Source organism: Dasypus novemcinctus, chromosome 6 (assembly GCF_030445035.2).
Source record: "Dasypus novemcinctus isolate mDasNov1 chromosome 6, mDasNov1.1.hap2, whole genome shotgun sequence".
Lineage (NCBI taxonomy): Eukaryota > Metazoa > Chordata > Mammalia > Cingulata > Dasypodidae > Dasypus > Dasypus novemcinctus.
In genome coordinates this window covers 109303962-109448140 of record NC_080678.1, presented here as the reverse complement: position 1 = coordinate 109448140, position 144179 = coordinate 109303962, and the positions used below count along the sequence as shown (strand labels likewise).

The 144179-nt window shown below is 45.1% G+C and overlaps 1 protein-coding gene and 1 long non-coding RNA gene across 2 annotated transcripts; both read right to left on the bottom strand.

The window, feature by feature from the left end:
- Positions 1–62778: 62778 nt before the first annotated feature.
- LOC131279017 (uncharacterized) lies at positions 62779–72057 on the bottom strand. The gene is made up of 2 exons (XR_009186359.1): positions 72019–72057; positions 62779–63099 (listed from the first exon to the last, which is right to left on the bottom strand). It is a non-coding gene; the product is annotated as an uncharacterized lncRNA (long non-coding RNA).
- A 247-nt stretch (positions 72058–72304) lies between these two features.
- On the bottom strand, positions 72305–133113 carry LOC131278927 (anthrax toxin receptor-like). Its single transcript, XM_058299564.1, has 16 exons — positions 132967–133113; positions 115229–115300; positions 114480–114551; positions 112517–112601; positions 112379–112412; positions 111283–111362; positions 111137–111205; positions 110725–110802; positions 110546–110606; positions 102520–102615; positions 80287–80356; positions 79299–79377; positions 78388–78858; positions 74779–74805; positions 73401–73484; positions 72305–72358 (listed from the first exon to the last, which is right to left on the bottom strand). Exons 3-16 carry the CDS (start codon positions 114542–114544, stop codon positions 72305–72307), a joined length of 1353 nt encoding a protein of 450 aa, XP_058155547.1. The 5' UTR covers positions 114545–114551; positions 115229–115300; positions 132967–133113.
- Positions 133114–144179: the final 11066 nt, after the last annotated feature.

The following is a 144179-nucleotide window of genomic DNA, read 5'->3' as shown; positions in this document are numbered from 1 at the left end:
ACCAGGTGGATTTTCCTCCATACTCATGCGACTTGTAATTCAGTGGATTTTTCCCTGTGATCATAAGCCCTCTGTAATCAGGTGAGATCATGTGGATTTTTCAGTGAGGTCTTGAGCTCTGTTGTCAGGGACTTTCCCCTAGGTCATAAGCCTTGTCATGAGCCTTGTAATGATGTTGATTTTCTTCTTGTGGACATGAACCCTGTAGTCTGGTGGATTTTCCCCAGTGGTCGTGAGCCCTATAATCAGGTGGGTTTCCTACCATGGTCATGAGTCTTGCAATCTGGTGGATTTTCTTTCTGTGCTCATGAGCCCTGTACTCTGGTGAATTTTACCCTGTGTTCTTGAGCTCTGTAACTTGGTAGACATTTCTTGAGATCATGAGACGTGACATCACATGGATTTTCCAATGAAGTCTTGAGCCCTGTTATCAGTTAGATTTCCCCTGTGTTCATAAGCCCTGTAATCAGGTGGATTCTCCCCTGTGGTCAAGAGCACTTTAATCACATGGCTTTTCATCTTTTGGTCATGAGTCCTTCAATCATGAAGATTTTCCTCCTTGGTCATGAGTTTTATTTATTTATTTATTTATTTTTAAAAGATTTATTTATTTTTATTTCTCTCCCTTTCCCCTCCCCCCCACCCCAGTTGTCTGTTCTCTGCATCTATTTGCTACATGTTCTTTCTTTGTCCACTTCTGTTGTTGTTGCGTCGTCATCTTGCTGCGTTAGCTTTCCATGTGTGCGGCGCCATTCTGCCATTCCTGGGCAGGCTGCACTTTCTTTCACACTGGGCGGCTCTCCTTACCAGGTGCACTCCTTGCGCATGAGGCTCCCCTACACGGGGGACACCCCTGTGCGGCAGAGCACTCCTTGCGCGCGTCAGCACTGTGCATGGGCCAGCTCCACACGGGTCAAGGAAGCCCCAGGTTTGAACCCCAGACCTCCCATGTGGTAGACGGACACCCTAACCACTGGGCCAAGTCTGCTTCCTGGTCATGAGCTTTATATATAATCAGACGGATTTTCTTCCTGTGGTCATGAACCCGTAATCAGGTAGATTTTCCGTGGTGGTCATGAGTCCTATCAACAGGTGTATATTCCACTGTGGTTATCAGCCCTGTAATCAAGGGGATTTGCCACTGTGATCATGATCCTTGTATCATGTGGATGTTCTCTAGTGGTCATAAGCCCTGTAGTAATGTGGATATTCTCCCTTTAGTCATGAGTCTGTAATCAAATGGATTTTCCTCCATGGTCATGAGCTCTGTTTTCGGGTGGATTTTCCCTGTGGCCTGAGCCTTTTAATTTGGTTGCTTTCCCCCTATTTTCACAAGCTCTGTAATCAGGTAAGTATTCCTTCTGTTGTCATAAGATCTTTAATCAGATGGATTTTCCTTTTGTATTCTTGAGCACTGTAATATGGTAGGTTTTCTGCCATGGTCATGAATCTTGTAATCAGTGGATTTTCCATGTTGTCATGTGCCCTGTTACATGGTGAATTTTCCCTGTGGTCATGAGCTTTGTAATCAGGTGGATTTTCCTTATGTGCTCATGAACCCTGTAGTCACGTGGATCTTTCTCCTTTGGTCATGAGCCCTGTATCTTGGTGCACTCAGCCATCACTCAGGCATCAGGAGGCTTGGTGCAGAGGCTGCTGGATGGCTGCTGATGAGGAAGCAGTGGTAGAATTAAGTGGTCCTTGGCAGTTGTGCACAGGGTCACCTGCCCTCCCTATAATGCCCTTGGGTTACAGTGTCTCAGGAAGGCAGGCCTGGTGGGCCCTGGAAGGAGACTACAGAAGCCAGGCTTGTGGCTCCTGCCCTGTATATAACCAAAGTTTCCTGCTTGCTGCTGAGAACCACGTGCAAAGGGAAGAAGTGATTATATACATGACAAAGCCAGTCAAACAGGATGTAAACCTCACTATGCTATTGTTAACAAGCACCTAAATATTCCCTGCATGGGGCATAGGGGTTCTTCTTGGTACATGCTCTCCAGCACAGATGCTAGAGGGTTGTGTACTCACATAGCTCATGTCACTTCATCAGCTAATCTTATCTACTGAAATACTGAAATTAAATTTAAATTAAAATTTAAATAAATCCAAAATGAGTGTGATAACATTTAAATGTCTATATTGCTATAAGCACTTGTGTGAGGTAGCCATCTATTAATTTAGCTAACAAAAATTTAAAATAACTGAAAAATTGGAAATAAAGTGTGTCTTCTTCTTGTTGTCCAATGCACACTACAGTGAATGTTGTTAAATGCTGAGAAACAGCACTAAAGAAGTCAAGGAGTTCATAAAGAAGGAGATGACATAAAATGGGGCAAAGCACATAATACATGTTACTAGGGTCTTCTTTATGTGGCTGTCATTGCTACAAATATTCTCTGTATAAGTATTTCCAGTTCTCTTTCCCTGGAATTTGTGCACAGACTTTTGGCCTTAGTATTGCATGACAGGGATTACTGTGTTACCCTTCCCAAAGTTTATAAAGTCCAATGGCTTTTTTATTTCTCTAGAGCAAGAATCCATTTTCTGCACTTATTTTTCAACATAGGCTTGCAAGCAGACATCCCTAGGATAGAAGAGTTCAAAGGTATAAACAGGAAAATCTTCATGGGTGGTGAACTCAGCACTGAGTTTCCATTACCTAATGGGATAAGAAGAGGAATTTAAGTGCTTTTCTAACCTTCTGTGGTGGGCAGAGTAATGGCCAATGATGTCCACATCAGAATCCTGGAGCTCGTGAATGTGCTGTGCCGCATGTCAAGATGCAATTAAGGTTGCTAATCAGCTGACCTTGAGATGGAAGATTCTCCTGAGTTATTCAGGGGGTCAAGTAGCAGAGAGATGGTACCTTGAGAAAGAGCCCACCAGCCACCGCTGGTTTGAGGGAGGAGAAAGGAACCTTGAGCCAAGAACATGGGGCCCTAAAATGTGGGGCCTCTGATGTGAAGCCTCCACCAGGCAGGCAACCCTGTGATGTCCTGTTCTCAGCCCAGTGAGACTCACTGCTGATCTCTGACCTCTGGAGCAATAACAGAATGAATTTGTGTTTTAAGCTACTAAGTTCATGGTAACAGAAGCAACAGGAATCTGATATACCATTCAACTTCTTTGTTCTGCTTGAAATAAAAGAATGATTAATCAAAGCCACCATACCCATAAAAATTCAATACTGTGATATCAAAAATATTTTCCAAGATACAGTAAAGAACTAGGTATATCCAATGGCATTTAAAACATTTGCATGCTGAAATGATCCATGAAACATTTAAATGTGCAGTTTTCTCCATTCCACAGTGTTCAGCAACAGAAACTAGTATTGCCAGACATGGTGACCAACAGTGAGGTAATATTTATGCACTATAAATTTCAAACAAGCATTTCAGGAAATCTGTGTAAATACTTATTTGCAATTTCACTTTCTGTGCAGTGAAAATAATATTTTATCAATATAAATGCAAAATTGCTGAAAAGTAATCAGTTTCACCATGATAAGCGTTAACAAGTAGACTCACCGTCTCTTTGATTAAGTCTTGCAAACCCAGGACTGTGGCTGCTGGACAGCTCCGAGGAGCTGCTGAAGGATGATGGTGGCAGGGCAGAGGTCAGTGGCTCCTCACAATGGTCTGTCAGTGGAAATGCTGCATTTAGGTTACTGTGCTTGTTATAGCCCTTTCAGAATCAGAAACTTAGGGCCTTACAAACCCCAGATCAAATGTCAGCCTTAATGGGGAAGGCTAGAAGCATGGTGTAAGTCGAGGAGGCCAAACCTAACGCTTCTGTTGAATGCATGTTGGATGGAAGTCCTAGACAGCACAGGAGGGAAAGAAAGGGAGCAAGTTCCATTCCTTAGAATGGAAAGGTGATGGAAAACTGTAATAATTCGTAGATTAAATAGAGCACAAAATCAACCTACAAACAAAATCATTAGGAAATATAATGATTTATGTCAGAGGCCTCCTCAATCTGCACATTAAAGTGGTGGTGGTGGGGATCATCTTGATTCCATTGGGAATTCTAAGTTTTCATAAAACAATGGAGAAAGTAGTTTTTTCTATACTGTTAAAATGAAATATCTATTAATTAATGTAATCATGGTAAAAAAATAAAAGTGAAAAGTAAAGTACTAAATAATTAAGTCCATTTAATATGTGATAAACTGCATTGGAAGTATTTAGAAAGTGCATAAAAATTAAAAGAGATACACTTCAGTGCTGTCAAACTCTCTTGGGCATTCAAACCAGGCCCAAATACCTTGCATTGTGCCTCTCTATTTGAGTTATTGGCTAAATCAGTCACTGTGATCCCTAAAACAAAAGTATCTATCACTTCTCTGGACATGCTCTTGAAGTAGGTGAAAAGTACATTGCTGTTTCAGACTTGTGCAGCACCTGGCAATGGCTTGATATGGCCAGATGTACAATGGACATTGTCTCTAGACTGGCTGTTTCATAGTGCCAAAGGTTACTACGTACCAGTCCAGTGAGACACTAGAGCCTTCCCTTCTTAACTTTTCTCTAGGATCAACTGTGCTGTGACATGCTGGTTGTGTAAAGGATATATCAAGTGGAGCAATAATTGCCAGAGTGATGTAAGCAGAACTTAAACCAACACAATTGGTTTATGGCGTGCTCCATGGAAAGACAGCAAGTATGGTGTTGCAAACCTGGAGCTTAGATCTATTAACTGCAGCTCAAAGAGGAACTTGTATATTAACTAGTATTAAGTGCTGAACCTATTTACCTGATGAATATGGTAATATCTCTCCTATTCTAGATCATAGGCAGAGGGATATTGGACATGTTAAATGTCCTGGTAAAGTTAATTCATTTTCTAAGTAGTTAATGAACATGCCTATAAGATAAAGGAATGACTCTCCTAAGTACGGCCTTTATTTTGCTTGCCATATGTTTGTCTTGTTGTCTGTCCTGTCTTTGTGTGTTTATGTCCAGGGCAGTGCCTCTCTTCTTAACTCTCTAGCTGTCCTAGGCATAACCACTGCCGTGGGACTAGGGTTTGCAGTTCATACCAAACCTACAAGGTCTACCACCATCTCTCCCTGGAGTTAACCAGCAGCATAAAAGAAGTAAAAGAAAAATGCTGTTTCCCATCAACTTCGGGAGGAAACAGCCCTGACGGCACCTGGCCTTGCTCACTCTCACGGTCCAGTGCATCATGGCTGGCCCCCTTTTGGGGCCTGCTCACCACCATCTTCCTTATCCTTTTAGTAGGACCAGGTATCTTAGATTCTGAGTTCACTTCTTCCAGAATTAATGCCTTCAAGAACAAGGTATTTGTCATGCAGGGATTTCATCTAGTTTCAACCACAGTGCTGGACCCATCTTCCCTGAACCTCAATAGAATAGCTGGAGAGTTTTACATCCTGTCAGGCAGGCTTTACTGCCCCTAAGCAGCAGGAAGCAGCTACGGGAGAATGACCATCACCCTTCAGCTCCCTGGTAAGAATAAGGTGTGGGATGTACTCAGTGCTTGAGCACTTGCTTCCTGTGTACAAGGTCCTGGGCTCAACCCCTGGTAACTCTTAAAAATTTTTTTAAAAAGAAGGGTGTAAACTCCGAGCGGGGAGTTGAGGCAGGTTAGTATAGGGAAAGAGGGAAGACAGCTGAGACCCAGCAGAGAACATGGTCATGAGACCACACCCAGAAGCCCTCCTGAGGGAAGCTCCTACTAAGAACAAAGCTGGAAAGACCCCACTGAGACCTGGCCATGAGGTGCCATTTGGAACTCTTTCCAGGATCAAGGAGAAGCCCTGGATAATTCCAAAATTCCTTATTGGTCCCAGATACCTCCAAACAAAAGGCCTCGCAACTGTCCCCGGAGAGCTAACAGATGGGGCAACCAATCAGACCAGCAAACAGCTGGGCCCCTCCACAATATTTGGAAAGGGAAGGAGGAAAGGTCTTAAAAAGGCCTAACCTGGGGCCCCACGTGCACGTCTCACCCTGAAGCATGCCTGCACATGAACGGAGTTGTGTATTTTTTTTTTCTCATTTCTTAATAAACTCTTTACTACCTTGCCTACCCTAAAATATATATATATATAAGGCTTTAAAAAGATGCTGGCACTATGATCAATATATCAATATTAATCACTTTCCTAATTAATATGCTAATTAAACATAAAAATGACAACAAAAATATAAGGTACCTGATAATATTTCTTAAAAGATAGTTAAGATATAACAGAAAATTATAAAACTTAATGATGGGAAGTGGGCTTGGCCCAGTGGTTAGGGCATCCGCCTACCACATGGGATGTCTGCGGTTCAAACCCCAGGCCTCCTTGACCCATGTGGAGCTGGCCCATGCACAGTGCTGATGCATGCAAGGAGTGCCCTGTCATGCAGGGGTGTCCCCGCATAGGGGACCCCCATGTGCAAGGATTGCACCCTGTAAGGAGAGCTGCCCACCGTGAAAGAAAGTGCAGCCTGCCCAGGAATGGCACTGTACACACGGAGAGCTGACACAAGAAGATGATGCAACAAAAAAAGAAACACAGATTCCTGTGCCGCTGACAACAATGGAAGTGGACAAAGAAAAACACGCAGCAAATAGACACAGAGAACAGATAACTGGCGGGTGGGGTAAGGGGAGAGAAATAAATAAAATAAATCTTTAAAAAAAAAGTTTAAAAAAACAAACAAAAAAACCCCTTAATGGTGGACATTACATAAGACCCAAGCAAGTGGAGAAATATGGTATATTCATGAATAGCATAATGGTCTTTGTAATGTGACTTTAATGTTGTGGACCTGGACACAGCAGCACCCCATCACCAAATGGAATTGGGACACATGAGATCAGGCTCAAGCAGGTCCTGAAGGCACCAGTAAATTACATAAGGAATGGCCCAAATGGCCATGGTCCTACCCCTGCCACATTACCTTTTCTTCCAACCCACAGGTATGGCCTCCTGGGGAGTTTTAAATTCAGTTGTCTAAAGATGAAAATATCTCAGGCCCCATTCACAGATGGTTCTTTGTGATATGCAGGCACTAACTGAAAGTGGACAGCTGCAGCACTACAGCCCCTTTCTGGGATGTCCCTGAAGGACAGTGGTGAGGGCAAATCCTCCCAGGAGGCAGGACTTTGAGTAGTGTCCCTGGCTGCTCATTTTGCTTAGAAGGAGAAATGGCCAGAGGTGCATTTGTACACTGATTTGTGGGCTGTCACCAATGATTTGGCCAGGGACTTGGAAAGAACACAATTGTAAAATGGGTGACAAAGAGGTCTGAGGAAGAGGTATATGGAAAGATCTTTTTGAGGGTGCAAAAAACTTGAAAATATTTTTGTCCTATGTGAATGTTCACCAGAGGGTGACCTCAGCAGAGGAAGATTATAATGATCAAGTGGATAAGATGACCTGCTCTGTGGCTAATGCTCAGATTCTTTTCCCAGTCACTCCTATCATTGCCCAATGGGCTCATGAACAAAGTGGCCATGGGGGTAGGGATGGAGGTTATGCATGGGCTCAGCAACACAGAATTCCCCTTGCCAAGGCTGACTTGGTTACAGCCACTGCTGAGCACCCAACCTGCCAGTAGCAGAGACCCACGCTCAGCCCCTGATATGGCACCATTCCTTGAGGTGACCAGCCTGCTACCTGGTGGCAAGTTGACTACATTGGACTACTTCCATCATGGAAGGGGCAGTGAATTGTTTTAACTGGAATAGACACATACTTCAGATATGGGTTTGTGTTCCCTCCACTCAATGCTTCTTCCAAAACTACCATCCGTGGACTTACCAAATGTCTTATCCACTGCCGTGGTATTCCACACAGCATTGCTTCTGATCAAGGAGCCCACACCACAGTAAACCGTGTGCTGGAATGGTCACATGCTCATGGAATTCACTGGTTTTATCATGTTCCCCATCATCCTGAAGCAGCTGGACTGATAACTCAGGGGAATGGCCTTTTGAAGACTCAATTTCGGTGCCAATTAGATGGCGATACTTTGCAGGGCTGGGGCAATTTTCTCCAGGAGACTGGATATACTCTAAATCTGCATCCACTCTATGGTGCTGTTTCTCCCATAGCCAGGATTCACAGGTCCAGGAGTCAAGGGGTAGAAATGGGAGTGGCATCACTCACTATTACCCCTAGGATCCACTAGGAAAATTCTTTGTACCTTCTGCCAATGCAACAGATCCTTAACAAATGCTTATCTCCAAGTAAAGGCACAAACAAAAGTTGGTACAGGACACGGGCACATCCAGGCTAGAAATAGACCTGGAACTGGCAGAAAATTGGTACAGGACACAGGCTGCTAAGACCTCAGAGCCTGAGACCAGCAAGAGCCCAGTGGGGGGTCTTTGATGAAGGAGACCTCAGTGAAATGTGGGAGGAAAGCTCAGAACATGAAATCAGTATCAAATATAACAATAAAAGAACAGAATTCTGGGGAAAGAGCACGTCCCTGAGCACAATCTTAAAGGGGAGCTCTCCTACGATGTCAGAACACACAGCCCGGGTTACACGGCTACAGCTGCATAACATGCCACCTCAAAGCCCAGGGCATAGTAGTTTGTTGTTGTTGTTGTTGTTTGTTTGTTTTTGAGTTAGGCCAGTAATTTATTAAGGTAGGGAGGGAAGAGAAATGGGAGAAAATAAGAAATCAGCAGTCCCAGGTAGGGAGGAAGAGGCTGAAAAGTGAAAAAAAGGGCTGATTTACAGGCTACAATTCCCCATTACAGATTATAAACCCATCCACCCATGCAAGTTTCAAGTCCAGCCAGACTCAAGGGGGCCTCTACCGACTTGGCCTCGTGATGGAAGGAGGCGAGTGTGGGCACCTCTGCGGTGAATTAGGGTCCAGCCTCAGACTGCTGTGACTGAAACGGGGGTTATGGTGACAGTGCAGTTGGGGAATCTGTGTGGAGAGTCAGCAGAGGGATTGCAGAGTGGCTGTTAATCATCAGACACAACTTGCCCTGCTCCAGCTCTGCCCTGTGGGGAGGGCACCTGGCTCTGCTGGGGGTGGTGCACATTCTACAGGGGAGATTCTGGTATTATGACATCAGTTGCTCATGTGGTCAGCGACCTCAGGGCATTTAGTGAGAGCCCTGGTCAGCTCAGGTGCTGAGGTCCAGGGCTGTGCAGCCAGCTAGCTCCCACCTGGAGCCCCTCCATGCCCTGGTCTCAAAACCCTGGACTCTGTGTCCACCTTGCATGCATCTGCAGATGATTGCAGTTATGGATCAGGAGTGGTGGTCTCACCACTAGGGTGAGACCCTAGGGGCTGTGTGGGGACAGGCGGTGGGTGGCCCCAGGGCCTGGGTAAGGTCCTGGGGTGCAATGCAACTGCTGGGGTGATCTACTTTATCACTTGCATTTTTCTCACATGAATGTGAAATGTTAAGGAATTTCCAAGTTCCTTTTTGCCGCTCACACTGTGCTTCCCATTGGTATTATGATTATTACAAGCAAATGATGCCACCAAAAATGCTGTTAATGAATCCAAAGCACTGAGAGAGAAGGAAAGTTTACAAAGGTCTCTTTATGTTGGATACTGAGGCACAGTGGTCTCCCCAGGAGAGATTTGCTGTTTCCATGGCTACACTTGCAACCCAAGGAATGCGGTAATTAAGAGTTCCTGGCAAACAGGATGAAAGAAAAGGTGAGCAGATAACATTTATGTAGTAAATAGAACAATTAAACTTTGTACCTTGACATAAGATTTTTTGAATTCCTTAGACTATGAGTAATGCTGATGGTTAACTGCATGTTGCTGCTTCTACCCACGTGGATTGGGGTATATATAGAGCCCCTTGTAAACAGTGAAGTTGTCTGATGAGTCTCTACTTGCAGACCCCCTGATCCCAGCTCTCTCATTCTCTCTCTCTCTCTTTCTCTGTCTCTCTGTCTTTCTTTCACTCTCCCTTTTCTCTTTCTTTCATTCCCGATCCCTTTGGGTCCAAATCTCCAACATCTTTAAAAAGCTGAAACTATTAATTCCAAAGTCAAAAAAGATAGCTCATTAGAAAGAAACCTGCATAGTTTTCCATTCATAAATAATTATGCAAATCCTAAATAAAATATCAAAAATATTCCAATTGTAAATAAAAAATATCATAGCACAAGAACTTCATAGGTTCCATGCTAAAGATGAAAGAGTGGTTTTGTTTGGGGAATCTATTGACTTCAGTAACAAGTTAAAGGGGAAAATTTCAGGCAGATAAGAAGGCAGTTGATTACATTTAATACCTTTTCCTGGTTTTAAAAATAACATCACCAATTTAGGAATATATGGCTACATTATCAATATGATTAAAGTAATTTGTATGTTTTGGCATCAGTGTCATTTCAAATGTTTATCTGAAGCCCAAACTAGCATGATTTCATTAGTGAGAAAGCACTAGAACTAATATGATTAAGGACAAAAGCAAGATTAAAATATGGAGTGTTAATACCGCTGCTATTTACTCTTATTCTAATGGCATCCATGGCACTAAAAAGGGGAAGGCAGAATTGCGGTCACCCCTCAGGCTGAAGCGTGGTTTGCTGGTCTGGCGGGGGAGCAGCCGCGGCAGGCCAAGCCGCTGCCCCCATAATAGGGTGGCTGGTCGGACTCACCGCCACCCCCGAAGGGAGCTCGGCATGGGCGCAGAGTGTCCTCGGGTCTCCCCTTCTCGGCAGCCATGCTTCCGCGGCCGCCCCTCCTCCCGGGTAGCACCGCACGATGCCTTCTTTCTCCCTGCGCAGACGCAGGGCGGAAAATTCCAGTCTGCCCTTTCCCCCTCCCCCAACAGCAGCAACAGCCAGGCGTGGGTGGAAAAATCCAGTCTGCCCTCCACCCCAGCAACAGCAGCCACCAATCCCTAAGCCCTGCCCCTTCCCCCAGCAACAGCAACAACCAATCCCTAACCACCACCCCTCCCCCATCCAGTACCGCCCACTGACCTTTCGCCGGCAACCAATCAGAACAGGGCGTGGCTTCGACCAATCAGCCTTCCCCAGCCCCTATAAAACTGTTGCCTCTCCCTCAGTAAAGTGGACTTGCGTGTTTACCTTGTCTCCGCGGTGGTTCTTCTGCCGTGCGCCCTCCAGTCCTGAGAGCCCCCGACAAGGGCCTGGCCTCCCTTGTCCCCAGTTCGTCGCCTGCTTCTCCGGGCGACCCCTTCGTCGCCTGCTTCTCCGGGCGACCCCTTCGTCGCCAGCTTCTCCGGGCGACCCCTTCATCGCCGGCTTCCCCGGGCGACCCCGTCAGCCGAACCGCGCAACCCCTTGTGAGACCGATCCCTCGTCTGCTGCCGGACCGACCCCTCGTCCCAAGCGGGACCGACCCCTCGTCCAGAGCTGGACCGACCCCTCGTCCACAGCCAGACCCCACCTCTACCGACCGAGCAAGCCGCCGCAGTTGGCGCCCAACGTGGGGCAGAGCACCCCCACCGCCACCGTCTGAGCAAGCCGCCGCAGCTGGCGCACAACGTGGGGCAAGGCAACTCCACCACAGCCTCACTCCATAACCTGGTGGCCCCCCCCTCCTCTCTTCTCACCTTGGGACTTCTCTCATGCAACATTGCTGCTACCTGAGCCTTGGCTACCTCATATGATCCACGGCGGTCTGGGAGAATCGCTGGATGGCTTTCTCCTTCCATGTCGGGGGCTTATACCGACCCGCTATGATTAAGAGGAGCCTTGGATTTCTCGGGAGCACGCACTTGCACGTCTGAAGTAATCCTACCACAGCCCTACACCCTCCTCTCTTCTCACCTTGGGACTTCTCTCGTGCAACATTGCTGCTACCTGAGCCTTGGCTACCTCATACGATCCACGGCGGTCTGGGAGAATCGCTGGATGGCTTTCTCCTTCCATGTCGGGGGCTTATACCGACCCGCTATGATTAAGAGGAGCCTTGGATTTCTCAGGAGCATGCGCTTGCACGTCTGAAGTAACCCTACCATAGCCCTACGCTCTCCTCTCTTCTCACCCCTATCTTTTCGCTCTGCATTGCTGCTCCTGAACCTTGGTGACCTCATATGATCCACGGCGGTCTGGGAGAATCGCTGGATGGCTTTCTCCTTCCATGTCGGGGGCTTATACCGACCCGCTATGATTAAGAGGCACCAATAAAACTCTCAGGAGCGCATGCCTGAGCACCTCCACCCCTGCCTTCACCTCTGCCTCCTCCCCTCCGCGCTTGCTACCCTTTGCCTTGCTCCACTGCTCATCGTCCCGCCCTCCCCTCGTCGGGGCCTTCTCTTGGCCCGCGACCACCGTCGGAGTCCCATTGGCTCCGACCCCTCGTCTCACCGTGCACCTCGGCTCCCATTGCTGCGCTCTCAAGGTAAGGGCCCCTTTTCTTATCGGCTCCAAAAGGCCATTAGCAATGGGTAACATCCTATCTGCTAAGCAAGCCCCACAAGTTCGGGCTCTCGCCGGTCTCCTAGACACTCACCGGTGTAAGATCTCTTTCAAACAGCTTCAAGTATATTGGAACCTTCTTCTCCCCTTTAATCCGTGGCTTACACGTGTCAGCTTTGGGACCCGGACACCTATACTCGCCTTATAGATAGGGTCACTTTTGCTGTGGAGCAGGAAGGTAAAAGATTCCCTCCTGGCTTATTACAGGCAACATGAAGTCCAGAAGAAATCTTGAAGGGTATAATCTATGATATGCTATATAAAAAAGGATTTAAAAGCAGCTATACCAAGAAAGTAAGAATTATGAGTCAACTGTAAATAAATTATATATTTCTGTTAATGTGTTGTAATTGTTCTGTGTTTGTCTGTCTGTTCGTTCAATGTCAACATATATTGTGATACCTCCGGATGGTAAATATAAATTACTAGAAATCTTTAAAAGAGCTCTATTCAAATGGCCAAAAATTAAATAAGCACTTATATTAATACTTAAGTTTATTATATTAATACATAAGTTTAAATGTTAATAAGATATCTACAATTAAAAAAAATTGTAAGTCTTAATTAACAAAATTAACTGTCCATCTTCATAAAAAGTTGTTCTTGCCTAGATTAAAATGAATAACTTATTTTTCTTCGCAGGATAATATAAAGAATGTAAAACTTATATGAATATTAAAAAGGTTAAAAGTTTGTAAAAATGCTAACGGAAATGTAATAAGTTTTGCAAAAAGACGTATTTTGTCCTAAAGTAGGATGGCTAATTTTTCATAAACTCTTAAAACTTGATTTGTATGCGGCAAGTGTAAAAGGTATTGTGATAACTTTACGTAAGGGAATATATTCTGTAAAAATAAAATTTATCTTCAATAGTTTACATTAAGGTATTAAATGGCTAATTCCAAAAGGTCATTCTTAAATATATATATTTAAGACTGAATTGATGATAGTGGTGATGAAGGGTAATTTTATAACAGGAAAGATTAACAGCGACCAAGCTCCCCTGCCAACTTGCTTTTAGGAAATGGTTTCTAATATTGCATGCTATTAAGTATTTAAAGAAAAGTTATTCTTAAGGAAACAGAAGATGATTTTGTCTTTGTAGCCATTGTCTATTTAGCAACACCCCTCGCTATTGGCCTAGCCACTGTTGCGCCGGACGATTGGAACCTTAAACAAAGACTCCTCCTCACTGTCATCTTCCTATCTATCGTTACTATATTTACTGCCTTCATTCTCCTTCGTTTATAAAGCAGTCTCCTACAAACCACAAAGCTTCTGTCTTCAACATACCATTCTCAACCCTATCCTCTAAATGATCTTCTCACTTCCCCCACAGCGTTTAATACTTTATTTCTTCCTCATAACCTTTGCTTTCTTGATAATATTTTCTGCCATCTGTCTAGGTGCTACCGCCCCAGAAGATTGTAACCGCGGACCCCCATGCCGCCATCGCTCTCAAGCAGCTCCAGCCCCACTAAACGGCCCGCAACCCGCTTTCCCCGGCCCGCGGCCTGCTTTCTAGCATCTAATAACGTTTCTGCTTTTGCCTCCCTACACTTCTGCGGAACTTCCTCCTGTCTCAACCTCACTCCTCTTCTCAGCCATCCAAAGTGTCCTTTCTCATCCCCCGCCCCCCTCCTTTTTTTGCTTGAACCCCCATTGCGTTGCAGATTGGGCCGCCCCATGTCAGCCTGACCCGTTAACATCGGCCTCTCTCGCGCTCGTGGAGACTTTGGCCTTCTTATTGTCCTCGCCTACGTCTCCACCACTCCCGACGCTGCCGCCACCACCATCGCTGGTGCCCTGACGCGACTTGTCCTCACCGCTGCAATCCTCCAAACCATCACACAGTCTGCCTCTACCGCTCTTCACCACCAAGAAGAGATCAACTACCTGTAACGCGCTGTCATTCGGGACTTTTAACAGCAGATAGACCTTATAGCTGCCGAGATCAACGAGAATTGGACATTGGCCACCCTTGCTTGCAATGGCAAGATACCACCCCCCAAATTGTACATTTATCCCCAGCATACTCACCTCCCTCTTCAGCCCCGCTTCCCTCATTGCTTGCTGCCTCTTGGGCCTCGGCAATTTGCTACTGCTGCCATCCTGGTCCTTATTTGAAAAGAAGGGGGAAATGCGGTCACCCCTCAGGCTGAAGCGTGGTTTGCTGGTCTGGCGGGGGAGCAGCCGCGGCAGGCCAAGCCGCTGCCCCCATAATAGGGTGGCTGGTCGGACTCACCGCCACCCCCGAAGGGAGCTCGGCATGGGCGCAGAGTGTCCTCGGGTCTCCCCTTCTCGGCAGCCATGCTTCCGCGGCCACCCCTCCTCCCAGGTAGCACCACACGATGCCTTCTTTCTCCCTGCGCAGACGCAGGGCGGAAAATTCCAGTCTGCCCTTTCCCCCTCCCCCGACAGCAGCAACAGCCAGGCGTGGGTGGAAAAATCCAGTCTGCCCTCCACCCCAGCAACAGCAGCCACCAATCCCTAAGCCTTGCCCCTTCCCCCAGCAACAGCAACAACCAATCCCTAACCACCACCCCTCCCCCGTCCAGTACCGCCCACTGACCTTTCGCCGGCAACCAATCAGAACAGGGCGTGGCTTCGACCAATCAGCCTTCCCCAGCCCCTATAAAACTGTTGCCTCTCCCTCAGTAAAGTGGACTTGCGTGTTTACCTTGTCTCCGCGGTGGTTCTTCTGCCGTGCGCCCTCCAGTCCTGAGAGCCCCCGACAAGGGCCTGGCCTCCCTTGTCCCCAGTTCGTCGCCTGCTTCTCCAGGCGACCCCTTCGTCGCCTGCTTCTCCGGGCGACCCCTTCGTCGCCGGCTTCTCCGGGCGACCCCTTCATCGCCGGCTTCGCCGGGCGACCCCGTCAGCCGAACCGCGCAACCCCTTGTGAGACCGATCCCTTGTCTGCTGCCGGACCGACCCCTCGTCCCAAGCAGGACCGACCCCTCGTCCAGAGCTGGACCGACCCCTCGTCCGCAGCCAGACCCCACCTCTACCGACCGAGCAAGCCGCCGCACAGAATTAACCATACTGACAGATAAGGAAATCCAAGCATCTAAACTCAAAAGTTACGATAAACAATAAAATTGTTCAATTTAGAGGACAGCAAAATTAATGTAAAAATAAGTAGCTTTCTACTAGGCATGCAATACCTGGAAATACAACATGTCCCTAACCCTAACCCTAACCCTAACCCTAACCCTAACCCTAGGGATATAGGAATAAACAAGAAATGTAGAAGATTTTTGTGAAGAAAACCAAGAACATCAGCGACACAAAAGAGATTTTGGATAAATGGAAGTGAAACTACTGCTGCTTGATGGCCTCAGCAGTTTAGATGTGTTAGATTCTAAAAAAAACACTTAGTGGAATCTCCATAAAATAATGCCTGATTATTTATAAAGAATCACACACATTGAAGGAATCAGAAATTAGTGACAGTAATATGCTTTTTGAAAATTAAATGGGCAAATTCAATGCTTGGAGATTTCAGGGTGGTGCCAGCTTATACTCAATGGGAGTGGGCGTTGGGGCTGCTGACTGTATAGGGCCCACCAGGGTTGAGAGTGCAGTGCACTTTGACACTAACATCTGAGCAGTGCAGACCTAACACACGGTCTATCAGTGGCTAGAAAGCAGATTCCTATACTCATGCCATGTCTGTCTGTGTGACTGCACACATGCATGCATGATCTATGTATGTTCAGATGCGGGTGTGTGCATGCAGGGTCCCTGCATATGTGCATGCATTCATGTGTTCACACATGATCTATACATGCATGTGTATGGTCCATCAGTGTGTGCAGGTCTGTACTATCTGTGTGTGCATGTGTATGTATGATCTATGTAAGCTTTTGTGTATGATCTATCTATGCGTGTAGGTGTGTGTGATCTCTATATCCATGTGTGTATGGTATATCAATGTGTGCATGTGTGTACAATCTATCAATGTGCACACATGTGTATGATCAATCTATGTGTGCATGTGTGTGTATGATCTAACAATGTGTGCATGTGTGAATGATCTGTATATGGATGTGTGTATGGTCTATCAGTGTGTGCAGGTCTGTACTATCTGTGTGCATGTGTGTGTGATCTATCTGTGTGATTTTGTGCATGATCTATCAATGTATGCATGTGTGGATGATCTATCAATACTTGCAGGTGTGTACTCATAGTAGATACACAATCAAATGCAGGTTTCCATTGATTTGAACTGGAATCAGTTCCTTTTACCAAACCCATCTTTCTTGAGTGAGAAAAAGGCTTTGAGTGGAAAATAGGCAATTGAATCAACTTAGCATTATCAAAAAATTCCAATAATGAATTTTGTGGTATAAGATGTATAAGATTCTAATTTTCTTGAAAGATCCCAACTTCAGAATTTCTAGTTGATAGTGTTAGAACATTACTTAAGCTTTGGTTTTGAGAAAATAAACATTATATTTTTTCAAAATGAGATTTTTCCCTCTGAATCCATAAACATGAAATTCAACCTGAGCAAATATATCACAGAAAATAAAAAATCTGGTATTTTCTGAATTTCTCAATTAGATTAAAGAAAAAATGTAGTAAAATAAATGGTTACGAATTGTGGAAAGATGGCACCAGACCAGACTGGCAGGGCTCAGCTGTCTTACATAAACAAGGGAGAAAGAGCTAAAAGCTGCCTGAAGGACCTGCTTCAGGGGTCAGCAGATCAGGACAGTGCTTCACAACTCCCAGGAGAGTGAGGGACACAGAGACAAAGAAGCCAAAACAACAAATGTGAGCTACTAAGCCCCTGTCAGCTGGTAAGAGGTCCCCTGCCCCACCCCATCCCCAAGATATTAGTGGGTATAAAACCCCTGGCTCACTGCAGCTGACTGAGAGGGGAACAGACATCTTTCTCCCTGTCAGCTGTTTCAAGGGAAAAGGGAGAAGGAGTCAGGGAGATTTTCTTCAGTGAATTCAGCCAGCAAAGTCCACTCTGAATCTCATCTCTGGCCATACCAAAACTAGGAAAATGTAGATGGAAAAACCACTGGAAAAGAGCACTGAAGAGCACCATCTGCTGGCCAATCTGGAAATTGCATGGACAAAAACTGCTTTTGGTTCCCTCTGAACCCTATCTTCTGGGAGAAAATCTGTACCCTACTAGTGAGTCCCTGACCCAGTTTTGATAACTTAAGCTGGGCAATTTTAAATACTTAGGATAAGTTGAACCAAAAATCAAAAAAGAGCTGTGGGGAAAAAAAAGTAGACCAAGACATCAACAAAAATTGAAAAGCTATAAAAGAAAACAGGAAGAGATGGCCTAGTCAAAGGAATAAACCAACTATCCTAAAGAAGTACAGGATTTAAGAAAATTATTCAAAGATAATTATACAGTGCTCCTAAATCAATTGAAAGAATTGAAAGAAAATATGACTAAAGATATAAAGGATATTAAGAAGTCATTGGGTGAACATAAAGAAGAAATTAATTTGAAAGCTGCAAGGAAAAGTAACAGACGTTAGGGAGTAAAAGACACAATGAGTGAGATAAAAAAATATACATTACAGGCACATAGTAGCAGATTTGAATTGCTTGAAGGTAGAATTAGTGATTTCAAAGACAGAACATCTGAACTGGAAAAGACAGGCAAACAGAAAGAGAAGAGAATGGAAAAAATGTAACAGGGTCTCAGGGAATTGAATGACAACAGAAATGTATGCATTACAGTGTCCCAGAAGGAGAAGAGAATGAGAACAGGGCAGAAAGAATATATGAGGAAATAATGACTGAAAACTTCCTAACTCTTATAAAAGACTTAAATATCAATACCCAGGAAGGACAACAAACCCCAAACAGAACAAATCCAAAAAGGCATACCCCAAGACATCTACTATTTAGAATGACAAATATTAGAGATAAAGGGAGGATTCTGAAAGCAGCAAGAGAAAAGCAAAGCATCATATACAAGGGAACCTCAATAAGATTAAAAGCAGACCTCTCATCAGAAACCATGGAGGAGAGAAGAAAGTGGTATGATATATTTAAAGTACTGAAAGAGAAAAACTGCCAGCCAAGAATTCTGTATCCAGAAAAACTGTCCTTCAAAAATGAGGGTGAGTTCAAAGTCTTCACACACAAAAACTCATAGAATATGTTACCAAAAGACCAGGATTACCAGAGATACTAGAGGAAGTGCTGCAGCATGAAAGAGAAAAACAAGGGTGAGAAACCTGGAGGAAAGGGTAGAAATGAAGGTTATTAGGAAGGGTAAATTAAAGGGTAAAAAGACAGACAGTATGATATAACAATTGAAAGTGAAAGTACTAAATGGATGAAATAATGCCTTTATAATAATAGAATTGAATGTTAATGACTTGAATTGCCCAATCAAAAGACATAGACTGATAGAATGGATTAAAAAATAGGAGCTACCTATATTGAGTTTTCTGTAAGAGACTCATCTCAGATGTAAGGACACAACCAAGGTAACAGTAAAATGTTAGAAAAAGGTATTCCATGTAAATAATAACCAAAAGGGAGCTGGAGTAGCAATACTAATATAGGACAAAATAGATTTTAAATTCAAAGCTGTTACATGGGAGGAAAAAGGTCATTATATATTAATAAAGACAGCAGTCCACCAAGAAGAAATAACTATACTAAATATTTATGCACCTAACCTGAAATCTGAGTGCCCTAAGATATATAAAGCACACACTGGCAAAGCTGAAGAGAGAAATAGACATCTTTACAATAATAGTTGGAGAATTTATACACTAATCTCAGTATTGGTTGGAACATCTGACCAGAGAATAAATCAAGAGACAGAGAGTTTTAATAATATGTGTAAAATAATCATATTTACACAATAGTGTAAATAAACTAGACCTAACAGACATCTATATAGCATTGCACCCGAAAGCAGGAGAATATACATTCTTTTCAAGTGCTCATGGATCCTTCTCCAAGATAGACTATATGTTGGGACACAACAATTCTCAATAAATTTTAAAAAATTGAAATTATACAAAACATTTTTTCTGATCATAATGGAATGAAGCTGGAAGTAGTCAATAATGGATGGGAGGAGGGAAAATCATAAATAAATGGAAATTAAACAACACACTCTTAAATAATCAATGGGTCAAAGAAGAAATTGCAAGAGAATTCAGCAAATACCTTGAGATGAATGAAAATGAGAACATACCAAAACCTATGTGAGACCAAAAAGGCAGTGCTGAGAGGGAAATTTATAGCCCTTCATGCTTACATTAAAAAAGAAGAAAGAACTAAAATTGAAGCTCTACCTGCACACCTAGAGAAACTAGAAAAAGAACAGCAAACTAATTCCAAACCGACATGATCATAGCAAAATAAATGAAATTGAGAATAAAAGAATAATAGAGAGAATTAATACAACCAAAATTTGGTTCTTTGAGAAAATCAAAAAACTCTTACCTAAACTGACAAAGAAAAAAAGAAAGAAGACATAAATAAATAAAATCAGAAATGGTGGAGGGGAGGTTATTACTGCCGGTACCACACAAATAAGAAAGATCATTAGAGGATACTATGAACAACTGTATGCCAAAAAACTAGACAATGTAGAGGAGAGAGACGAATTCCTAAAAACACACAAATCACCTATACTGATCCTAGGAAAAATAGAAGTCAACAAACCAATCACAAGTGAAGAGATGGAAATGGTCTTCAAAAACCTCCTAAAGGAGTGGATGTGGCTCAAACAGTTGAGTGCCTGCCTCCCACTGGGAGATCCCAGGCTCATTTCCTGGTGCCTCGTTAAGGAAAAAACAGACAACAAGCAAAAAGTAATGAGCAGACAATGAGCAAAAAAACAATGAGCAGAAAATCAGCACAATGAGCAAACAAACAGATAGGGAACCATCTCAAGGTGTGTGGGGGGGTTACCTCCCAAATATAAAAAGCCCAGGACAAGATGGCTTCACAGATGAATTCTACCAATCATTCAAAGATGATCTAATATAAATCTTAAGCTGTTTCAAAATTGAACAGAAAGGAATGCTACCAGACTCATTCTATGAAGCCAACATCACCATACTAGGAAAAAAGAAAATTACATGCCAATATCTCTCATGAATATAGATGTAAAGATCTTCAACAAAATATATGAAAACTGAATCCAAAAGCACATTAAAAGCATTATACACCATGATCAGTGGGTTTTATTAGGGTATAAAAGGGTGGTTTGATACAAGAAAATCAATTAGTGTAATAAACAACTGATAAATTGAAGAAGAAAAATTACATGATCCTCTCAATTGATGCAGAAAAGACATTTGACAAAATACAGCAGCCTTTCTTGATAAAAACAATCCAAAAGAGGAATAGAAGGAAGCTTTCTCAACATGGTAAAACCTACATTAACATTGTACTTAATGGTGAAAGACGGAAAGCTTTCCTGCTGAGATCAGGAACAAGACGAGGATACCCACTGTCACCACTGTCATTCAATATTGTGATAGAAGTTCTAGCTAGATACCTAAACAAGAAAGGAAGAAATAAAATTTTCACTATTCACCAGTGATATGATTCTTTATCTAGAAACTCCTGAAAAATCTACCACAAAGCTACTAGAATTAATAGATGAGTTCAACATAGTGGCCGGTTACAAGATTAATATGCAAAAATCAATAGCTTTTCTATATACTATTGATGTACAACCTGAAGAAGAAATCAGATAGAAATTCCATTTATAACAGTGATGTAAGAAATCAAATATTTAGGAATAAATTTTACCAAGGACATAAAGGACCTGTATTCAGAAAACTATAAAACATTGCTAAAAGAAACCAAAGAAAAAAATAAATTGAAGGACATTCCATATTCATGGACTAGAAGACTAAATATTGTTAAGATGTCAGTTCTACCCAAACTGATTTACAGATTCAATGCAATCCCCAAAAATATCCAACAGCCTTTTTGCAGAGATGGAAAAGCCAATAATCAAATTTATTTGGAAGTGTGAAGGTCTCTGTATAGCCAAAATGTCTTAAAGAAGAACGAAGTTGGAGGACTTTCATTTCCTGAATTTAAAGCATATTACTTTGCTACAGTGGTAAAAACAGCATGGTACTGGCATAAAGACATACAGATAAACCAATGAAACTGAAACGAGAACACAGAACTGGACTCTTACATCTACAAGTCAAGTGACTTTTGACAAGGCAGTCAAGCCCACCCAGCTGGGCCAGAACAGTCTATTCAACAAATGGTGCTGGGAGAACTGGATAATCATATCAAAAGAAAGAAAGAAGACCCCTATCTCACACGTTATACAAAAATTAACTGAAAATGGATCAAGGACCTAAATATAAAAAAGACAACCATAAAACTCCTTAAGAAAATGTAGAAACAATTTTCAAGATCTTGTGCTAAGTGATAGTTTCTTAAACCTTATACCCAAAGCAAAAGAAAAAAAAACAAAGAAATGGAATCTCCTTAAAATTAAACACTTTTGCACTCAAAGGACTTTGTCAAAAGGGTGAAAAGGGCACCAATTCATTGGGAGAAAATATTTGGCAATCATATATCTGATAAGGGTTTAATATCCATGATATATAAAGAGATCCTACAACTCAGCAATAAAAAAGAAACTACCTGATTTTGAAGTGAGCAAAAGAATTTCAAAGACAATTGTCTGAAGAAGAAACACATGAAAAAATACTCAACATCACTAGTGATTAGGGAAATAAACAACAAAACTAAAATGAGACATCATTTCACACCTAATATACTGGCCACTATTAAAAAGTAGAAAACTGTAAATGTTGGAGAGGATGTGGAGAGACAGGAACACTTGTTCACTGTTGGTCAGAATGTAGACTGGTATACAGCCACTGTGGAAGACTGTTTGGCAGTTCCTGAAGAAGTTGAATATAGGTTTGCCACATGACCTGGCAATACCATTACTAGGTATATACCCAGAAGAACTGAGAGCAGCGACATGAATAGACATCTGCACACCAACATTCATAGCGGTGTTATCCACAGTTGCCAAAAGTTGGAAACAACTCAGGTGTCCATCAACTGATGAATGGGTAAACGAATTGTGGAGAATATACATGATGAAATATTATGCAGCAGTAAGAAGTGAAGTCGTGAAGCATATGACAACATGGATGAAGCTGGAGGACATTATGTTGAGTGAAGCAAGCCAGGTACAAAAGACAAATACTGTATGACTGCATTATCATAAATAAATATATTGTGTAAATTCATGGAGCTAATAATTAGAATATAGGCCACCAGAAACTAGAATAAGGGTGGAGAATGGAAAGGCTAAACTGAAGAATTTGGTTAAAAAGTTGTTTGTAAATCTTTGGAAATGAGTGGAAATAGGGAAAGCACATCATGGTGTTTGTGACTAGCAGAGCTATTATGTGGGTATGACAGTGGTTGAAACTGAAAGTCTAAGGACATGAATATTACTAGAAGGAAAGGGAAAAAATTTAATGTGGGACTGTAGAGCATAGTGAAACTGCATGTGAAATATGAATAAGGGTGATATTGCCTTTATAAGACAGATTTTACAAAATAAGTACAAATACACTAGAGAAAAGGAAAAGAGTAGCGGCTATGTATAGCAGGGGAAGCATAGATTGAGAGGTGATGAGTTTTGTTTGGTTTTTGGTTTTAGTATTATTATTACTGGGATAATGAAAATCCTCTAAAATGATTGAAGTGATGAATATACAACAATGTGGTTATGCTGAATATCATTGTACATTTTGGAAGGATTTATGCTTTTTAATATGTTTCAATGAAATTGATTTGTAAAAAAAAATGGTTAATTGTTAGTATTTTTAAATGGATGCTGCCTGAATGGGTTGTTCCATTGCTGACGTATTCATTCTAGAATATATATGATGATGATATGTCAAAAACACAGAAAACTGCACTGACAAATAAATCCAAGACACTGTTTTGAAGGCTGACAAAAACACCACAGGCATTTTATTGTAAAACAAAATTTCTTTTTTGAATCTCCACATTCTTTAATCTCCACATTTGCGAGTGTATGTTTATGTGTGTCTGTGTGAATTTAAAGGGAGTCAACACTCAAATTATGGTAAAAAACAACAAAACACAGATTTCCTTGACTCTTAAATGTGCCATAAAACAAGTCAAATGAGAATAAGAACCTAAAGGCATTTCCTGAAAATAAGACCACACTCCACCCCCATCACAATTCCAAAATCAAAATACTTGCCGTTTCAAGAATCAGAAAAGATGTGGAACAACAACACTCTCCCATTTGACGGGCTGGGGTGCAAAATGGAGCACCCACTCTTGGACATCTTGAGCTGCAACCACAAAAGCTTCTTGCCTTCTCAGCTAGTGACTCTGCTTTGGGGTAATGGCACAACAGAAGAAAGTTTTGAGTCCACCAAAAGACATATAAGAAAGTTCATGACAATATTATTTATAATAACCAAAATACAGAAACAACTCACATGTCCATCAATATCAGAACATGTAAATAAATGTTGGTACAGTCACAAAATGGAATACCATGCAGAAATGAAAACTAAACAAAAGAAACCCCCTACAAAATAACTAAGACGCATCTCAGACATAAGGCTGAGCAAATCAGCCAGACATCACAGGGCACATGGATGTGGGGCCCCCAAACAGGGCGACGGAAGTCAGAGCTGCAGTTCCTTTCGGGGCATTGACCTTGGCTCTGTGGCAGGAGCTCCTGTCCTAGGTGGCGGGTGCAGGGCATGTCCATCTGCAAAACCCCCTTTTGTGACATGTGCTCTTTCCCGAGTGGGAGCTGCAGCTCAGTGGAAAGTCAAGCAGGACTGTGCAATGGGTGGCCAGCCCAGGCAACTTACTTCATCTGGCCCCTGGTTTAATCACCAAACATCAGTGGGCTTGCTAGGGGCAGATGTCTAAATTAGGTGTTTTAAAGAAAAATATGACGTGGTTGTAAGAAGTTGATCAGAACAGAATAGCCAATTGATATTATAGATTTTTTCTGAGAGAATAATAAAACTGAAGAACACATTGCTTTACTGAAATCAAATCTGTGAGGAAGGTGTTTAAGGTCTGGATCACCTGATGGGGATAAATTGTTAATCTTACCGACTTGGAAATTGTGCAGGGGCACCTGGGAGTAGAAACAAGGCAGTGTGAATGCCTGTAACTCTCAGGATTCACCCTCGGACTGGCACGGGCTCAGGGCACCTGGGATGAGCAGGGGCCCCACCTGCCAGGGACACGGGTCCAGGATGACCGTATGTCGTTAATCATAGCTTAAAATACTCCGAAAATATGCCTGGGTATTTCTGTAAGTATACTCAAATAATAGAGAATTCAAGATTAAATTAACAGAATTGTATATGGTGTATTGAAAACCAACATTTGCGAGTCGCCAGCCCAGTGCTTGTCCATGAACAAAGCCTCCCCTCCCCCGTGACCAGTTGCTGGCTTGTGCTGTAAGAAAACCTGTGATTTTCAAGAAAAATTGTGCTTCCTCTCTTCCTTTCAGCAATCACCCCAGATCACTTATGAAAAGGCAGAGTTGATTTATTTATAGCTTTGCTGAGGAAGCAGATAAACGTTGACCTTGCAAGCTGGTCTTCGTAACTGGATGTGCCCGGGCTTGTTTAGAGTTTCATTTCGGTTCCACCTGGAAGAAGCGAGCGGACTTTGCGGGTCTGTTTAATTCTTGAAGACGGAGCAAATACGCAGAGCGGCCAGAAGCACGGCGCTGGAGCCGACGCGTCTTCCTCATCCAGTGCCCCTCTCGGCACCAGGAGGAGGTGCAGCTGCAGCCTCTGGAGACAGGTCCCTGGCCCCTGCAGCTAACCCTGGCGGCCAGGGTGAAACCAGACTCTGTTCTGAAAACCAGGCCCGGAAGCCCGCAGTGCCTGTGGGAGCAGGAGCTCCGCATTCCGCATTCCCAGCTCCCAGCACGTCTGCGGGACCAGTGCTGGTAGAACTGGAGTGCACGAGCGCTTTGTAGTTTAGTTACAGGCTTCCTTCTTGCTCATCCCCTAATGCCTGCCCATCGCGGGTACTTTTGTCCTGACTCTGTGGGACAGAAAGAGCACAATTCTGGGAATGCAGCATATTTTCAAAATTGGGGCGTATTTAACCTCTACTATCCTGGCCAGGGTCGGCAAGAAGGGGCTCGAGACTTAAATAACTGGCTGCAGGAAGCAGCCATCAAAGGAACAGCGTTGTCAGGGTGACGTGGTCCTCCATGCAGTTTTTGTGTCAGAAGATTCTTTTCCTGCTTAAAGCAAGATAATTCAAGAAAAGTCCACAAGTATTTCATAAGAGTTATGTTTTTGTAAGGAATTCACAAATTGAGTGAAGTCACAGAGTTTCCAAATTTGCACAATTCTGCAGTAAATATTAGAAAGAGAAATAGCAAAGCTAATGCTTCTGCAATGATTTCAAATGTGAAAGGGACTGGAAATGCTTTTCTCAGAGTGGTGGTACCCAGACCCCCCAGGGACCCCCGAGGTCACACAGGGCCACAGAAGCCCTGAACCCAGCTTGGGGGCACCACCTGCAGCAGGGCTGCCTCCCTGTCCCCCCCCCCAATGTAAGCCTGGGGCCCAAGCGATGTGATGCCCAGGCCCCTTGTGTTCAGGGTTCTGGGAACGGGCTGCAGCCACACCGAGCACTGCTTTGGAGCAGAGTGGACGGCTCAAGTGGAGTCAGAACCATGGACCTCAGAGAGTGCATGAGGAGCCACAGGCCGTGAGCGAGGGGCCTCCACAGCACGCAGGCAGCGGCTGCACACAGCTGCGCCTCCAGCACGCCCTGGCATGGGACAGCACTGGACGGACACCCACTCTAGGTGCAGGAATTCACCTGGGACCACCCAGGTGGAGCTCTCATGGGACTGGGGCCGACTTCGGGGTTACCCAGGCAAGAAGACTGGAACTGGCAAGAACCCGGAGACCCTGTCTAGAACCGACTGGTCAACAGACAACAAAGAGTCACACCAGTTAGAAAAAGAGCGAGAGACCCAGGAGGACCGAGGACACTGCCTCCTGGGAGACCTGCTATTACTATTTGATTTTAAATTGTATTTGTGTTTGTGTGTAATTTTGATTAAAATAAAACATAAAATTAAACAATAGCAGAATAGGGGTGCTGGAAATGTTCTATCCATATACAAAGTAGGCAGAGAAAAGCGATTGCACGGGTCTACTACCGCCTCAGGATCTCTTCGCCTTGGATGTGGATGGCTGCAGAGGAAGGCCGCTCCCTCCCACGCGTCCCAGCTCTTCTGGTTTGTCAGAGCCCGGAGGTCAGAGGCTGACCAAGCCAGCTGGATTCCAAAGAGCAGCTAGGCCCTTGTAAGATGAGCCACATGAACTGCTCCTCCTCTGGCAGAAGACAGGAGAGGTGGCTGCTGCAAAGGGGGGTGGAAGGAAGCTCAGGCAGTGCTTCCTGATTATAAGGCTGGGAGGGGCTCATATGGCGTAGAATGCCCGGGCCTTGGTGTCCGCACCTGCCCAGCCATGGGTCCTTCCATGGCCTTGTTGGGGGTGCAGGAAGACAAAGACAACTTGTAGCCCCTGGAGGACGAGCACGACACCCTCCTGCTCCCCAGAACCCTCTCTTATATGGCACAAAGACCATTGTCTCCTGGGGAGGGCAGGAAACCCTCCTGCCCCAGTGTCTCAGGCAAACATCTGCCCCTGGGGAGTGGATGCAGGACTGACCGACAGGAAGCTGTGGGCTGCTGGCCTGGGGAGAAAAGTCTTTGCTTCCCGAGGTACAAGCAGCATTTGGGCATGACCTGTGGGGAGCACTGATGCCCCTGTCCAGGAACCCCTGTGATGGGGTGGGTCAGGGACCGAGGACACGCTGGCCCCAGCCCAGCACAGCCCCAGCAGCAAGCAGCCCCATCCCACAGCGGGGGCACGGCAGGAGGGAAAGACACCTCCACATGGTGGAAGGCACAGGGACACGGGAGAGCTGAGGGCGGGAAACGAGCACCGAGCGCCGAGCACCTTGGCCACCCCAGGGACCACACTAAGCCCGAGGCACCTGCAGCTTCCAGTGGAGGGACGTGAAGTTTGTGGTAAATGGAAGGTAACCATTGTTGTGGAATTTAAGAGAAGTTCAATTATTTGAGTATAGAGAGGCCAGGACTCAGGAATGATTTTGAGAAGGAAAAATGGTTTATTGACGGCCGGCCGGACTCGGGAGTTTTCTGTTTGAATCCCGAGCCCTGAACAAGATTTTCAAACGTCTTTTATACAGAGAGGAAAGGCCAAATGGTCCCTTTGTTTCAGTTCTCAATAGGCTTCAATTAGCATATATCTTCCACATCTTAGGTAAGCTTTTAGCATGGACTCCAGACATTCTAGATAAGCCTTTAGCATATTTGGTTTTTGCATTTCCCCTAAATACTTAAAGTGAATAGCCCTTGCATTGTTAAACATTTCCTGGGACTGGAGCCGCTGCCAGTCCCTAAGGGCAGGACTGCAGCCTCTTACCGTTCCACACCCACAAGTCAAACAACTTAGTTATCTCTGAAGAGACAAAGAGCCTTCCACCCATAGCCCACATCATTCCCCCCCTTTTGCCAAAGTTTACTTGCTAAGCTTTGGCATAATTATTGTTGGAGCTATGAGGTGGATGGCTGTTTGTTGTCTTGATTGATTATTTATCAGTCTTTAGTACAGCATCCAGGACTGTTTTTAGAAGTTTAGAACTTTTCATTCTGGACAGCAGAATCTTGGGCAGGGGCCTCCTGCAGTTATTCTGCTGCCACTGGCACTCACGTGGATTTCCAGTCAGGTTCCAGATCCATCTATTACTTTTATTTTACTCTTAAAGAGTTTACACCTTTAATTTAAAAGGGGTGCTGAAGGGAGACGATCTCTTTTCTGTAACTGCTTCCTGCTGGCCATGGGCTGTAGTCATTGCCTAATAAGGTGTAAAAACTCTTTAATTTATTCTAACTGGAGGAAGATGGATCTGGCATTCTGTACGAAGTTGGATAAGTTTTCATATGGTTAATAAGATGTTCACTCTGAAAGAAACAAACTTAATTAAAAATTTGGAATACCTGTTTTTAAAAGAGGACACATTGGATTACAGAGGTAGACAAGGTTAGGTGCCTATAAAGATGGCATTCCTTAAAAGCTGGTGGGAACAGCATATATATATATTTTTTAAGCTATCCATCTTTAGAGAGAAATTGCAACAGACACTTAGCTTTGTCTGAAGACACATTCCAAGCTGTTCAATGATTGACACTCATTCGCTCTGTCAGATGCTCCTGGTGAACTGGCACTCCTTGGGCAACTGGCAACACTCAGGATTAGAACACTACTTTGGAAATACTCTTAGTTTTCACCTGTGGGAGTGATCAGAACTACAGAATAAAGATTTTTACACCTTGGTTTTCATTGTACAATTTCTAGCAATTTTGACTTGTTCAATAGGTGACTCACCATCAGCAAGCAAGCCTCACTTTTGCTACACAGCAGAGTACAGCAGAATATAGAAGTTGACTGAGACTGGCTGAGACTGCCACCTTATTCTATAGACATGTTATTAACTGTTTAGAAAATGATTTTACCAGGGATTTAACATGTCTAATATACTTCTGCACTTAATCCAAAATAGAAAAGATAACATTACAATTATTAGGCATATATTTAGTACAGGATAAAAGTACAGCACTTAATATTAACTAATGTATTACTTAATGCATAAGGATTCAGAGTTGCAATTATTAGTTTTGAGTTTCAGGTTTGTAATACTTTACATGTTATCTCTCCATGAGAGTAGGCCATAATGCCAATTGTGTTTAAGTTTTACTTACAGTATCCTGGTATCATGGCTCCACTTAGCATGTTCTTCAACACAGTGAGCAAGTTGCGGCATCCTTCATCTTAGAGAGATTTTCCAGTATTCCACTAGCCTGGTGCATAGTGATCTCTGGCACTATGGAACAGTGCCAGTCTGGAGGCGATATCCATTGTACACTTGGCTGTACCGAGTCATTATTGGCTGCAGGAGCTTGAAACTGCAATATAGTTTCCATCAACTTCAGGAGCAGAACCAGAGACTGATATAGCACATATTTTTAATTGAGGGGTCAGTGACCAGCCTAGCCAATAACTCACATGGAGAGGCCACCTGTAATGTATTCAAGGCCTGGTTCGAATGCACAAGAGTTTGACAATGTTAAAGTTTATTCCTTGTTTTATATATATTTTAAACAACTTAACACAATACATATATCAAATGACTATTTACTTACACAATTTTACTATGAAGATAACAGTAGGTACTTTACTTTAGTAATAGAGGAAAAATATTATTTTTCATTGTTAGAATGAAAACAGAATATTTCCAATAGAATCAAGACAACTTTTTATTACCATTTACTTAAATGTGTACTTTGCAGTGGCCTTCAGACAGTTTTATTATCATGAAGTTATTTCTGCTACCAATACCAATCTAAGTTTCTTTAGTTAACAATGACTTCTACAACTAGAACTATTTAAACATTTTCAGTTTGGAAGATGTTCTACAAACTCTTTATAATTGACTATAACCACATTGACTAGACACCTCATGTTTAAATAAACTTACTAAATTACAATTACCAATGAAAGAAATTTACTCTTTATTTAAGAGAGCATATCTACAATCTTTTTCCTTTAGCCTAATTTCACCAATGTGAACTTACAATTTTCATTACTCTAAAGATTTCGTACATAATGTTAATTTAGTTTATAAATTAACTATGGGAGATTACACTCAAGTTAAATAAAATTGAAACCATAATAGTTTATGCAAGGAATGTTCTCTTTTTCCCTTACAGGAAGCTAAAAACTTCTTTTCTTTAAGTTATGAAAATTATTAATTTAAAAGCATAACTGACTACCAGGTTTTAAAACACATGCATACTGACTACCAGGTTTTAAAACACATTACACAATTACTTAATTTTTTTAAAAATCATAACCCAGGAAAGATCTCTCCATAGTTTTTATGGACTTTCCTTTACTTACTGAAATTTGTTAATAGAGCCACTAATTACCTTTATTTCGTTGGAAAGAAATCTTCTGGAAGAATTAAGGTTCACCAGATTGTGGAGAAGAAAATAATTTATTCTCAATCTTGCAAGAAGGGGTGCAGAGCCAGATATGGCTGGTGCCACGAACAAAGAAAAATGACACAATTTATACCCCTAAGCCTAGCATGCAAGCTCTTCCTGTTTTTCCATAGATTGGATACTTCAGAAGTTACAGCTTATCTGAGATTTAACTTTCCCACGCAAAAGTTTGATTTAACTGCTTCCTCTATCACATTCCAACCATTTTAGTTTTTACCTGCTCCCCCCTTTTTCAAATAAGGAATAGAATTTAGTGCTGAAATGGCACCGACTTAGGTAGCTCCTTCTTGGGCATCCTTCCACTGCCCATAGGACTGGCCTAAACTGGTCTCCTCCACTGCTGTCCAACCCGGGAGTGGGAGACTGAGGCAGCAGGCCACCAGGTTACATCAACATTTTTCTTATGTGAAAATTAACCTAATCTTTGTGTGTTTTTTTTTTGCAATTTATGGATGACAAAGGTTTAAACTGGGAAATTACCAGGCAAACTGATTCTTAATTCCCTAGCCTAGTAGATAGGTTTAATCTGCCACACCTAGTCTTGCCTTAAAAGCTCTTGCAAAGAGGAGGCCCTTTCCCAATTGTTTCCATAATCAGATTTCTATGACTTTTTCATCCTGCTTAGTTCAATTTGGGCTTTAAGAATATTTATAAATATAACTGCATATTTAATTTTTAACAATTTGAATAGACCTCTTTTAAGAATTTTTATTTGTTAATTTGATATTATCCTGATGTATGAAGACATACATTGAGCATTTTTTTAAAAATGGGCAGACACAAAGAGTTAGACACAAACACAACTCATTGATATTACTTGTAGTTTGCATTATTTTATATACTGTTTAGCTTAATTAATTAGGGGTCCAGAAATACATATTACTTATATAACTGCATATTTAACCTCAACAATTTGAGCAAATAGGCAGACATGAATAGTTTGACACAACAACATGACTTTAGTTACTTTAAACTTTCCAAAGACTTTTGAAACTCTTCTTAATTTGCACTATGACCATGCAGTTTACCACAAGAATTTTCTTTCTTACTTAATGGATTGTAATAACCAAAATTTCTCAATGCCTTAGCACCATTTTGTTTTAGAACTTTATATTTTACTTTGAAATTAGCAGAATTTTGGATAAGCAACAAGATTAATTTTATATATATTTACTGAGGCTATTTGAAGCCTCAGGGAGACAGACTGCTTTCTCTCATGAATTGCCATTCTTAGGAACACTGACCGTCAAGGCAGGAGACTTCTCCCCCTCCACCCCCCTTTTTGGTTTTGGAGATAATAAAACTCCAGTGGCCATTTAACCTTATTCTATCAGGCAGCAATTTATTTAGTTTACACTTGAATTCATGAGAGAAAGGGTTACTAATACCAGGAGAGGAGACAGTGATGTCCCAGCTCTTCTCAATTATGAAATAACCATAGGCAAAGGCAAAAGGTGAGGTTAGGCTTGAAGTAACCATAAACAAAGGAAAGGTTAGTGTAGAATTTACACTTAAATAATAGTTTCAGGCTAAATTCACCCAGCTATAATCTCAGTTATTGTCTTTCCACTGTTTTATAATATAAATGCATTTATAAATGATTTTAACTCTTAGTTACAGTTTTTATTAATTTTTTAAAACCTATTAATTTTTAACACCTTTAAATACCTTTCATTCAACTTATAACATATTAAATGAACTTAACCATTACTTTAATTTTTCCTTTAAAGTAAAAGAATAAATCTCTTGCAGTTAGTTTGAAATAAAAGGCTACTTTTCAGGATTTGATTTCTAGAACATAAAATGTTCTTTTAGAAGAGGTAAGACTCTTCTTCAAACATTGAGGATATGATGAAGTTAAAGCACAAGAAGCTATTGATAAAATATTTTCTTTGTATATTGATCTTACTCAATTTAATCATAAAAAATTCCCTTCCACAAACCTTCTACACTTTCAGTATTCATTCAGGTTCTGTCCCACACTCTACTCTTTCCAATAATCAATCATTTTATCTTAGGACAAAATCATCTTCTGTTGCCTTAACAATAAAAACACAGTCCATATATCCCACACCAGGCAAACTTCTTACAACATATAATTGCCATTAATACTAAACAAGTTTGTTAAAATAATGAACTTTTCTTCACTTTAAATACTTAGTAGCATGTAATACCAGAAACAGTTTTTTTGGAAGCAAGTTGGCACGGGAGATTGGCTGCCGAATAAGTTTGTTATAAAATTGCCTTTTATTATTATTATTATCAATTCAGTTTTGTTAAATAATGACTTTCTGCAATTAGCCACTTAAATACCTTAAACAATGCTTTGTAAAACTTTTATAATTATTTATACCCTTAAGAAAAATTTTACCTTCACAGAACACATTCTCTTACTTAAGGTTACTACAATACCTTCTAAGAACCTGAGCAGAATGCAAACGTATTTTGGCTTTGACACCCTAAGGAGGGAACTTTACTGCATTTATTCTGATTCTGCTTTTCACCTCCTTCACTTCCCCCCTTTCCAGGCAGTCAGGCGCACAACAAACAGGAATGCAGCTTATGAATAGAAGGGTGGACTCACTGGAAAGGGGCAAGCTGCTCCCCCCTTTCCAGCTTTCAGCCAAAATGGGCAGACAGAACCTACTCAAATTTGGCAACTCTCCCAGGGACCCAGCCGCCCTGACTGGGACATCCCCAACAAACTTGGGTGCGTGGCGCAGACACAGATGGCCTCCAAGCCCCGGCAAAGGGCCAGACCAGAGACAAGACAGCAGAGCATGCACAAACATCTAGACTCCGCAAACATCCAGACTCCTCAGCTTTTGCCCCAGAATCATTTCACCCCCTTGCCAATGGCAAGGGAGGGCTCCAGCTCAGCTGTAATTCCACTCTACATAAGGACACAACTCCAACACTAGCCTTGAGCTGACACAGACAGAAGCACAAAGGTCACTAATCTGACCCACAAGTTTATATATTTATTTTCACCATGGCTGCCCCCTCAGCCATCACAAACCTCAGAACACTTAACATTTGGTTTAAAGCGAATTCATTCACAAATTAGCACCATAACAAAAGATTTCAGCTAGACTTTTCCACTGTTTAAACTTTACACCCAGACCAAGCTCCACCAGAAAAGCCAATCCATTTTCCTGTAACCAAGTTTTGTTTTCCTTAATCTAGACCAATTTCCAGGACATTAGGACTTGAACCTATAAATAGCCCTTCCTATTAAAATCGAGACTCCACTCCTTTAGTGGATATAAGACCAGTACCAGATTCTAACATGCAGTTAGACAAACCCAAAACACCAGGGCTTTTCCCCGGTTTTCCTCCTTTTCCCAAGCCTAGAGAGAACGGCTTCCCCCCAGCCTTCTGGGGCTACTAGGGTTCTCTCGGGAGGTGATCAGCCTCCCCTTCCTAGCAATTAAAGCTAGGGCCTTCCAGACTGTGCTCACCCGGGGAGTCTTACCTTCTTCCATGTTCGGAGTTCTTTTTCGTTCCCAGAATCTTTCTCTTCAGACCTTCCATTGCCCTCGATTTTTGTCGGGAAGATTCTGGTGGAGCCCACATCTTTTCTGGATTAAATTTAATCCAGGGGCGCCCAGATTTGGGGCTCACCCGAGTCCTCCCGGCTTCCTCAGGGATTTGGAAGGGGCAGCAAAATGCTACCGTCTCTGGCCTTCATTTGTAGTCCCATCTGGGTCACCAAAAATGCTGTGGAATTTAAGAGAAGTTCAATTATTTGAGTATAGAGAGGCCAGGACTCAGGAATGATTTTGAGAAGGAAAAATGGTTTATTGACGGCCGGCCAGACTCGGGAGCTTTCAGTTTGAATCCCGAGCCCTGAACAAGATTTTCAAACGTCTTTTATACAGAGAGGAAAGGCCAAATGGTCCCTTTGTTTCAGTTCTCAATAGGCTTCAATTAGCATATATCTTCCACTTCTTAGGTAAGCTTTTAGCATGGACTCCAGACATTCTAGATAAGCCTTTAGCGTATTTGGTTTTTGCATTTCCCCTAAATACTTAAAGTTTATAGCCCTTGCATTGTTAAACATTTCCTGGGACTGGAGCCGCTGCCAGTCCCTGAGGGCAGGACTGCAGCCTCTTACCGTTCCACACCCACAAGTCAAATAACTTAGTTATCTCTGAAGAGACAAAGAGCCTTCCACCCATAGCCCACATCAGTGGGAGTGATCAGAACTACAGAGTAAAGTTTTTTTTTACATTTTGGCTTTAATTGAATAATTCCTGGTAATTGTGACTGTTTAAAAGGTGGCCCACTGTTAGTAAGCAGGCCTCGTTTTTATCACACAGTAGAGTGGTAGGGGGGCTGAGCCTGGTATAATGAACCAGTTACCTATAAGCCATGGTGGCCCCTGGCCGTAAGCACACTCTTCACGCTGTATGGGTGAAGGCTGTGAGAGGCTGCCCCCAAGTCAGTTTGGTGGCCTTTAGATTAAAAGGGTTGTTGACGCCACTGTTTTCAGCCAAGATGGCTGTTACTTAATGCATAAGGGTTTTGAGCTTCAATTAATAGTTTTAAGTTTCAGGTTTGCAATACTTCACATGTTTTCTCTCCCTGGGAGCAGGCCATAATGCCAATTGTGTTTCAAGTTCTACTTACAGTATTCTGGTATTTATTGTTCTACTTCGTATGTTCTGCACAGAAGCAGTACTGTTGACTCTAGAGAGAAACTGGGGAGTACATTTTACTGGACTGGTGCCTAGTGCTCTCTGGCACTCTGAAACAGTGCCAGTCTGAAGATGATGTCCATTGTACATTTGGCTGTACTGAGCCACTGCTGGCTGCTGCAGGAGCTCGAAATTGCAAAGTAGTTTCCATCCACTTCAGAAGCATGACCAGAGAAGTAGTAGATATTTTTTTTGTTTTAGGGGTCAGTGACCAAACAGCCAATAACTCACATGGAGAGGTAACCTACAATGTATTCAAGGCCTGTTTTGAATGTAAAAGAGAGTTTGACAATGCTCAAGTTTACTTCTTGATTTTTATATACCTTTTAAACATTTCAATGCAATGTGTTACATATTAAATGAACTTTTTAGTACTTTGCTTTTTACTTTTTAAAAAAAATTATTTTCATTTATTTCTCTCCCCTTTCCTCTGGTGATCTGCTCTGTGTCCATTTGCTTCTGCATCTGCTTGCATTATCTGGCAGCACTGGGAAACTGCATCTCTTTTTTGTTGTGTCATCTTGCTGTGTCAGCTCTCCATGTGTGTGGTGCCACTTCTGGGTGGGCTGTGCTTTTGTCACACTGGGTGGTCACCTTACAGGGTGCACTCCTTGTGCATGGGGCACCCCTTATGTGGGGACATCCCTGTGTGGCATGGCACTCCTTGCACGTAGCAGCACTGCACATGGGCCAGCTCCACATGGATCAGGAGGCCCTGAGGATCGAACCCTGGACCTTCCATATGGTAGATGGATGCTCTATCAGTTGAGCTATGCCCGCTTCCACTTTGCTTTTTGCTTTTACACTTTTATCTTGAAAACGTTAATTAGCAGGCATTTTAATTTAGCAGTGGAAGTAAGCCTATTTTTTATGGGTAAAATTAAAACAGAAGATTCCCAATGGAATAGAGGAAACTTTTATTATTACTACTTGAATATGCACATCGAGGTGACTTTCAGACAGGTTTCATTGCTATGAAGTTACTTATTGCTATTCATATTAATCCAGGCTTCTAGTTAATAATGGCCCTTAGAAATAGAGCCATTTAAATGCTTCAGTTTGGAAGATGTTTTATAAACTCTTTACAATTGACAACAATTACAGACTGGCAAATTTACCTTAGATTACAATTAGTAAGCAATGGGATTTACTTTGTGCATTTAAGAGAAAGCAGGCCTATATTTAATTTAATTTTATTAAACATGAGCTTACAGCTTTTATTATATTAAAGATTCAATATATATAATGTAAACTTATTAACCTGGTATCCCATAAACCAAAGAGATAATACTTAAGCTAAACAAATTGAAATTGTTATTTTTTAAACAAAGAATGTTGTTTTCTTTTTCTGTACAGGGGCTTAAAATCTTCTGTTTTTGATCATTTTAAAACTGTGAATAATTTTAAAAGCATACTGATTTTTAGGCTTTGGAATATAAAGCAATTACTTAATTTGTTCCAATTGTAGCTTAATAAGGATTTTTATAACTTTTCCAATAGTTTTTGTATTCAGATTTCCATATGATTTTTTAATACCACCTAGTTCAATTTGGGTTTTAGGAATATATCTATATTACTTATATAACTGCATATTTAACTTCAACAATTTGAGCAAATAGGCAGACATGCATAGTTTGATACAGAAACACCACTTAGTTGTTTAAAACTTTTTTTCTTTGCTGGCTAATCCAGAGTATAAGATTTTTAATTTATTTCTCTCCCAGTTGTCTGCTTTCTGTGTCCATTCACTGTGTGTTCTTCTGTGACTGCTTTTATCCTTGTCAGCGGCACCAGGAAACTGTGTTTCTGTTCATTGTGTCATCTTGTTTTGTCAGCTCTCCATGTGTGTGGCCCCATTCTTAGGCAGGCTGCACTTTCTTTTGCACTGGACAGCTCTCCGTATGGGGCACACTCCTTGCACGTTGGGCTCCCCTGTGTGGCATGGCACTCCTTGTGTGCATCAGCACCGCACATGGGCCAGCTCCACATGGGTCAAGGAGGCCTGGGGTTTAAACCGTGGACCTCCCATGTGGTAGGCGGACACCCTATCCATTGGGCCAGGTCCACTTCCTGGAAGAGGAAACTTTCAAGCCAAACCTTTAATAGGACTTTCTGTTTACCCTTGCTGTTTACAAAGCAAGCTTATTTGCAACTCAGCACCAAAACAAAGATTTATTTCTGGCTAAACTTTTTCACTGTGTAACCTTATACTCAGATCAAACTGTATTACAAAAACCAAACCATTTTCCTGTAACCAAGATTTTCCAAATCCAGACCAATTTTCAGGATGCATTAAGACTTAAACCCATCAACGTTTTTCCCACTTTAATCAAACCTCCACTATCTTAGTGAAGGTGGAACCAGATGTTAACTGCAGTTAGCTGAACCTAAACATCAGGTTTCTTTTTTTTTTTTCCTCTTTCTTTTCAGACCTGGAGAAGATGGCTTTCCCCTGAATTTCTGGAGGTACTGGGGTCCTCTTGGGAGGTGATCAGGTTCCCCTTCTAACATTTAAAGTTGGGTTTTCCTGACAGTATGCCCCCCTGGGAGGGTCTTCCCTGGGGTGTGGAGATTTTTCATTCTCAGAATCTTTTTAGACCATCTGCTGCATCCGATTCTTGCTGAGAGGATTCCGGCAGAGCCCACATCCTCTTTCTGGACTGAAGAGAGTCCAGGGCTGCCCGGATTTGGGGTCCCTCTGATCCCAGAGCCTTTACCTGGGGGTCTCACCTGGCAGTGCTGCCTTCCCCACACCAGACTTGGTGCACAGCCAGCCCGTGGCTTCTCCGGTGGGAGATGCAGTCAAGGACTCAGCACCCTCCCCCACCTCCCCATCCAACCAAGTCCTATTCACGAGGGAAAGGGAACAGGTAAGCCAGAATCTTTCCCTTGGCGAGCCTCTTGCTCCCACCATCACAGTAAGGGATTCAGCACTTGATTGCTACTTTAATTGTGGCTTGATGGCCTTAGGTGACTATTTTCCACACCTGGGAGCTCAGCTTCCTCAGCTCAGAAGCTGCTGTATCCAGATTGTACCCTGCTAGCACAGCTCAGGAGACGTAAGGAAGAAGTCTGAGAACTTCTACAAGGTGGGGGCCACCTTGTAGGACGTTTTGGGGACTGGGACAAATAAATTTGATTTCATATTCGTTGAACCTTTTTCCTGTAGATGAATGAAACGATAGATTGATTGATTTGTAGACTATCTGGAATGGATTTCAGAGGTGTGGAAAAGAATGGAGGCAAGGAGACCAGTGAGGAGGTTGTCAAATGGTTTAGCAAGGGAGGAGGTGGCCAGGAGAAGTAGGTGGGAATGGGCAGGACTTGATGTCTTGGGATTAGTATGTGAAGAAAAGAGGAGAGTGTGATGTAACCTTTGGACATTTTATGAAGAAGTGGTTTGATTTTGGTGCCATTTGATAAGATGGGGAAGCCTGTAAGAAGGGCAGAAGATGGGATCTGAAAGGATCACAAAATACTGTATCAGTGATTTATTATTTTATTACTATTATTATTTTTAGAGATTTTAAAAAATTTATTTCTCTCCCCTTCCCCCCCAGTTGTCTCCTCTCTGTGTCCATTCACTGTGTGTTCTTCTGTGCCTGCTTCTATTTTTGTCAGTAGCACCTGGAATCTGTGTCTCTTCTTTTTGTTGTGTCATCTTGTTGTGTCAGCTCTCCATGTGTGTGGTGCCATTCCTGGCCAGGCTGAACTTTCTTTTGCACTGGGCAACTCTCCTTAGGGAGTATAATCTTTGTGCATGGGGCTTCCCTATGTGAGGGACACCCCTGTGTAGCATGGCACTCCTTGTGTGCTTCAGCACTGCATGTGGGTCAGCTCACCATGGATCAAGGAGGCCCTGGGTTTGCACCGTGGACCTCCCATGTGGTAGATGGATGCTCTATCTGTTGAGCCAAGTCCGCTTCCCTGTATCAGTGATTTAATTTGTCTTGAACCAAGTCTACCATGAGTGGACTCTTCAGGGAAACCCTGCTCCAAGGCATGACTCAAGATCCAGGGTGTTACCATTTGTGGCTCTTCCCTCTTGACAAGTGGTCGCATGGTGGCATGTTAGAGGAAAACCAGTAGAAGTGGTGCAGTGACGCATATGTGCCTTTGGCTGGATTGGCAGTAATGACCCCTTCTGCTTGTCTTCCTGTCAGCCAAAATTCAGTCCTATGGACTGAATGCAGCTGACTGCAGGCTGGGAATGCCATCCTCTTGTGCCTCGAGGTGGAATGATTTCAAGGAGACATGGTGTAGTTGCTGCTACAAGGGGTAAATGAAGCCTGCTTTTAGGGTGTGTTGGTAAGTTTGAGTTCCAGAGAGAGGACAGGCTGGAGATGCTGTTTCCAGCTGTCTCTGGATATTATGTCATCAAACTGGGCTATAAAGAATAACCTAGAATATATAGCCATGTGAATAATACATTTCAAGGAGGAATGTTACCAAGAAATTAAATAAGGCAAAAACCAAAAGAGACCTTTGCAATTGAGGATGGAAGTCCAGTTATGAAGTTATTGAAGAAAAATGGTGGCCAGCTTTGTCAAAATGATGAGAAGGGGCATAGTTTCATACCTGGAGTTGAATATATTTAAGTTAGGGAAAGCTAGAGTATGTTTTTATTCTGATGGGAATGTTCAAATAGCACAGAATGAAGTGATAATTTAGGATGCAAGCGGAATAAGTGATAATGGAAGCACCCTTGAATGTGACATTGTCTAGAATCCAGAGCTCAAGCAGAGTGACAGAGCTTTCTGGAGAGCAGGACACACCATCCATTGTACTCTACCTCCTGGTAGAAGGGAAGGTGGCAAAGGTGGATGGAAGGAGTGGGAGTTTCTTTCTGAATTCTTGTATCTCTCAGTGGAAAATAAACCAGGTCATTGGCTGAGTGGGTTAGAGGGGGGAGACTAGGGGACATGTAGGAATTTTGAGAAGAGGTGGGCTTTGCTGGGGGAGCACCCCTCAAAGGGTGTGCCAAGGCTGCAGGTGTGAATAACCAGCAGGGTTTTGTTGCTGGGTGCTCCCACCGAACCCCATTCTGGTGACCAGAGTTAGAGGCGAGCCCGCACGACTCGGTGAAGGGATAAGGAAACAAAGGAATCACTGGCATTTTTGATGAAGTGATTCGAATGACAGGGCATGGATATCAGCTGGAGAGCTAAGGGGGTGACGATGTGGGGGAGACGGAAACTTCCACACTTTTACCATGGTCATAGGTTATGTGTCCTCTACTTGGGTCTGGTCAGTCTAACTCTTTCACCTCAAGGTTCATTGACTCAGAAGAGTCATTTGGACACCCCAACAACTGCCTCCATGCATGTACCTGCCTGCATCCTTGGGCCTGGGGGAGGCCCCCAGGGAGGTCATAGTACTTCACTGCAGGTATCTCAGCTGGTACCTGCACATGGGGGTGATTATTTTATTAATTGCTTCCCTTTTAGATTATGACTTTCTGGGGGCAGAAACTGTCCATTTTGCTTTTAGTAATATCTTCAGTATCACATGCCTGGCACTTATCAGATACCCCAGAATTAGCTGGGAATAGTTTACTAGTTCATGTGTGTCCATGTCACAGAGCAGTGGGTTAAGGCACAATTTTCAATAGGGCAACTTGCTTTCCTGCATGTATTGGTAGTGTCTACTGAGACATGGCAAACTAAGCTGCAAGACAACAGAACCATTTATTTGGAGTCTTAGAATTTCAATTTGGGAAGCACAGATTCAGGGAGCACCTCAAATCATGTCCCATTTGGCATTTCCAGGCCAGGGTTTATAAAGGAAAGAAGTTTGACAAGTTGTTTGTGGTTGGTGGGTATTTGGGGTGCTCTTGTCCTTCAGGTTAGATGGTTAACTGAGTTCTTTACCTTATGGTTTATGTTGTGGTTCAGAGGTTCTTGGGGTTTTGAGAAGCATTGTTGCTCGAGGCTTTGCCAACTTAGAAGTTTATGGTATCGTTTGTGACATCTCATTCAGGCCTCTGTAAGAGTGACCTCTAGAGTGACCTGCTGGCTCCATTTTAAATGTCTTACAGCCACAGTAACTCTACTTTGTTTTATTTCTTTAAACAGTAGGTAGAAGACTTGGTTGTGGATGAAAAATAAAGAGGTGGCTCCTGCAGTAAAATACTTGAGTAAATGGGGGGTGACATTTGAAATTGTTAGGGTCATGTCTAGAGACCCTGTGTGAAAGGCAGAACAAAAGGAGGCGACTGCTTAATTTTAACAGTGTAATGAAAACCTGAAATCCTCTAAATTTATACATGAGTCCCAGGAAGAGAAGTTCAGCCCTGCCTTTCAATAGAAGATTATTAATAATGTGAATAGGAATAACAAGATTTGTTAGATACAGAAGTCAATGTTGCACTGGATGACGTGAAGGTATTTATGAAAAGGGTAAGGATTAGCGTGCAAGATGCAAATCTTCCCACAGGAAGGACAGCACACCCCGAGCTCTGTTCAGCTGTGTGGTGGAGTGGGGACCAGTGAAAGGTGGTGGTGCTTCTACTACCAGTGTGTGTAAACCCCGTGCTCCTGCGTGGGAGAGCTCCAGACAGCAGAACAGGCTCACTCCTAGGTTTCTTTCAAAAAGAAAACCACCACCAACAAAAGCCCAGCCACCTCTGGCCTTTTGCACCTATTTCTGCCTCTTCTGAAAATGGCCCTGTGCTCCTTGGCATGCATTGTGCAGCAACACATATGTCTGCTCGTGAGAAAGGCAAGGGATGGTTCCTTGGAAGTGTAGAGTAAGAGAATTCTAAACAGAACTTAGGGCCTCATCTCTAACTTGGAGAAAACAGCCACCAGCACGCCTCCTTGCCTCCGTGTGTGCTTGGAAAGAAGCAGAACAAGGCGAACCCTTGTGCACCTGCTCGTGGCTGTCACTGAGGTCCCTCTTGAGAATCGCGGCCACACCCACTTGCTTTCCCTGTGCAGCACTACCATCAAGAGATCATGGATCCCACGCAGCCACCTTCATCAGCCAGGGCAAGTGGAAGAAGAGCCAGAGGAACTACCTGAGAGAACCTGTGCTGCTGATTCCTGAGCTCTTCCCTTTAACAGGTACTGCTGGGCCATTTGGTCTTTCCACAGTGAGCCGCTCTGTGCCCCACAGGCCTGTGGCTGGAGACGTGTGCTTCTGGCAGCACCTCACCATACCCCTGGAACTAGATGCCCAGTCTTGCTGGGTTCCTCCTCTCCCAGATGCCACTGTTTAGACTTCTCTGACATAAACATAGCCTTGCTTGTTCAGATAGACCTTTTGATTTTCTTTTCTAAAAGTTTAACAGACAAGAAGTGTAAGGATTATAGGATGATGAAAGATTTGGTGGTCCATATGAGGTTGGATCCAGAAAAGAGGCAACCTGAATTTTAAAAAATTCATTACTACACAAAAGTAAGTATTCCTTCTCTGGCTGTGCATACCAAACTCAAGGCCTGTCTAGATCCTCGGCATTTCAGCTTCTTCTACTAGAAAATGACAATTGGGAAGAAAATGACATTTTTTGGCCAACTCTAATTATTGCATCATTAGAATATTGGAAGAGGTTAAGAGGGATGAGAAGGAAAGGCTCTCAAGTGCTTACAGTAACAGTGGCGCGAAACCGAGACTGCGCTGGAGTTGGACGGTATTTGTCCGCAGCATTTCCACAGCAGCAGCAGGCATGAGCGCCGGCTCAAAGGAAAGTCGACCTGCTTTTTGCAAATGATCGGATTGCTTCTTGCTTATTTTCATGAGCTGTTTCCCATTTTCAGAGATGAGTGTGTGCAAAGGAAGCTTCAGTGCTGGGACCTGAAATTTTTTTTTTAATTTTTTAAATTTTTTTATTTTATTGACTTTGTAGTAATATTACATTAAAAATATATATGTGAGGTCCCATTCAACCCCACCCCCCACCCCACCTCCCCCCCCAGCAACACTCCCTCCCATCATCATGACACATCCATTGGATTTGGTAAGTACATCTTTGGGCACCTCTGCACCTCATAGACAATGGTCCACATTCTTTCAAGGCATAATAATCCAGATTTATCCATGAAGACACAAATTCATAGAATCAATCTAAAAGTCTGTAAGCCGTGGGAGATTTCCAATTTTACTAACTCATATTTTTAAGGAAAAGTGAGTAATTCAGTCAGCATTTGAGCTTGTCATTTGTAGTATTTCAGTAGGAAGTCGCAGTTGGTAAAACTAGTATTTCAGTAGGAAGTCGCAGTTGGTAAGATTTATAATGTGCTTTGGAATTCTTTTCCAGCTTGACTCCCATTCACAACTTGCAGACAGGTCAAAAGAAATAGAAGTGGCTCTTACTCAGGAGAAAGTCTCTCCATGGCTGGCCCTTGCTGTATACCAGGAAAAATCAGAACGCTGCCATGTCTTGAGCACGGAGTCTGCAGAAAGTGACAAAAAACATGGGCATAGTTATAAAAAGTCCAAAATGTAAGTATGTAGAGCAGAAATCCATTCCAGCTTAAAAATTGGTTCCTGGCAATCCAGCAGCAGAGAAATTGAAATATTAATTTGTAGGAATGAGTCTCCTTCTTTGACAAAACCCTTTAAAATTTTGTAAACAAAAAGTCTTTTGTTTTGTCTCCCTTAGACATATGTTGAATCTTGATTTTGTGAACTATGGTTTGTGGCTAGTGGAATCCATGTTGAAGGAGGCTTCAGAAATAGCAACTTGATCTGGAATTGGCATGGGTAGTAATAAGAACTAGCTCCCAATCATATTTTCAGAAAATTGAACTTGTTTTTTCAAAAACAAAATTTTCCCTAGGATGCTTGTCTCAGCATTGTATCTTATGCCATTTTCTAATTCATTTCATGGGCTATGTAAAATTCTTGTTATATGTTTTGTTCTATGTTATCTTATGTATATAGAAGATATACGTATTTTATAGGATTGAGGTGGGTGATACAATTGAATCCTATTGAACGGTCTTAGAAGAACATGCTTCATCAAAAATACATATGGTACATATCATCTTGATATGATCCATCTTTAGCAGTTGAGTAGTTCTAAAGCTGCATACTCATGCATTTTAGAAGCTAGAGTGTTGCCAAGTGGTTCTGAAACCAGCCCAGGAAAGCGAATTTACCTCTCTCATGTAGCTGAACTCAGGCAGCTGCAGTTTAGCTATTTTTTAATATCATCTCATGCTAATTCTCTGAGGTTCATAGACTTAGAATTGTCACAGAAGTCTGTAAATTTCTATGGTGTTTTTAGATTTCTAAGTGCTGTGGGTGATGGTAATCTCCAAATGTGATTGTTAGTCTTCTCTCCCTACTTATAACTCACTACATCTATGACCCATCTCCTCCAGCATGTCTCTTCCAAAGCTCAGTATTTCTCTTGGAATCTTCCCTTTCCTTTCCCTTAGCCAGTGCCTTAGACCTAGTTGTCATTCTGGGATGGGAATTCCTTCACCAACTGTTCCTTCAGTTCTTTCTCCTAACACATCTCCTTCTTCTGCTTCCTCCAGCATGCAATTAGGAGCTTGTTCTTTCTCGATCACGCGACCAAGGTGTTTGTCCTGTTGTCTTGTACCTAAAACCTAGACTTCTCTCTCCTTCACAATTTCCACTAAGGAGGACTTTTCAGGCTATGCTGAAGAATTTCTTGTACTTATCATTCTTACATGAACTGCCTCGCTTTCATAATCCTGTTCTCTTCAAATGCTGTGGCTCGCTTCCTATTTCTTGATCACGTGCCATCTTATATTGTCATCTGGTGTTGTGGCCTTAAGTCCTCAGAGCAGAGAAATCTTCTGTTGGGAGCTCTCACAGCATGGCATTTTGCGTGTGAGAATCTGTGTGAACGGGATGGAGTTTGGTCAGTGTTTGGATTTCAACTCATTATCATAATGGGAATTTCTTTGCTTGTTTAGCATCTGCCTAAAAAATTAAGATCTGCCTTTTAATTTGGGGATTTCTGAAAACAAACCAACCTACCTACCCTCCCTTTTTTTCACCTCTTGAAGGGGAACTTGACTAGTTTACCTCCTGGTACAATAGACTCTTCTCTTCATCAAGGCATCTCCTTACATATTCTAAGGGTGTAGGTTAGATGGTGAGAAGACTAGCCCCAGAATCTTTCTTCTTATGTTCTCCAGAGATTGAGGGATGACCAGGAGGATAGGGACTGAACCCTCACTCTCAAAATCAGAGAATTTCCTAGTCTAATAAAAGATGCCTCCCCAAAGGGTCCTGTGAGCATCATGATGTGAAAAGCCACATTTTGAAGAATTTCTTTTTGAATCAGGAACAAGCCCTTTCTCCTCAACTGCCCAGGCCTTGAGATCAGTGAAGGTTTGATACCCTCCTTTGTTGCTTATAAACAGGCAGTTTCCAGAATTCTCCAGCTTGTTCCGTGGTTAGTACCTAACTCAGTAGGTTGTAGAAGTAATGAACTGAGTCCAATGAAATGCTTGGTAAGTACTTGACTGATCATGTTTGTCCAGTAAATGGTGAATATCCTTATGTTTTTAAAAAGATTTATTTATTTATTCATTTCTCTCCCCTTTCCCCCAGCCCCAGTTGTCTGTTCTCTGTGTCTATTTGCTGCGTCTTCTTCTTTGTCCACTTCTGTTGTTGTCAGCATCATGGGAATCTGTGTTTCTTTTTGTTGCATCATCTTGTGTCAGCTCTCTGTGTGTGCAGCACCATTCCTGGGCCATACACACTTTCTTTCACACTGGGCGGCTCTCCTTATGGGGCACACTCCTTGCATGTGGGGCTTCCCTATGCGGGGACACCCCTGCATGGCATCAACGCTGTGCATGGGCGAGCTCCACACAGGTCAAGGAGGCCCGGGGTTTGATCCATGGAGCTCCCATGTGGTAGACGGATGCCCTAACCACTGGGCCAAATCTGCCACCTTATGAATATCCTTATGATGGAATCCTGCAGTGAGTGGTTTTTTAACCCTGCTTGTTGGCTTCATGATAAATTCCAGGGAATTGAAACACTAGCTCCACAGGACCTGTGCAAGTTTAAGCTCTTGATGCAACTGCCAAATTGCCTACATTGCAGCCTGTCTCTTCCACACACTCTCCCTCACAGCTCTCATGTAAGCTCTAGGAATGTCACCCTCTTGGACCCAAATATTTGCTTAATCAGTCTACTCTAGCTGGTCATTGCTCCACCTCAACTGCTTCCTTGATGGTTTTCATTTCTCCTATTACTGCCTGGCTGTTTCTCTGGGAGTCTCACATGTGTTTGCTTTCAAGGTCATCTGCATGCTGTCCAACAACAGGGAAGACAAGTATGATAGCATAAAAAAATACTTGTGTACCAACTGTCCCATTCTGAGCCAGTGCTTGCTGGCGCGGACCATAGAGAGATCACAGATGCCAATGACCATTGCTATCAAGATGGGAGGAGAGCTCTGGAAGGTGGACACAGGTGTATGTTGGATTTCGTTGCCTACTCTCTTTTTTTAAAAAAGATTTATTTATCCCCCCCCACCCTGTTGTCTGCTCTCTCTGTCCTTTTTTTTTTTTAAAGATTTATTTTTTTATTTATTTAATTCCCCTCCCCTCCCCTGGTTGTCTGTTTTCTGTGTCTTTTTGCTGCGTCTCGTTTCTTTGTCCGCTTCTGTTGTCGTCAGCCGCACGGGAAGTGTGGGCGGCGCCATTCCTGGGCAGGCTGCTCCCTTCTTCGCGCTGGGCGGCTCTCCTTATGGGTGCACTCCTTGCGCGTGGGGCTCCCCTACGTGGGGGACACCCCTGTGTGGCATGGCACTCCTTGCGCGCATCAGCACTGAGCATGGGCCTGCTCCACATGGGTCAAGGAGGCCCAGGGCTTGAACTGCGGGCCTCCCATGTGGTAGACGGATGCCCTAACCACAGGGCCAAAGTCCGTTTCCCTCTCTCTGTCCATTTGTGGTGTGTTCTTCTGTGTCTGTTTGTCTTCTCTTTAGGTGGCACAGGGAACCCATCCTGGGACATTCCAGAGTGGGAGAGAGGTGATCACTCTCTTGCACCACCTTAGCTCCCTGGTCTGCCACGTCTCTCATTATCTCTCCTCTGTGTCTTTTTGTTGCATCATCTTGTTGCACCTGCACTCCTGCACAGGCCAGCACTCCATGTGAACCAGCTTGGCTTCACCAGGAAGCCCCGGGAATCAAACCCCAAACCTCCCATGTGGTAGACAGGAGCCCAACCACGTGAGCCACATCCACTTCCCTCATTGGCTTCTTATTTGTTTGTGTTTAGTGGGGTTTGATAAGAGCCTAAGGAACTCTTTTTTAATTCAGTGGTTAAAGTTTGCTTGGATTCTGTTATAACTAAATCTACCTTTATTTTAAAATTTAAGCTAAAGCAAGCAATGTTTAATGGTTTTGATTGTTTCCATGATATTGAAAATTGACAGAAGTCAATTGCAGGATTGTGTCAAGCTTGAATGAAGATTTACCACAGTGAGTAAGCTTTTGCAGATGTTGTTTAGTTGGTGTTAAGCCTAGAGAATGAGAGCTGTCTTTGGGTAAAACTGGAAAGGTGAGCCAAACAAGAAGTTGCCAGCTTCTCAAGAGGTCAGGAGCTGGAAAGAAAAGTTGTTCTTTGCCCTTCTGTATATTTCCAAAATACAGTGGAAGGCTTCACAAAGTTTTCTATTGCTACCTAGCCAATCATCACAAAGTTAGCAGCATCCAGGTAACAGAACTGGACAGTTCTGTTGGTCAGAAACCTGGCACAGTATGGGCTCAGGCCTCACAAGTTTAAAGTCCAAATGTGTTAGCCGAGCTGCATCATTGCCTGGAAGCCTGGGGTCCTCTTCCAAGCTCACATGGATATGGCAGAATCCATCCCTTGTGGTTGTTGTGGGACTGAGGTCCTGTTGGGATTTGGCTGTTAGGTCATATAAGCTTCTAGAGCACGTCCACATTTCTTAAGTGGCCCCTCCATCTCCAACAAGCCTGGGCACACTGAGTCTTCCTTCTGATTTGAATCTCTCTGTCTTTTCTACCACCAGCCAGAAGTAACACTCTGCTTTAGAGGGTCTCCTGTAATTAGATTATTCCTCCTTGGAAAACATTATTTTAAGAGGAACTCTGCCCCATAGCATATATCATCACAGGGGTGGTAACTCAGCATATACACAGGATCTGGGTTTGGAGTAGGGCATTTGGGGGACCATTGTGGAAATGCAACCTGCCTCTCCAGGTGGATCATCAGTACAAGAAGGAAGACAAACATGGAAACCCAACTGGGAGGCAGAGGCAGCCAGGAAGGAGGATCTGGGGGTTCTCATCTATTTGTGCATAAACTACCCAAAAGAGGAAGGCTGCTTCTAGCTACCAGGCCTCTCCTTTTCTCCAGAGGCCCTTTTCTTTTCTGCTCTTGGGTACAAACCACACTGCTCCCTGAAATGAATTTGTGCACACTTCAGTACATAATTCCTTCTGTTTTACATGATACATGACTGTTGTAAATCACCATTTTGTTTCATCATAATGTTTGTGGTCAGTGAAGCATAACTGTCAAGAGTATTCTTTAAGGAGCAACCTTTTTATTTTTAAATTTTTTCCTTACGTGGTACTGGGGATCAAACCTGGGACCTTTTACATGGGAGGCAGGTGCTTAACCACTTGAGCAACATCTCCTCCCCAAGAAGAACCATTTTTATTTTGACAGATGATTAACTTGACCAGCCACCATATTCTCTGTCAAAACGAAAACCTTCTTTTGCTATGTTTTTCTGGGGGGGAATTAGAGAATGATATTGCAGTGATAAGGACAAATTAAGCTTTCATTCATTCAACAGGTGTTGTTGAGTACCATTTTCTAAATACTCAGATTGCAGTCGTTAATCTGTAGACCAAAAAAGCCTGCCCTTTCCTATCGAGCTTAAATTCTGGTGGAGAGGCAGGCAGACAAATACACACATCCCAGGACAAGTGGTCAAGATGCGCTGAAGTAAACTAAAACACAACAAGACAGTTGAAACTTGAGGGAAATGTAGAATTTTTCTTGACATATTAAGTGGCTGTTACAAATGCTGTCACCATTCCCTAGAGAGCTGCTTTCTCAAAGCAGATGGTTGTAGATGAGCCAGAGTTTGAGAACTCCATCTCCAGGAGGAGACCCCCAGGAGTTCTGGCTCTGTGTTTGTTGTTGTTGTTGTTGTTGCATTCTCCCATAGGTGAAACTGCACAGCCATGCATAGTGACAGTGGGTGTATTCTGTAGTATTGCTGTTAAATGCCCCCTTATCTCTTCCTTTTGCACACATCAATGTTTTGTAAAAATATTTGATGTCATAAGGGACAAAGACTTTGGCGAGCTCTGTAGGGGGTTATAGAATTGATCTTTAATAAGATCCTCAATTCTGATTCTAATGTTGATTTATAGATTCATTCAGAAGGGAAGTAAGATTCCAAGACTCTTGTTTTCCAAACCCATCACTTTATTATTCTCTGAGCAGATGGTACTCTCAATGTGTTTTCCAGGAATCAGGGCAAGAGCTTGTGGATGGGCTGAAGACCTGCTTGCATGGTCAGTGTCAACACTAATAGTTTTCAACTGGGACAACCTTCTGCCCTCCCAACCCCCATCCCCAGAGGACACTGGTCCTTGTCTAGAGACTTTCCAAATGTCATGGTTCACAGTTTGGGGTGGGGGTGTGCCTGGTGACTGACCTCTAGTGTGCAGAGGTCAGGGACGCTGCTAACCCTACAATGCATAGCGCAACCTCCTGCAGCAAAGAATTATCTGGCCCCCAAATGTCGACAGTCCTGTGGTGAGAAGTCCTGGACTAGACTGAAGGTTTAGGCTGTGAAAGACCCTAAGTGCTGTAGTGTCAAAAATGTGCCTCAAATTGTCAAAACTACCAATGGTTACTGTTTATTAACACAGGTGTCTGGTTTCTTTTCAGCTGCCATGAAGGCCTAGACTAAGAGCCCTGCCATCTTTTATTATCATGTAATGGGATAGGGTGGGAGATGGACAGCTTCAAGCATTGCTGGATTATGAAATACCACAGCTCAACTTCCTTAAAACAAGTTGCTAAGTCCTTTGAGTAAGTATCTACATTGCAAAGGGCCACCTTTATGTGTATGTGTGCATGTGTGTATGTTAGATCTGCACTTGAGTCTTTAACATTTCCAAAGCAAAAATAAAAACCAAAAAATATATATATTTTCAAAGGAATTCCAAGTGTTAATGATGAGGACAAGGAACCCGACACCAATGGTTGGCCTCAGGCAATGGGAGGAGAAAATAGAGACCCTACTGCTTTGACTTTGGGTCCCACACCAGAGTCAGAGGGAAAAAGGCAGAATTGGTATGTTTGAGGAGCAGATATTTCTTTGCATCCAGGGTAAAAGTTTTGCCATTTTCAATCTCCATTCCAGCCCTGAAGTAGGAAGGCTTGGTGGCCTCAGATTTTCACAAGATCCATGATGTTAGCCTGGTCAGTGGCTTGCACTCCTCTCCCCTTCACCCAGAGTTTTGCAGTTACCAGGAGGGGGAGCCCTCCCAGCTGGCTTCTCTAGCCCCATCTGTGTGTCTTTTGGCCCTGCTGCCCTGCCAGAATAGCAGGAATAGCTCCTAAGGCTGGAGGAAAGGACCTTTCCCCTGGGGAGTGGGTGGCTGGCTCTGAGTAAATAACTCTTTATTTATATCTTGAAATAGACACATGAACCTAAAACAGTGATATTGGGTACCTAGAGTGCTGCTGTCCCCATATGATTATTATCTTTAGGAGGTACTGGGGATTGAATGGAGGACCTTCTATGTGGGAAGCAGGCTCTCACCTATGAGCTACACCCACTCCCTGCAAACTCTTTTAGGAGATCCTATGTATATGATCTTTCACATATTGAATGCTTCCAAGATAAGACTGAGTAGACACTGTAGCACTTATCACAATTTTTTAAAGTGCCAAACTGACTGTAATTGTGGTGAAGAAATGCATTAACATCAGATTTTTTGTTGAGTCTCAAGGAAGAATTCAAAATCACTTCCAGGCTTGATTATCGATGTAGAGATGCCCAGAAGGGAATAGTAAGCCCTTTTTTAGTTTTATTTTCACTTTTTAAAGATCTGATTATATAATTTTCTCAAATTACTTCAGTTTAGCAAAGTCATTTAATTCAAATAACTTCTCCTTAGAAATTATTTTTGGTTCTTTACACCTATTTTGAGCTTATATTAACTTTTACACTGTGGTTCTTAATTTGGATATAGGAATCATGCTTGGTGATCTGATTGGATGGGTTTCTTAATATCACTTTCATAGGAGTCTGTGACCCAAAACCATTGTTTTTTGATGGAGCCCTAAATTGTATGTTACAGTCATAGGAGAGAGTAAATTGTGCTTATATTGACACTCCTCAGTCATCAAAGTCAGGTCTTAGCAAATATAATCTAAAAATCAAAGTATTAAATTAACACCCTAAGGAGGTTTATTGTTTTTAAATGTTTTGTTGCACTTCTAGGGGACAGCATCTAAACTAAGCTAAAGCACAATTTCTCTTATGTGCAAATTTTCTGCATGTAATACCTATCTCCTCTGAACTGGGGTGATTCAATACCAAAGTAATATTAACAGTTATTTGGCAACAAAATACAGAGTTTAATTTTTAAAAATCAGGACTGGATAATATGGACATCAAGAAATAATTGAAAATGATGATTCAGAAATTGCTTTGTCTTCTTTTGAGGAAGCAACTCTTAGAGGGAAGCTGCAGGCAATACAACATAGAGCTAAACACACAAGTTTCAGATAAAGTGTTGGAAATAGTTTATATAAATGAATTTTTAAATGATTATATATATATGTATAATGGAACAGAACATAAGCGAACTGATAAATGTTGAATAGAAAGTTGACTTTGTAATTGAATATCTAGCAATGATAAAGATGGTAGAAGTGAGATAGAAAGAAGATAGAAGGGTTAAAGGGCAGGTTAGACACAAAAGAACAGAAATAAGTAACTGCAAAATCCATTCAAAGAAATTCACAGAATTCAGTGCACAGTCATGGAGAGATGGAAGGTATGAATACAGATTATCGAAGTGTAAAACTAAACTAGCAGATTTGCTATAGGTTGAGTAGAAGTTCAAAAAGGTGGAGATAGCAGGAAGGGGGTCAATACTTAAAGAGAGAATTGTTGAAAACCTGACTTCTTAGATTCAGGAATAATAGAACCTAAGCAAGAACAATTAAAATAAATCAATACCTAGACACATAGTGAAACATCAAAATATCCGAGACAAGAGATTTTAAAATCAGAAGAGGAAATTATTTTATTGCTAAACAATAAAAATTCCATTCAACAATAGAAAGCATAAGACATTGAAATAATATCCTCATTATGCTAACAAGTAACTCTCACCCTAAAATTTGATACCCAGTTAAACTATCATTCAAAGGTGAGAGTGAAATAAAACAAGATTTAGATAATTATACATATTGTATATGTGCATCAGACCTTCACTGAAATATAACTATCTTAAAGTATATATTTAGGGAAAAGGAGAGTGAACAAATAAAGAAGGAATGAGATTCAAGAAGCAATGCTATCAAACATATTTGGGAGTTTAAAACACTGACCTTATAAATGTCAAATTTGGGGAGTATGTAAGAACTAGGTAGATATAAAATATTGGACATAAATACCATTTGCATGGGAAAATAGGGATCAGGGCTAAAGAATCTAGAGATCCTCAGTTGCTAGGTAGAATGGTTAAATTAAAGTTTAAATGATTAACTTTAGACTTGCTAAGTTGACTATGTAAATTAAAATATATGGGAAACCATGAAGTGAAATAAAACTTGACTTCCATCTCAATAGAGTGGGAGGAGGGATAAATGAAATAGAAAGAAAGGCAGAAATATTGATCAATCTAGTAGAAGACAGGAAAGGATTAAGCAAAACACAGAAAAAACATAAATGTAAAGAACAAAATAATATGGCCCACATAAAATAAACCTGATAATTTAAACATTAACCTTGCCCCTTAAGTCAGATTGCAGTTTGGAGAAAAATCATTAAGTTATTTGTTCTTTGGAAGAAACACTCCTAGTAAATCTTAAAAGTATGATAAAATTTGGGGAAAAAAGGGGATGGAAAAACACACCAGAATATTAACTCAAAATGCTGGCCTTGGATATATTGATCAAAAGAAATAAACAAAACTAACAGTTCACCAGAATTTTAACTCAAAATGCTGGCCTTGGATATATTGATCAAAAGAAGTAAACAAAACTAACAGTTCACCAGAAAGAGACCAATTCTGAATTCGCAGCTGCTCAACCTAAGCTCCAATCTGGCTATATACTTTAGAGAACGACTTGCATTTTGGGCCTAAGAAAGCACCCGTTAGACTCTTCCTCATGTCTTTAGACTGGAAAAAAAAATTAGGAGGAAACTAACAACAAGAGAATGGATAATGAATTTTGAAGCCTGTATATGATGGGGAATTACTCAACAGGCAACTGAATGGACTAGGAACATTTTATTATGTAATTCTGGATAATAAGTTCTATCCAACAATATGGGTAAATCTTTAAACTAGAGTAAATAAAAGTTCTTTTGACATATACAACCTACAACATATATATACACACACACACACAATATAAATATATATACATTTTTGAAATGTATGTTGTTTAGAGATAATATGTAGGTAATAGCAAATGTGCTAATTTTATTTTTCTCTCTAGACATCTGTGTGTACCTTATTTGTCTAAAGCACCTGACAGTACCATCCCAATGATTTAAATGTCCTTTATGGAGTTGTGTCATTATATCATTGTTTACCTGTTCGACAGACTGCTTCATTTAAGAAAACACTTTCTGCTTGGGGAACGCATTTCTGTTGAGTAACAGACTAAATGTTTTCAGAGCCTCCACTCACTACGTGCTTTTCTTCTGCAATGAGCTGATTCTCATGTGTCCTATAATTCCAGGTATGGTTTCTTCATTGTGAGTCAGCCTGTGAAACACGGGACTATTACTCCCACACATTATGTCACCTACGACACCGTTTGCTTGACCCCAGACACAGTGCGGCATTTGACTTACAAGCTGTGCCGCATGTATTATAACTTGCCAGTAAGGATCTTCTGATCCCAGTTTTCCTCCAGATCTGTAAAATGAATGGATCAAACTTGCATGCCTATGTTTTGAATCTGTGATGTGACATATGTGAAAATGTAAATCTAAAGAAAATAGATGTAAATTAAATTCAGAAACAGAAACTTCCTCTTAGTTTTTTTCCTCCTACAGGATGTGATTTGCGTTCCTGCACCTCTCCACTTCACTCACAAACTGGCTTACCTCGTGGGTCAGAGCATTGACCAACAACGACACAATTCACTGTCAGAATGTCTCTATTACGTTGATCTGCCGAAGATTGAGCTTTGTACGTATCAATTTGTAAATTGAAGCTGGACGTTTGTATTATTCTTCTAGATTCATGTTTCAAATTTGACTCATTCTTGAGTGGACATGGGAGAGGCTCACAGGGATGTATTCTATTTTCAGTAGTATCACTCACTTAAACAAGACTTTGTGCACCATTTTCCAGGAAGGAAAACCGACAGTGAGAGTTTTGTCTTACAGGTTAGCTTTCCAATATGTTGCAAAGAGCATATAATTTAAACAGAGATGAATGCTGCCCTCCAAGCAAAGGGTCAAATAGAAAATGGTTGACCATTATTCACATGCAAATGGCAATAATGCACATCTATAAACAAATATATGGGAACACTAGCATACACACAGTTTCCCAAGTACAATGTATATGTGCATTGCATGAAACACTCATTGCTTTGTGAAATATTTATTTTGCTTTGGAAGGACAGGAAATATGAGATGGTGATGGATTTGTGTTAATTAATATGTTCTATTTTTAAATAAGTGAACGATTACTGATATATTATACATGAAATGTTCATGATATTCTCTGCACTGGGGTGGGAGTTGAATATATTTTTGGTATAAAAAGATACCAGTGATTTGAAAGTTGGCAGCTTAGGAACATGGATGCATTTCATCATATTTTTTTTGCAGAGAAGGAAAACTAAGACCTTGACTGGTATCTCTGACTTCATTCTATTGCACATGTGCCAAGTGTGATGATGTTTATTTTGATAGCTGCACCATCATCAGGAGGAAATTTTGGATAATTTGTTTGAATGAAGCCATTTTTCCTCCTGAAAGCAGACATGTTTTTTCCCTCACAGTATAAACCAATCTTAAATAGACTCAGAATTTAATATGCCTGGTATTTGAGAGTGCCCTATTTTCTTATATTCATAGAGTGGTATATTTTGGGGAATGATTTGTTTCAAACATGCCAGAAAGTGTTATGTCTGAAATTGATAGAAATGCTTCAATCATAAGTTAAGTAAATTTGATTTGATATTTGAGTGAGTCTTAGAAGAAATACAATTAAGCAAGAGTTACTTAAACTTTGCCATCCAGTTAAAATTCTAATGATCAGTACTGCCAATGGTGATAAATCTATTAGAGGAGATTGGCTCATAATGCAAGACAAGCAAAGGCAAAATGCTCTTTTCTGAAGCCATGAATTAGACTTAAGGTAACACATTTCTAGGTATCTACAGAAAAAGAAACAAACTTAAGGTAGTATTTCTGTATGTTTCCTATTATGCAGTATGTGCAAATATAATTTATCCATAACAGTATTCAAATTTGTAAATTTAAGAGATATGGTTGAATAAAATGTTTAAGTTGGATCTCCTTATTTAAAAATTCATGTTGGCCTTCGTATTCTAAATCTACTGTTTGGAGAAAAAAAATGTTGCTTTTTCAAACTAAATGGATATATTTTCTGGACTAGTGGGGCATCCAAACCTTTAACCTATATGCTTTAAAAAAATTATATGAAGGGAGACAGATATTCAATATTTCTAAGAGAAAATCTATGGTCCCAAAGGCCTAGGTAAAGCTTCTATAATGTATCACCATATATAAGTATCCAATTGCTGGGAGGTATCTAATTAAAGGACTATCAGGAATGCATTTGGCCTAAGTGGAAATATTATATATAATTGAATACATCTCCTGATTCTGCCAAGATTTTATAAATTATCCATTGAAGTGATAGCAAGGCTAAGAAGAAAACAGCTTTTTTTTTTTAAATTTTTTAAAAATATTTATTTATTATTATTATTTTTTTAATTACATTTAAAAAATATATGAGGTTCCATTCAACCCCACCGCCCCTGCCCCCCACTCCTCCCACAGCAACACTCTCTCCCATCATCGTGATACATCCATTGCACCTGGTAAGTTCATCTCTGAGCATCACTGCACCCCATAGTCAATGGTCCACATCATAGCCCAGACTCTCTCACGTTCCATCCAGTGAAACAGCTTTAATATCTGGCAGGTAGCCCTGATATTTGAGACGAATTTTATATTTCCTTTGAGATGTCTTCTTTGACACATGGGTTTTTTTAGAAATGTGTTGTTTAATCCTCAAATATTTTGGGATTTTCTAGTGGTCTTTCTGTTACTGATTTTTACTTTAATTGCACTGTGATCTGAGAGCATACTTTGTCTTACTTCTATTCTTTTAAATTTGTTCATGTGTTTTATGGATCAGGGTTTGGGCTATCTTTGTGAGTGTTCACTGGGTGCTTGAGAAGAATGTGTATCCTGTTGTTTTTGGAGGAAGAATTCCATCAGTGTCAACTAAATCTAGTTGATTGTTGCTGTTCATGTCAAATGTATTCTTCTGGATTTTCTGCCTACTGGATCTGTCTGTAACTGATACAGGGGCACTGAAGTCTCCAGAGAGATTTGTCTTTTCTCCTTGCAGTTCTACCCTTTTTGCTTCACGTATTTGTTGCTTTATTGTTAGGCACAAATACATTCAGGATTGTTGTGTCTTGAAAAATCTGCCCACCTTTTCATTATGTAATGCCACTCTTTATCCCTGATATTTTCCTTACTGTGAAATCTGCTTTGTCTGAAGTTAACAGAATTATTAAAGCTTTCTATTTGATTAGTGTTTGTGTGGTGCATCTTTTCCCATCCTTTTTACTTTTAATTCATGTTTGTCTTTATATTTAAAATGGGTTTCTTCAGACAACAAAGAGTTGGGTCATCTTTTTATTTTTTTAATCCACGCTGATAGTCTGTTTTTAAATTGCTGTATTTACACCATTCACATTTAAAGCAATTGACATGCTTGGATTAATAGATATCATTTTGTAACTATTTTCTATCTGTTGTCCTTGTTCTTTCTTTTACTTCTTTTTTTAAAATTTCTTTTAAAGAAGCTCTAGACTACATTGAAAATATAGATTCCCATATACCCTACCTCCTCCCCCACCACTTTTCCCCATTAACATCTTTTTCTTTCTTTTTATGCCTTCTGTGGTTTTGAGTAAGCATTTTATGATTCCATTTTCTCTCCTCTCCTAGCATAAGAAATATATTTCTTTTAAAATTATTTTACTAGTTTCTTTAAAGCTTGAAATAGGAATTTTCAAATCCACCTTCAAATAACACTATGTCCTCACAGGTAGTTAAGGTACCTTATAATGTAGTATTAGCAATCCCTCCCACCTGTCACTTAAAATATTGGCTGGAATATGTGTTCTCCCCCACATGGAAGGCTGGGAGGAGCCCAGCCCAGGAGAGGCTCCTGCCAGGCCCTGCTGGAACCGCCAGCTCCCTAATGTGCCCCCAAGACTGTGATGCAGCAAGTTCTCAGCTCAGGGATCCCTGCTCTGTTCTCTGTCCCCTCTTGGAGAGCATGGCCTTCCTGACCACGCAGGGCTCCTGCCCGAGGCCAGGGCTGTTATGACTGCTCCTCCCACAGGGAGCTGAGACTCAAACCTCCCCCTGGCCCTGCCTGGCCCTCATCTGCCCGAGAAGGGCATTAGCCCAGGGACCATGGCTCAGAGCCCAGCCTTGTAGTGGGTGAGTGACCTCATCCCATCCTGGTTTGATGCTCCCAGGACTGGCTGGGTCACGTCCCTGTAATCATTAAGCCGAGGCGTTGGTGCAGGGCTGGCTCCTTTCCACGCCCTCAGAGCCGGTGCTCAGGCACCGAGTGCCCTGCGAGAAGTGGCAGAGGGAGGCTGATGCCAGCCCTGCCCAGGTCAGGGGACAGGAACTCGCGGGGACCACACGAGGGCGGGGCAAGACCTCGGCCTGCAGGCTGTGCATCCTTTAGGCACCTCGGGGGTGGCCCCCAGGGCCTCTAGATCCCAGCAGAGCGACCCGTGCGGAAACAGGGCGCGGGGATACACGCGCTTGCTGGTACGCGTTCACCCACACACGTAAAATGTGCATAAAATGGACCCAGTTTCCACACAGAACCTGCAACAGAGCCTGGCAAAGACGCACACAGAATTAAGAGGGTGCATAAACCCTATGAGAAGACCTTGATAACACCCAATTTGGAAATCACACCTGTACATAGCGACTTCGGAATTGTCCCGGCACGCCCAAGACTGCTGTGAGGATCCGGTGGGAGGTGCCGGTCAAGGCCCCTTCGGCCCCCCGCTGGCTCTGTGAGGAGGGGCGCACGCCGCCAGCCTCCCCGCTCCTGTCGCCTTCCCTTCCCGGTCGGCCTCTGGGAGGCCCTCGGTCTGCTCCCCTGACTCCCCTGTCACCGGGGCTCACCCGGTGAGGGACAGGCTCCTCTCTCCTTGTTTCTGGGGTCCGAACGTCTCCACATCCAGAAGGTTCTGAAGGCTTTTCCCACACAAGAGGGCCTTTCTCAGGGCTCGCTTCTCTCACCCAGAACCCTCCCCGCTTGCTCACAGCCCCCTCAGCTGTCCACCTGGAAGCCAGGGCATGCCATTGGGCAAGGAGATGAATGTAAGCTACGAGCGCCATTTGGGAGCCGTCTGCACCTCACACGGGCCTCCCGACCCCCAGCCCCACCTGGGCGCCTGGTGCTGAGGCAGGAAGGCCCTGCACCCCTGGCTCAGCCGCATCTGAGACAGCCTCCAGCACGGCCCACCCGGGGCAGGGCCCTGCACCCCAGCCTCTCCAGCCTCGTCCCTTCTCGGTTTCCTGATGCCAAGGCCTCCCGTGAGGACAGAGGCAGAGGCTCCCCAACATGTGGAGACAACTCTGGGTGCGCTGACAGCCCCGGGGCTGCCTCCTAACTGCCCCTCCCCCTGCCTGGGCCCTGACAGCAGCTCTGTTGGAGTCACGTGACAAGTGGGTGGCCAGGAGGGACCCTGACCAGTAAGGGCACTGGGCAGCTCCCTGGGAGCCCCTCAGTCCTCCATGCAGGGGCTGTGGGGGGTGCGGGCAGCACCCAGAGGGCAGGAGCCTGCAGGAGGAAACTCTGCTGGTTCCCAAGGCTTTCCAGCTGCTGGAGCCCTGGGCCTGGCTGCCCACCATGGCCCCCCCCTGCGGCTCCACCCCCCGTGGCTCCAACCCAGCCCCAGGCCCCACCCCCTCAGCCCTGTCCTCTGCTCTGGGGTCTCTGCCTCTGCACAGCCTGAGGCGGGTCAGGCCTGTGCTGTCCGCAGCGCAGCTTTGATGTTTCCATGAAAACAGCCCCTTGGGCAGAGGCACTGAGGGACACCGCAGGCTGGGGGCATCTGGAAGTGGCCTGTGGAGAGTTGTGCAGGTTTCTTGGGTCCCTGGAAGCTTCCATGTTAGGCAATAGTGATGCGGGCCATTTTCGGGACTTGGAGTTGTCCTGAACAACATGGCAGGGATGGATGCCAGACATTATATATCCTGCCGTAACCCACTGAATGGGTGGGGGAGAGTGTGACTACAACGTAAACCATTACCCATGCAGGGCAGCAGTGCTCCAAAATGTATTCACCAAGTGCGATGAATGTGCCACGACGATTAAAGAGGTTGTTGATGTGGGAGGAGTGGGGTGGGGGAGCATATGGGAAACTCTTACATTTTTTAATGTAACATTTAAAAAAATAATAAAAAACTATATTAATTTTGAAAAAAAAGATTGCAGCCTTGCGAGCTCCTGAAGCCCCCCTCTCACCATGGGGACTCCCCCTCCCCAGGCTGGTGTCAAAGTCCAGAGGGTCCTGCCACGCCCTCCCCTGCAGTGGTCAGGGCTGCCTGGATCACCTGGCACGTGGCCTGCTGGGGCCTCCAGCCAGCGGGTCACCACACTCAGGGGTGTAGCTCCCTCCTACCCATATGACGTCAGGACCCTGTGGCCCCTCCTGCCCCTGGGGTGGAGGACGTGCTAGCCAGGTCCTCGGAATGAGTGTCCCCAACAGCCGGCAGTGCAATGTCCTGTTCCTCCTCGTTAGCATTCTCTTATTTATACAACCAGAAGCTCTTAGTCTTTGTGAAACAAATAAAAAGAAAACAGAAAAAAGAGTTGACTGAGTCAGGCTTCACGTCCTGCAGAGAAAGCCAGGAAGCACGGTGTGGGGAAGCCGCTTGCACAGTTGATCTGGGATCGAGTCTCCAAATGGGGCCTAAACTGACTGCTGAGCCCCTCCCCAGGGCTTTAAGCCCCTCTCCCTCGCTCCTGGCTCTGAGTTGGCCCATTGCTCGGCCTCGCCTTATGCGGCATTTTGTCACAGGAACAACCTTCTTACCACCAGCCTGGGAGAGGATTTGCTGGCACAGAGACGGCCTGGGAGGTGAGTGGGAAATGCTCTCCCCAAGCCCGTCCTGGGAGCTGGCTGGACAGACGGGGGACTCGGCTGCACAGGAGGGCGAGGGGCAGGAGGGGGAGAGGGGGCTCCCTCAAGCAGCAGCAACGCCAGACAGGAAGGCTTTGAAGGTCAGTGGTTATTTGTCCCAGGGTAAGCCTGCACACACAACCTGCATACGCAGAAACGGGCCCCTCCAGGAATTTTTTTTAAACATGGGTGATATTATGGTTATTACTTTCAATCAGTATTGATTAAACACCAGAACCTGTTCTTGCCTTACACTCAATTGAAAGTTTCAAGAAGACAGGACTGAGGTGGAGAGTTTAGTTTCCTAACTAGTAAGATCAATAAAGATTGGCTGGGAAACGGACTTGGCCCAGTGGTTAGGGCATCCGTCTACCACATGGGAGGTCTGCGGTTCAAACCCCAGGCCTCCTTGACCCATGTGGAGCTGGCCCATGCACAGTGCTGATACACGCAAGGAGTGCCCTGCCACGCAGGGGTGTCCCCCGCATAGGGAAGCCCCATGCACAAGGAGTGCACCCCGTAAGGAGAGCCACCCAGGGTGAAAGAAAGTGCAGTCTGCTCAGGAATGGTGCCACAAACACGGAGAGCAGACACAGCAAGATGAAGCAATGAAAAGAAACAGGTTCTTGTGCTGCTGACAACAGAAGCAGACAAAGAAGACACAGCAAATAGAGAACAGACAACCAGGGTGGGGGGGGGGGGCGCCGGGGGAACAAATAAATAAATAAATCTTAAAAAAAAAAAATAAAGAATGGCTAACTAGGACATGTCACCAAAGAAGAAAGTGTAGTTAGGGAATGGAAAGCTGGGTTTAATCTGAGCAGAAATGGCAAAAAGTAGTTTGTAAATGTTTGGAAATGAATAGAAATGGTGAGAGCACATAAGAGAATTTGTCATCAGAATTGCTAATATATAGGTATGACAGTGGTTTGCTTTTTTTTTAAATAATGAAAATGCTCTAAAATTGATAGAAATGATGAATACCCAATTCTTGATTATACCAATGGATTTTACACTTTAGATAAATTGTAAGGTTTATGAATAAAAAACATAATAGGGTGGGTTGGGGAAAAATACACCAAATGTAAGATATGGACTGTAGTTAGGAGTAATACTTTGATGATGCTCTGTTATAGTTTGCTATGCTTCACAACAATGCAAGGATTAGTGGTGGGGTGATGTGTGGGAGCCCAGTATGATGTGTTGTAAGTGCACAACTTTTACTACATACCTATTATTTATGTATGTTCATGTATGAATGATATATTTCAATAAAATTTTTAAATGAAAAAATAATATAATAGAGGATGCCTGGGCGCCCTCAGTCACAGCTGCCCTTGCAGACCCTCCTGAGGGGCTCAGGGACGCCACGCTGGGTTCTGGGGGCCCGGGGGCCTGGCAATTTCACAGACACGGAGAGACCGTGGGCTGCGCCTGGTGGGAGGACGCTGCTCACTAAAACTCATCCTTCTTGGGTGTGGATTCTCCAACAGGGGCAGATGGACCCAGATGGGGACTCAATTTTCTTCTCTAGTGGAGAGGACACAGTTCAGTGGAATCCTTCTGGGCTTGGGCACAGTTCGGGGCACCTGGACGGAGAAGTCGTGCTTCCAGCTAGTGACCCTGGGGGCTCCTCCCCACCTTCTATGACACGTTCAGAATGCGGGACTCCAAAGTGGGAGACCAGGGACATGGAGAAAGGAGAGGAGAAATTCAAAGGCTTCTCTTTGCATGAAGTTAGGACTGGATTCACATGAAAGAGGCTCTTTGGGCTTTTTCATGGAGCAGAGTTTGGCGGATGGATGAAGACGAGGTGCTGTGAGAGGCACAATCAATGTCATCCCCCACGGGGCCCCAGGATGCGTTATTCTAGCAGGTGGAGCAAAAATGCGTTTCAGAGAGGACAGAAACTCACCATCTAATAAACTCTTTTAATCATCAGCAACAAATGCCAACATCTTTTAATTGTAAAACCAAAACTATATGTCCACCTCATCAAGTCAACAATCCTGGCCCTTTGATGCTTTAGTGATGAGGCTTTGCAGGCAGGGCTCGTGGAGGGCAGGCGGCCAGAGCCCGGGAGCAGGGATGGGGGTATGCAGTGGGGGGATGGCAGTACTGCGGGCACACCGCAACAGGGGCCCCCTCGCGGCAGGGTGGGGCGCACAGGGCTGGGTTGCAGACCACCGGCATGCATGGGGCTCTCACTGGGGCAAAGGTGAGGCACCTCCCCTGTAGGTCAGAGAAGAGAGAGAAGGTCACAGGAAGGTCATCCGACCTGGGAGCGGAGGCTGCAGTTCCCTTGGCGTGGTGGGCTGGGCTCAGGACACCTGCACCCATCGGTGGACCTTTCCCTGAGTGCTGGCCTCCAGCCTCCACTCCACTTGGCGACAAGGTTCGGCTGTCACCTCCTCTGTAGGGGTCCCCCCACCCTCCCCAGGCCTGACCTCTGACCTTGGCCTCTCCCTGTGGCCCGACTCCCTTGGGCCACAGCATTGACTCCCCCTGGGGCCACAGCGTTGCCTGGTTTGGGCCCTGGCGAGTGTCTGCTGAAGGAGGACCCCTCCCCAGGGCCCTGGGCCACTGCGGGACTTGAGGCTGGGGGCTGCAGGGGCCCCTGAAGGCAGAGGGTCTGCCCCACCCCCTGTGCGAGGAAGCCCGTGCAGACCCTGCGTCTGTCTGCGGCACCTGCCGCCCCGGCGCTGCTGTCCTCCCTGCCCCTCCCTCCCGGGCTTGCCGAGGACCCCCACCCTCCACTCAAGGTCCCCGCAAGTGACCAGAGCACATTGGCCCCTCCCTCATTCCAGTGAGGAAGGGTCTCCCCGCACCTTCGGGCAGCCCCCTGGGAGAAGGGAGACCCCCGGCCTTCTGGGACCCCTGCTCGCCTCCAGCGGGCAGCACCCCAAGACCCTGGTGTCTGCCTTTAGAGCCCAGCACCCCCAGTGCCCCAGAGGCCAGCCTCAGCAGGACAGGCCCAGCAGGGCCCCGGCGGGTGCTCGCCCACCCCCCTCGGCTCAGGCCCGGGGCCGCAGTCCTCCAGCTCGCTGGCACACCCGTGTCTGCCTGGCCTTCCACGAGGGCCTGCCCGTGCCCCACTCCGAGCCAGGCGCCTGATGTCAAGACAGCCTGCTCTTGGCCATGTGGCCCCCCCCGGCTGCTGGAAAGCGAGCCCAGGGCGCCCAGGTCCTCGAGGGGTCTGCAGAGCTGTGCACATCACCAGGTGAGGCCAAGGGGCCTGGAGAGCCCCTCCAGCCTGTGGATGGAGGATGGGCCAGTGTGCGTGCCCGAAGCCATGGAGCTCAGGAAACTTCCACGACAGCTGGAGGAAGCTAAGACACCACCCAGGACAGCCAAGCAGTGGCCCCAGGAAACGGTCATGTCACAGCCTCCAAGCCACCCAGGAAAGGCCACTGGAACCACGTGAGGTCCCCAGGCCCTGCTGACTTCATGCGTCCCTCCCCACACCCCGAGCACACACCAGGGCCTGTCCTGTGTGGTGGGGTCACCTCAGAACCTCACGCACGAGGGACGGTGGAGGACACAGAAGGCAGGTGGAAGCCAGCCCCGTGCATCTGGGGTCGAGGAGGGGCCTGGCACCTCAGGAAGCTCAAAGCTTTCCTCCGCAAGACACGGGGCCTGACCCCCAACCTGGGACACAGTGGGTATTGGATTCAGGGGCCACGATCTGCCCAGGAGCACTCGGAGAACCTTCCAGCACGCGGACATGCTGCTGCTGGGTGGACGCCTCCTGGGTCAGAGACCTGCTGTCCCCTGGCTGGGGTCACTCATTGGCCCCGTGGTGCCTGTGCTGACCTGCAGCAACCCCGCTGTGGCAGGGACCGGGGCAGCCTGCTCAGGGGACTCAGGATGTGGCCAAATCTTACATTCACTAAGCTCTCCCCATCTCTAAGCTTTTATATACACTCTTCTTCTCTTTGGAAAGCCCTTTTTTTTCTCATCTACTCATCTTTTAAAAGATAACCCAAACTTTACCTCCTCCACAAAGTCTCATTTCCATCAAAAATGACTGCGCCAGGTAAACCAGCAAGATGACAGCAGAGTAAGGAGCTCCTAGAGTCGGCTCCTGCTACAGGACAGTTAGCAAACACCCAGAGCTCTCTGGAGCTAGCTGAAGATCCTGTTTGGGGGCTCCAGGAGACCAGAAGGGTATCCTGCCACATCCTTGAAGGAGTGGAAGGAGGAGACTGCCCGTCTGCAGAGAAGACTCATAAGTACAGGCTCCATGCCCCGGAGGCCAGTGCCCATCCTCCACTGGAGGCACAAGCCGCCTCGGGAGCTGTTCCGCGGCTGGAATTGAAAGCTCCACTTCCCCAAAAAGGGGAGGAAGAGATGGGTGGGCACCAACTTCAGCTACTGATGGGTAAACTCAGTGGGCTACAGTATAATGCTGAGAACAGCTAAGGTTTGAGCCTGTCCAGGTCAGAAAGAGGCCAGTAGCCGCCATCTTAACTCCACGCCTGGCACGAGGGGAAGTGGGGCAGACTGAGGATCCCAGTGCTGGTGGGGACCGGCTTCTTTCACTCCAGGTAAGATGGCAGCTCCAGCCTCGGCCCCAGAGCCACCTCCAGCAGGGAGGAAGCTGCAGGGACCTGTGCCAGCCTCTCTGGGAAATTACCGGCCAAACCACGGACACTGGTGATGATCCTACTCTGGTGGTGCAAGCCACCCCAGGAGCTGTTCTGTGACGGGAATTGGAGGCTTCATTTCTGAGACAGGGGAGGAGGAGACAGTTGGCTGCTGATTTCAGCTACTGATTGGGAGACTTGGCTGGCTAAGAGATAACCCTGGGAACAGCTGGGGTGAGAACCAGCCCAAGTCAGAAAGAGGCCAGCAGCCACCATTCTGACTCCACCCCCAGCCTGAGGGGAAGCTGGGCTGACAGTTTCTTTCACATAGATCAGCCTGCAGCCTGCCTAGGCTTCAGCCCCACCTCTGGCAGGGAGGAGGCTGAGGAGCCCTGCACCAGCCTAGACAGGCAACAGCAGGGAACTCTGGCTGGCATAGACTGAAAATCAGACTACCAGGGCAACTGCAGTCATCTTAGACCTGCACTGCAGAGATTGCTGACCACACCTGCAGCTCCATCCCTGCCCCAGGTAGGGGAGAAAGGGATGTGAAGCTCCATCAGTCTCTCTGGGCAACTACTGTCTAGACCTGCATGTGGATTACTCCACACAGCTGTGACTCTGTCCCTGTCCCTGGCAAAGGAGAAAGTTGGAAGAAGCTTCATTGGTCCCTGGTGCAATGAGGCAGCTTGAGCCTCCACAGCTTACAGGACCAACTACATGTTTGGCTCCTACTGCATAACCAGCAAGGGAGAAAGGGCAGGAAGCCCTAAACTAGAGAGAAAAACTGCACCCAGAAAAAATACCCTAGTAAGCTAGATGCAAAGACACCGACAAAAAAATTACAATCCACACCAAGAAACAGGAAGCTATGTCCCAGGTAAAGGAACAAGATAAGCCTCCAGATGACATAAAGGAGTTGAGACAACTAATCGTAGATGTTCAAACAAATCTTAATAAATTCAATGAGATGGCTAAAGAGATTAAGGATATTAAGATGAGTACAAAGAAGAATTTGAAAGCATACATAGAAAATTAGCAGACCTTATGGGAATGAAAGGCGCCATCAATAAAATTTAAAAAAGATTGGAATCATATAATAGCAGATTTGAGGAGGCAAAAGAAAGGATTGGTGAGCTTGAAGAAATGGCCTCTGAAAGTGAACATGCAAAAGAGGAGATGAAGAAAAGAATGGAAAAAATTGAACAAGGTCTCAGGGAACTAAATGACAGCAAAAGGCATGCAAACATACGTGTCCTGGATGTCCCAGCAGGAGAAGAGAAGGGAAAAGGGGCAGAAGGAATTTTTTTTTACTTTTTTTGGTCTTTATTTGTTTTTTTAATGTTACAGTAAAAAAATATGAGGCCCCCATATACCCCTCACCCCCCTCACCCCACTCCTCCCCCCCATAACCACAACCCCCTCCATCATTTATTGCATTTGGTGAATACATCTCTGAGCACCACTGCACCTCATGGTCAATGGTCCACACCATAGCCCACACTCTCCCACAGTCCACCCAGTGGGCCATGGGAGGACATACAATGTCTGGTAACTGTCCCTGCAGCACCACCCAGGACAACTCCAAGTCACAAAAACACCCCCACATCACATCTCTTCCTTCCACTCCCTACCCCTAGCAGCCACCATGGCCAATTTCTCCACACCAATGCCACATTTTCTTCGATTACTACTAATCACAATAGTTCATGAATAGAATATCAGTAAGTCCACTCTAATTCATACTCTATTCCTCCATCCTCTGGACCTTAGAATGGTTGTGTCCACTCCACATCTATATCAAGAGGGGGCTTAGATTCCACATGGATGTGGATGCAATCCTTACTTTCAGTTATAGGCACTCTTGGCTCCCTGGTGTGGTGGCTGACCTTTTTCACCTCCATGTTCGCTGAGTGGGGTAAGTCCAATAAACCAGACTATAGGACTTGCAAGTCTGTTGGGCCTGGCTATCACATGGTCAGTCCAGAGATTCAGAAGGAATATTTAAAGAAATAATGGTAGAAAATTTCCCAACCCTATTGAAGGACATAGATATCCCTGTCCAAGAAGCACAACAAACTACCATCTGAAAAAATCCAAATAGACCAACTCCAAGACACATACTCAAAATGGATCAAAAAACTAAAACTAAAAGCAAGAACCATGAAACTTCTGGAAGAAATTATTGGAAAATATCTTCAAGACTGTTGTGGAAAACTGGCTTACCTGTTTGTTACTGTAAATGTTACACCTGTTAAATGTAGCTGTTGTTAGATGTTGCAGTTGTTTCCTGTTTTTGTAAATGTTGTTGTAGTTCAGATAGCAAACAACTGCTTGGTAGTTTCCCAGTAAATGCAATGGGAAAACCAGGGTTGAGGCTCTCAGTTCTAGAAGCTGTGAGTCCCCTGGTCTCAGGTTTCTCTCCCCTCTTGTGTCTCTACCTTTATTTCTGTGTTGCCTTCCCTTCAAGCCAACCTATTGTGAGCTGAATGTAGCACAAGACCTGGTGGTAGGTGGTGGATTCTTAAAGGAGATAAGAGAAGAACTGAGTGGACTACTGATGTTTAATGTATGTAGAAGTTTTAATTAGCTTTACTGTAAAATCGTGGAAATGTATAGAGTGGATGGTAACACACAGTGAGTAACAGCTAGTTTATAAATGGGGATGTGACTGAAAATGGTAGTCTAGTTATGTAAATGCCACTGACAGAATGCTTGAGAATAATCTAGGAACTGGGTAGCACAGTAAACCAAGAGGTGGATGAGAACTGCTGTTGATGGTACAGATTCAAGAGTGTCCTTTGTTAGCTAGAACAAATGTCTATCAGTACTGCAGGGCGATGGGAATGTGGAGAAGCATGGGAAAGGTATGGCTGTAGTGACCTATGGACTGTGGTTAGTAGTAACAACACGATATTCTTGCATCTATGCAAAAGACGTACTGTGTTGGTTCTGAGGCAGTGTGGGAAATGTGAGCCAAATGTACAGTATGGACATGGCAGTAATCAGATGATATTATTTTATCTGTTGCAAATGACACACCACATTGTGGTGTATTGATGGAGGGGTGCTTTGTTTGGGAATTCTGCACATGTGCATGATTGTGTTATAGGTTTACAACTTCTGTCACAAAAAAATACATTTAAAAAAATAATAATAGGGTGGGTTGGGAGAAAAACACACCAAGTGTAAGATAGTAACTATAATTGGTAGTGAGATTTTGACAGTGTTCTTTCATAGTTTGTAACAAACATCTCATAAAATGCAAGGTGTTGGTGGAGGGTTGATGTATGGGACCCCTGTATGATGTCATGCACGTTTGCTTTGTAAGTTCACAACTTTTACTATACACTTAATTGTTTATGTATGTTCATATATAAATAATATAAAGATAATAATCAGATTGGTTAGGGGAAAAATACTTTGCTTAATAGTAATATTTTGACAATGCTCTTTAATCATTAGTTGAAAAGGTTTAAAAACAATGCAAGTTATTGGTGGTAGGGCGAGATGTTATATATGTTTGTTTGATGTCATATATGCTTGTTTTGTAAGTTCACAACTATTATACATTTATTGTTTATGTATGTTTATGTATGAGTGATGTATTTCAATCAATGAAAAAATAAAATAAAATACCTGTGCCTCCTGGGACTTCCCAATCCTACCTGCAATCACAGCACTTCTCCCCCAGCACTGACCCTGAGCCACGAGACCCTCTACTCATCTGGCCTGGGGACTGCGACTCTTGGGCTGGGGAGGGGCTCCCGCCCGGGCCTGGTTGGTGTGTGGCCTTTGTATTTTGCAGCAGAAGGGAGTTTTATTATTTTTCCCTGTTTTTCAGATGAGAAAAGTGAGGCTTTGAGAGGTTAAGAAACTAGGCCAAGTTTACACAAGTAGTAACTGGTTAAACAAAGTTCTTCCTATGGTCACCCCTGGAAATGTTACAGGGACCCCTTCCATCCTTCCACAATTGTCCCCCAAAGAGGCTTTCTGTGCCTTCATACATGCTGGATCCAAACATGCCTCTTGGTGTCAGAGAAATGACCAAAAGTATCATTGCAGGCCCTTGTCCAACCATAAATGCTCATTCATCCATCCATCACACCTCCATCTACCCACCCATCCATCCATTATCCATTCTCCCATCCATCCATCCACCCACTCTTCCACCTTCCCATCCACCCATCAACCCATCCATCCATCCTCCCATTCATCCATCTATCCCTCCATCCACAGAGAGTGCTGCATCTACAGGCCCAGGCATAGGATGATAAGTGCTTCAGAAAGCCGATCCTGTCCACACTGACGCCTGCAGGGCAGGCAGGTGTCCGTCCCCCACCCTCTCTCTGCGCCAACACTAAGTATCATCACGAGCACCTTGACCACTGGGCTGATGAAGATCATGTTGATTTCCCACTCTCTCTAGACTCGCTGCCTCTCCCTTCACCCAGAGCATGCCACCCTGGGATAACATCCATCGAGTTCTACTTAATTACAGGAACTTTGGGTTTTGTCGCTGTTGGGCATAGAATGGAATATTTATCTTTGTTTCTCGCTCCTTTATTTCTGCTCATTTATTCTAGAACATGAGCAACTGATTCTGGGGCTGGTGCTCCCCAAGGGCTGCAGGTCCCTCTGCTTTCCTTCAGGGCATGGTCTACGGGACACTTGCAGTCTCTTGCCCCAATCATGCCCATCCTGGGGCTGCAGGGGCACCCTGGAATGATCTGAACAGGTGCTGATAGAGGGGCAGATGTAAGCGACTGGACACCTCCACCCAGGAGAGGAGCCCTCTGGGGGCTGCACGAATCCTGAGTCCGTGGCATGGGCATGAGGGGGTGAAGGGATGTGAGGTTGGGAGGGGCAGCTCTCCTTCCTCTCTAGCCATCAGCGATTGCCACGTGAAGCCAACTACCATTACGTCTCCTCAGCTCACTACTGCGCAGCTCAGGACCTTTCCTGAAGGGACCAGTAGAGCTGATAGGGAGCCTCAGCGTCCAGGGCTCTGGGGCTTGGACCCTGTTTCTGGATCTCCTGGGAAAGTGGGAGGGAGGGGAGCCAGGTGCCATCACAGTCCAGAGGCACGAGCAGAGACGTTTCTAAAGATTGCTGGTGGGAGGACACTGTCACGTTAGGATTTCCCCAGCCCTACGTCTGTGCCCCCTTTGCTCCAGCTCCATCACGGGCATGATGAGAAGAACAAGACTCAGCTGCCCCTTGGGCACCCGTGCAGTCTGAGACCCACCCCAACATGCTCCAACCAAGGCCCACAAACACAGGCAGATTCCCGTGGAGAAGGAGTCTGCTGGGACATGGTGTGGAAATCAAGACACCAGTGCCCACGAGAGCCTTGCACGTACAGCCCAGTCCACTACAGAAACATGCTTTCCAGGTGTTCCCAGGGTCCACCTGATGGCCAGATGCAGGCCCGCCAGGGGCTCTGCGGGGAGAGGAACTGCCCCCTGCAGCACCCCGCCCTTCGCTGAGGCGGAGCCTCTGTCTCCACACCTGGGAGGTGCAGAGGAGGCAGCCAGGCCAGGGGTGAGGGCCAGCCAGGGGTGGGCAGCTGCCTCCCTGCGCCCAGGTGAGGACGCCAGGTGAGTGACCTTCAGGGCCTTGGCCTGTGCCCAGAGTGAGCCTGTGCCCCAGCCCAGAGCAGTCCTGGAGCACCACCGGAGCCACAGACATGGCGATCAAGGGCTGGGCACCTCCAGGGCCCCTGCCCCACCTGCACAAAGCATGACGGGGGAGGCCGCACAGGGTGGACAGCAGGCTGGGTTAGGGGGCCCGCAGCCACGTGGGCACAGCTGCCAGGTGATGTAGGATGACCACACAAGATCCCAAGTGCTGACCTGAGCACAGGCAGTGCAGGGCAAGGAGGGCACTGGGCTCCAGAGCCAGGCTGCTGGGTCCCTGTCCATCCCCACCCCGCAGTGGCTGTGTGAGGTGGGGCAAGGCACGAGCCTGTCTGTGCTCGTGCTTCCCGGTCTTTACAACTGCACATAACCACAGCGCCAAGGCTTGAGCTGGAGGAGGGGCTGGAGGGGAGGACTGTAGGGCCCCCTGAGGGCAGCTGCCCAGGAGGTCCACCACGGGCACAGCACCGCCCTGGTTCCAGGTGCACACGCAGTGCTGCCGTTTACCCCCTGTGCCGGGGAGCCCACTCCAGGGGACCGTGGCTACCTGGAAGAGCCCGTGGGGGCTGCACCCAGAGGCCCCCACATGGGAAGCCACTTCCTGGGAGGCATAAAGCCAGCCAGCTGACCCCCAGGGCTGCAGGCCCAGGTGGCTCATGGGCCAGGAGTGCTGGAGCTGGCGGTCGGCCCTGCTCTGCAGCCCCTTGCCCTTGACTCTGGCCGTGGCCCTTCAGCCTCCAGCCTGGACAGTCCCCCGCCCATCCAAGACCACAGGGAAGGAGCATGTGGGTAGCCACGGCCGGCCCCTGGGGCCTGCGTGCTCCTGAGGCCGTTTCCCAGGGCTGGGCCCCTGTCTGTGGGCAGGCGTTATGAGGAAAAGCACTGGGGCGTGGGCCCGCCGCGGGTGCAGCACCGTGCCTGCTCACCATGCACTGGAACGGGGGCCGCACCAGGCGCACTGGGGTGCAGCGCTGACTCAACAGGGCACACAGGAGGTTCAGCTTGCCCTGCAAAGGAGACATGGCATGAGGATGCGGCACAGCTGAGCGACGCGTCCAGAGAGGGTCAGGCACCCCCGCTGAGCCCCAAGAATCAGCATGAGCTCGGGAGTGGAGCCTGGTGGCCTGCGTGCCTGCTGGGGTGGTGGTCACTGTGCTAAGTGTCAGAATCTGGAACAAGACACCCTTTTGGCATGGGGGGTCAGTGGCTCGTTTAGGGGACAAGTTCCCAGGTCGGGTAGGCTACACCAGGAGCCAGGAGAGGTCCCTGAGGGGGCAGTTGGGGGGTGCGGGGAGCTGGGCAGGAGCCCACAGTCTGCAGGGAGGCCTGAGCTGGGGTGGAGGAGGAGGGGGCAAGCAGGGGCCAGGTGGGAGGTCCCGTACCCAGCTCGGGGGCAGGTTCCTGATATGGGGGTGGGAAGGGCAGAGAACAGTCCAGAAGGAGCCCTGGGCCAGTGGAGGGCAGCACCTGGCTGGCCTGAGCCACAGGGCGGGGCGGGTCTGGGCCAAGCAGGCCGAACAAGTCACTGTGTCAGGACAAGGGCAGGGCTGGCTGTTCCAGTGCTTTCCAGGGCTGCAGAGGAGCACGGAGCAGACGCAAGAGCAGGACGGAGGGGCCCAGCCAGCAGGAGGTTGGGGCTCTTGTCCTCCAGGTGGCCCTTTCACCCCAGGACCCTCGGCCTGGCAGGGCTCTCCCGACCAGGTGGGCAGCAGCGTGTCCAGGGAGGGGTGAAGGGCTGAGACTTGGGCTCCCAGGACTCAAGGCCCAGCCCTGGTCACTCAAGGATGGGGTCTTGGGGCTCCTCCTCCCTGCAGCCCTGCACCCTGTGTCACCAGCCACGCAGCCTGCAGCTCTTGTCCTCATTCTGTCAAAAAGGCTGCTGCTGGGCTGGGCACAGCTGCGGTGTCTCCAGAGAATTGAGAAGGTGCTAACAGCGGCTGCTCAGCACGTCTCTATTTCTCTGACTCATTCACCCCTCTTTGTGGCTCAGGCTGTTTTTCACCCTCCACTGCTGGCTGGGGTTTGAAACTTGAGCCACACCTGAGCTGAGGAAACCTGGGTGGCAACCGGTTACCTGCCTGATGTGGGCTGCCTGCCAGCACCCAGCAACCAGGTGGGGCAGGGGCAGCTGGGCTCGGTCGACTTGGAGTGCCTGGGACACTGACCCCCAGCTTCGTGCCCTCCCCTGGCCCCTGGCACCCAGGGAGGAATCAAAGTGCCCTGGACCCTGGACTCCCCCAGGTGGAGCCTTCCAGCAGGGCCTCTGCACCTGAACCATCACCCTCTCCCCTGCCCCAGCCCTCCTCACCTCCATTTGCCTCGCATGCCCAGTGTCCGGGCAGTCACAGCAGCGGGTAATCATCATGGGGCACGGCGGGCTGCAGCACACTGTCTGTAGGAAGAGAAAGCGCCTGCTCCAGGGTGGCACAACAGGGGTGGGGGGGGCTGGTGCTGCCACTCAGCCGATGTTTGTGGGGTGAATAAGGAACAATCGAGTGAGGGACCCCGGATTCCATCCACAGCCCGCGCCTCCAGGGAGCATCCTCTGGGGCAAACAAGACGGCATCTGGCTCGTCCCCAAAGTGCTGCAAAGCTCCCCTGTCCCCTCGCTCGTCTGATGCCCCCATTGGCAGAGCCTCGCCTTGAGGCTGTGCCCTGTGTGAGGCTTGGATTGAGGGCCCCAGAAGAGAGGGGTTCACGCCTGCAGCCGTGCTCTCTGGGGGGAGCCGTCTGTAACAGGACGTGCCCAGGACGTCACTATTGGAGGGGTGGCCAAAGAGAAGCGGGGGCTCTGTACACTCCAGGAGCCTCATGAAGGAGGAAACGTGACTCGGGAGGAGCCTGAAAGCAGAGGATGGAGGGGACCAAGGATGGCGCCATGTGGCCGAGGCACGAGGCCAGCCAAGGACCCCAAGCCCTGCAGTGGCTGGCACTGGAACCCTGCGGATCCGGGAGAAAGCTGGACTTCTGGCCTCCAGACCAGAGACAGTGACCTCCGGGTTCAAGCCACCTGGTGCATGGCATTTGTCAGAGCTGCCCTGGCAAATGAAGACACCACGTGCTGGGCCAGCCAGGGGTCCGCGCATGGGCAGGGGATGCCCCTCAGCCACCGGGCTCCAGCTTTGAAAGCACGACCACCCCAGGCCCACCTGGCCCCACGGCTGCTGCCCTGAACCTGGCCCTGGGCTCCCCCGGGTGGGTGCCCCTTGCAGCTCCATGCCAGGTAAGCTCCCTCACCCACCCTCAGCCCTGCAGGCCCCAAGGGCTGACCTGGCCAGGCCCCTCTGCCCACCAGGAGACCGTGATTAAGAAAAGGGCATGGCAAATCCCAGAGCTGGGTCCTTGCAACATGAGGCTCCTTTTCCAGAAGCTTCCCTGAGTCCTGGGCAAGTACCATCCTGCCAGCCAGCAGGGGCTCAAGTGCCCCACCTGTCTCAGGAGGGTCCATGGCAGACCCCCCACAGGCTGCCCACACTGCCCCTTTGGTGGGAGCCTGGAAGGGGGACACCTGGCTTCCCTAGCAGCCTCCAACCCCCCCCACCCCTGCGCCCTGCTCCTCCTGCTCTGCAGGCTCTTGGCACAGGCAGTGGAGCTCCTGGGGTGGGAGCGGACCCCTCCATGGGCCTCAGGAGGCTCGGTGCATGGCAGATGAGCTCACAGGAAGTCAGGACGCACTTAGGACTTACCCTACATGGGTCCGGCTCCCTTTTACACTAGAAAGTTAAAAAGACATAGCCAAATAAGATTAATAAGAAAATGAAATAATACTAGTATTTAAAATAACAAGTAACATACAAAAAAAAACTTTAAAAATTGACATAATATAAAAAGTTTTTAGACAGTGTCTTTCATCGCTGTAAGGTCTGTTGTCTTGTATGTACAGTAATAATTTCTCCTGTATATTCCCCCAGGACCTTATTTTTTCCACTTTATTTTCAAAGAAGCTGTAGGTTACAGAAATGTGGGAGGGGTCCACCTGGGGCATGCCTTGAAGGCATATGAATATGTTCAAGCGTTCACTGTCTGGATGGTTGAAGACCCACACAGTAACCACAAGAATATTGAATTCCCATCCTGGGGAGGGCTGCTGCATTCTCTAAAAGCATGGCAAGAATCTCCCAAGTACAAGGGCAGTGCCTAGTGAAGGAGGAGAGACTGTGATGCCAGGCCCTCGATATTGACGACCGTACTTACAGACCTGTCCTTGTGAATTTGAAACTTAGCCTAACATTATATATTGCCTAAGAGTTACCTCCTGAATGCTTCCATGTTGCCGAAATGTGGCCTCTCTGAAAGCCAAACTCAGCATATAAACACACTATCCTTTTCCCAGCATGGGACATGATGTCTGTGGATGAGCCCCCCTGGCACCAAGGGATTATTACCAACACCAACCAACAATGCCTGCAGACAAAGACCTTGACCAAAAGGGGGAAATATTCAATACAAATGAGTTTTTATGGCTTAGAGATTTCAAGGTGAATCAGAAGATCATTCCAGAGGTTACACTTCTGCGCATCTCAGCAGGCTCAGCAGGATCCCATTGACTGCCACGGTAAACAATGCCTCAAACAGCAGGGCTCCTAAGAGCTAGAGACACCCAAACACCAAAAGCAGCACAGAGCAGCTCAGGAGTTAGGCACCCTATCAGCTGGCCTTACTCTGGAATCTATGCTCCTCAGTTTAACAGACTTAGACTCTTGAATAGTTTCCCTAAACAAGGCTCCTCTGTCCCTTTTATTTGAAATATCATTAGCACTCTACTTATTAATTGTATGTTCCAGAGACTTAAAATCTTTGGTCCATCCATGTGCCAGTTGGGTCCTGAATCTCAGCAGAGTTGCAGCACCTACTCTCCAGCTCATTGGACTCATCCAGCACAACTGACAAGGAGATGATGATGGACAACGCCCATCCCAAGGAGCAGAGAGTGTCTGCAACTGCAAGCAAGAGAGTAACATCCACCTACCACCTGGGAAACAGGGCCCCTCTCAATCAGAAACTGCATCACCATCGTCAAATCCTCAAGACTGGGGAATGAACACTGGACTAAAGTAGACTTATTACTATTCTATTATAGACATTATTCTAGCAATGGAAGAACTTCTATCATTGCTATAAAGGCAGTGGCCACCAGAGGGTCTGAGGGGAGGGGGAGGGAAGAAGAGGTGTCATATGAGGGGAATTTCAGGACATTGGAGTTGTCCTCCAGGACAGGGCAATGATGGGTACAGGGCATTATGGATTTTGCCATAACCTACGAAACTGTGCAGGACAGAGTGTCAACTGTAATGTAAACTAGAGTTCATGGTTAATAGCAATGCCTCAATATGTGTTCATCAATTTTAGCAAATGTGCCACACTAAGGAAGGTTGTCATTGATGTGGGAAAGTGTGGGAGGGGGAGATGGTGAGGTTTATGGGAATCCCTTAGTTATATATTTTTTATGTAGCATTTATGTAATATAAAGCTTCTTTAAAATTAAATATTTTTAAAAAAGACATAACCTGTGCTAGAAGGTGCGGTTTGGGCTCAGCCTGAGCCCCTGGGAGAAGTGGGGACCCTGCTCAGAGCCGCGTGGCACAGACCGATGCCTGCGGGGCTGTGGCCAGCACAGCTGCCTCTGAGCCTCAGTTTCCTCCTTTGTCACAGGGACACCACCCCTCCCTGGAGGGCTGGGGCAGGCCAGGCAGGCTGAGGCCACCCCAAGCCGAGAGCCCTTTGTGGGATGGTCCCCACAGGCTTTCCCTCGAGTGCTCCATGGGCAGGGACCCACCTGCTCCTTCTCTGCCCCCCCCTTTCTCCTCCTCCTTCCTGCAGCCCTCGGGATGGGCCTCCAGCCCCTCGAAGTCCCCTCCTTCCTAGCCCAGGAGCACTCCTCTCTGTCCTCCTGCTGCCCTGCTGCACACTTGATTCTGGTCACCTCTAGAAAGGCCGTGGGCACTGGAGCAGCCTGGCCCAGCATGCACAGCCTCCCCGTGAGCACCCCATGGCAGGTGGGGCAGGAGGCCAGGGCACCTCTAGGCTCCAGGGGGTGATGGAGCCTGAGCCTTGGTCAGTCTTGGGAGATGCAACCATAGCAGGGGCGCTCACCTGCCTGTTCACGTAGCAGGGCACTCACCTGCCTGCTCAGGCAGCAGGGGCACTCAGGTGCTTGCTCAGGCAGCAGGGGCACTCACCTGCCTGCTCAGGCAGCAGGGCACTCACCTGCCTGCTCACGTAGCAGGGCACTCACCTGCCTGCTCAGGCAGCAGGGGCACTCAGGTGCTTGCTCAGGCAGCAGGGGCACTCACCTGCCTGCTCAGGCAGCAGGGCACTCACCTGCCTGCTCACATAGCAGGGCACTCACCTGCCTGCTCACATAGCAGGGCACTCACCTGCCTGCTCAGGCAGCAGGGGCACTCACCTGCCTGCTCACATAGCAGGGGCACTCACCTGCCTGCTCAGGCAGCAGGGGCACTCACCTGCCTGCTCACATAGCAGGGCACTCACCTGCCTGCTCACATAGCAGGGCACTCACCTGCCTGCTCAGGTAGCAGGGCACTCTCCTCCCTGCTCACATAGCAGGGCACTCACCTGCCTGCTCAGGTAGCAGGGCACTCACCTGCCTGCTCATGAAGCAGGGGCACTCACCTGCCTGCTCAGGCAGCAGGGGCACTCACCTGCCTGCTCACATAGCAGGGGCACTCACCTGCCTGCTCATGAAGCAGGGGCACTCACCTGCCTGCTCAGGTAGCAGGGGCACTCACCTGCCTGCTCACGTAGCAGGGGCACTCACCTGCCTGCTCACATATCAGGGGCACTCACCTGCCTGCTCACGTAGCAGGGGCACTCACCTGCCTGCTCACATAGCAGGGGCACTCACCTGCCTGCTCATGAAGCAGGGGCACTCACCTGCCTGCTCACATAGCAGGGGCACTCACCTGCCTGCTCACATAGCAGGGGCACTCACCTGCCTGCTCACGTAGCAGGGGCACTCACCTGCCTGCTCACGTAGCAGGGGCACTCACCTGCCTGCTCAGGCAGCAGGGACACTCACCTGCCTGCTCACATATCAGGGGCACTCACCTGCCTGCTCAGGTAGCAGGGCACTCACCTACCTGCTCACATAGCAGGGCACTCACCTGCCTGCTCATGAAGCAGGGGCACTCACCTGCCTGCTCAGGTAGCAGGGCACTCACCTGCCTGCTCACATAGCAGGGCACTCACCTGCCTGCTCACATAGCAGGGGCACTCACCTGCCTGCTCACATAGCAGGGCACTCACCTGCCTGCTCACATAGCAGGGGCACTCACCCGACAGCACAGGTAGAAGAAGCAGCACAGCAACAGGAGGAAGAGCAGGGCAGCTGCGCCAGCCACCACGGGGATCCAGGGGAAGTCGCTGCTGCCGGTGCTGATGAAGCTTTCAACAAGTGGTGGTAAGGGTATCTCCAAGCCACGGGGCTCTGCCTCCTCACCACTGCCCTCGCCCTTGGGGGTCCCCTCCTGGTCAGTGCGCTCATCGCTGCTGTCCGCATCACCACTGCGGTACTTCGAAAGCCACTCGAGGGCTCTGGCTGCAAGATGCCTGAAGAGCTTTGTGGGGGGCTTCTCAGGAGGCTTTCCAGGGGCCTGCTCGGGGACCTTTCCAAGGAGGTTTTTTGGGGAGGCCTCCTGGGGCATCTCAGGGGCTTTCTCAGGGGTTTGCTCAATGAGGTGCTGGCTGTTGACCTTGCTTGGGTTCCCAGCCTTGCCCTCGGTGGGTTTGGCAGCAGGATTCTCCCCCTGTGGAAGGGCCACCATCACCATCCAGCCTTGGCTGCCAGAGAACAGGTGTGGCCGAGGGCTGGGCTGGGGCTGGGTGGCCCCCTCCCGGCTCCCGTCCCCTGGCATTCCACTCCCAGCTCCTCCTTTCCTCAGGTGCTCCACCTCGGGGGACTCCAGGGGGGCCAGGAGTCCATGGCCAGATGCCCAGACCACATCGGCAGCACCCAGGGCCACGGACGCCACGTGTGGCGGAGGCTGCCCCATCCCCCTACCTGAACCCCGACCTGGAGGGGTGGGCCCTGGGGCCCACACAGCCAGGGGTGCTGCAGGCCTGGACTCTGGTCTTGGTGGACCCCTGCCCTACCCACTCGCCCTGACTAGCAGCTGCCCCCCAGTGTGTCTGCATCAGAGCTGGGCCAATGGGCCCCGTGACAGGGATGTCCCCACCCAGTACTCACGCAGTCCTTTCCTCTGAATTTGAGGTTGTTGGCGATGAAGGTTATGCCTTTGTTGAGGCTGATTTCAACGAAGATGGGCCTAAAGCACAGAGGGGGTGGGCCGGTGACAACCAGGTCTCCCCTGTGGCTGAACTTTGGCCCCCAGCTCTCCTGGGTGCAGTGACTTTGCCAGCAAGGCACTGGGGTAGTGGAGAGAATGGGGTGAGCTCTCCTTCCCCAGAGCACGAGGTCGGCCTGGTGCAGAGGCCCCGAGGGACACGGCCGGCCCCAGGAGCCCAGCATCATCTGTGCACCATGTGGCCATGTGCCACGTGAGTGGCAGCAATGGGGGGGTTCCCTGGGCTCCTCCGTGTGGGCAGGGCACATGGGCTCAGCTCCGGCGAGTGGCAGGAGCCCTTTGGAACCGGATGGGCTGAAGCACGTGCCCCAGAAGAAACCATGTTCACCACCTGCACCCAGTCCTGGGGTGTAACCCAGCGTCAGTGGAACTTCTGAGGACATCGTTATGCTGCGGTCAGGGGAATGAGACTGCCCTTAGTGCTGTGACTGAGGGCTTTCAAGGGAAAGCCACTTGGAGGAGAAGACGCTGGAAGTCCTTGGGAACCGGCAGAGAGAGGAGAGCACGTGGCCATGTGGTGGGGGAGCCACGGGACCCCAGGATTGCCGGCTGCCAGCACCAGAGCGCTGCCCATCCTGGAGGGAGCCAGCTTCCAGCCCCAACACTGGCAGCCAAGAAATCCCTCTTGTCAAGACAACCCATGGCTGCTAGATGTCCCAGCAGTGGGGAAACTAAGGCAGGCACCCTCCACCTCCTGCCATCCTCAGCAGAGCTGGGCCACACGGATCCCTGCTCACCCCCAGGACCACCCATCAGGGTAGGTACAGAAGGCTCCCCGGGTGCCCCGGCCGAGGGTGTCCTCACCCAGGACCCCTAAACCACTGCCCATCTGGTCTCCTGCCACAAGGGTCCCCAGGTTGGGGCACTTACTTTCCAAGTATCTGAGGTTCTACTCCAGGACAAGTTATGACATTGTCTCCAGAAGAGCTTGCTGCTTTATCTAAAAGAGAAAACCCATAGCAGAAGGTCAGTGCATGTCCATCCATCCACCACCTCCTGCTGCCCTCGGCCAGACAAGTGGACCCTGGCAGGGGGCCAGCCTCTCCTTTGGCCATCGTCTACTCTGAGAAATTGTGGGATCCCTGGCACTGGGCCGCCGATGGTATTTAACAGAAACAAGGCAGGCAGAGAGACGTTCTCAAGGCAGGAATGTTCTTGGGACTGGATGGGGAGGCAATCCCATAAAACAGAACCATGAACAAAATAAATGTCAGGGAGTGTGAAGTGCATGACAACAAAAACGGGGAAGGCACAGAGCACGGAAGTGAAGGGGCATCCTCTCAGAACGGGTGGCCTGGATCATCTTTTACAGGTACAATTTCTCATTTGGAGACATTACGATATTTGCAGATGAACTGACATGATGTCCGGGATTTGCTTCAAATAAGCAGCAGCGGGGATACTGACGTCACCAGCTTGGCATGGGTGGGCCATTACTGACAGCAGGTGATGAGTATTTCAAGTTCATTCTACGATTCTCACAACGATTGTATGCTGTTGAACCTTCACTAAAAATCAGGCCTCTCCAAGGAGGCAGTGCTTGCTTTGAGCCCCAACAGGTGAGGAAGCCATCAGGGAGAGGTCTGAGGGAGGAATCTTCCAGGCTGTGGAGGGGCCTGTGCCAAGGTCCTGAGGTCAGAACTACTCGTGCTTGTGCAGGGAGGAAGGGAGTGAGCAGGACGGGCAGCATGGGCTTTATCCAAGGACAGCGAGTGTGCCAGGGCCTGACAGATCCCAGGGTGGTGTGGACTTGAAGGCAGCAGGACTTTTGGTGGCTGGATGTGGGGAAAGCAAAGAGGCACAAGGGGGCCGTGAGCTTTGGAGGAGAGGACTGAGTGGCTATGGGTGCCATTTCCTGTAATGGGGAAGCCTGACATGGGAGGGGATTTTGGATGCTTTGGCTTTCCTTTAGCCTTCGGTTACTGTGGGGTTTGGGACTGGGGCACAGGAGGCTGAGTGCAGGTCCACAGCTGTAGGGGCACCTCTCAGTCTGCAGCCTGCATGCTCACTGGCCCCTGGACTGGGGTGAAGAGCACTGCAAAGCCGCCCTCTGAGTGGGGCTTGGCCTCACAGTCATCCCCTAGGCTGGAGGAGCAGGACCTTTGCTTTCCAAGGCCCGGGCCCAGCTGCGCCCGGGGAGGAGGGTGAGCAGCAGCATCCACTGTCTCTCTGCAGGATGGAGGCTGGCTTTGCCACCACCTGCAGCCCATGAGGGCTGTGCTCAGAGCTGCTGGGAGTGCTGCCCTCTCCAGCAGAAGGACCCTGGAGGTGGCAGGCCAGCCCCCTCACAGGGGTGGCTCTTGTGGAATGTTTTCATTTCAACTAGGCTAGTTGAGTTCCAGGGAGATGGCATTGGAGTAGGCAGGCAGGGCTCAACTCTCTCACAAAAACAATGGAGAAAGGGCCAAAAGCTGTCCTAGGGACCTGCTTTGGGAGTCAACAGACCAGGACAGTGCTATGCAACTCCCAGGAGGGCAGGGGACAGAGAGATGAAGAACCCAAAACAACAAACCTGAGCTATCAAATGCCCACCATGGCTGGGAAGAGCTCCCCTCCCCCATCCCAAGATATTAAGCTGGGGTAAAAGCCTGGCTCACTGCAGCCCAGTGCGGGGGGAACAGATGTCCTCCTCCCTGCCAGCTGTTTCAAGGGAAAAGGGAAGGGGAGTCAGAAGGCTTCTCTTCCATGAATTCAGCCAGCAAAGCCTGCTGTGAATTTCAGCTCTGACTGCACCACACAGGAAAGTAGAGATTGAAAGAAACACTTCCACAGAAAGGTTTTCCAAGAAACACCATGTGCTGGATGGTCTGGAAATTGCATGGACAAAAACTGCTTTAAGGACTCTCTTAATCCCAATTCCTGGGAGAAAATCTGCACACCATTAGTGAATCCCTGGCCCGGTTTTGATAACTTAAGCTGGGTAATTTTAAAGACTCAGAATAAGGTGAACCAAGTATCAAAGAAGAGCTGGGGTGGGGCGGGGGGGGAGGCAGCAAATAGGCAACAGAAGAAATTGGCTATCAGAGCAAATTGATTGACATATTCAGATGCCTAGACATGAGCAAAAAATTACAAGCCATATTAGGAAGCAGGAAGAGATGTCCCAGCCAAAGGAACCGACCAAATATCCTGAAGATATACAGGATTTAAGAAAATTAATGAATGATAATCATGCAACACTCCCAAATCACTTCAAAGAATTGAAAGAAAATATGACTAAAGGGATAAAGAGTATTAAGAAGACACTGAGTAAGCATAAAGACCAATTTGAGACTGCAAAGAAAAGTAACAGAGCTTATGGGAATTAAAGACACAATGGATGAAATTAAAAATAGAAAGAGGAAGAGGAAGACCCCACATTTGAGGAAGAAAATGAAGAAATTGGAGGAGGTGCAGAAGGTGGACAGGGTAATAGAGACTTTTTTCTAAGGAACTACAGTGTATGATGTATGGATTTGGGGATGACAAGAATCCTTATACTGAGTCAGTGGATATTCTTGAAGACCTTGTCATAGAGGTCATCACTGAGATGACTCACAAGGCAATGTCAGTTGGAAGACAAGGTCAAGTACAAGTTGAAGATATCATCTTCTTGATTCGAAAGGACCCAAGGAAGTTTGCTAGGGCTAAAGACTTACTATGAATGAAGAATTGAAACAAGCTAGAAAAGCATTTGATCACACAAACTATGGATCTTGATCCTTTTTGTACTTCTTAAAGCTTCCTTATCTTCTGGGTCAAATATATATAGTAACTGCATATTTCCTATAGTAAGGTCCGGATATCTAACCATGAAAATGAAAGCTGGAGAAACATACAGGTTTCAGCCTTTATTTTCCTGTCTTCAATTTGAGTCTTTAATTGCCTGTCTTTATATTGTCATTGGGTTTTAATGATCATATATAAGTCAAAGTACCTTGCAATTCATGTAATTCCTTCTGACTTTTGACTAGATGATGAAGTAGTACTTATGTGTTAGGTGTCCTTTTTTGTCATTGTAGGCTATATTGTAGCTGTTTTATATGTGACAAGTAAATGGCACCTTTGATCCTGTGATAGCTGAGAAATGTTTTTTATATTTTCTTAAGTTTCTAGACAAAACTCTGATATTACTAATGAAGTGAACTGGTTTGTGTTTCTCTTAAGTAGATGATGATATAGGAAAATACGGTATTTTTAGAGAATGCTTAAGTGTCTTAAGTGGTCATTTGTTTTAATTTTCTTCACATAGCAAGAGTGTTTTGTTTTTTGAGAAACTAAGTTTCATGTAAATGCCTCAGTGTTGGTAGGCTTTTTTTAATTTAAAATCTTTGGGGTTTATACATTCTGTTTGTCAAGCTTTACAACTGAGTTTCCCAAGTCAGTTTAAATCTTCTAAAAAGAAATGCTTTCAGTAGCATGAATGGCATTGCTTAAAAAGCTGATGGCAGGATAAGCATTTGGGGTAGTGTTTTATTAATATATTTGTTAGTACTTGTTCATTGTGGAAATGTGTACTTGCCTAAAAGCATATGTGGCCACAGAAACCACTTGTAGTTCAGGATATACAGGTTGTGTGTGTATTTAACTATCTTGTATTAAATTATTATTGCACTTAGCTTAAAATGAGAGTTGAAATTGCATTTAAAGTGATCATTGAATGTAACTATCTGTGAAACTGACTGTTTTGTTTTGTGTGCTGCTTTTTCACATAATCTATAAATCAGTGCTTGGGGAAATTCTACTTTCTTAACCTATTCATACAAGGAATAAAGTATGAAAAATTAGAAAAAAATACATTAGAGGGAGGAGGTGCAAGATGGCAGCAGAGTAGGGTGCTCTGAGAGTTAGCTCATCCTACAAGGCAGTTGGTGATCTCCCAGAACTATGTAAAGCACCTGCTTGGGGGCCCTAGGAGACCAGATGAGCATCCTGCAACATCCTTGAAAGAATGGAAGGAGGAGACCTACCATCTGCAGAGAAGATTCATGAGAAGAGCACTCTACACTATGGAGGCCAGTGTCCATTCTCCACTGGTGGAGAAGCTGCCTCAAGGGCTATTCCATGGCTGAAGTTGGAAGCTCCATTTCCCAAAAATGGGGGAGGAAGAGATAGTTGGTCCCTGAATTCACGTAGTGATTAGTAAACACGGCTGGCTAAAATATAACCCTAAAAACAGTTAAAGTTTGAACCTGTTCAAGTTGGAAAGCACCCAGTAGCTGCCATTTTAACTCTGCAAAAGCAGATCTCAATACATTCAACAAGATAGAAATTATACCATGCACCTTCTCTGATCTTAATGGAATAAAGCTGAAAATCAGCAAGAGGTGGAAAAAGGGTACATTCACAAATATATGGAAATTAAACAACACACTCTTATATAATCAGTGGGCCAAAGAAGAAATTTCAATAGAAATCAATAAATATCTCAAAACAAAAGAAAACAAGAGCACAATATATCAGAACAAATGAGAAGCAGTGAAGGCAGTGTTGAAAGGGAAATTGATGGCACTCAATGCTTATACTAAAAAAGGAGGAAGAGCTAAAATCAAGAAGAATAAAACAACAGCAAACTAATCCCAAAGGAAGTAGAAGTAATGAAATAACAAATATCAGAAGAGAAATAAATGAAATGGAGAACAAAAAGCAATACAGAAAATTGACAAAACTCATAATTGGTTCTTTGAGAAGATTAACAAAATCAACAAACCCTTAGCTAGACTGACAAGGAAAAAAAGAGTGAAGATGCAAATAAATGAAATAAAAAATGAAAATGGGGACATTACTACTGATCCCACAGAAATAAAAGATATCGTAAGAGGATACTATGAACAACTGTACACCAAAAAACTAGACAATGTAGATGAAATGGAAAAATTCCCAGGAATGTATGAACAACCTACACTGACCCTAGAAGATATAGAAGATCTTGACAAACCAATCACAGGTGAAGAGATTGAAACAGTCATCAAACAACTCCCAAAATGACAAGCCCAGGACCAGATGGTTTCACAGGTGAGTTCTACCAAGCACTCAAAGATGATTAATACAAATCTTACTCAAGCTCTTTCCAAAAAATGGAATAAGAAGGAACGCTACCAAACTCATTCTATGAAGCCAATATCACCCTAATACCAAAGCCAGATGTAGATATTACAAAATTTTTTAAATTGCAGACCCATTTCCCTAATGAATACAGGTACAGAAATCCTCAACAAAATACTTGCTAATTGATTCCAACAACATATTTAAAAACTTATTCATCATGATAAAGTGGGTTTTATACCAGGGATGCAAGGGTAGTTCAGCACAAGAAAATCAATCAGCATGCTATACCAATAAGCAACCCGCAATGCACAAAAACATCAGTGATGTTTCTATACGCTAATAATGTGCAGTCTGAGGAGGAAGTCAGGAAAAAAATTTCATTTACATTAGTGATTAAAAGAATCAGATATATAAAAATAATTTTAACCAAGGATGTAGAGCTCTTGCATTCAAAATCTACAATGCATTGTCAAAAGATATTTTTAAAAAGACCTAAATAAATGGTAGAATATTCCAAGCTCATATACTGGAAGACTAAATATCATTAAGACATCAATTCTACACAATTTAATATACAGTCAATGCAATCCCAATACAAATTTCACCAGCATTTTTTAAACATATGGAAAACACAATTATTGAATTTATTTGGTAGGGTAATGGGGTTCTGATTAGGCAGAAACATCTTGAAAAGGAAAAGCAAAGCTGGAGGACCCTCTCTTCCAGATTTTAAATCACATTACATAGCTACAATTGTAAAAAAAAAAATATATAGCATGGTACTGGCATAAGGACAGACACATATACCAGTGAATCCAAACTGATGGTTTGGAAGTAGACCCTCATATCTATGGTCAAGTAATTTTTGGCAAGCCTATCCAACCCACCCAGCTGTGGCAGAGCAGTCTATTTAACAAATGGTGCTGGGAGAATTAGATATCCATAGTCAAAAGAAAGAAAAGGAACCCTTATCTCATGCCTTATACAAAAATTAACTCAAAATGGATTAAAGACCTAAATATAAATGCAAGAACCATATGGCTCCTAAAAGAATATGTAGGAAAACATCTTCAAGACCTGGTGGTAGGTGGTAGATTCTTAAACCTTATACCAAAAGCATGAGCCACAAAAGAAAACATGGATATATGGGACCTCCTCAAACTCAAACATGTCTGTGATGCAAATGACTTCATCCCACTAAATGGGAGAAAATATTTGGAAACCACATATCTGATAAGGGCTTGATTTCCATTCTAAATAAAAGAGAGCATACAACAACAATAAAAAAAACATGCAATCCAACTTAACAATGGGCAAAAGATTTAGATGGACTTTTCTCCAAAGAGGAAATACAAATGGCCAAAAAGCACATGAAAAAGTGTTCCATATCACTAGCTACTAGAGAGATGTAAATCAAAACGACAATGAGATCTCATCTTACACCACATAAAATCGCCATAATTTAAAAAACAAAACAAAACAAGTGCTGCAGAAGATGTGGAGAAATAGGAACACTCCTTCACTGTTGGTGGGGTTGTAAATGGTGCAGCCTCTGTGGAAGACAGTTTGGCTCTTCCTCAGGAAGTTACATATAGAACCTCCATATGATCCAGTAATTCCTTTACTAGGAATATATCCAGAAGAACTGAAGTCTGTGGCACAAACAGAAGAACACGTGGCACACCGATGTTCATAGCAGCATTATTCACAATTGCCAAAAGATGGAAATAACCCAAGTTTCCAACAGCCAATGAATGGCAAACAAAATGTGGTATATACATATGATGGAATACTACACTGCATTAAGAAGAAATGAAATTGGGACACCAATGATAATATGGATGAATCTTGAAGACATTATGCTAAGTGAAGTAAGCCAGACACAAATGGACAAATCTTGCATGGTCTCACTAATATGAATGAAATATGAAGAATAAATTCATGGAGTTAAACCCTAGAGGACAGGTTATCAGGAGTTATGAGGAGGTCTGAGAAGGAGTACTGATGCTTAACGTATGTAGAATTTTTAATTAACTTGACCGTTAAAGCATGGAAATGGACAGAGTTGATGGTAACATATTATAGTGAATAACAGCTGGTTTATAAATGGGAATGTGGCTGGAAAGGGTGATCCAGGGATGTAAATGCCAACTGAAAGAAAGCTAGAGCTTAATCTAGGGACTAAATAACACAGTGAACCCATAGGTGGAAGAGAATTGTGGTTGATGGTACAGATGAAAGTGTCCTTCTGTGAGCAAGAACAGATGTACATCACTATTACAGGGTGGTGGAAATGTGGAGAAGCATGGAATAAATACAACTGCTGTGACCTATGGACTGTGGTTAGCAGGAATAATGTAATATTCTTGCATTTATGCCAAAGATTACTATGTTGATCATGAAGGAATATGGAAAAAATGTGCCAAATGTACACTATGGACCATAGTTGGTGGTAATGGTCTAATGATATTTTCTCATAATCTGTAACAAATGTTTCATTATGGTGTGGTGTGTTGGTGAAGGGTGAAGGGCTGTTGTACAGCAATTTTACACATATGCATGATTGTTTTATAGGTGCACAACTCCTGTAATAAATATATATTAAAAAATAATCATAGGGGGAAGTGGCTGTGGCGCAATAGTTGGGCTCCCATCTACCATATGGGAGGCCCTGGGTTTGCATCCTGGGGCCTCCTTGTGAAGGCAGTCTCGCCTGCATGCTGTGGAGCACCACCCAGCCCGCAAGCAGTGTGGAGAGCTGACTCAGGAAGATGACACAACAAAAAAATAAAGGAAGACAAAAACACAGAAGAACATGCAGCAAATGGACACAGAGAGCAGACAGCAAGCAATCCACAAGGGGGGAGGGGAAATAAAATAAATACATACAAACACAGAAGAATGTGCAGCATACGGACACAGAGAGCAGACAGTATGCAAAAGCCATAAGGGGGGGGATAAAAATAAAATAAAATAACAGACAAAAGCAGTTTATCAAATAATAATAGTAATAATAATAATAAGGTGGGTTTGGGGGGAAATACACCAAATATAAGATACAGACTATGGTTAGTAGTAATATTTTGATGATACTCTCATAATTTGTAACAAATATTTCAGAAAAATGCAAGATGTGGGGTGGGGTGATATATGGGGTGGGGTGATATATGGGGCTCTGTATAATGTCATACATGTTTGTTTTGTAAGTTCACAACTTTTACTACACACTGTTTATGTGTGTTCATGTATGAATGATATACACCAATACAACTGATAAATAAATAATTATAACAATAATAATAAATAATATTTTTAAAAATACATTAGAACTTCCAGAAAGATGGCAGACTAAAAACACACTGGACTCTCTTCTTTCCTTAAAAAATATCTAGACGGCAGACATAAACAGCTTGGGAAAATAATCTTCTAGGGTTTAGGACACCAGGGGATGACTGGACACTTCCCAGAAGAGAAAGGGGCAAGGGAAAATAATTGTGTCTACAAAACTATGCATTAAAAGCCATAGCTGCTAATGCCAGCACCTTCCCCCACAATATAAAAACTTTTGAATTCTCAGGCCTCTGGATTGATGGCTACAAATGGGGCCCTAGGGATCTACCTCCCCAGAAAAAGTGAGAGAGAAGGACACAGCCTAAGGCTGACCCAGCTTTTGACCCACAAATTTGGTCTGCTGTGTCCCATGGGCCCTTCCAAACCAGATGGGGCCACACCATTGTTTGTCTTAAGAGCTAGCAAGAGATTAAAGAGATCCAACTCTCTCAATCTCCCTCTCTACTCACCAGGACTGGTTTTTGAGGTCACAAAGGGGAGAGAAATTACTTCCCACCTGGGAAATGAGAGGGGGCAGCCAGCAAAGTTTGGAGAACTGCCCCTGAGAAAGTGTCAATTACAAAGCTATTAGCCTCCAGACAGGAAACTTTGTCACAATGATCCAGTCAATGTTGCAGCAACACACTTCAACTGGACATTGAAAGAGGGTTACCAAAGATCACCATCTGCTGGGTGACCAAGGATTTGCATGTGAGAAAATTAAAATTAAATAAGAAAGAGAGGCTTTTTTGGCCTTTACAATCTCCCTCCACAAAGCCCTAGGAAGCAGGTCTGCTCCCCATTACTGGGTTCATAGCCCAATTTGATCAACTAACCAGGACAATCCCAGAGACTCAGAACAGATTGAACCAAAAATCAAAGAATAGCAGTAACACATAGCCTCTTGCCACTAAAGCCCTATGAAAGAGGAAAAAAATTTAGCATCTGAGTAAACTCACTACCCTAATCAGATGCCTGGATATCAAAAATTACAAGCCATAGTAAGAAAATGTTAGAAATGGCCCAAGAAAAGGAATATATCAAAACTTCAGAAGAGATAGAAGATTTGAGACAATTAATCAATGTGATGAACACAAATTTCCAAAATCAAATTAATATCTTGAAAGACAAGGCATCCAAAGACATAAAGAATATTGAGAAAACACTAATCAGTGGCCGCCAGAGTTTCTGAAGGGACAGAGAGGGAAAATAGGTGCAATACCGGGTATTTTCAGGACATTGTAATTGTTCTGCATGACACTGCAGTGATTGGTATAGGCCATTATATATTTTGTCATAACCTATAAGATTGTGCAGGACAGAGGTTAAAAACTATAATGTAAATATAATCCACGGGTAGTAGCAATGCTTCAGTATGTGTTCTTCAATTGTAATGAATGTACCACACTAATGAAAGATGTTGTTAAGGTGGGAAAATGTGGACGGGGGAGAGGATGGGACATATGGGAATTCCCTATAATTTTTATGTGACATTTATGTAATCCAAAGCTTCTTTAAAAATAAAAATAATATTACAATAGAAGATACTGAGCTAACACAAAGAAGAATTTAAAAACCTGAACAGAAATGTAACAGAGCTCATGGGAATGAAAGACACAATAGGTAAGATCAAAACCACATTAGAGGCATACAACAGTAGATTCAAAATGACTGGAGAAAGAATAAGTCATATAGAAGACAGAATGCTGAAACTGAAGAGAAAAAAGAAGAAAGAAAGAAAAGAATGGAAAAAATAGAGCAGGGGTTTGGAGTTGAATGATAACATGAAATGCAACAACATACGTGTCAAGGGAATTCCAGAAGGAGAAAAGAAGGGAAAAGGGGCTGAAAGAATATTTGAGGATATAATAGCTGAAAATTTCCCAACTCACACAAAATAAATGAACTTACATGTCCAAGAAGCTCAGTGTATCTCAATCAGAATAAATCTGAATAGACCCACTGCAAGAGTCATACTACTCAGAATGTCAAATGTCAAAGATACAGAGAAAATTCTGAGAGCAGCAAGGGAGAAGCAAATCATCACATACAAGGAACACCCAGTAAGACTTAGTGCAGACTTCTCATCAGAAACCATGGAGGCAAGAAGACAGCAGTATGATATGATACAAATAGGATATTGAAAGAGAAAAACTGCCAGCTGAGAATCCTTTATGCAGCAAAATTGTCCCTCAAATATGAAAGCCAGTGTAAAACATTCACAAACAAATAGAAACTAAGATAACTTATTAAAAAAACAAAAAGGATCTACCTTTGCAGAAAATATTAAAGGAAGAGTTACAGCCTGAAAGGAAAAGATAGGAGAGAGAGGTTTGGAAAACAGGATAGAAGAAGGAATAGCAGAAAGGATAACCAAAAGAGTAAAAAGACAGATGAAAACAAATCTTTGATACATGAAAACCAAAGAATAAAATGCTATAAGTAAATAATGTACGTACAGTAGCATTATTGAATGTGAATGGATTAAACTCCCCAGTCAAAAGATATAGGCTGACAGAATGGATTTTTAAAAAAGAACCATCCATATATTGCTTACTAGAGTTTCACCTTAGACCCAGGGATACAAACCAGCTGAAAGTGAAAGGTTGGAAAAAGATGATTCACACAAACAGTAACCAAAAAAAGAGCAGAGGTAGCTATATTGGACAAAACTGACTTGAATTGCGAAAAAAAAGTTATAAGAGATAGAGAAGACCATTATATATTAATATAAGGAACAATCCACCAGGAAGAAATAACAGTCATAAATGTCTATGCACCTAGCCAGGGTGCCCCAAAATACATGAGGCAAACTCTGACAAAACTAAAGGGAGAAATAGACACCTCTACTATAAGAGTTGGAGACTTTGGCACACTAGTCATATCATTAGATAGAACAGTTAGAAGATCAACAAGGAAACAGAGAACTTGAACAATACGTGTTAGGCCTAACAGACATATGCAGAATGTTGCACCCAAACTCAGTGGGTTATAATTCTTCCCAAGTGCATGTGGATCTTTCTCCAGGATAGACCACATGGTAGATCACAATACATTTCTCAAAAAATACAAAGAGACTGAAATTATACAAAGCACCTTCTCAGATCATAATGGAATGAAACTTCAAATCAATAATAGACAGGAACTAGGTAAATTCACAAATGTGTGGAAGCTAAGCAACACACTCCTAAATATTCAATGAGACAAAGAAGAAATTGCGGGAAGCAGACATGGCTCAACCAATAAAGTGTCTGGCTACCATATGGGAGTGTCCAGGGTTCGATACCCAGGGCCTCCTGACACATGCGGTGAGCTGGCCCATGCACAGAGCTGCTGCACACAAGGAGTGCCACGCCACGCAGGGCGGCCCTGCATGGGGGTGCCCCATGCACAAGGAGAGCCACCCTGCATGAAAAAAGCACAGCCCACCCAGGAGTGGCACCGCACACAAGGAGAGTTGATGCAGTAAAATGACATAACAAAAAAGAGATGCAGTTTCCAGGTGCCACCGAGGGTGCCAGTGGACACAGAGAGCAGAAGGGGGTGAAGAAGGGGAGAGACATAAATAAAATAAATCTTAAAAAGAAAAGAGTCCTTTAAAAAAGAAGAAATTGCAAGTGAAGTCAGTAAACATATTGAGACAAAGGAAAATGAGAACACAACTTATCAAAAGTTATGCGATACATTGAAGACAGTCTGGAGAGGGGAAATTTATAGCCCTAAACACCCATATTAAAAAGAAGAAAGAGCAAAAGTCAGAACAGGCTGAACTGGAGAAACTAGAAAAAGAACATCAAACCACTCCCAAAGCAAACAGAAGGAAGGGAATAATAAAGATTAGAGCAGAAATAAATGAAATTGAGAATTAAAAAATAGAGAAAATCAACAAAATGAAAAGCTGGTTCTTTGAGATCAATAAAACTGATAAACACCTAGCTAGACTAACAAAGAAGAGAGAAGATGCAAATAAACAAAACCAGAAAGGAAAGAGATGCAGCTATGACCCTGCAGAAATAAAAAAGATTATAAGAGAATATAGTTTGCAAACAAACTAGACAACCTCGATGAAATGGACAAATTCCTAGAAATGTATAAACAACCTACACTGAAGCTACGAGAAATACAAGAACTTAAAGCACATTTGAAGATATTGAATCAGTCATCAAAAAACTCCTAACGAAGAAAAGTCCAGGACTAGATAACTTCACAGGTGAATTCTACCAAGCATTTTGAGAAGAATGAACACCAATCCTGTTTAAATTCTTCCAAAAAATTGAAGAGAAGGGAAAATTACTCAACATATTTTATGAAGCCAGCATCATCCCAATAACAAAACCAGATAAAGACACTGCAAGAAAGGAAAATTACCGACCAATCTCTAATCAATATAGATGCAAAAAGTTCTCAACAAAATACTTGCCAATAGAATCTAATATATCAAAAGACTTAAAGATCATAACCAAGTGGGATTTATTACCAGTATGCAAGGGCGGTTCAACATAAGAAATCAATCAATGTAATACACATTAAGAAATTGAAAGGAAAAAACACAAATGATCATCTCAATTAATGCAGAAAGGGCATTCGACAAAATCCAGTATCCTTTCTGGATTAAAAAAAACACTTTGAAAGTTAAGAGTAAAAGGAGGTTTCTCAAAAAACTAGCCATAGATTTGCCATATGACCCAGCAATACCACTGCTGGGTATATACCCAGCAGAACTGAAAACAAGGACACAAACCGATATATGTACACCAATGTTCATAGCAGCATTGTTCACTATTGCCAAAAGTTGGAATCAACCCAAATGCCCATCAACAGATGAGTGGATCAATAAAATGTGGTATATACACACAATGGAATACTACTCGGCTGTAAGAACAAACACACTACAAACACATGTGATAACATGGATGAATCTTGAGAACCTTATGTTGAGTGAAGCAACCCAGACATTGAAGGACAAATACTACATGACCTCAATGATATGAAATAAACAAGCTGCCCTAGATAGCAAGAGAATGAATGATAGGCTTACAGGAAATCGGAGGGTGGAGGAAGGATATGAGCCAATGTCTGCAGGGGTGGAATTTAAGACGAGATGGTGGTAAGTATGAACACAAAGAAGAGATAAAATGGGGGCAAGGGGTTGCCTTTAGTTGGGGCTTTGCGGGTTTGAGGGTGGCTGGGGAGGGACGGTTGGGTAACGTTGCCCAAAAGTGGGGGGAGGGAGGGGTAGCATACGAACACAGGAGAGGGTCAGGAGGTGGTGGAGAGTAAAATGCCGAGAAAATCATATCAAAATATAATTAAGAGGGTTACCTGTTTAGAATGCTCGCAGGGGAGGGTCTGATGCAGGACGGGCTCCTGGGGAATGTCTAAATGCTCATTCTGCCAGAGTGGGTGACACCATGGGGTAGAATCCCAAGTAGTGAGAGTGGGGGTGGACCCACATCCTGGGGAGGACTAATGCCACCAAATAGAGGGAACTCTACCCCTCGAGAGAAAGGGTGGCTCCCAGGGCATTGGGGCAGTTGAGCAAGTTAGGCCCTGAACACTATTCCATCTATCTCTGGAAGTGGCTCCTCAGGAAATGGAGGTTGGCTGTCACTGTGGGCACCAAGGTGGAAGGGAAAATGGACGTTAAATGTGTGGAACCAAAGTAAATGGGGGGCAAGAGAGGAGTTTCTTGAGAGTACACAAGGATGGATATAAAACATGTAATATTACACTATAACATATAGGAGATGACAGACTGATAATGTAAACCATAATGTAAAACATAGGATAACTAAAAATGTAAAGAACTGTGTATCCTAAAGTATGCACCATAATGTAAGCACAGATATTACCTTGTTAGAAAACTAATATCTCAGACTCTGTACATCACCTTAAGTAAATATGATGTGAATAGGGTGTAAGAGTATCGCTGTGGAAGGAAAAAGGTGTTGTGGTGGATGTATGGGAGTGCTGTATATTATATATATGCATTGCTGTGGTCTAGGACTCCTATGAAGAAATGCTGAATAATCAGGGGGGAAAAAAAAAGGATAGAATGTGGAATTTTGTCAAGTCAACATTCTTTATCTAAGTTCTTTATCTAACTTTATCCAAGTTCTTTATCTATCCTTTAAACCCATCGCTATATGCCATTCCCTAGTAAGGGACCATGACATTATATTGGGCTTCAAATTTTGGGGAGTTCTGGATCACAGAGTGTTTCAACAATGGCAATGGAGGGATACTGGTATGGGATACCAATGACAGGTGATATATGGCTGACAGGGAGCTGTACAGAACATATGTCCAGGGTGCATGGTAATGATTGGATATACTCATAGTGGCAACAATTAAAAACCCAGCAGGGGGGGTACTGGGTTCCTGGCCAGTGGTGCTCTGTCGTGGTCCCTAGGGGAGCAGCGACAGTCTCCCAGGTACAGCGGCGGGGACCGGGAGGGAGTGAGGGTTCAACAGTGAGCACCTGATGCTAATGACTATGCTTGTGAGCTGATAAACCTAAAATAAGAACAAGGCCTAGAGCAACATTGTGCCTGGGAATTTCCTCCTGTCAGTCTTCATGTTACTCAAATGTGGCCAGTCTCGAAGCCAAACTCAGCATGTAAATGCAATGCCTTCCCTCCAGCATGGGACATGACACCTGGGGATGAGCCTCCCTGGCAACGAGGGACCACTATCAAATACCAACTGATGATGCAACTGGAAAAGGACCTTATATGGAAGGTTCAATGCGGATCAGCAGAATATCCATGTCTACATAAAATAACATGACTTTAAAATGCTGTTTGACCTAAAGTAAGGGGGAAATGGAAAGGAGAAATGAGTTTATATGGCTACGAGTTTCTAAAAAAGAGTCTGGAGGCTGGCAGAAGGATTGCCCTCATGCACAACTGAGCAGAGTCAGAGAGACAGATAAAGCAGATACAACCCCCAAATATTGGTTCCTATGAAGGCTAAAGAGACCCATGTGAGTTATGATCATGGCCAATGGGGTTTACTACCAGGGCAGATGGCCCCTCTTTGGAAATGGTGTTTATGTGTGATGAATCTGGACTCAGATGGGATCTCCCTTCATAAGACTTTCATGCTAATCTCCTGGAGGTGCAGTTAACGTTGGGGTTTAAGATATATTTAGGGGATTTGAATCTCTGGACTGACAATGTGATAGCCAGGTCCTGAGCCTCAACAGACTCCAGCTCCTACAATCTGATTTATTGGACTTACCACACTCAGCTAAGATGGAGTTGAAGAAGGACAACCACCACACCATGGAGCCTAGAGTGCTTACAACTGAAAGTGGGAGGATTGCATCCAGCATCCATGTGGAATCTGAGCCTCCTCTTGACATAGAGGTGCAATGGACACAACCAATCCAATGTCCACATAGAAGAGGTGGCATTGGATTGGGAAAAGTGGACATGGTGGACGATGTGTATGGGGAAAGGCAGGAAGAGATGAGAGGTGGAGGCGTCTTTGGGACATGGAGCTGCCCTGGATGGCGCCTCAGAGGTAATCACCGGACATCGTAAATCCTCACAGGGCCCACTGGATGGAATGGAGGAGAGTATGGGCCATGATGTGGACCATTGTCTATGAGGTGCAGAGGTGCCCAAAGATGTACTTACCAAATCCAATGGATGTGTCATGATGATGGGAACGAGTGTTGTTGGGGGGGGAGAGGGGGGGTGGGGGGGTGGGGTTGAATGGGACCTCACATATATATTTTTAATGTAATATTATTACAAAGTCAATAAAAAAATAAAAAAAATAAAAAAAAAAAAAAGAGTAAAAGGAAAATCCCTCAAAAGGCATATATGAAAAACTCACAGTCAACACTGTACTTAACTGGGAAAGTTTGAAAGCTTTCCCTCCAAGATCAAGACTAAGACAAGGATGCCCACTGTCACCATTGTTATTCAACATTGTGCCAGAGTTCTAGCCAAAGCCATTAGACAAGAGAAGTAAAAAAAAAAAAAAAAAAAAAAAGACATCCAAAAGGGAAAGAGGAAGTAAAACCCTCACTATTTGTGATGACATGATACTATATTTAGAAAATTCTGAAATGTCTATCACAAAGTTACTTGAAACAATAAATGAGTTCAGCAAAGTAGCAGGATATAAGATCAACATGCAAAAATCAATAATGTCTCTGTACACTAATATTAAATAATCTGAAGAGGAAATCAGGGGGAAATTACATTTACAATAGCAAGAAAAAGATTCTAATACCTAGGAATCAATTTAACCAAAGAAGTACAGGAATTACATGCAGAGAACTACAAAATAATGTTAAAAGAAATCAATGAGGAACTAAACAAATTGGGTTTGATTTCCAGTGCTTCCTAAGGAAGACACCACAGAGAGCTGATGCTGCAACAAGCAGGCACCGCAAGAGCAGATGCAACCACTGTAACAAGCAGATACTGCAACCGCTGCAACAAGCAGACTGCCACAATCAGCAGACACCGTAATCAGCAGAAGTCTCAACCACCACAATGAGCAGACACCACAGCCAGCAGGGAGTGGATGTGTTTCAGGGCTTTGCTTCCCACATGGGAGGTCCTGGGTTCAGTTCCTGGTGCCTCCTAGAGAAGATGAGCAGACACAGCAAGCACAATGAGCAGACAGACAAGGGAGCCATCTGGGAGCAAGTTAAAAACAAACAAACAAACAAATAAATAAATCTTTATTTTAAAAAATAAGATTATATGCCATGATCAAGTGGGTTTTATCCCAGGTGTGCAAGGGTGAGTCAACACAAGAAAATTAGTGTAATAAACCACATTGATAAATTGAAGAAGAAAAATTACACGATCCCTTTGAATGATGCAGAAAAGGCATTTGAAAAAATATAGCACATTTTCTTGATAGAAAATACTCCAAACGATAGGAATAGAAGAAAGCTTTCTCAAAATGGTAAAACACATAAGTGAAAAAACTAGTTAGCATTGTATTCAACGATGAAAGATTGAAAGCTTTCCTGCCGAGATCACTGACAAGACAAGGATGTGCACTGCCATCACTGTTATTCAACATTGTGCTAGAAGTTCTATCTAGAACAATTAGGCTAGATAAAGAAATAAAAGGCACCCAAATAGGAAAGGAAGAAGTAAAACTTTCACTATTTGCTGATGATATGATCCTATTTCCAGAAATTCCTGGAAATTCCACAACACAGCTATTAGAACTAAAACACAAGTTCAGCAAAGTGGCAGGACACAAGATTAATACCCAAAAGTCAATAGCGTTTCTATACACTACTGATGTGGAATCTGAGGAGGAAATGAGAAAACAAATTCCATATTTGCAACTGAAAGAATCAAATATTTGGGAATAAACTTAGCCAAGGACATAAAGGACCTATATTCAAAAGACTAGAATATTGCTAAAAGAAACCAAAGAAGACTTCAATAAATGTAAGGACATTCTGTGTTCCTGGATTGGAAGACTAAATATCGTTAAGATGTCAATTCTACCCAAACTGATTTACAGATTCAACACTACATTAAAAATCCTGGCACCCTTTTTATCTTCTCAGAAATGGAAAAGCCAATTATCAAATTTATTTGGAGGAGTAAGGGGCCCTCAGTAACCAAAACTGTCTTTAAAAAGAAGAACAAAATTGGAGGACTCTCACTTCCTGACTTGAAGCATACACTTAGCTACATCACTAAAAACATGGTACTGGCATAAAGACAGACAGATTGACCAATGAATCAAGAACTCAGAAATAGATCCTCACATCTACAGGCAAGGGCCTTTTGACAAGCACTCAAGTCCTCCCAGCTGAGCCAGAACAGTCTATTTAATAAATGGTGCTGGAAGAACTGGATATCCATATCCAAAAGAAAGAAAGAGGGTCTCTATCTCACACCTTATTTTAAAAAATTAAATCAAAATGGATCAAGGACAAAAATATAAAAGTGAGAACCATAAAACTCCCAAAATAAAATGTTCTGGAATTTGATAGTGGTGATGGATGCACAACTCTGTGAATGTACTAAAAATCGCTGAATTGTACCTTTTTTAACATTTAACTTTATGGAATGTGAATTATGTCTCAATGAAGCTGTAAGAAAATCTTTGTCAGTAAAGTTAATGATGTCCCATTGTTAAATTAATAAATAAAGAAATAAAGACAGAAAAAAGAAAATGTAGGAACGCATCTACAAGATATTGTGATAGGCTGTATTTTCATAAACTTTACACCAAAAGCATGACCAACAAAAGAAAATAAAGATAAATGGGACCTCCTCAAAATTAAACACTTTTGTACCTCAAAGGATTTTGTCCAAAGGGTAAAAAGGCAGCTGACTCAATGGTAGAAAATAGTTGGCAATCACATATCTGATAAAGATTTAATATACATGCTATATAAAGAGATCATATAACTCAGCAATAGAAAGGCAAACTACCCAATGAAAAAATGGACAAAAGACTTGAAAAGACAATTGTCCAAAGAAGAAATAAACATGGCAAAGAAACATGAAAAAATGTTATACAGCACTAGTGATTAAGGTAATGTAAATCAAAACTACAATGAAATATCATTTCATACCTGTTACACTGGCTGTTATTAAAAAGTCTGAAAATTGGAAGAGTTGGAGAGGATGCGGAGAGATAGGAATGCTTATTCACTGTTGGTGGAGATGTAGAATGGTATAGCCACTGTGGAGGACTGTTTGGCAGTTTCTAAAGAAGTCAAATATAGATTTGTCATGTGACCTGGCAATACCACTACTGGGTGTATACACAGAAGAACTGAGAGCAGTGACAAGAATAGATGGATGTTCATAGCATTATTCATGATGGCCAAAAGCTGGAAACAACCCCGGTGTCCATCAACTGATGAATGGATTAACAAATTGTGCTGTGTACACATGATGAAATATTAAGCAGCTTTAAGAAGAAATGAAGTCATGAAGCATGTGACAACATGGAAGAACCTGGAGGACATTATGATGAGTGAAGTAAACCAGACACAAAAGGACAAATACTGTATGGCTGCACTATTATGAACAAAATGTATTATGTAAACTCATGGAGTTAATAATTAAAATATAGGTCACCAGAAAATAGAATGAGGTTAGAGAATAGAGAGCTGAGGGTTAATTTGTACAGAATTGGTAAAAAGGTTGTTTGTAAATCTTTGGAAATAAATGTCTTTAGCACGTACTATTGTGAAAATAGTACATGCTAAAGACAGAAAATGTGGAACAGGTGAGAACACATCATGGTATTTGTAACTAGCAGAGCTATTATATGGCTATGACAGTGGTTGAAGGGGTATGTTTAAGGTAATGTTTATTACTAGAAAGAAAGCTAAAAAATGTAACATGGGATTGTATAACAGTGAAACCTCATGTAAAATATGAATATGTGTGATACTGCATGCACACTGTAAATACAAATATACTAGACAAAGAGCAGAACAGCTCTGTGTATGGCAGGAGAAGCATAGATTGAGAGGTGTTGAGTTTGGTTTCTTTGTTGTTTGTTTATTATTATTGTTATTGCTGTTATTGGAATGATGAAAATGCTCCAAAAATGATTGAAGTGATGAATGGAACAACTATGTGATTATAATGAATACCAATGATTATATCCTTTGGAAGGATTTATGCTTTATTAATATGATTCAATAAAATAGAATTGTTTAAAAAAAAACGAAGTGTGTTATCAGTTTAGAAATGCTCACTAATTTTGATGGGACTGGCATCCAGGTGTTATTTCCTGAGTAACTTAATTTTTAAAACACATGGATCAAAAATGAAACAGAACTCTCAGTTATGGCCCTAACCACTTCATTAATTTTAGAAACTCATAGGTCTCATGAAGAAATATCTGTAGGGGATTACAGTTTCTTTGATTCCAGTTCAGTCTGTTTTTCTTCTATAAATTTAGGAAATTAAATTTCACTATGCTGCATTTGAGACTGGAAACAATAGTTACTTGGGTTTGGGATCAGGGTAATGTTTTATTCTCTATTCTTTCCTCTACTTCCCTGTGGCCACATCAATCTTATAATTAAGAATCTTTAACAATTGTGATTGTTTTTCTCTTTTCCACCACGGATCAGGGCTCTTCTCAACAAAACGGTTCATTTCCATGGGGACGGGCGTGTTGGCCCATCTCAATTGTCAGAGGAGCCAAGAAACTGGTGATCTGGACAGATCTGGAAACTCATCTTCAAAGTAGGTGCTGAGGCAATGTGGGAAGGTTGGGATTCACTGGAAAACAGAGCCCCAGGGAGTGGATGACCACAGCATGTCCAAGGTCAGGGGCAGGAAGTGCAGGGCACTGCAGGTGCTGCCAAGTCACAGCCAAGATTGCTCATGGCCAAGACGGCTGTGTGAGGGGCAAGGTGGGCAGATCAGGAGGGAGGGGCTGCCTAGAATGAGCTCATCACCCGAATTCACAGGCCTTTCCCCTGTCGTGAAAACAACATGTGAAAGTCAAATCTTGTGGAACAGGGGGCCACACTGGCTATTAAATTTTTCTTCTCATTTCTCAGTTTTCCAAAAGTTTTCCCAGGTGTTTTAATAAGAGGAAAACATGATTGGAAGGAACAAGACAAATTCTCAGCACATCAGAGCTGCTCACGATGTGCCACATGCCGTGGCTCTGCCCATGTGGTGTGACTGGGTGCCCGGTGCCCAGCACTGACTCAGAGGGGACACCAGGGACCCCTGAGGGGGCACAGGAACCCCCAGCCCTCTTGGGAAGGACCCAGAAGCATTTCCAGGGCCGTCAGGTGGGCTCCGCCTGCACCAGAAACTCTCTTCTAGGTGAACTAGAAGGCACCCTCCATGGTTTTGGCTATCAGCACTGGGGGGCTCGGGTCCACCCACGCTGGGGAAGGGCAGGTAAAGGGGAACAGCACTCTCCTGGGTGGAGAGCCAGTGCCAAGATCCTCCCTGTGCTCTGCCCCTAGAGGAGCAGATGCCCACCAGTGCTGGAGAAGGGAGCAGTTCTGGGTCTACCAGGTGGCTGGGCAAGGCACTGGCCCAGGAAAATGCAACCGTAACAACCGGAGGCAGCGAGGAGGTGGCAGGCAGAGGGTGCTGAGGGATGCCCAGCAGCCCAGGCTCTGGGGAAGGCCCACCCAGCCCCAGCTCCCCGGGGGCCACCTGCCAGGCCCTCTGCTTCCTAAGGCTGCTCACCCTCGGCCACGTGCCTGGCACCTCAGTCCTGCCAAGTAATAGGCTGCTTCTTACATTTTCACACAATTATTACGCCCTCAAGGGCACCTCCCCCTCTACTACGAGATCTTGCCACGACCATGGCCCGTGTTATAGGAAAGAAAACAGGCTCAGGAGCCAAGGCCCTGGGGCCTGGGCCTCAGACTCTGGAGCGCAGGCCTGGCTGGGGCTCCTTGTCTCAGCTCAGGATGAGCCACCTTCCCTGCAGGGGCCAGTGGCCCAGGCAGGGCACAGGGCCCGGGCTGGCTGCCCATGCCCCCAGAGCCACCTGTGGCCTCCATCTTGGCCCTGGGGAGGACTCCCTGTGAGGCGGAGCTCAGCCCTGCTCCAGGTGCCTGGGGTCTGTTTCTGGTCAGGGTGGGAGGGGGCCAAGCCCCTCACCCATCTGACCCTGTGTGGCATGCTACCTCTGACCCTACTGTGTCTACTGAAAGAGGCCAGCAAGGACAGGCAAGGCTAGGCGTCTCAGAAGCAACCCGTGCTGTGGGGTCACTCGGGACTCAGAGGCATCTGGGCAGGTACTTACCTTTGAACTTGGTTCTGCTGAACTTGAATCTGCAAATAATGTCCTTATTCAGGGCATTCGCAAAGCCTCTTCCATGCACCTTGATATCAGGGCTTTCTGCAAGGACAACGTGGAACAGGCTTGTGAGGATGCACTCAGGGCTGTGTTCCCTTGGCTCTTCCTTTCAGGACAGGCTGCCCCAGAACAAACATCCAAGGGGACTCAGGCAAGGAAGCAGCTGTGGGGACACCACCTCTGGGGGACACCACCTCCAAGCAGCCTCTTCTCACCACTGATTCTTAGAAACCCTGACTGTGCCCTGCCAGGCCTCTCCTTAGGGTGAGCTCCGCCCCTGAAATCCCAAGGGGCTTCCTAAAGCCATGGGATGCTGGCAGTGGGCAGTCACCCCTTGCTTTACAGGTGAGAGCAGAGCTCAGCCCAGGTGCGGAGGGCCTCCCACACTCGCAGACCCGGCACCAAAAGTCACAGTCGAGCAGGTCCCTGCTGGCCGCGCTCAGCAGGGCCCCACGGCTGTGGCCGGGGAGAGGGCTCCTGCCCAGTTCCCGAGTGGGCGCGGGACTCAGGATTCCACCTCGGGGAGGAGGCAGCTGCCGGCCAATGAGCAGGCGCCCCTGCCACGCTGGGAGGCCCTTCTCCCCCTGCGCTGAGCTGGAGCATGCTGGACGTCGGGCTGGGCCATGTCTTTCCTCCACGCCTGAGCCGCGCTTGTCGGGCTCCCCGTCCTCTGATGCTGTGACTTGCAGGTTTCAAATGGCCACTCAGTTTTGTGCAGCGGGGATGATGGCTAATTTTTCCTGTGTGACGTCCGTCTCGTGTGTTCCTGTGCTCCACTGGCTGGTGCTGTGTCGAGGCGGCTCTAAATATGCTTTTCCTTTCTTCTTGTTCGTAAACATTTTTTTTTGAGAGGGGAAAAATGTACTTGCACACAGATACCCACAAGCACCCTCACAGAGCCACTCACAAATGAGCAACTTCCTGCACACTTCAAACACACTCACACACCACACACATTCACACACACACAAACACATGCACACACATATAGACACCCAAATACAAACAAAGGCACATACACATGCATATGTGCACACACCACACATCCAAAAACACATATTCATGCTCACACATACACATGCACACATTGCAAATACACATACACACTGCATGTACATAGACAGATACATACACAAACATGATTCTCACACATGCCCATGAACACACAAACACACATGGATATGCATGCATGCACACACACAACCCAAATACACACATACACATGCATGTACACACACGATGATATCCACATGCACACACATATGAAGTCTGAAATACATACACACAAACATGCATGCATATACACATACAGGTTCATGTTCCTCTTATACTCGTATCTGTGCACAAAAGCATGCCTGCACACACACACAATTGTTCTGGTCCACTAGGATGCCGAAAGCAATATACCAGAAATGGGTTGGCTTTTACAGTGGGGATTTATTACCGTACAAGTTCATGGTTCTGAGCCTTGGAAAGCTCCAAATCAAGGCACCATCAAGATGGTACCTTCCTCCTGAAGACCGGCTGCCAGTGACCCTAGCCTCCTCTGTCACACTGCAAGGTCCTTGGTGGCATCTGCTGGTCTCCCTCCTCCTCCAGGCTGTGTTGCTTCCAGCTTCTTCCTTCCATGGCTTTCTCTCTTTGTGTGGATTTCATTATCTTATAAGGGACTCCAATAAGAGGATTAAGACCCACCCTGGGCCAGGCCTTAACTGAAGGAACCTCATCAAAAGGCCCTACTTACTACAGGTCCACACCCACAGGAATGGATCAGCTTTAAGAACGTACTTTTCTGGGGTCTACACAGGTTCAGACCATCACATTCCACCCCGTAAACTCCAAAAAGACATGTTCTTGCCATATTGAAATACATTCATTCCATCACAACATCCCAGAAGCCTTAATTCATTTCAGTAACAATATTAAGTAAACTTCTCATCAAAATCAGTTACAGCTGTCATCTGTCCTGGGGCACAGTTCCTCTGGCTGTGGACCTGGGGACTCAGAGAACAAGTTACCTGCTTTCAAGAGACACAGAAGGGATAGTCATAGGGCCAACATTCCCACTGCTATAGGGAGAAATTGGAAGGAAAACAGGGGTCATGGGTCCCAAACAATTCCGAAACCCTTCAGGGCAGACCCATGAGATTTCCAGGTCTGAGAGTCATTATGGAACAACGGTGTGACCTCAGGCCCTAGTACATCAGAAGCTCCACCCTTTCCAGGTGTTTGACAGGGTCCCTGCCTGCCCCAAACACTAGGGTGAAGACTCCAGCATCATCAAATGTTGAGGTGACAGCCAGCTCTCAACCCCACATTGTCAAGCATCTGGGTGGCAAACAGCCTCTCCATCATCCCCAAGGCATCTGAGAAATCTGGGGTGGTGCCACTCTTACAACAACAAGGCAAAAGGTTGCTGCCTCCAAGCTCCTGGGTGTACTCATACCTTCACATAGCAGGGCTGACCTCCAAGCTCCCAGGTGTACTCACACCTTCCACATAGCAGGGCTGACCTCCAAGCTCCTGGGCATACTCACACCTTCCACATGGCAGGGCTGACCTCCAAGCTCCCAGGTGTACTCATACCTTCCACATGGCAGGGCTGACCTCCAGGCTCCTGGGTGTACTCGCACCTTCCACATGGCAGGGCTGATCTCCAAGCTCTCGGTGTACTCACACCTTCCACATGGCAGGGCTGAGCTCCAAGCTCCTGTGTGTACTCTCACCTCCACATGGCAGGGCTGACCTCCAAGCTCCCAGGCATTCTCACACCTCCACATGGCAGGGATGACCTCCAGGCTCCAGGGTGTACTCAACCTTCTACATGGCAGGGCTGGTCTGCTCTCTTGGCTGAATACTGTCTACGGTCCAGACCTCAGCTGCCATGGTTGTGCCTTTGAAGTCATTTTTCCATCAATCTACCCCATTTCTGTTCCTTATAGACCAAACCGGTAATGGCTCCATTCGTACAGATTTTGCAAAAAACTTGTTGGTTTCACAGGTAGAACACTGGGGTCCAGGCCATAAGACAAAGGACCTTCTGCAGATCCTCCCTGGATGGTTGCATTCCCAGTCCTGATGCACACTGATGACCGGCTCCCTGTTCAGAGATGTTTTCACATGGGGCACTATTCTCTGGAGACTCACTTTCCAGAAGCTCAGAATTTACCAAGTCATCAATATCTGCTCTCTTTGTGCCCATCAGTTCACTCCTCACTTATCCCTTTCCTCTCACATTTTACTATGAGCTTCAAGGAGAAGCCAGGCTGCATTTTCTACATTTAGTCTCAAATCTCTTCAGCTACATTACCAAGCTTGCCATTTCCAAATTCTATCATCTTCCATATGATATCAGGACTCAACTTTGCCAAATTCTCTGCCACTTTAAAACAAGTATCGCCTTTCTTCCAGTTTGCAACGACACACTCATCATCTCTGACTAAGGCCTCATCAGAAGTTCCTTTAGCATCTGTGTTTCTACCAACAATCTCTTCAAAGTACTCTGGGCCATTCCTATCAAGCCCTACCCAATTCTTCCCACCTCTACTTTTTATCCCATTTAACAGCTTTTTTTTTTTTTTGTATTTTTTAACATTATTGAATTATATCACTCATGCATAAACATAGATAAAGAAATAGTGTAAGAAACATATAAACCTCATACAGGGCTCTCATACCTCATCCTATCACCAATACCTTACATTGTTGTGGAGCATTTTTTACTCATGATTAAAGAGCATCCTTAAAATACTACTAATAACCAAAGAATCTTACATTTGGTTTATTTTTCCCTAACCCACCCTATTATTATTATTTTTTATGTTTATATCATTTATACATGAACACACATAAATAATATGTGTATAGAAAAGTTGTGAACTTACAAAGCAAACATGCATAACATCATACAGGGGTCTCATACATCAACTCACCACCAACATTTTTGCATTGTTATGAGACATCTGTTACAAATTGTGAAAGAATATCTTCAAAATCTTACTCCTAACCATAGTCCTTATCTTTTATTTGGTATATTTTCCCCCCAAACCACCGTGCTATTATGTTTTTAATGTATTTTTATGATAGAAGTTACAAACTTACAAAACAATCATGTACATGTACAGAATGCTTATACAACATCCCTCTGTCAACACATCACATCATGGTGGAACATTTGTTACAGATTATGAGATAATATCATTGATCATTACTAGGTCCATAGCATATATTTGGCACACTTTTTCCATACTCCCACAGTATCAACACAGTACATCTTTAACATAGATGCATGAATATTACATCACTGCTGTTAATTACAGCACATAGGTCACTCCAATTGTTTTCCCATGCTTCATTACATTCCCACCAACCTGCAATAGTGATGTACTTCTGCTCTAGCTCACAAAGAACTCTTGCATCTGTACCATCAACCACAATTCCCACCGACCTCTGGTTTTACTGTGTGATTTAGTCCCTAAGTAATTCTCTAGCTTTCTGTCAATTGGCATTTACATTCCTAGACTACCCTTTTCAGCCACATTCCCATTTATAAACCAGCTGTTACTCACTATAATGTGGTACCTTCAATTCTATACAGTTCCACACTTTTACAGTAAGGTTAATTAAAACTTTTACATACATTAAACATCAGAGGTATACCTCAGTCCTCCTCTTATCTCCTTTAAGACTCCACCACCTACCACCAGGTCTTAAAAATATTTTCCTACATTTTCTTCTAGAAACTTTATGGCTCCTGCTTTTATATTTAGATTTTTGATCCATTTTGAGTTAATTTTTGTAGAAAGTGTGAGATATAGGGGGGTCCTCTTTCCTTCTTTTGACTATGAATATCTAGTTCTCTCAGCACCATTTGTTGAATGGACTGTTCTGCTCGAGTTGGAGGTGTTTGACAGGCTTGTCAAAAATCACTAAACCATAGATGTGAGGGTCTTATTTTTGAACCATCAGTCTGGATCCATCGGTCTATGTTTCTGTCTTTATGCCAGGACCATGCTATTTTACCACTGTAGCTAGATAATATGAATCAAAGAGTGGAAGTGAGAGTCCACCAACTTCACTTTTCCTTTTAAGATGTTTCTGGTTAGTAAAGACCCCTTACCCTTCCAAATAAATTGGATAAGTGTGTTTTCCATTTATTTTTTAAATGCTGGTAGAATTTTTATCAGGTTTACATTGAATCTGTTTATCAGTTTGAGTAGAATTGATATCTTTAATGATATTTAGTTTTCCAATCTGTGAGCATGGAATGTTCTTCCCATTATTTAGGTCTTTTTTTTTTTCTTTTAACAATGAGTTGCAGGTTTCTGAATAAAAATGCTTTACATTGTTGGTTTAGTTTATTTCTAAATATTTGGGTTTTATCTTTTGTATTTTGGTTTCACTATTCTTTTTACACTTTTACTTACTTTTACTGATATGTTCTTCATTTGTAGAATCTCTCTTAAGCCTCTCTCTCCTGTCTTTTCAGGCTCCTGCACTCCCTTTAGTATTTCCTGCAAAGCTGATCTCTTGGTTACAAACTCTCTCAGTCTCTGTTTATCTGTGAATGTTCTAAACTTTCCCTCATTTCTGAAAGACAATTTTGCTGGATATAAGATTCTTGGCTGGAAACTTTTCCTCTTGCAGTATCTTAAATATATCATACCACTGTCTTCCAGCCTCTGTGGTTTCTAATATGAAATTGGCACTTAGTCTTATTGGGTGTCCTTTACATGTTATGCATTGTTTTTCTCTTGCTATTCTCAGAATTCTCCCTTCGACTTTGGCATTTGACATTCTGATTACTATGTGCCTCACAGTTGGTCTATTTGGATTTATTCAGTTGGGAGTACATTGTGCTCCTTGGACATGGATATCTATATTCTTCAATAGGGTTGGGAAATTTCCTACCAGTATTTCTTCAAATATTCCTTATGCCCCCTTTCCTTCTCTTCTCCTTCTGGGACACCCATGACATGAATGTTTGCACTTCTCTAGCTGTTATTTAGTTCCCCAAGACCATGTTCAATTTTTTCCATTCTTTTCTTCATCTGTTCTTTTGTGTATTTGCTTTCAGAGTTCATTTCTTCAAGCTCACCAATCCTTTCTTCTGCATCTTCAAATCTGCTATTATAAAATTCCAGTGTATTTTTAATTTCATTTATTGCACCTTTCATTCCCATAAGATCTGCTATTGTTCTATGTATGCTTTCAAATTCTTCTTTGTGCTCATCCAATGTTTTTTTTAATATCCTTAATCCCCTTAGCCATCTCATTGAATTTATTGAGGTTTGTTTGAACATCTATGATTAGATGTTTTAACTCCTTTATGTAATGTGGAGGCTTGTCTTGTTCCTTTAACGGGGCCATATCTTCCTGTTTCTTGGTGTGGATTGTAATTTTTTGTTGCTGCTTGGCATGTGGCTACTAAATGTATTTATTCTGGGTGCAGTTTCTCTCTTTAGGGCTCTTGCCTTTTCTCCCTTGCTCGTTATTTAGTACGAGCCAAGGATGTCATTGGTGCTGTAAGCTGTGGAGGTTCAAGTTACCCTCATTGCCCCAGGGACTGATGATGCTTCTCCCAGTTTTCTCCTTTGCCAGGGGTAGGGACAGAGCCACGGCCTTGTATAATAATCCAAGTCATACAGGCCTAGACTCCAGTTGCCCAGAGAGACTAATGAAGCTCCACGCCCCTTTTTTCCCTGCCTGGGGAGGAGATGAAGCTGCAGGTGTGGGCAGCAATCTATGCCATGCAGGCCCAAAATGATGACAGATGACCTGGTAGACTTCTGACTATTTGGTCCGTGCCAAACAAATGAACCCACAGTTACCTGGAGAGGCTGGTGCAGGGCCTGCCAGCTTCCTCTCTGCTAGAGGTGGGGCTGAAGCATAGGCTAGGACTACAGGATGATCTTGGTGAAAGAAGCTGGTCCCTACCTTCACTGTAATTTTCAGTCAACCTGGCTTACCCTCATCCAGGGGGATGGAGTCAAAATGGTGGCTACTGGCCTCTTTCAAACTTGGACTGGCTCAAACTTTAGCAGTTCTTAGGATTATATTTGAACCTGCTGAATTTTCTAATTAGTAGTTGAATTTGGTGCCCAAACATCTCTTCCTGGTTTTTGGAAGTGGAACTTCCATTTATAGACACAGAATAGGTCCTGATGTTGCAGGATATTTGTCTGGTCTCCTGGAAGCCCCAAACAGGTGTTTTAGACAGCTCTGGGGGATTACTAACTGCCCTGTAGCACAAACTGTCTCCAGGAGCTCCTTATTCTGTTGCCATTTTGCTGGTTGTCCCATCTAACAGATTTTAAACATTTTTGGTATTTGCAATAGCAGCTACCCACTTTCTTATTACCAAAAATCTGTTCCAGTTTGCTAGGCTGCCAAAAGCAACATACCAGAAATGGGTTGGCTTTTAGAGTGGGGATTTATTTGCTTTCAGATTACAGTTCTGAGGTCTTCTTCCTGAAGACCACCTGCTGATGATCCTGGACTCCAATGTATGTTGCATGGCACATGGTGCATCTGCTGATTTCTCTCTTCTCTTCTGGGTGTCCTTATTTCCAGCATCTTGCTTCTGTTGCTGTCTCTCTCTTCTTCTGAATTTCATTCACTTTAAACAACTCCAGTAATAGGACAGAGAACAACCCTGGGCTATGCCTTAAATGAAGTAACCTTATCAAAAGGGAAAGACCCTACGTACATTAGGTTCACACCCACAAGAATGGAATAGCTTTAAGAACATGCTTTTCTGGGGTCTATACAGCCTCAACCACCACAACAACACATGTACATACACACACACACAAACACATGCCAACACCCACATGCACATATATACACTCATGAAAGGAACACACATACACACATTCACACCCATATATATTCACACACATACACACATGCATATCCACATACACATGCACACACATACCTCTGTCTACACCAGGAACACCTCAGCCCTTACCTCCCATGCAGACACTGGTAGGCTCCAGATATTTAATTTCGATACAGCTCTTCTCAATTACCTAGAATCCACAGTGGGCAGAAGGGCAGGGCATGAGCGGTGGGGAGATTCTCAACAAGCCCCTCCTCAATTTCAGCTTCTCACGCCCATCAGGCTTCTCACGTCCAGTTCCCACTCACCTGGGAAATGATGCTTGACAGGGAGTTCAGATCAGGGACCCCAAATACATGGTCCTTGGAATGTGCAATTCCTTCCAGCTACAAGGGAGAGGAGGTAGTTGGGATGCACAGCCAGGGCATGGAAGGGGCAGCTGGTTCCACAAATGGGACAGTGCCTGGCCAACACATCAGGGTCTGGGCAGTGTTTCCCTGGAACTAGATCCTTCATCTGCAGCAGAACTCATGGGGGACAGCCTCCACCCTCAGCTGGGGTGCAACCGAGCCCGCCAACTCCATCCTTTAAAGTGGACGGGGTAGACCCAAGTAATTGCGGGGGGTTAGGATGGCATCCCTTGGCTACCCGGGGCTACCTCTGACTCCTGCCCCCCAAAAAGGCTCAAGGGCGGCCCCCACATTACCTGTTCTCACTTACCTGTTTTTGCTCAAACTCGTTTGCACCAATGGCGAAAACGATCGCTCCCATCTTCCGAGCCTTTCGAGCCTAAGAGAAAGAAGGCGCTGAGTAGAATTCCCCAGAATCAGCACAGCATAATGTCTGTAATGATGGATTGGACTCACTTCCTCCGCAGCCAGCCAGTCTGCCCCTTCAGGTATTTTTGCAGCTGTCAGAGCATAGACCACTCTGGTGACCTTCCTACCTGGAGGACAAGCAAAGAGGGGCCAGGTGGGAACGGCACCTGGGGTGCACCAGGGAGCCACGGCAGCAGAACTTCAGGGCTGCCCATGCTGGGACATGGCCCAGTGCCCCACACCAAGTCCTCGCAGGCAAGGCGTGGCATCTCACCGGGACGCATGTGCCGGCCACCCTACTCTGCAGGCTTTCAGCAGAGAAGGGCCTGAGCCCAGGACCCACCTGGCAGACAGGAGACCGAGCCCACCTCAGGGCCCCTCCTGCCTGGCTGCCCCACCCTCCCCCACCAGATGGTACCACCTGTGCCAGGAAGGGAAACCCAGCTCGTGCACCTGACAGGTGCAAGACTCCAGAACAGCAGGGAGACCACAGGCTGACCTGCCGTAATGGGTGGGCTGCAGGTTCAGGGTAAGGGATCCCTGAGCTGGGCTGGCCTGGGGGTTCCTGCCAGTGTCCTGGTCCCCAGGGACCCTGGCCAAGGCCCTGGATGGGGGACCATGCACCCAGCCAAGGGCTCTGCAAACCCCAGTGCAGCCCCCTGAGAAGCCTGGAAGGACGTCAGTCCTGGTCTGAGGACAGCACCGAACACCATCAGGGAGGGAGACACAGGGTGGAAGGAAGAAGAGCCGAAAGCCACAGTGCAGCTCAGAGGGCGCAGCAGGCAACAAAGGGCAGCAATCGAGAAGACGTTCCGTAAATCAAACCCTATGTCTGCGTGGGGCCCTCGTCTGCTTCCTTTTCTTTTCACAACTGCATGTCAGAGAGGGAAATGACCTTACCCGGACGCACCTGCAGACTCTCAAAACCAAAGGTGCAGGCAGATACCTTAGTTCTCATAAAGGCAAGGTGGGTATTATCTTAGCCTCCTTGTACAGAGGAGGAATCTGTAACTGGGAGACCGTAAGGAACTTCCTCCAGCTCAGAGCTAGAACGTGGGGGAGGGATGGGAACCTGAACGCGCTGATGCCCAAGCCCGGCTTTGCCCTCGACCCCTGAGAACATGGAGGGCAGGAGGGGGCTTACCTTGAGAGCTGGATTTTCTCATCATCATATTTGCCTGCAACAAAAGAAGGAAATGTTGGACAAGGGGGTTAGATGAACAAGGAGCCCTCCAAGAACGTGATACAGAGGGATGAACTCCCCAGGCTCCAGCAGCTGTACCTTCTCTAGTCCTTCATTCACGTAGGAAGATGACACCAGATTACGCTCACGCATGAGTCTCCGAAGACCTTGTTGAAGATATTCTCTGAAACGCAACATGGAGAAGGCAGTGAGGTGGGCGTGGCCCTCCCACAGTGGCTCTGCATGGACATGCAAGGACGCAGGTGCATCTCACATGCAGACAGGACTCCGCTGTCCCCATGGGCTCGGCCTGGCTTGCTGGGTGCATCCCTGACCCACAGCACCCAGCCCCCAGCCCCAGGGACCCTGCCTCTGACCGTCCACTCCACAGTGGGGGCATCCCTGCATGTGCAGCTGCGAGGCAGCACTCACGAGGGACCAGTGTTTCTGTGGAACTCCTGGGGGACCCCCAGCAGGCAGCCCACTGGAGGCTGTTTGGGAAAGCTCATCCTGCTTCTCCACTGCCCACCCCCTCCCCTGTTCAGCAGCCCCCTTGGGGGGAGCTCAGTGCCACTAGATGCTTGTGTCAGCGCTAGAGGAAGCAGCAAATAGGCCTAAGAGGGTTCCTGGGCTGCTGGGGGAGAAAGGCCGAAAGCTGGAAGGAGGGTGGCCTGTGGGCAGAGGGGGGCAGTGGGGGCAGACTTACAGGCCCGCCCAGCCCAGGAGGTGGGGTGGGACCACTGGAGGCTGGTGTGCAGGCTCCGCCTCCCTGGGCAAGCCCCTCCTCCTGCAGGTGCCTCTTGCCCTAGGACCCCCCTCCCTGGTCTCACTCTCCTGACAGCCCAGCTGGGGCCACCCAGTCCCTGTGCTCTGGCCTCTGCCCCCACAGCAGATCCACCAGGACCCTGCACCTGCCGCCCGCAGCCACACGCTCTCCACACCCGCCAGGGGGTCGGGCTCCCTCTGGTCCCAAGTCCAGGGACCCTTCAGGCCCTACCCCACCCCTCTGCCCCACCCCTCCTCATCTCCGACAGGGAGCACATGTGGGAGCACCAGTCCCAGGCCGCCCCAGCTCTGCTGCAGGCCACGCGCCCCCAGGGCTGCTGCTTGAGGACTTGGGGCTCCCTGCACATGTCCCTCCTGCACAGCTCCCATAGCCTCCTGCCTGGGGGGGCCTTCCTGCCCCAGGCAAGCTCCCCCTGGACACCACGGCCCCACCCAGGGGCCTTCCAAGACTTGCTTCCTCCCACCTCCAAACCCACATGACACCCACTCCCCCTCCACCCTCTCACCCCTGCCCAGAGCATCAGCCCTTGCAGCTCCTCCTAGAGCACCATGGGGAGGACTGGCCCCCCTGGCACCCCCCCTCAGGTGCTGCCTCCTCCTTCCCCTGCTGCCCTGGCTTCCCTCCAAGGTGCGGGCAGCGTGCTCTGCTCCAACCCAGGTGCCACCCCCAGGCTGACATGTACCCAAGGCTCCTTTGGGCTCCCCACTCGGGATGGGGCCCCAGCACTGGCGTCCCCAAGTGCCTGGACCCTGCGGCCACCAGGCACTTTGCCAGCCCCATCCCCAGGCTTTGTGACCTCATTCAGGCCACCGCATGCCCCCAGCTGTGCCCGCCCCATGCCTGTGGGACCCTGCCCTTGGGCTCCTCTTTTTTACCCACTCTGGCTTCCCCAGACCCTTTGCTCCAGCACCCTGACTGCCCCATCGTCCCGCCTGGTTTGGACCCTGCCCCCCCAAATCTAGAGGGGGACGAGCAGGCACAGAGCTGGGCTCACAGCATAGGCAGGGCTGGCACAGGACACGCACGAGTCTCCACCAGCCCCCCTGGGTCCCCAGACTCTCCAGAGACTCTGATGAAGGGACATGCTGCCAGGGGCTGCTTGCGACAGAAGGGAGACAGGGGAAGGGGTGAGGAGAGAACACTGGGGGAGACAGTGCCAGGTGCCAGGCGTCCCCAAGGAACCCAGGTCCTGGGTGAGGGCCAGCCTGATGCTGGGGCTTGCTCCTCACTGCCTGCAGGGCCACCGGGTCCGCCGAGGGTATCAGGGGGTCTTACTCGTCTGACGTGAGGTCCATGGACACGTAGCCCTGAGAGTCGAACGTGATGAAGGCAATCCGCATTTTCGGGCTGCGAGGAAGCACCCACTTGTGAGAGGCCACTCACAGCTGGAAGCCGCATGCCCAGGCAGCCAGGCTGGGCCCCCGCCCAGCCACCCCCTCCCCACCACATCTCATGTCTGGGCCCACTCCCCACCAGGCAGTGCCGACAACTTGGGTGAAGGACTTGGAGGCTTCATGCAAGAGCGGGTGCCAGGATGGCATTCTGCCCACCCCTAGAGCCCAACACCCCAGAAGACACACACACACACCTGCACACACATGTGCACACCTGCACACACCTACACACACCTGCAGTGACATCAAGACCTGCACTCGCATCTCTGAGGCATCTCCCTTCTACTGTGATATTCTTGCAGCTCTGTCCCTCCTTCTCCTCCCCCATTTCCCCTCCCCCATCACCCCTCCTCCAACAACTAGCCCTCTCTGGGGAGCTGGTCCCCACCTCCCTGTCCTGGCCATGGATGGACTTTACTGAGCTCCCCCCCTTGGCACCATCCCTCAGCCACCACAGGGGGCGTCCACTGGCATCTGTCCATCTGTCCTCTGCCCTGGTTCAGAGCCCTGGGCTCGGGGCTCCCACCCGATGGACATGCAGGCCCCTGGAGGCTCCAAGGGATGTGTGCTCTGCCTGGCCGGGGCCGAGCTCCCACAGCCCAAGGGGCCCGCAGCTCGGAGAAGCCGTACTTCTTTAATTTAGTCGTGATGTCGGCAACAACATTGTAAATGCTCCTCCAGCTTTTTCCCACAAACGTCGACCTGAGGACAAGAGGGCATGGGTCAGGGGGACGAGGTGCCCCGTTGGGCAAGCAGAGTTTCTACCTGTCCCCCAATTCCAGCAGTCTCTCTAACAGGTGCCTCCCTCCCGGACACAGCCTTGGAGAGCAGCAGCCCTCAGGCCGCATAGCACATCTGGTGAGCAGGGCAGGGGGGCGCCCCCAGCCTGTTTGCCCAGGTCAGAGGAGCTTCCTGGACCAGGACCTTCCAGTGCTGAAGCCAAGTCAGCCCCAGGCAGAAGGAGGTGTGGACCCTGGAGGGACTGAGAGGGCCAGGAATGGGGGCGATGGATTGGCTGGCTGAGCCCATCAGGTGCTGACCAGCAGGGAAAGCCACAGGCCCTCCCACCCACACTTTCAGGCTCTTTCTCCCTCTCAGTAAATGGATAAGCTTCTCCAGGTTGTGTTCAGTGCCTGGAAGAAGTGAGGTGTTTGGAGGAGGCTCAGGCTCAGAGCCCCTTTTGGCCAGGTGGGAAGCTGCTCATATCTACGTATCTCCCCTGGGTTCAAGGTCTTTGCACATCCACAGATCTGCTGTGTACAGCTTTGTGGAGCTGGGCATGACTCAGGTTATGGAAGGAAGTGGTAGGTCCCTGGGTTCCTTTCAGAACTGCAGTCTGAGGGCCTGCAGAGGTAAGTCATGGGGGCAAGCCTGACCCCAGGCCTCCTTATTCCCTGCTGGCTCTCTCCCTGGATCTGTGACCACTCAAATCCCCCCTATTACATGCATCAGAGGGACCAACCCACAGGGAGGCCCTTCCTTTCCCTTCCAGCAATTAATGTACCTTTGGGCAGTTTGGAGCTTTGTATCCCATAAAAAACATGTTCTGAAACTAAATCCATTACTCTGGGTATGAACCCTTGAGGATAAGGACTTTGATGAGGTTGCCTCAGATAGTATGTGGTCCAGAATGGGTCCTAATCCTGTTACTGAAGACCTTATAGGTAAGGTCACAGAGAAAAAGCCACAAAGAGAGCAGCTAGAAGGTAAAAGTCAACAGAGCCTAGAAGAGAAGGTGGAGACCAGGAGAGGCTGCCATGTGCATTGCATCATGACGTAGGGGCTCAGGACCAAAGACCTAAACAGCCTGCCCTGGGAGGCCAGTCTTCGGGAAGAAAGCATCATCTTGGCTTGGACCTCTCTCAGCGTCAAAACCATGAGCCAGTAAATTTTTGTCTTTATTTTTCAATGTTACATTAAAAAATATGAGGTCCCCATATACCCCCCACCCCCTTACCCCACTCCTCCTACAACAACAACCTCCTCCAATATCATGGGACACTCACTGCACTCAGTGAACACATCTCTGAGCACTGCTGCACCACATGGTCAATGGTCCACATTTAAGTTCATACGCACCCCCAGTCCACCCAGTGGGCCATGGGAGGACATACAATGTCCAGTAACTGTCCCCACAGTATCACCCAGGACAGTTCCAAGTCCTGAAAATGCCCCCACATCACATCTCTTCTTCCCACTCCCCACCCCCAGCAGCCACCATGGCCACTTTCTCCACCTCAATGCCACATTTACTTCCATCACTAATCACAATTCCAGAATAGAGCATCAGCAAGTCCGCTCTAATCCATACTCCACTCCTCCATCCTGTGGACTCTGGGATGGTTATGTCCACTCCACCTCTGTATCAAGAGGGGGCTTAGCTTCCACTTGGATGATGGATACAGTTCTCCTGTTTGCAGTTGTAGGCACTCTTGTCTCCCTGTTGTGGTGGTTGACCTTCTTCACCTCCATGTTAGCTGGCTTTTTGTTTAATCCAACCCACTCTATGGTATTTGCTTTAGCAATGAGGAAACTAAAACAATTCTCGATGTCCTGTTTACAGACATTGCTATACACCCAAGAGCAACCTTCTCCTCCCCTCCTTCTTTACTGCCTCCTCTAGGCTGTGTCTAAAACGGTCAGCAGGGCAGTGCTCCAGGTTGTATTCACCAAATGGAATGAATGTGCCTTACTGATAAAAGAGGATGTTGATGTGGGAGGAGCGGTGGTGGGGGGTGGGGAGTGTGGTATATGGGAACTTGCATTTTTTAATGTAAGAGTTGTGTGATCTATTTATCTTTTTTAAAAAAATGTAAATAAATAAAACTGCCAGCAGACAATGAGGAAACTAAGGACAGATGGTTCTAAAGATATCAGGACTATCATTTATGGGGTATTTATATCCCAGGCACTTTTTATGCATGACTTCCAATTCCAGGACAACCTGATGACCCAGTGTTACTATCATTTCACAGATGGGATAACTGAGGGTCAGGCAGGTCAAGTCGTTGGCCACACTTTCTGGGGCTAGCATGGATAAGAACCCATCTCCAATCACAAAGCACCTGCTCTGCCCTTTGCAGGAGGTGCAGGCACTCTGAGTCTTCTCTAGCATTGGACAACTTCTGGACTGCAAAGCTCTAGCTTCTGAAAAGGCACCCACAGTACAGACTTTACCCTTGGCAGCCCACAGGAAAAAGTACAAGGCCTCTCCTTTTCCTAGCTAATGCTAACACTTCTCTCTACTCTTCTCTTCTTGCCCTGACTGAAAAGGGCCTTCCAAAGAATTACAATTACAAGAATATTTTTAGGAAGCAAGAGTCATCAACTCACACACACCATCTAGGAAAGTTCCCAGTTTGAGATGATTTTGAAGGAGGGTCTAGGATACAGAAAGAAAGCAAGGGCTTATGGCCAGTAGAATGAGTCACAGGATACCCAAAGACTGGAGAAGGACACAGTGTGGAATAGCAAAAAGCTTCTGGCACAATGAGCTGCAATAGTGTTTTTGTGCTCCCCTTTTAAATGAGAATGGACAAAGATGGTCAGACACTCGAGGAACACCTCAGCTCTTAAAATTTGTGACCAAAATATCAGTACCTACAGCAACAACCAGAAAAAATCAGAAGAATTAGTGAGCGGGATAAAATGTAAAAATTCTGCAATTCATAGTCTCAGAGAATTAAGAGAATATCTATGAAAAAATTGGGAAGCTAGTTATATAAGAGGGAAGCTTCTACATAATCAGAAAGCATGGGAAACTAAAAGATCCCTGAAGTAACAAGATAAAAAATAAACATAACAAATCATTAAAAACTAAACACCATAATAAATAGCTCAGCTATAAACAATATTTATATTGCAATGGCAAAGTAAGCAATAAATACTTAGTCTGAAATTATTTAACTCTTTTAGGAAAATGGAAGAGGTCAAGAGATAATATGTAAAATTTAATAAGAAACTGCAGCCAGTACAACCATGTTATCAGAATAATGTGCAACATGCTCACAAATGAAGAGGTTTTGCAAGTGGCTGCTTCTGGAGGGTAGGACTGGAGGTCAGGAGATGGGAGGTTAATTTTCAGTTTCGATGGGGCCATTCCTGCAGGGTATGAAAATGTTGGTCCATGCAAGGAAACGTGACCTAAAATTCAGAGTTATCTTCACAGTGTCTCCGTAAAGAATGTGTCCCTGGGCACTGGGCATGTGTGAGTGGAGGTAGATTACCAGTGCAGTTCTATCCCCAGGTGGAGATTGAGCCTGATGACCTGTGAGGTCACTAACCACTCTGTGAGCTGTGAATCCTGAAACCAAGCAGCAAACAAGACAGGGTGGAAAAAATATGTTTCAGCATCAAGCTTGTACCTTCCTCCTGATCTTCCCACTGCCTGAATATACTGAGGTCAGACCACAAAAGCCACATGGGGCCATTGGCCTGCTAGGGCATCCAGTGAGCTGCTAGGTCTCAAGCATCTTGGGGAGAGGCCCCAACATTTGGCTACTAGGAGTGTCTGGAGCAGGCTGATGCTTCTTGGGCAGTGAGATGACAACTCCCAGCAGGAAGTGGTGGATGGCAGGAGTGCCAGAGGAAAGGACAGGAGGCTGCAGGTGGGACCAGGCATCCCATCCAGCCTTTACCCTGGAATGCCCTTTATTCCACACCTGCACATCAGCCACAGGTGCCTCCTTGTGGCCTTGTGAGGGGTCCTGAGAAGGTGAAAACAAGAGAACCTGGATGGCCCTCTGAAAGGGAGAGCACAGATTAACTGCTGCCTTGCCTGTCTCTGTTCATCCTTGTGCATCTGCTGCCTTCCTAAGGTCAGTTCCTGGAAACTGACTTAATCCGGCAGTACACCAGGATCTCAAGGATGCTGAGGAAGAGGGTACAAGTCACAGCCAAGGCTGTAGGGAAGCTGTGCAGCAGCCTATTTCATGGGTTGAAAGAATTTTGTTGGAAGACTCCAGGCTCACTGCCTCAGGACGTTGGCTAGATCTCTGCTGTGACAGTGGCTCAGGCCTGGTGTGAACTGGAGGGTCCAGGCTGCAGCCCCCTGAGGCAAGCTGTGTGAAGTCTCAAAGAAAAGATGGACCAAGTGCATGTCACAGGCCAAAGGGAGATGAATGGACACTCGGAGATGCCCAGGAGAGGAGCAGGACAGGCAGGACCTCTCCCCTTTTGGAAGAGAATTTAGGACAGGTTCTAGATCTGTCATCAGCCTATCAGAAGCCACTCCTCAACCATCTACTCCAGGTCCAAGAAAGAATTAACCAGCTGAAATCCTTTGGCTTTCCTTCAGTTAAATCCCCCCCAAATTTGGCTGCAAACCCCAGAGATGAAGAAGCGACAGGACAGTCCAAATCCAAAGCACTCGTGGGGAGGCTGCACAGAGAGCTGGTTAAGAAAGAACCGAGGGATTTTACATCCTGACCTCGAGATCCCCAAGCATGGAGAGGGGTGGGCCTGGCTCACGTCCCACAGAGCCTGGCCTGGAACCCAGGTCAGGACACCTGGCATGTGCTCTGAGGCCTGGGTGCTGCCAGAAATGAGCCACATCGTGAGCAGACAAAGGGTGTGAGTGGGTACTGTGGGTGCTACAGAGAGTGGAGGGGGGTGGGGGCAGCCCTGGACATCTCTTCCCACCTCCCTTGCCTGTGGGGCTATCCCCCCACCAGGGGGCTTCGGCGTGGGCCCTGGAACGGCAGAGGCTATCCCAGCAGCAGGGATCTTGGCCGACGGCTAAGGACAGGAACAGCCAACCCAGCAGAGACACAGGCGAGGGCTTCCTCACTCAACCTGAGCCTTTCCTTTTCTGTGAAAAGAATCAAGAGTGGGCCTGCCTCGTTCTGGTCAAAACCTGGAAGGATAAAGCTGCAACTGAGAAGGAACATTCCTTCCTTCTTCACAGGGTCGAGGCACCGGGCTCGTTCCTCCAGGTGTTGCCATCCAGCCTGATGGAGGTGGGGCTGGAGACTGAGGAGGAATGGCAGTGTGGGGCCCTGACTCACAGCCTCCAGAGCAGAAAGTCAGTCAGGGACCCTCAGGGACTGCAGCACGCCATCAGCAAATACTGGACACTGTGGGAAGCGCATGTCCTTGATCGGGCCTTAGTGTGGGACTTCGAAACCTGTGAGCCAATAAAAGGCTGTTCTAAGCTAACTCATTGTGTGCCTCAACAGCGTCGGCAAACCAAGACAGATTTTGGTACTGGGAGTGGGGTGCTGCTTTTAAAATTATCTAAACATATGGAAGTGGCTTTAGAATTGGATAATGGGTGAGGGTTGGAAGAATGTGAAGCACTTGATTTAAAAAAAAAAAAAAGCCTAGATTACTCTGAGGAGAAGAGTGGTAGAAATGTGTATATTAAAAGTAAATTGTAAACGATTTCTATTTGGTTTGATCCTAAAGTTTTGGTAAGGAATGGTGGCGATGGTTGCACTGCATTGTGAATGTAATTAGCAACACTGATTCATAGCCCTGAATTACATTATGAATGTGGTTAAAGGGGAAATGTCAGGTTGTAAATATGTTACTAGATTAAATTTTTTAAAGAAAACTTAGGACTGTACAACTCAGGCAGAGAACCAAATTGTAAACTATGGACTACATTTAATAATACAATTATAAAATGTCCTTTCATGAATTGTAACCAATATAAAACACTAATGTAAGGTATTAATAATAGGGTGGTATATTTGAATTCTTTTTCTTGCATGAATTTTCTGTAAGCCTACAACTGTTCTAATAAAAAAAAGAGAAATTGGTAAACGAATGTTTCTGGTGAGGGTTCAGAAATAACAGAAAGGTGTAGAGAAAGCTTCTTATCAACTTAGAGAATACTTGTATTGCAATGAACATAATGTTTGTAGAAATAGGGACATCAAAAGTGCCTCTGGTGAGGCCTAAGGAGGAAATGATGAATGTGTTCTTGGAAACTGGAAGAAAGGCAAATCCTTATTAGGTAGCAATGAACTTGGTGAAATTGTGTAGCTAAGCTGGATGGAAGACAAATCTTGTAAGTGAGCTCTTGGATGTTTAGCTCGGAAATTTCCAAGGTAAGTGTGGAAAATGCTGCCTGGTATCTCCTTGCTATTTTTAGCAAATTGAGGGAGGGAAAACAAGTCTAAATGGAACCAGCTATTGATGCTTTGGAAAGTTCTAAGCCAATCAAGACAACATATTCTGATTAGGCACGGAAACAGCTCTATTAGGAACCTCCCCAAGATTGGAGGAAGGCAGCTCCCAAGAACACGGTCCCACAGGAGGCTTTGGTTGAACTGAAATTTGCAAAGATGAGGTGTATGACTCATGGATCCAACCAGCCACTTCAGAGGAAGTCAGGCTTGGAAATGCGTTTATCCAGGAAGGATCTGTGGGAAATCCTTTTGTCTGGTAGCATGGGCACTCTTGAACTGCATGCAAAACTGACAAGAATTTTGAGAATTTTTTGAGTACAGGCACTGCCAGCCTTGGCACAAAGGGTCAGAGATGGGGCAAAATCAAGAAAAAAATGACTGCAGGGGCAGAGCCATGGGAGCAGAAATCTGGGCTAACTTCTCCTTTGCACTTCAGTCCTTGCTTCCATCCTTCCTCCTTCATATCCATTCTCTCCACGGATGCCAAAGGCTCTTTTGAAAACACAAGTCTGACCCATCACACCTCTGATGAAGGCCTCCTTTCAATGACCCCCAAATGCCCTTGAGATGAAGAGCAAACCTTATTCATGGCCCCAGGTCCCTGCCATCTGGCCTGTCCTCTCCTCTTCCTCTTCCTTTCTCCCCTTCCTTCCTTAAGCTCCTAGACCACCTGACATCTGCTTTCTCTGGATCTCTGCACAGGCTTTGCCCTCAGCATGGAGTCCCTTCCCTAGAACTCAGAGGTGCCCCGGTCAAGGAAGTGCGCACACAGTAGGGGCTCACCCACATTTTCCGAGTCCATCCAGTGTAAACACCTGGTCCCCAAATCCTGGGTGTCCCTGAACGGGAGTGATAACCAGAGACCCTCCACACAGCTAACAGATTTTTTTTAATTCCCCCCACCCCTTGCAGCTTGTTTGTTGTCTGCTTTCTGTGTCCATACACTGTGCTTTCTTCTGTATGTCTGTATATTTATTTTTATTTATTGCCCCCCCCCTTTGTGGCTTGCTTTTTGTCTGCTCTCTGTGTCCATTTGCTGCACACTCCTCTATGATTTTACTTGTCTCCCTTTTACTTGCATCACCTTGTTGGGTTGGCTCTCCACGGTGTGCAGGCGAGCCTGCCTTCACAAGCCTACCACCATATGGTAGACGGGAGCCCAACTGTTTGAGCCACAGCTACTTCCCTAACAGATTATTTTTGCCTCCAAGACCACATCAGCAGCTCCCAGGGACCCCAGCCATTGGTTTAGGACTGGGTCCTGGAGTTGCATACTCCAGAGTTTCTATTCTGTCTCCATGTCTTCCTTCTAGAAGTGTCAACAGATCACTTTCAGTCTGTGAGCCTCCTCCTCTCATTCTCTACAAAGTAAGGGTAATGCCATTTACCCACAGTGTTGTGAGACATTCAGTCAGGGGCATTAACTTCCTCCTTACACTTACCCCAGTCCAGGCCACAACTCACCTTCCCACTCAAACTGTCAAAAATTTCATGGCCTCTGCTTTCAATATGGGTTTGGAATATGGCCAATTACCATATTCTCCACCAACCTATATCCTCCCCATCATCTTCTCCAACCCCCATGTGAATGCATGCCGGGCTCAGGAAATAGGGCACATTAGTTCCCTGGGGTTAAGAAGTCCACTGTGGTCCTCATAAGACTTCTGCACCCACCTCTGGCCACATGCCAGCTTGAGGATATGCAATGTGTATACAAGAGTGATTTCTTTGGCAAGCTCAGCATACACTCCATTTTCATAATCCAGTAGCATCGTGGACTGGCAAATGTATAGACTAAGTTTGAGGAAGGGACCGTGTAGAGCATCATCAGTCCTAGGGTCTGATCTGGACCATAGGCAACTTGAGTTCCTCACCCTGTCCCCTGCCCTCCAAGGATACCTAGAGGTACCTGTGCTTCCTCCCCTCTTTTAAGAAGCCAAATGAGAGCTATTAGGAGCAAAATGGTAAAATAGGAAGTATTAAAGAATCTTCCCTCCAACTCAAAAAAAATGAGCTAGAAAAAGAGAGTGTAATTAACTAGGGGGTAACCCCAAAACCAGATCAGACATTCAGAACAACGATGGGAGTTCAGGATGTAAGGAAAGACTGCCAAGAATTCAGTTTTTGTAATGAAGACTAGAAACCATGAGACCTGCAGTGCTGGCAGTGGAGGTGGCACAGCTATGGAAACATGTCATAGATTCTAGGAGTAGTTGGCTGTAGTTACGGTGGGCAGAGGAAACATCAGTTTCCAAAAGTCTGGCTGGAGGTCAAGGTCAGTTTGGGAAATCCTGAGACACCAGCACACATGCTAAGTTCAGTCTGGGCCCACTCAGCAGAAGGGGGTTCTGGTAAAGATCAAAGCATCTTTATATTTGGTCGGTATCTGTGATGGTTAGACTAATGTGTCAACTCAGCCAGGTAATCGTACGAGTTGTTTGGTCAAGCAAGCACTGGGCTAACTGTAGTAAAAGGGCATTTATGGACTTTAGTCACCACTGACTTTACTGCATAGATAGCTGATTACATCTACATCAGTCAGGGAGATTTCTGTCAGCAATGAGTGACACTTTATCCAATCAGTTGAATGCCTTAAAAGGGGAAGTGATTCAGCACTCAGAGAGAATTTCCCATCTCATCTTTGGACAGCCAACATCTCCCAGAAACTCATCAAGGACCTTCATTGGACGTTCATCAGAGCCATGCTTTGCAGCCTGCCTGTGGAACCTGGACGTGTGCAACCCCATCGTTATGTAAGAGACTCATAAAATCGCATACTATTGACAGATATCTACTATTGATTTTGTTTCTCTAGAGAACCCTGACTAACACAGTTTCATTTCTCTTTTTGTGTGTATTTCCTGGTGGATGGGTCATGAAGGACCTGCAGAGACACAAGCCTTGATTTTTGCTTTCCTGGCAACAATAGCTTCCAGGTTTCCACTGGCATCTACTTAGAGAATTAAGGAGTGGCAGACATTTTTGGAAGGGGTGAGGGTATGTTTTCTTTCCTTATTATTATACCCCCTCACTTTTTTTTCTTTTATTTGATCTGGCAGACTGAGGAAGGCAATAGCTAGCCTGCAGAGTGACCAGAATACTCGAAACTCAAAATGTCTAATTCTCAACCAAAAATTACAAAAATGCAAGGAGAGAGGAAAGTATGACTCATTTGCAGGAAAAATGACTTCAAAAGAATCTTTTAACAGAGGAATCCCAGTCACTTGGATTACTAATCAAAGATCATAGATCAATTCTCTTAACAGGACAAATGAACTAAAGGAAACCAGGAAAACAATATATTAACAAAATTATTATTTAAATCATGAGACAGAAATTATAAAAAGGAATCAAATAGAAATTCTTGAACTAAAATTATTCTAACATGAGGAAAATTCAATAGCATGAACAGAATGAAACAAGAAGAAAGGATCAGCAAACCAGAAGATAAGACCATTGAAATTATGCAAGTTGAGAAGCAGAAAGAAAAAAGAATGAAAAAGTGAAGAGAGTATAAGGAAATGGTAGGACAATATCAAGTGTACCAATTCATATGTCATAGGAATTCCAGAGGTAGAAGAGAAAAAGGGGAAGAAAGAATTCTAAAAGAGATAATTGCCAAAAATGTCACAAATATGATGAAAGATAGAAATAAACTAATCCAAAAAGCTCAATCAACTTCATGATAGATAAATTCAAAGAGATCTACATTAAGACACATTTTAGTGGAAATGGCAAAGCCCAGAGATAAAAAGAGAATCTTGAAAACAGCAGGAACAAAGTGATACATCTTGTAAAAGGATGCTTAGTAAGATTAACATTTGGTTGTTAATTCAAATATATGGAAGACAGAAGGCAATGGCATGAAAGATTTGAAGAGTTGAAAGAAAAAAATGACTGTCAAAGGAAAATAATATATCTATAAAAGTTCTCCTCAAATATGAGGGAGAAACTGTGATATTTCCAAATAAACACAAACTGAGGAAGTTCATTACAAAAGACATGCCTTATAAAAATGTTAAAGGAACTCCTTCACATTGAAAGGAAAGAACACTAGACATCAACTCCAAGCTGTCTGAAAAATAAAGACCTGTGGTTTAGGTACATATATGGCTAAATGTAAATGTCAATATTACTGCATGTGTCATTTGTAAAACCATCTTTTATTTTTTATATGGCTTAAAGTTCAAATGCATAAAGGCAACCATAATGATACATTATAGAGCACACATGTAAGAAGTACCTTTCAATAAATGTAACATAGGGAAGGAGAGAAATAGGAAAAGATTATGTGTAAACTATTGAAAATAAACTATAATAGATCTATTATGTCAAATATGTTAATCACAAAAATGTCCAAATTATCTACACAAATGGAAATGAGAAGTGATTCAAAATGGGTCATGATAAAGGATCACCTTAGCAGAAAAGGTAGATAATAATGGAGCAAAGGATGGATAAAAAATGTATGAGACATACAAAAAGCAAGTAGCAAAATGCCAGAAGTCTTGCCTTTTAAATAAATACCTTAGTGTAAATGAATTAAACACTCAAATATAAAGGTAGAGATTGGCCAAAAGAATAAAGAAGCATGATCCAACTATATGCACTTACAAGAGACTCATTTTTATTCCAAAGACACAAATAGGTTGAAAGTGAAAAAATGAAAAAGAATGCCCCAAGCAAATTATAACCCAAAGAGAGCTAAGATGGATATCTGATATCTTTCATATCAGAAAAAATATATGGTAAGCAAACACTCTTACAAGAAACAAAGATGGTTATTATATATTGATAAAAGTGTCAACTAAAAAAGAAGATATAACAATTATAAAACATATATGCATGTAACAACAGGGCCCCAAATACATGAAGAAAAAGTAGAAAGAGCTGAAAGGAGAAATAGTTCTATAATAATAGTTTCAACACACCATTTTCCATAGTAGATAAAACATTGAGACAGAAAATCAGCATAGAAATAGAAAATTGAAATAGCACCATAAACCACCTATAACTAAGAGACATCTATAGGGAAATTTACCCAACTACACAGAACACATACATCCTTCAAGTGCACATGGATCATTCCATAGGAAGACCATATGTTAGGGCATAAAACTTGTAAATTTTAAAAAATGAAAATCATACAAAGTAACTTCTTGGAGCACAATGGAATGAAGCTAGAAATCAATAACAGAAGGATCACTGGAAAAATTATAAATATGTGGAAATTAAACTACAAACTCTTCAAAACCAGTGGGTTGAAGAAGAAATCACAGAGGAAATTAAGAAGAGATCTGATGCGGGGACATTTTCAGGACTTGGAGTTGTCCTGGGTGGAACTGCAGGGACAGATGCTGGACATTGCATGTCCTGCCATGGCCCACGGGGTGGAGTGGGGGAGAGTGTAAACTAGAGTGTAAACCATTATCCATGTGGTGCAGCAGTGCAGCAAAATGTATTCACCAAATGCAATGAATGTGCCACGATGATGAAAGAAGTTGTTGATGTGGGAGGAGTAGGGTGAGGGGGGTAGGGGATATATGGAGACCTCATATTTCTTTAATGTAACTTTTTTTTTTAATTAAAAAGGAAGAAAAAAAAGATAAAATACTTAGAAAATTTTTTAAAGCCAACATACCAAAATTCATGGGATAGAATGAATGCAGTGCTGAAAAGGAAATTTATAGCAATGAATTCCTATATGAAAAAGAAGAGAAAAATCTCAAATCAATAACTTAACTTCACATCCTGATGAACCAGTGAGAGCAAAATAAATTCAGTGTTACCAGAAGGAAGGAAATAATTTCTATATTAGACCACAGATTAATGAAATGGAGAATGGAAAACCATTTGAGACAGTCAATGGAAATAAACTTGGGTTTATGATAATTGGACAAAAAGGACTGTATTTTACCTACAGTGTCAAAGAAAAAATATACAAATAACTAAAATCAAAATAAAATAATGATGTCGTTACTGACTTTATAGAAATAAAAAGAGTTATAAAAGAGTACTCTAAACAATTTTATACCAACAAATCAGAGGGCCAAGGTCAATTAGAAAAAGTCTTAAAAATACATCAACTACCTAAACTGACTCAAGAAGAAAGAGAAAATCTCTACAAATCTATAACAAATAAAGACACTGAATAAACAGAACCATCCACCAAAAGTCCAGGAATAGATGGTTTCAATAGTTAATTCTACCAATACTTCAAGTACAAAATAACACCAATCCTTCTCTGATCCTTCCAAAGCATTCAAAAAGAAGGAACACTTTATAATTCGTTCTATAAGGCCAGCATTACCTGGATACCAAAGGCTGATAAGGAAAGAAAATTACAGAGCAAGTTCCCTTGTGAATACTGATGCCAAAAACCTTAACAAAATGCTAGCAAACTGAATCCAAAAGCATGTGACAAAAGATTGTACCCATGACCAAGTGGTATATATCCCAAAATTCAAGACTGCTCAATATATGAAAATCAATCCACGAATAGAATGAAGGAAACAAAAACACATGATCATCTAAGTGGATGCAGAAAACACACTTGGAAAAAAAACCAGCATCCTTTCTTGATAAAAACACTTAGAATTCTAGGATTAGAAGGGAACTTTTTCTTTATGATAAAGGTCAATTACTAGAAAATGACCTTAAATAAAAGGGTCAACTCGGACCAGCAGAATATCTCAGTCTACCTATAATACCAGGAGTTAAAAATGCTTTTTGACCTGAATAAAAGGGAGAAATGGAAAGGACAAATGAGTTTATATGGCTATGAGTCTCCAAAAAGAGCCAGGAGGTTATCAGAGGGGTTGCCCTTACGCACACCTCAGCAGAGTCCCAGAGACAGATAAAGTAGATACAATCCCAGGTACTGGTTCTTCTGAGGGCTACAGACACCCACAGGTTCTATGGTCATGGCAGATGGAGTTCAGTGCCATGTTAGTTGGCCCTACTTTGGAGTTTGTGTTTCCGTGTGATGGAGCTGGACTCAGATGTGATCTTTGTCCACAAGTGTCTCCTGTTACTTTTACTGGAACTGTAGTTGGTGCTGGGGTTTAATGTATACCCAGGGGACCTGAATCTCTGGACTGACCATGTGATAGCCAGGCCGTGAGCCTCAACAGACTTGCAACTCCTACACTCTGGTTTATTGGACTTACCCCACTCAGCCAACAAGGAGGTGAGAAGGTCAACCACCACAACAGGGAGACAAGAGTGTCTACAACTGAAAGCAGGAGAATTGCATCCAGCATGCCTGTGGAATCTAAGCCCCCTCTTGATATAGATGTGGAGTGGAAACAACCATTCTAAGGTCCACAGGATGGAGGGATAGTGTATCGATTAGAGTGGAATTACTGATATTCTATTCATGAACTATTGTGATTAGTAATCGAAGAAAATGTGGCATTGGTGTGCAGAAAGTGGCCATGGTGGCTGCTGGGGGTAGGGAATGGGAGGAAGAGATGTGATGTGGGGGTGTTTTCCGTACTTGGAGTTGTCCTGGGTGGTGCTGCAAGGACAGTTACCGGACATTGTTTGTCCTCCCATGGCCCACTGGGTGGACTGTGGGAGAGTGTGGGCTATGGTGTGGATCATTGACCATGAGGTGCAGTGGTGCTCAGAGATGTATTCAACAAATGCAATGAATGTCTCATGATGATGGAGGAGGTTGTTGTTATGGGGGGAGGAGTGGGGTGAGGGGGTGGGGGTTATATGGGGCCTCATATTTTTTTAATGTAACATTAAAAAAAAATAAAGACAAAAAAGAAAAAAGAAAAACTCACATCTAACATCTTGCTCAATGATGAAAACTGAAATCTTTCCCCTTAAAATCAGAAACAAGATAAGGATGCCTATTTTAATCATGCTATTCAATATTCAATATTGTACTAGAAATTCTAGCCAGAACAATTAAGAAGGAAGAAGAAATAAACTGTATCCAAATTGGAATCAAGAAATAGAACTATTTTGCAAATGATGTTGTCTTTTAAATAGAAAAGCCAAGGGAATCCATAAGAAAACTACTAGAATTAACAAATTCAGCAAAGCAACTGGGTACACAACCAATCCAATGTCCACAGAGAAAATGTGGAATGGGTGTGGGAACAGTAGCCATGGGGGCTGCTGGGTGTGGGGAACGGGAGGAAGAGATGAGATGTGGAGGCATTTTTGGGACATGGAGTTGTCCTGGATAGTGCTTCACGGACAATTACAGGACACTCTAGACCCCCCAGGGCCCACTGGATGGAACGTGAGAGAGTCTGGGCTATGATGTGGACCATTGACTATGGGGTGCAGTGATGCTCAGAGATGAACTTACCAGGTGCAATGGATGTGTCATGATGATGGGAGAGAGTGTTGCTGTGGGGGGAGTGGGGGGCGGGGGCAGTGGGGTTGAATGGGACCTCATATTTTTTTTAATGTAATTAAAAAAAAATAATAAATAATTTAAAAAAATCAATTATGTTTCTATATACTAACAATGCACAATCTAAACACAAAAATAGGAAAACAATTCCAGTTATGGCAGCATATAAATGAATAATATATCTAGGAATAAATTTAAGCAAGGATGTAAAATCTTTTATAGTGAAAATTACAAAAGAGAATTGAAAGATATTAAAGAAGGCATAAATGTGTGGCATGACAAAGCCCATATCCATGGATTGAAAGAGTTAATATTGCCAAAATGTCAATTCTGCCCAATGTGATCTATGGATCCAACACAATCACTGTCAAATTACAGCAGCCATTTTTGCAGAAAGGGAAAAGCTGATCCTCAAATTCACATAGAACTGCAAGGAGCCTCAGATAACAAAATAATTTTGAAAGAGAAGAATTAGGTTGAAAGCATATCGTTTTCCAATTTCAAAATACACTACAAAGTTACAGTAATCAAAACAGTGTGGAACTGGCCTAAAGGTAATGCATAGTTCGACCATTGGAATAGAATTGAAAGTACAGAAATAAGCCCAAATGTGTACGGACAATTGATTTTGTACAAAATTGTCAGTAACACACATATGTGAAAGATTAGATTCTAACAAATGACATCATTAAAACCTAGATATCCCCTTGCAAAGGAATGAGGCTAGACTCCTACCTCATATCATATACAAAAATTGACTCAAATTGGATGAAGGTCCTAATTATAATGGCTAAAAATGCAAAGCTCTTTGAAAAAAACAATCTTTATGATATACTATTTGGCTATGGAGTCATAGATATGATGCCAAAGTATGAACAACAAAAGAAACAATATGTAAGTTCCATTTCATGACAATTAAAGCTAATTCATTAAGGCAGTATTAAAAAAACTGAAAATATTTTACAAGATGGGAGAATAGTGGCAAATCATAGACTAATAAGGGTTTAATGTCTAAAATATACAGAAATTTTTACAATGCAACAACAGAAGCATAAAAAACTCAGTCAAACAAAAGGCAAAAGCTTGAACATACCAAAGAAGATGCACAAATGAAAAATAAGCATATGAAAAGAGCCCCTACATCATTAGCCAGTAGGGAAATAGAAATGGAAACTAGGTTTATGTGGCCTTGGCCAACCCACTTAGCCCCTCCAAGCCTCAGTTTCGTTATCCTAAAAGAGGGGAATCAAACACACTCCCTTAGTTGTCAGGGACTAAAGTGTCCAGTACATTGCTTAGCGTGTAGTAAGTGCTCAGTTAATGTGATTTCACACACCCCTGGTGCCAGAGCTCCTCCTCCAACCCTGGCTGGGCTGTGCCCCCACTGGGCCAAACAGCAGAGCCTGGGAGAGCAGTAGGATGGCTGCCCAGCAGCAGGGGGCCCTCTGGCCTCACTGCCCTTTCCAGAAAGACTAAACTAGAGAGGCTGTCATCCCCTCCAAATCCAGCCGTCCTCCAACCCTGATCCATTCTTCAAGGGGACGTCAACCAGGCAAGACCTGTCCAGGGAGTGTCAGAAGTCCCCCCACTGGGCAGAGGAAGGGATTCTCTTCCAAGATCTGCCTCCATCACTTGACCCTGGGTCCCTCACTCACCCCTAGGGCCTCACCCCTCCCACCCAGAATTGGATGGACACCCCCCTTTGCTCCTGTCCATTCCAGGGCTGTTTCAAGGATGAAAGAAGACAACCACGGTGAAACCGTAAAGTGCTCCAGCAGAATTACCATTGGTTGCACTTCCATTACTCTTCAATGAATGCAAAGTTCACTGTCAACCCAACAGGAGGAGCTGAAGGTAGAAGCAAGACAATCTCTCCAAGGCTGACCCTGCACCTCCCTTTCCTTCTTCGGAAGGACAACCTCACAGGGGCCAGGAGGCACCTGAGCCACTGCCCAGGGGCCAAGGCCACAAGCAGACACGCCAGCTGCTCCTGAAAGTGACTGTGAAGAAGGAAGCAAAGCCACCAGAAGAAGCAAAGCAAAGGATTTTCCAAGCACCAACGACACTTAAAATACCCAAAGAAAGCCACGAACCTGCTTCTTTGGGACCCTGTAGAGACGGAAGTCTTATAGACTAAAGATGAGCCCACTTGGAGGCCACTTAAAAGAAGTGACAGAAGCTTCAGAAACATTGTGGTGGCTTATGTTCTGTTCCTTATAAAGAACTAAAAGAAAACAGAGTTTGACAGCCAAGAGATTTCAAATGGAGTCAGGAGGCCACACAGAGGTGACTCTTAGGCAGGTCTCAGGTGTCACAAACCACCAGAGTCTGCAAAGCCTCAGGCACAGGCTCCTCAAAACCTCAGGGGCATCCCAACACCAAAAGGCAAAGCGCAGTGAAAGGACTCAGCTAACGCCTAACATAACCCCAACCATCCTCCAACCAGAGTCAACTTTTGTGCTCGTCTTTTTCTTTGAAATCTCTTGCTTGGAAATGCCACAACACAACACTACTTGGGGTGCTCCCTGAATCTCTGCTCCCCGAATTGCCATTCAGGCCAAATGAACGTCTTGGTTGCCTTGCAGCTTAGTCTATTTCTCAGTAGAAACCTCCAAAGGAAAAGTATCTGGACACAAAAGCCTGGAGCATCCTTCTGCCTCGGGAAACGAGGCGTTCCCAGAGCCACCTCTCTTGCGACTGACCCCTGGGCCTCCCGCAGTGTCCACAAGACAGGGGCTCCCTAGGCCCTGGACCCAGGCAGAACCTCCCTGTGGAGCCTGGACCTGCTCCAACGACCCTCCCCTCCGCCCCCGCCCCTCCCCCCCCCCCCAGTGCACCAGGCGCCCCCAGCAACTTACTTGTCCAGGACGAAATAGAGATCCAAGGAGGGCTGGCAGGTTCCCAAATCCCCTGTATTCTGGAGCCACGCGCCCCTCCCGCTCCGAACGTGATGGGGTCTGCCCCCCACGCTCAACACCTGCAGCTGCAGGAGCAGCAGCAGCAGCCATAAGGGCGCTGGCCTGGGCGCCCAGGGAGCGCGGCTCCCCATCCCTCTGGTCGCTCTGGAAGCCTGGAGTCAGGCCCAGCAAGTCCACCAAAGTCTCTTCCAAGCGCTACCTCCGCCTCTGCGCGTGCTCAGCGGCCGCCGGCCCGCGCCTCTAGCCTAGACACGCACGACCTCGCCACGCACCCACGGAGCGCGCCAAGCAAGACAGCGGCTGGCTCTGGGCACCAGCCGCAACTGCCTGCTCGCCCCCTTCCGCCGCCCCAGGGCCGGGGCCCGGTTATTACGACGGCCATGAGGCTGACGTGGACACTTTGTGACCTGCAGCACTGCGGGGCTGCTCACAACAGCAAGGGGGAGTCACAGGATCTGTGCGGGGTGGGAGGGGGCTAAACGAGGCGCCCCTTTCCCCCAGACCCTCACAGGGGGCCTCTAGGACCCTCAAAATCGCTGCGTTTTTCCTTAATAGCATGTTACCAGAAGGGTCTGGGTGCTGGCGGATGAGGACCCACACTCCCTCGCCCCCCACCCGCTCTCCCCACCCCGGCCTGGGAGCAGAGCCTGGAGGCAGAGGCTGGGCTCAGGCTTCTCTCTGGTCCTCAGTTACTGTCAATCCTGCGGGGGCCGCAAGTGGCACCCAGAGGGTGCTCGCAGGCTGAGGACGCCTCCCTCTCCTCACCCAGCAGGAGGCGGTCCTCCCCTGACCAGCTCCAGGGGGAAACCGAGGCCCTGCAGGAGGGGTCAGCGCCGAGGACCTACAGCAGGCAGTGGGGGAGGCAGGGTCAGCCACAGGCTCCGAGGGTCTCCGGACTCTCCCTTGGGGCTGCCTCTGGAGGGGTGGGGAGGGAAAGCTGGCTGGGGGAGCAGGAGGGGCCCTGGGAGCCCCCGTCTGTCCTGAGGGGCCCTTTCTCCTGGAGAGAAAGCCCCGCCCGGTCTGGCGCAACCTGCGCCCCAGGGTCCAGCCGCGACTCTCCTGGCTCGGAGGAGGAGCTGTGGGGACCCGCCTGCTCAGCTCCCCTGGGTCAGGGCCACGCTGAGGTTCAAGCCGGCAGGGAGGGGGGCCGGGGTCCCTCTGAGTCCACCGGCCTGGAGCTGGCTCTGGGCTGGGGGTGCAGTGACGGGGCACGGGCTTTTCTTTCACATCCGCGCGCTCAGCACTGCGACCACCGCCTGCTCTGGCTGTGGGCGGCGGGGAAGTGCCCTGTGCGCGGAGGAGGGGAGCCCCGCGCTCAGCCCTTATCAGACCAGGAGCCTCAGGCCCCGGGACCAGCCGTGCCCACACCGTGGAGTCGGATGCCAGCGGCGCTGGGCCTCGTGAAGTCGGCGGTGGGGCCGCCCCGCGGGGCCGGCTGGTCCTTTGGGGCCTTTCTCGTCCACGCAGCTTCCCGGGGGACGTGGGGTTCGTCCAGGGCTGAAGTGTTTGCTGAGGGAGGGAGCGCAAAGCCGGCGTGCAGGGCCTCCGGGTGCAAGCACGTGTTGTTGAAGGGAGGGCCTAGGATCCCAGCTGCTGGGGGAGAAGGGGCAGGCAGAGGGTGCCTGGAGCCCCTGGGAGAAGGCGTCACTCCATAATTTTACATTATATATTCAGTTCATAATAGCACAATCAAACAGTATTTGTTCTTTTGTATCTGGCTTGCTTCACTCACCATAATGTCCTCCAGGTTCATCCATGTTGTCATGTTTCCACATTTCTTCTTATGGTTGCATACTATTCCATTGGTAGAATACACAATTGGTTTACCCATTCATCAGTTGATGGATACCTGGGTTGTTTCCAACTTTTAACAATCGTGAATAATGATGCTATAAACATGGGTGTGCAGAAGTCTGTTCGTTACACTGCTCTCAGTTCTTCTGGGTATATACCTAGTAATGGTATATCCAGGTCACATGGTAAGTCTATATTCGACATCCTTAGAAACTGCCCAACTGTCCTCCACAGTGGCTGTACCATTCTACATTCTAACCAACAGTGAATAAGTGTTCCTATCTACACTTACAGTTTTCCAACTTTTACTAGTGGCCAGTCTAACAGGTGTGAAATAATATCTCGTAGTTTTGATTTGCATTTCCCTAATTGCTAGTGATGTTGAACATTTTTCATGTGTTTCTTCACCATTTGTATTTCTTCTTTGGACAATTGTCTTTTGAATTCTTTTGCCCATTTTTTAATCAGGCAGTTTGACATTTTATTGTTGAGTTGTATGATCTCTATATATCATGGATATTAAACCCTTATCAGATATGTGATTGCCAAATATTTACCCCCATTGATTCAGCTGCCTTTTCACCCTTTTGACAAAGTCCTATAAAGACAAAGTGTTTAATTTTGAGGAGGTCCCATTTATCAATTTTCTCTTTCATTGTTCGTGCTATCGGTATAAGATGAAGAAAATATTACCTACCACAAGATCTTAAAGCTGTTTCTCAACATTTTCTTCTAGGAGCTTTATAGTTGTCTCTTTTATATTTAGGTCCTTGATCCATTTTGTTTTATTTATTTTTACACTTTTTAAATTAAAGTTAATAGATTACAAAGAACACTACATTAAAAAATATTTTAAAAAACATGAGGTTCCCATATACCCCACTCCCCACCCCCACCCCATCATTTTTGTAAATTATATATTTTTGAAGATATATACATCACACAAAATAAAGTTACATTAAAAAATATAAGAGGTTCCCGTATACCCCCAACTCCTGCACCCCACTCCTCCCACACCAACAACCTCTTCCATCATTGTGGCACACTCATCGCACTTTGTTGAACACATTTTGGAGCACTGCTACACCACATACATAATAGTTTTACGTGTAGTTCACACTCTCCTCCCATACATTCAGAATGTTATGGCAGGATATATAAAGTCCAGCATCTGATCCTGCAGTATCATTTAGGACAACTCAAAGTCCCCAAAATGCCCCCACATCACATCCCTTCTTCCCTCTCCCTGCCCTCAGCAACTACCATGGTCTCATTCTCCACCTCAATGCTACAATTTCTTCTATTAGTAGTCACAATAGTTTTATAGTAAAATGTCAGTAAGCCCACTCTAATCCATATTTTATTCCTCCATCCTGTGGACCCTGGGATAGTGATGTCCATTCCACCTCTAGATCAAAAGGGGGCTTAGGTTCCATGAATGATGAATGCAATTCCTCTGCTTGCAGTTGTTGGCACTTTTGATTCACTGGTGTGGTGTTTACCATCTTCACCTCTCTGTTAGCTGGCCTGGGTAAGTCCAAAGAAACAAAGAGTAGGAGTCCCAACTCTACTGAGGCTCAAGGCCCAGCTGGCACATGGGCAGTCCAGACCCCTAAGCATGCACCATCCCAAGCACCAACCACAGTTTCAGTAAAAGTGACAGAAGAGGCATGTGTAGGAAGGTCACATCTGAGTCCAGCTCTATCACACTCAGGAGCACAAAGTCCAAAGTAGGGCCCTCTGACATGGCACAGAACTCCAAATCAATCTGCCATGACCATATACCCTGTGGATCTCCATAGCCTTCAGGAGAACCAGCACCTAGGGTTGCATCTACTTTGGCTCTCTCTGGGGTCCTGCTGAGGTGTGCATAAGTGTGACCCCTCTGATGACCTCCCAACTCATTTTTGAAGACTCTTAGCCATATAAACTCATTTGTGTTTGCCAATTCCTCCTTTTATTCAAGGTCAAAAAGTCATTTTTAACACTGGATCATACATATAGGCTGAGATATTCTGCTGGTCTGAGTTGACCCTTTTATTCAAGGTCTCTTTCTAGTTGCATCAGCAGTTAGTGATTGGTTGTAATCCCTCGGGGCCAGGGAGGCTCATCCCCAGGAGTCATGTCCCATGCTGGGGGGAAGGTAATGCATTTACATGCTGAGTTTGGCTTAGAGAGTGGCCACATTTACGCAGCATCGAGGCTTTCATGAGGTAACTCTTAGGTACCCTGCAGCTCTAAGCCAGTTCATATTTCAGGCACACAGGTTCATAAGCATAGTCATCAGTATAATGGGCTCATTATTGGACCATCCTTCCTTGTTGGTCTTTGCTGTTGCACTTGGGGGATTGTTGCTGTTCCATTGGGGAATGTGACAGAGCTCCCCTGGGTAGGAACTCAGTACTCCCTCTGTTTATGTTTGTAACTGTAACTTCTATAAAAATATCCAACATGTATCAGAACATTTTTATGTCCCCTATATACATGCCCTGGAGAACTCCCCCTCACTCATGTGCCCCCCATCAGTAACATCCCACACCAGTGTTCCTCCACTGCGATAGTTGAACCTCTCTGTGGTCCAAATTTTCTTCAGCAATGAAACCTAATATATTGCCAAATTCAATTAATAGGAAATTGAAATACAGTGATGGGTTTAAAGCTTAGAAATAGAATACATAATAATTTAGAAATACTAAAGTAAAAATGAATTGGTGTATTAATAAAATGTAAAATATTATAAAACTTTGTTTCAAACATTTTGCCTTTTATCATTGTAATAGGTGTTGCTCTGTATGTACAGTGGCAAGGCACTTACTTTCATTTCTTCCTCAGTGTCTATATCCTTTCTTTATTTTTCTAATTTTTAGAAAAGGTTTTAGATCACAGTAACTGACATACACAAGATAGGGAACTCCCATATACCCAACATCAAACCCTTTTCCCCTTTCCCCAGCAATGATCTTTTTACATGTTCATGTTATATTTGCTGCAGCTGATGTACAGATATTGAAATATAGCTTTCAAATATGGTTTACATTATGGTTTACATTTTGGTTTATATTCTTAGACTGTACAAATTTCTAAATTTTTAGCTTCCTTATGTTTTACATTATGGCTTACATTTTAGTTTATAAACTTTTATACACTTTTGGTGTAAGTTAACATGTCCTATCTCCATCATTGTATGATCTTGTGGAGCACTTCCATTGCCCCCTAGTTGCCCTGCTTCCGTCTATTCTATACCTCTCTCCCCCTCCCCTCAGGGCCCACAGTGACAATTAATCTTCACTACTTGAGGGACCAGATTTATAGATACTGCAACAATGCTGAGGGCTTGGCATAGTAGACTGCCCTAACTAACTGGGAGCCACCAATTCTCTCAAGAGACACAATTCCCTCTATTTGGGAACATCAGGTCTCCCCAGGATGTGGGTACACTTTTACACTCATTGTATGGGTCTCCACCCAATGATATAGCACACTGTTCTTTTGTATGTTCACTTTCAGAGGCCATTTCTTCAAACTCACCAGTGCTTTCTTCTGCCTCTTCAAATATGCTGTTATATGATTCCAGTGTTTTTAAAATTTCATTTATTGTGCCTTTCATTCCCATAAGATCTGCTATTTTTCTATGTATGCTTTCAAATTCTTCTTTGTGCTCATCCAATGTCTTCTTAATATCCTTAATCTCTTTTGCCATCTCATTGAAATTATTAAGGAGATTTGTTTGAACATCTATGATTAGTTGTCTCAACTCCTTTATGTCATCTGGAGGCTTAACTTATTCCTTTAACTGTGCCATAGCTTCCTTTTTCTTGGTGTGGATGTAATTTTTTTGTTGATGTCTTTGCACCTGGCTTACTAGAGTAATTATTCTCAATGCAGGTTTTCTCTTTAGTTTAGGGCTTCTTGCCCTTTCTCCCTTGCTGATTGTGCAGTAGAAACCAAGGATGTAGTTGGTGTTATAAGCTGTGGAGGCTCAAGCTGCCCTCATTACCCCAGGGACTGATGAAGCTTCTCCCAATTTTCTCCTTTTCCAGGGGTAGGGATGGAGTCAGAGCTGTGTGGAATAATTCAAGTTGTTTAGGCCTATACTCTAGTTGCCCAGAGAGACTGAAGTCCCTTCATGTCCTTTTCTCCCCTACCTGGGGCTGTGATGGAGCTGCAGCTGTGGGCAGCAATGTAAGCAGTGGGGGTCCAAGATGACTGCAGTTGCCCTGATAGATTTCTGATTATTCAGTCTGTGCCAATCAAATGTACCTGCAGTTTCCTGCATAGGCTGGTGCAGGGCCTGCCAGCCTTCTCCCTGCTAGGGGTGGGGCTGATGCCTAGGCTAGGGCTGTAGGCTGATCTGGGTGAAAGAAACTGGTTCCTACCCTCACTGTGATTTTCTGTCAGCCCAGCTTTCCCTCATGCTGGGGTCGGAGTCAAAATGGCAAGTACCAGCCTCTTTTTGACCTGGACAAGTTCAAACTTTATCTATTCTTAGGGTTATACTTTAGCCAGTCAAATCTGCCAATCAGTAGCTGAAATCAGTGTCCAACCATCTCCTCCTCCCCTGTTTTAGGGAAATGGAGCTTCAAATTCCAGCCACAGAATAGCTCCTGGGACAGTTTGTGCTGCCAAAGTAGGATGATCACTGGCCTCTGTGGCTTGACCAGTAATTTCCTGGAGAGTCTGGCACATGTCCCCCTGGATTCCAGGTGGGGTTTGGTCTTATGCTAGAGCTGCAAACTGATCTAGATGGAAAGAAGCCAGTCCCTACCAGCACTGTGATTTTCATTCTGCCCCACTTCTCCTAATGCCAGGCATGGAGTTAAGATGGTGGCTACTGGCCTCTTTCTGACTTGGACAGATTCAAACTTTAGCTTTCTCAGGATTATACTTTAGCCTGCTGAATTTACTCATAAGTAGCTGAAGTTGTTGAAAAACTGTCTCTTGTTCCCCTGTTTTTGGGAAATGGAGCTTTCAATTCCAGTCCCAGAACAGATCCCAAGGTGGCTTGAGCCTCCAGTAGAGGATGGGCACTGCCCTCCTTGACATTGAGGTCTTTACTTATGAGTCTTCTCTGCAGATGGGTAGTCTCCTCTTTCCATTCTTTCCAGGATGTTGCAGAATGCTCTTCTGGTCTCCTGGAAGCCCCAGATAGGTGTTTCAGCTAGCTCCAGATAGCTCTGGGTGTTTACTAACTCTCCTGTAGCAGAAGCTGACTCTAGGAGTGCCTTACTCTGCCATCATCTTGCCTATTGATGGGTGGGACTCTCTTGGTTACAACTGTAGACTCTCTCATTTCCTTGGCATGGTGGTTATTCATCCTCACCTTCTCGTTAGTTGTCCTGGTTGAGTGCAATAAACTGGAGAGTAAGCATTGAAACTTCGCTGAGGCTCAGGTCCTACCTGGTACATGGGCAGCCCAAAGATTCAAATCTCTTGGACATATACCTAAGAACTCTAGCACCAAATATAGATTCAAATAAAAAGGGATTGTGGAGGCATGTGTAGAGAAGTCACACCTGAATCAAACTCTGTCACACTGGGGAGCACAAACTCCAAAATAGGGCCCACTGGCAAGGGACCAAACTCTGGAGCTATCTGCTGTGACAGTAGGCCCTGGGTGTCTCCGTAGCACTCAGGAGCCCCACTATTTGGGGCAGTATCTACTTTGGCAATCTATGAGCTTCTACTGAGACTTATATAAGCATTACCTCTGGAATGACTTCCCGACTCACATTGAAGTCTCCTAGCCATATAAACTCATTTGTCTTTACTCCCCCCCCCCCTTTTTTTTAAAGGAAACATTTATTTATGGTTTTTATTCAAACACACACAGAACAGGTTTTCATATTTTGAACCTTGAGTGCATAGACAGGGATGTCATGCATGGAATAAATGCTTTTCCAGCAGAGCTATTCCCTGATGCGTTTAAGTATTAGGATGATTAGGCAGAAAAGTAAAAGACTTACTTGATAGAAATCTGCTCATAAATCTGCTTGAAAAAGGACATGATTTTAACCTTATTCCTCCTTTTATTCAAGGTCTTTTTCCAGTTCCATTGCTTTTGGGTGCTTGGTAGTAATCCCTTGGTGCCAGGGATGCTCATCCTTGGGATCATATCTCATGCTTGGAGGAAAATAAAGCATTTTTATGCTGAGTTTGGCTTAGAGAGGCCACATTGTAGCAACAAGGTGGCTCACAGGAGGGAACTCTTAGGCACCCTGTAGCACTAGGCTAAGTTGCAATTTAAGAGCAAAGTCTCATAAGCATAATTGTCAGTATCAAGGGTCCATCAATGGACCATCCTTCTTTACTAGTCATTGCCCTGCACTTCAGGGATCAGTGATGTTCCATTAGAGAATGTGGCAGAGCTCCCAGGATGGGAATTCAATATTCTTTGGGTTATTGTGTGAATCTCCACCAACTGTGACAATGCCCCATGAACATTTGAACATATTTATGTACATTATAGGTTTGCCCAGGTGAACTTCCTCCCATGTGTCCCCTATCACTGAAGCCCATACCAATGATCCTCCCCTGCCACAGTTGTGACCCTTTTGTGGTCCAAAACTTCTTCAAAAATGAAGCCAAGACCATGAAATACAATTAATAGTGAAATGAAATAATAATGATAGGTTTAAACATAAGAAATAAAATATGTAATAATTTAGAAAAAGTAAAACTAAAATAAAAAATTGGAATATTAAAAAAATAAAGAATATTAAAAATTTTTGATGTTTATTCATTCATCACTGTAAGATCTGTTGTCCTGTGTGTATAGTGGCATTTTATTCCATTTATTCCCCCAGTGTCTTACTTTTTTTCATTTTGTCTTAAAAGCAGTTTTATTATTATTACTTTTTTCATTAACAAAATTGGAATTTTAATTAGAATTGTCTTCAAAGCAAACTGTGGGAGTCTATCAAAATTAGATCATAATGTCAAATTTACCATACTAGAAAAGCCAGACGGGATAGAAAAAGAAAATTATAGGTCAATATTACTGAGGAATAAAGACTTGGCATCTTTAAAATATATATTATTATATAGAATCCAGCATTATATGTAAAGAAAAATACACATTATCCAAATTGGGTTTAGTCTGAGGATGCAAGGTTGATTCAATTCTTTTTATCTTTATTATGCTTTTGTGTGTGTATGTGTGTGAGATGATATCTCATTACGGTTTTTTTTTTAATTTTTAAAATTAAATTGTCTTTTTAAAAAAAGATACATAGATTTCAAAAAATGTTACATTAAAAAATATAACATGTTACCACATACCACACACCCCACCGCCCCACTCCTCCCACATCAAAACCTCTTTTATCATTGTGGCACATTCATTGCATTTGGTGAATACATTTTGGAACACTGTTGCACCACATGGATTATAGTTTACATTGTAGCTTACACTCTCTCCCAGTCTATTCAGTGGGTTATGGCAGGATATATAATGTCCAGCATCTGTCCCTGCAATATCATTCAGGACAACTCCAAGTCCCGAAAATGCCCCCACATCTCATCTCTTCTTCCCTCTCCCTGCCCTCAGCAGGGCCACTTTCTCCAGATCAGTGCTACAGTTTCTTCCATTACTAGTCACAATAGTTCTATAGTAGAATACAGTAAGTTAAATCTAATCCATATTTTATTCCTCCATCCTGTGGATGCTGAGTTGTTGATGTCCACTCCACCTCTATATCGAGAGGGGGCTTAGATCCCACATGGCTGATGGACACAATTCTCCTGCTTGGAGTTACAGGCACTCTTGGTTCCCTGGTGTGGTAGTTGACCATCTTCACCTCCCTATTAGCTGACCTGTGCAAGTCCAACAAACTGGAGAATAGGAGCTGCAACTCTGCTGAGGCTCAGGGCCCAGGCGGCACATGGCAGGTCCAGAGATTGAAGTCTCCTGTGTATACACCAAACCCAGCACCAACCACAGGTCCAGTAAAAGTGATAGAAGAGGCATGTGTAGAGAGGTTCCATCTGAATCTGGGTCCAACTCCATCACACTCAGGAACACAAATTCCAAAGTAGGGCCCACTGACAAAGCGCTGAACTCCAGAGCCAACTGCCATGATCGTAGAGCCTGTGTGTCTCCATAGCCCTCAGGAGCACCAGTGCCTGGGGTTGTATCTACTTTGGCTGTCTCTGGGATCCTGATGAGGCATGAGTAATTTCAACCTCTATGATGACCTCATGACTCTTTTTTGAAGTCTCTTAGCCATATAAATTCATTTGTCTTTACCATTTCCCCCTTTTAATCAAGGTCTTTTCCTAGTTGCATCACCAGTTAGTGATTGGTAGTAATCCCTTAGCACCAGGGAGGCTCATCTCTGGGAGTCATGTCCCATGCTGGGGGGATGGTAATGCATTTACATGCTCAGTTTGACTTAGAGAGTGGCCACATTTGAGCAACATGGGGGCTCTCAGGAGATAACTTCTAGGCACCCTGCAGCTCTAGGCCTCATAGAACTTTCAGGCACACAGGCTCATAAGCATAGTCATCAGTATCAAGGGCTCATCATTGGAGGATCCTTCTTTACTGGTCTTTGCCCTTGCTCTTGAAGAATTGTTGCTATTCCATTGGGGAATGTGACAGAGCTCCTCTGGCTGGGAACTCAGCACTCCCTCAGTTGTCGTTTGTAACTCTAACTACTATGAAAATACCCAAGACATATCCAAACATTTTTACGTACCCTATATACATGCCCTCTAGAACTTCCTCCCAACCATGTGTCCCCCATCAATAATACCCCACACCAGCATGACTCCCCTGCCATAGTTGAACCCCTCTGAGGTCCAAAACTTCTTCAACAATAAATTCTAATATATTGCCAAATTCAATTAATAGGAAAATGTAATAGTAGTGATAGGTTTAAAGATTAGAAATAGAATACATAATTTAGAAAAACTAAAATAAAGTAAAAATAAATTGGTGTATTAAAAAATGAAAAATACTATAATACTTTGTTTTTGAAGTTTTGCCTTTCATCACTGTAGTGGATATTGCCCTGTATGTACAGTGACAAGGCAATTTTTTTCATTTCTTCCTCAATGTCTACAACCTTTTTTTTTTAATTTTTAATTTGTCTTAAAGTTTCAGACCACAGTAAAATCACATATACTACGTAGGGGACTCCCATATATCCATATATCTACCATCAAAACCTTTTCTGCCTTCCCCAGCAATGATCTTTTTACATGTTCATGTTATATTTGCTGCAGCTGATGTACAGATATTGAAACATAGCTACCAAACATGGTTCCATTTTGGTTTACATTATGGTTTATATTTTAGACTGTAAAATTTTCAAAATTTTTAGCTACCTTATATTTTACATTGTGGTTTACATTTTAGC

Bases quoted from the DNA above. Each gene is read 5' to 3' on its own strand.
- LOC131278927 (XM_058299564.1), bottom strand. From the start codon at position 114,544: ATGCGGATTGCCTTCATCACGTTCGACTCTCAGGGCTACGTGTCCATG. The intron at 112,602-114,479 runs GTAAGACCCCCT...GTTGCGTTTCAG, and splicing joins ATGGACCTCACGTCAGACGA to AGAATATCTTCAACAAGGTC. The intron at 79,378-80,286 runs GTAAGTGCCCCA...TCTGTGCTTTAG, and splicing joins GAACCTCAGATACTTGGAAA to GCCCATCTTCGTTGAAATCA.